Raw genomic sequence first — 144179 nt, 5'->3', positions numbered from 1 at the left:
GGCCTGCTCATCTGAAGTCACACACACACACACACACACACAGAGGCACTAAAGACCAGTTTAAAGTCTCCCAGTCTGGAGCTGTGCCACCTAGAGACGCAGCCAGCGCCTTCCACAGTTTCAAAAAGAATGACAATTTCCCTTGAAACTGACAAAAGTCATTTACATTCCCCCATTATTCCCTGTTCCATAGAGCAGAAGCTTTGCTGTTAGTTTAGGATTTAATGTATTATTTAAAAAAAAAAAAAAAAATTAGGGTTAGGCTTAGGGTAGGGGATATGGCCATTACTTTGGCAGGCACTGGTACACTTGTCCCATTTTAATAATTTAATTTCTAGTTTTGTTTTTTTCTTTCTACCACCCTTCCTGAGATATTATACAAGCTTTTTAAATATAGAATAAAATTCTTTAAATATCCTAAATCTAAAATAAAACAGATAGAAAACTTAAGATCTATAAAAAAGATTTTTTTTGGATCTTAATGAAAGATTTTTTGGGGGGGGGGGAATTAATAAAATCAACATTCCCAAAAATATTTATAAAATTAATAAATCCCACCAAATCAAAAAATTCATCCCCACTAAAATTTTATAATTTATCAACCCCCCCCCATCTAAAAACATTTACAATTAATTACATATATATAAATAAATCAACCCTCACTTCCATAAGTCAATAAATAGATCAATTAGAGGTCTCTTCAATTTTCTAGTCAGTCACTCAACTTGTTTGAATGGAGCAAATGTGTCACCCAGGGCCGTTCTTAGGAGGTTGGGGATCCTGGGCATAACTAGACTGTGGGCGCCCTAATGCCTGTAGTATTAGCTACAGTTCAGCCAGATTTGACCTGTTTCCACTGGGCACCACATGGAGGTATGTAGCTAAACCCAGCGTGCGCAAAATGTGCAGTGCAGTGGTACATATTTTTATACATTTTAGAGCATTTTATTTATTTTTTATCCCAATTAAAAAGTGTGTTTTTTATACCGTTTTCCATTCTTTTCTACCAAATTAAAACTTGGGCTAAAGAACATTCCAGAATAAAGCTCAAGAAACAAAATCAACTTTTCGCGGTTTAACACTTGCGAAATCTTTAATTAATGCCGAGTAATCAAGCGATTGGACAACGTCTCGCTCAATGGACGTTAATGCTAAAGCATTCAATCATTCTTGTAACATGGTTGTCCTGAGGTAATTCTTGATTATCTTTAGCTTAGAAAAGCTGCGTTCCCCAGCAGCGACAGTAACTGGTATGTTGCTCGTTGCTTACTGCTGGTTGGTTTTGAAAGGAATCGGTAGGAGAATGCACTTTTTCGGCCACAACAAATTTCAGCAAAGCTCCTTTTTGTGTCTCAATAAAGGCTACATCGTCTGCCTTTTTCTTTCGTTTACCAGCACCGGATGGATAACTGCGTTTCATATTAATATGGTGCGTGCGAAACTGCTAACGTGAATAAGGCGCAGTTACGAGCGGAGTACGATAAGGCCAATGCCAAGGGCAAAAAAGGGAAGAAAGCATTGTACGTGACAGAAAAACACGGGAATAAGTCCGCGCCCACGCTCATGATGCAACCGTGGTCTGGAACGGAATGGTCTCCTCTGACGAGAGCACTCTATTTATTGACTTTTGTGGGGGCGTGTCGTAACAGGGCTCCGCCTGTGCCTGTGCAGGGCCCTGGCCATAGCGAATACCCCAAGCCCCAGTTCCCTGTTGCCGCATCCCTGCCCCGGGAAAGGGCAGTAAGCTTAGCATTAAACTTCGTAGTACTCATACGTAGCTTGCGTCGAACTTAAAAAAAGAAACAAAACCTCGAATGATGGGGCCCCTGGGCGACTGCCTTTCTTGCCCATGCCTAAGAACGGCCCCGTGTCACCCAGCTTTGTCGTGTCATTGTGTGCATCACACTTTGAACATGGACAACCAAACAAGATAAGACAAGTCAAGACCAGAGCAGACCAGACCAGAGTGTTCCTGAGTGTTCCACGCAGCACAGTGGCTTTGATAGTTGTGAAATGGAAGACGTATGGAACTACCAGGAGTCTTCCTAGAGTTGGCCGTCCATCAAAACTGAGTAAGGGATGTGATTAAAAACCCAATGATTTCCCTAACAGAGCTCTGCTGGGATTTCTACAGCAACAACATTTATTTCTATAGCACATTTTCATACAAAAAGTAGCTCAAAGTGCTTTATATAATGAAGAAAAGAAAAATAAAAGACACAATAAGAAATTAAAACAAGACAACATTAGTTAACATAGAAAAGGAGTAAGGTCTGATGGTCAGGGTGGATGGAAAAAACAAAAAAAAACTCCAGATGGCTGGAAAAAAAAAAAAATCTGCAGGGGTTCCAGGCCACGGGACCACCCAGTCCCCTCTGGGCATTCTACCTCACATAAATGAAACAGCCCTCTTTGTAGTTAAGGTTCTCACGGAGTCACTTGATGTTGATGGTCATACAGACTTCTGGCTTTTAATCCATCCATTGTTGGAACATCACGGTGCTTTGAGTAGATGGTGGTGGCGTAAGCCACCAATAAAAGGACACCGGAAAAGGAAACAGAAGAGAGAGTAGGAGTTAGTGCAGATTTTAGAGCCACCATGAATAGTTCTTATAATGAGTTGGATATACAGAGTATTAGGATTTTAAGTACAGTGTAGTTAGGAGAAGGCCATGTTAAAGTAATGTGTTTTCAGCAGTGTTTTAAAGTGCTCTACTGTATCAGCCTAGCAAATTCCCATTGGCAGGCTATTCCAGATTTTAGGTGCATAGCAGCAGAAGGCCACCCGCCTCACCACTTCTTTTAAGTTTTGTTCTTGGAATTCTAAGGAGACACTCATTTGAGGATCTGAGGTTACGATTTGGAATATAAGGTGTCAGACATTCCGATATATAAGATGTGGTGAGATTATTTAAGGCTTTATAAACCATAAGCAGAATTTTAAAGTCAATCCTGAATGACACAGGTAACCAGTGTAGTGACATTAAAACTGGTGTGATGTGTTCGGATTTTCTTTTCCTAGTTAGGATTCTAGCAGCTCCATTCTGCACTCGTTGCAGTCGATTGATGTCTTTTTTTGGGTGGTCCTGAGAGGAGTGCGTTACAGTAATCTAGTCGACTGAACACAAACGCGTGAACTAATTTCTCAGCATCTTTTAGTGATATAAGAGGTCTAACTTTTGCTGTGTTTCTTAAGTGAAAAAATGCTGTCCTAGTGGTCTGATTAATATGCAATTTAAAATTCAGATTACAGTCAACGGTTACCCCTAAGCTTTTTACCTCTGTCTTGACTTTTAATCCTAATGTATCCAGTTTATTTCTAATAGCCTCATTGTATCCATTATTGCCAATCACTAAGATTTCAGTTTTCTCTTTATTTAACTTGAGAAAGTTACTATTCATCCATTCTGAGATGCAAGTCAGACATTGTGTTAGTGAATCAAGAGAGTCGGGATCATCAGGTGCTATTGATAAGTACAGCTGTGTGTCATCAGCATAGCTGTGGTAGCTCACGTTGTGCCCTGAGATAATCTGACCTAACGGAAGCATGTAGATTGAGAAGAACAGCGGACCCAGGATAGAGCCTTGTGGAATACCATATTGGATATCATGTGTCTTCGAGTTGTAATTACCACAACTAACAAAGAATTTTCTCCCTACCAGGTAGGATTCAAACCAATTTAAGACCCTGCCAGAGAGGCCCACCCATTGACTAAGGCGATTTCTAAGAATGTTGTGATCAATGGTGTCAAATGCGGCACTCCGATCTAAGAGGATGAGAACAGATAAATGGCCTCTGTCTGCATTCACTCGCAAGTCATTTACTACTTTAACGAGCGCAGTTTCTGTGCTGTGATTTGTTCTGAAACCCGACTGAAATTTATCAAGAATAGCAGGTTTATTGAGGTGGTCATTTAACTGCATAATGGTTGCCTTCTCCAGAACTTTACTTAAGAAAGGCAGGTTAGAGATGGGTCTAAAATTTTCAAGAGCCGAGGGGTCAAGATTATGTTTCTTAAGAAGGGGTTTAACTACAGCAGTCTTAGGACAGTCTGGGAAGACCCCCGTATCTAATGACGAATTAAAGCTCTGAGTGTTCCCAGTAGCATCGTTGTGTTGATAATTGTGAAACGGAAGATGTATGGAATCACAATGACTCTTCCTAGAGCTGGTCATCAATTAAAACCGAGTAAAGGATGTGATTGAAAACCTAATGGTTACTCTAGCAGAGCTTCAGTAGTTCTCTGCTGGGAGTTCTAAAGCATTGAGTGTTCCCAGGAGCATGGTGCTGTTGATAATTGTGAAATGGAAGATGTATGGATCCACCAGAAGCTCTTCCTAGAGTTGGCCGTCCATCAAAACTGAATAAGGGATGTGATCAAAAACTCAACAATCGCTCTAGCAGGTGTCCTCTGCTGAGACGGGAGGACCTGCCGGACCATCTCAGCCACACTCCAGCAATCAGGCATTTATTGTAGAGTCCCTAACACCTGCAGGTATTTTGCTACGAGTAAAAATAAGGGTATAGAGACGAGTGAGAAGTGACAAATGGTGCAGAACGTGGATTAACACTGATCCTCGATGAAGGGAGGAGTTAAAAGTGATGACGTTTAAAGTGCACAGCGTGGACTGGGGTCAAACTCCAGGCTGAACCCTTGCATGTTAGTTGGTTTATGTGTGTGCGTTATGGTGGTCATACAGTATACTGGCACCAAGTCTCAGATCGGTTAGTGCCTTGTTCTCAGCTCTACCGAGTGTCACACACATGTGTATGGGAGACATCTAAAAGGGCCAAAAGAAGGTAATTCCACACCAAGCCAGGGGGTGGCGTGGTGCAGTAAACCCCTTTCTTTTATTCCTGCAGACCAAACACGGGAAATTCTGCCTGGACCCGACGACGTCACTTCCTATTCCGGGCCCCCGATGACGTCACTTCCTCTAACCTTCCCTTAAATACCAGTCAGCTTCCGCTTGTGAACTCAGTTCTGTCTTGGACACAACTGTACTACCAATTTTCAATTCTTTGCAGCCTTGTTCAAGTACTGTATACGGGTGGCTGTTCCATCCCTTTTCCTGTGTCAAGGCGTTTCTTTTCACACGAGTTAGGCAGAGGCTCACCATGATCCTACACTGGGAAAAAATAAAAACAAGTCAGAAGTAGCATTGATAGAACAGATATTGTATTATTTCATATTTGCATCGGGAAGAAATGCATTTTACATGAAGCCTGCCCAGCAGAGTACAAAATTAAATTGCCCTTTTTTATTTGAAATATAATATCTGGCAGTAAATTCCCCTCCCTAGGTAAAAAGCTATCAGCACAGTGCAGGAAACTTTAACCATACTTTATTATCATTACCAATTAAAATGAGAATGGTCGCCCCAGGCAGAGCCTATTAACTTTTTTCATCTTTTTGAACCTAGTCCCAATTAAATAACTGGCTTTCGGGCTGCTGATATATCATGCATATAATCAGTTTTACATTTAAATTAGATCTAATACATTTCAAATTGTGACGAGATTTTATCTCCTTCAGACCCCCTTGCTTTGTGGTCAGACTAATAGAGCAGGGTTTTGAAATGTGAAATTCCGGCTTAAAAATGGAATGGATAATGATGCCGATTATTCCCAGTTACTCAAACATGCATTCAGGACGGCTGGCAGCCTTTTTGACATCTCGAATGATTAGAAGTGCAAAGAAAAGGAGAGAAAAACTGGCGGGGGGGTCCGTTGGTGGCAGCTTCAGCGACAAATCCTTGCAATATTCAGCAGTCGGTCACGCTTGGCAGCTGTGCGTTTTTTAGTATTTCAATTGTTTTCTGTTTTTGTGTCAGCGTATGTCACGATGTCATGTTGGTGTGCACTGCCGGCAAAACAGTCACGATCTGCTTCAATAGGCGTGTCAAAAGGCAGTGTGGTGGTTGTCATCTCGTGAGATCTTTATGCAATGTCGCAAACGCAGCGACTTTGGGAACTGTCCTACTTGTAATTCCACTCCGAGCCATGGGATGGCGCTGTCTAATAACAAGTCTCCTCTCTTTCCTTCTGGAAAAATTGACAGCTCATGGGATGCATGACATCACTTCCTGTCCTGGGGATCCTGGACCTGCCCCTGCCACCTCATCATCTTCATGACAGGAACCACCGCCACCATTTCTCTGAAAAGATGCCCCTCTGATACGTGTCAACTCGCTTTATTATTATGCCAATGGATTATATGGGAACCACCCCTGGTGCCCCGTTCCTTCATAATCTCTCTTTGTCTTTTGCTGCAACAACGGTGAATTCAGAGAGTATTCAGACCCCATCACTTTTTTCATGTTTTGTTGTGCTGGAGTCTTCTTAGGTCTGTCACCACAAGCTGCCCACACCTGGATTTGGGATTTCCTGCCAGTCTTTTCTGCAGATCCTTTCACGTTCTATCAGGTTGCATGGAGACCAGTGATGGGTAGCTAAACTCAGGTCTCTCCTGAGATGTTCATTTGGGTTCAAGTCTGGGGTTTGGCTTGACCAATCTGTGATATTCCCTGAGATGTCCCTAAGCCTGCCCTTCATTGTCTTTGCTTCGTCCTGCTGGATGGTGAACCTTCAGCCCAGTCTGAGGTCCAGAGCTCTCTAGAGAAGGTTCTTATTAAGGATGTCTCTGGACTTTGCTCCATTCAGGTTTTCATCAGCCCTGTCTAGTCACCCAGTGCCACCATCATGCTTCACCATTGGAGTGGTATTGCACTTGTGATGAGCTGTTCCATCTTTCCACCAGACATGAGCCCAGACAATCATGTATCTGAGAGTCCTTTACATTCCCTTTGGCCAACTCCAATCAGGTTTCCTTGTGTCTTTTACTGTCTGTCTGGCTACTTTGTCATAAAACCCAGATTAGTGGAGTGTTGCAGTGACATTTGCCCTTCTGGTAGTTTCTCGATCTCCACAAAAGTTCTCCAGAACCCAGCCAGAGTGACCATTGGGTCACCTCCTTACCCTTGTCCTTCTCCTCTAATCGCTCAATTTTAGCTTTAGGACGAGTCGCGGTTGTTCCCAACTTCTTCCATTTAAGAATTAAAGTTTGAGGGACGCTGTGCTCTCGGGAACCTTCAGTGCTGCAGACATACTTTTGTAGCCTTCCCCAGATCTGCACCTCAACACAATCCTGTCTCTGAACTCTCCGGGCTCTTCCTTCAACCTCATGGTTTGGTTTTGGCTCAACTGTGGGACCTTCTCCAGGCTACTAAAAGGGCATAACAGCACCAGAGAAAGTCCAGAGAAGATCAACGAGGCAGATTCAAGGCTACAGGGGATGAATTATGAGGAAAGATTAAAAGAGCTGAGCCTTAAGGAGATGAAGAGGAGACCTGAGTGAAGTGTTTAAAATGATGAAGGGGATTAGTCCAGTGGATCGAGACTGGGACTTTAAAATGAGTTCATCAAGAACACGGGGACACAGTTGGAAACTTGTGAAGGGTAAATTTCACACAAACATTAGGACATTTTTATTTACACAAAGAATGATAGTCACTTGGAATAAGCGACCAAGTAGTGTGGTAGACAGTAAGACGTTAGGGACTTTCAAAACTCGACTTGATGTTATTTTAGAAGATTTAAGTGGATAGGACTGCCGAGCTTTGTTGGGTTGCACGGCCTGTTCTTGTCCAGATTGTCCTAATGTTCTATAGACAGCTCTGTGTGTGTGTGTGTGTGTGTGTGTGTGACTATCCTAAGCAGTCCAATGAATTGAACCAACCACAGGTGGGCTCCAAACCAGGTGGGGAAACAACTCAACGATATATTAGTAGAATGAGCCTCCTTTCATAGCAAAGGGTCTGCATAATTGTGTCAATGTGATAGTTCAGTTTTTTTTGTTTTTTTTTTAATACATTTGCAAATATTCCAGTAATTCTGTCTTTGCTTTAATCTTCAGATATGTCTAGTGTGGCTTGATGAGAGAAAATATTAATTGAAATGATTTTAGCACAAAGATGCAACGTAACAAAAAGAGAAAAAAGTGTCAGAGTTTGAATACCTGATGAAGACTCCGAAATAGTTAATAATAATAGACAGCAGGTGGCGCTGTTCAAATGAATACATAGGGGTCTGCGAGAGTTAAGAAGGGTTTAGTGAGCTGTGTGAGACATTTATTTGTGAGCAGTTATAAGAAAGAATGTCTGCAAACGGCAAGTCCTTGTTTTTTAGATAAACTGAGGAAATACCACAAAACATCATGGTGAGCAAATGTTTCAGATACCTCTGGTGTTACAGGCTATGGCGTTAAACAAGTATGACTAACAGGTTGGGAAATGAGGAAATCAATTATTTTGCTAAGCAATTTATTCCAGGCTTTTTCATGTTTTGTCATTGACTGATCACATAAGCAATTTGGCTTTATTTGAGATGGTTTAGTCATTATTCATCAGTTTGCATTTGTGAAGTGACGGTCATGAAATTGCGCAAGCCCAAGACGTATTGATAGGCTTACTCGGGAGTTTAAAGTAAATCCTCAGCTAATTATCCTTCTTCAGCAGGAATTATTGAGGAATAAGTATTTAACTGGCATTTATTAATCAAATTCACTTCTCCCTGCAGTTTTTCATGTGCTTTTATTCAAAAGCAGACATTCATACAAAAGGAGGGAGAACTTGCACTATACAAGCTGTCACATTTTAAGGGACGACATGTTTTTTTTTTTTTTTTTCAATGTAGTGAGACTGTATCAGATTTCCCTGAAATCAAAGCTGTTTATGAGCTCATTTACCTTTCTGGAAAATATCAGGAAAAACTGCCTTAAGAAAGCACAATATTCATCTTTTTTGAATATAATGCTTTGTATGTGTTTTCTATACTGATCCCATAACAAATGGCATATAACAGAGACATTCATTATATTGGTCAGTTCAACAGATGGCACATCACATCACAAATGAATTTTATTACTAGAACATTTTCTGATACGCCATCTGTTGGACTGACAAAGGCAATGCATTTATTGTTACTACCTGCATTAAAAAATCTATCTATCTATCTATCTATCTATCTATCTATCTATCTATCTATCTATCTATCTATCTATCTATCTATCTATCGGGACAGATAGGGGGCAGGCGCTGTTGTCCACTCCACAATACTCATAAATAATAACCAATACACAATAACAATTATCAAATCCTTCAACTCCCAGACGCGTTGTTCCCTTCCTCCCAGCTGAGCTCACTGCTGGGATCTCCCACAGTCCTTTTAAACTCTTTGACCCGGAAGTGTTTCTGTCCCTTAGTCCATGTAACTTTGTAACACTTCCGGGTCAGGTGAAAAACTCCTTCTTCTTCTTAGCCTGGAAATATGTCATCTCTTCTGTCCCCGTGAGTGGAAAATACTTCCGGGCTATACGGATGATATAAATCTCTGAGCCTCCCTTCAGCATCCCATAGCGGCTCTCATGGTCTCCAGCAGGGCTGTGCATTCAAACTCCAAGGTCCATGAGGCCCTGCTGGAATTCGGGGCACCTCCATGTTGAAGGCAGGGCTTCATCTGGCAGCCTAGGGGTATTGGCTGGGATAACCTGCCGGCCATATACAGTACCACACTATCTATAATATAATTGTCAATTTATCTGTATTTTTAATCTTGCCTTCTATCTATCTATCTATCTATCTATCTATCTATCTATCTATCTATCTATCTATCTATCTATCTATCTATCTAATGTAATTGCCAATTTATCTATATTTTTAATCTTGCCTACTTTCTATCTATCATCCATCCATCCATCCATTATCCTACCCACTATATCCTAACTACAGGGTCACAGGGGTCTGCTGGAGCCAATCCCAGCCAACACAGGGTACAAAGCAGGAAACAAACACTGGCCAGGATGCCAGCCTGCCGCAGCCTATCTGTCATATAATTGTCAATTTATCTAGATATTTAATCTTGCCTATCTATCTATCTATCTATCTATCTATCTATCTATCTATCTATCTATCTATCTATCTATCTATTAAATAGTGCCTTGCTCTATCTATCTATCTATCTATCTATCTATCAAATAGTGCCATTGCATATCTATCTCTATCTATCTATCTATCTATCTATCTATCTATCTATCTATCTATCATATAGTGCCTGACATATCTATCCATTTAATTACAAACTGGCCCAATGTGGGTGCCCTGGGTTGCCCCATCTGTTGGGTTCCTTCCTACCCTGTGCCCAATGTTGTCTGGGTGCAGTATGACGCCCCCTGCCCCCCCTTAAAGTTTAAATCATGCTGAGAGGAGGCCCTGTACCTACCCCAAGATGTCCTACACCTGTCAAATGAATTATAACGCTACGTCTATAAAGTGATTGTCACTTTTCATTTTAAACACAATACAACTTATCAGCTTTCTATAAGTTTCCGTCTTGACGTCTCGCTCACCTGCCACACATTAAACTTCTTTCACTAGCGATGGCTTTGCTTCCCAAAATGTCATTTTAGAACAAACACCGAGCAGAAGGGTTCTTTCAGCTCTCTGCTGTCATCACAGCTCCTCCGTTTACTGCCTACAAGACAAAAGCTGAGTATCTGCCCTGGAGGGTCTCTGTGTCTGGGGTGGGATGGCTCCCTTCTTGCCGTGAACATCTGACAAGGTTTCAAATGAGGGTTATTAGAGAGGTCATGGGAGTGGGCGAAGGTCAAGTTTGGTATTCATTTCAAAGGATTTTGTTGGAGAGATAAACCAAAGAAAGCTGAGATTTTGTATTTTAGTCTTAGAAGTTGCCTTCCAAGTATTTTTTTTAATCTGAAAAAGTAAAGATTCTATAAATAGTTAAAAGTGATGCAAATAATGGAGCAACATTTGTGACAAGACCATTCCGTTTGAACTTATCCATAAAGCTGAGGAGAGATCAGAGCTAACGGCCAATTTAACACAAAGGGGCTGTGAGGGTGCAGGGCCAGCCCAGATAAACACACACTCGACGCCTTCGACCTTTGGGACCTCAGCCCATTGAGCTGCAAAACACAGCCTTCTTTTCACTTCTCCTTCTTCTTCTTCTTTTTTTAAGGGTTTGCCTGGGTCATTGCCTTCTTTTAGGAAAAAATGTGAGGCTCAACCAATTTTCTGCTAGATTATTTTGCAATGAAGAACACTTGCCATCGACCTCATCAACATTTGCAGATTTGACTTCTGTTTGGTGAACGGTGGCTGCCATGGTTTGTGGACGTGAGGCTCTTTAAACAAGAACCTTCACCTCAAGCGGACGTGTAGTGGAGCAGCTGATGCCTCAGTGGTCTACAAACAGGACCCCTGACCACAGGTCATTGTCCACGTATAATGCTTCGACATGCAGACACACTCACAGACAGACACCCATCATCGAGATATCCGTGTTTTCGGTTTCTAGGGACCCTAAAACTTTGACATCCATTGAAAACCGGAGATCGAAATGTTTGTTGAATCTAAAGCTTTCGCTCCTCCCCCATCAACAATAGGTTAGTTGCAAAGTAAAAATCGTAAAGAATGAATCCAATCTTAGATTAATGTCCAAATACGAGAGTTGACTTTTAGGTAGTCGCGCCGACTACGCCAAAACCCGGTGCATTATGGAACGGAGTCACATGGCAACAAGTGATGTGCTAACCTTGACATTAGAGGAGCATTGAAGAAAACCAAAATGGCTTTGAGAAGGACGTGGGGTGGGGGTGAGGGGGACATTTTTAAACATTAAAATATAGACTCTCAATTAAAAAACCGAGGCCAGAAATCGAGTCCCTGGGTCAGAAAACCGTATTTTGCTTTGCAGTTGGTTTGCATGGTTGTTGCCATGGCAATGTATCCCATGATATACTAGGAGTGCATGATGGGTGACATCACCGACACGATCGTATAAAGGCTACTGTGTGTGTTCCCAAATTTTCAAAGCTTGGATAAAAGTTGTGATTCTTGCAGCTCTTACTTTTGTGACTCCTGGCAAAGGAAACTAGCCCTGAGTGTTTGGATTTGTCGACGCTCTTTCTGAGTTCTCCGATTCATTGCTCATGAAATGTTTAACTAACTCCCTTTTTCAGTCAGTACTCCTAGCTACGGTCTTGGTCTTACATGTTGAGTAAAGAGATGTAGCTGTCTGGTAACTTTAAGTAATTAAGGCCGATAAAGCACTTAAGAAACAAAATTAGTTGCATCAGATATTTGAAATATTAAAATGTCTGTTTGTCTTTTTTTTTACCCAGAGGTCTATAGGGGGCTAGACCCCTAACAAAGGATCAAAAATCAAAAACAACATCATCTTCATATCACTGACCTCAAAGTAGTCTAAAACGATACCCAACATGCTTAGGTTTGAAATTTGTCATTTTTAATCTTCTGGGAGTGGCCCTTAGAGGGTGAGGACCACCCTGAAGAAATAAAATATCTAAAGTATAATCATATTTGTGAGCAGCAACCCCAAAATAGCATAATGGGTCCAGGATACACATCCACCTGTGCTGTCCCTTTGTAGCGGCCACCTGGCCAGGTAAGGGATCATCCTCCATCCTAGTCGGGACATTTGTCCACCCATGGGGGCTACTGCCATGGTCTTACATGTTGAGTAAATAGAAGTACCTGTCTGGTAACGATAAGCTTTTAAGGCTTAGAAGCACTTAAGAAACAAAATTAGTTGCATCAGATATTTGAAATATTAAAATGTGTGCTTCAATTTAAAAGTCTTAATACAGTGGTACCTCGGTATACGTCCGCTTTGGAATAAGTCCAACTTGGCACATGTCATGTTTGGACACGAAAAATTTTGCTTAGTATATGACCTTTGTTTGGAATTTGACTCGCATGCTAGAACACCGCGTGCTACCCTCTCGAGACAAAGCCACGACGGCCCACGAGCGTCAGTACGCGCTATAACTCTCCGTGAATTTTCACATGATTTTGTGTTTTTTTGTGTAAATTTGAATTGATTATTGAAAAATATGAAGATGGTGTGCATATCCGGGACTTGGCTGCTGCATACTGTATGCCGAGAACGAAGATATCTCCGATTGTGAAAAACAAAGACATTATTAAAAAGTAAAGTGAGGTTAAATTTTAATTTATTTCACCTAATTGCTTTTGTATTTATGTATTTTAGTATTAAGCAGTGTTTACATTATTTCATATAACCCCATCAATGTATAATATGCCAATAACAATAGTTTTTTTTTTTTTTTTTCATGGGAACGGATTAATCTCCTTCATTTCTTATGGGAAAAATGTGTTTGGTATACGTCCTGTTTGGTATAAGTCAAAGGATCTGGAATGGATTAAGGACGTATACCGAGGTACCACTTTATTCTCAAGTGTAATAAAAGTTTGTCATTTTTTACCCAAAGGGTTATGGGGGGGCTAGACCTCTAATAAAGGGTCAAAAATCAAAAATAACATCATCTTCATATCACTGACCTCGACGTAGTCTAAAATGATACCCCACATGCTTAGGTTTGAAATTCATTTTTAACCTTCTGAGAGTGGCACTCTGAGGGTGAGGACCACCATAAAAAATCAGATATCAAAAGTATAATTATATTTGTGATCAGCAAATAGCATAATGCATCCAGGATATACATCCACCTGTGCTATTTGTTTGTAGCGGCCCCCCAGCCGGCCAGGCAAGGGACCATTCTCCATCCTAGCCCACCATGAAAGCTACTACCATGGTCTTACACGTTGAGCAAATTGAAGTAGCTGTCTGGTAACTTGAATCTTCTGAGGCTGCAGTGTAAACCTTTGGCAGCTTGCTCGGTCCCTGACTTTGTAATCCCCGTAACGTTCTTCTCGGATTGCTGGATGATCCCTATGATACGTGATATTTCTAGACTTAGACCCTACACTGTGACTTTCCTTTTTTTTCACATCACTATCAAACAGTTGTTTGTCTCTGATTTATGGCATTATTAAAATGCATATTGCATGGAAAGAAAAATGAGACGGGAGAACTTTGACAGGCAGTGCACATCCTTCATTCTCCATGCATTTTGCAAATTCCAAGTGAATCCACAGGAGTCGAGTTAAAAATGCCCTTTTCAAATGGATACAAATACTGACATTTTGTAGCTAAAGGGCCTCTGTCAGGCAGAAGGGGGTATTCAGCAGGAGCGTATTTAAGAGGAAGCTATAAGACATTGAATGTGCTTTATTGTAGCAGGTACTGGTGGCGGAGGAGGACTCTGCTGCTTTTAAAAGACATCATCCATTGTTTGTTCGTCTTTGTGGGGCTAATGCATCAGTGTGGTAGAGGAGCAGAAGTAGCCCAAGTGACCTGAGACAATGATGGCTACGTCGATAAATGTGATGAATGGTGCTGCTGTGATGTCTGTCTGTTGAAGTCTTACAGCACCCTACACCAGTTTAACTAATAAACATGGGGAAGGAATTCTGGGATACGTCAAAGTTATGGATGCTCAGGATATCAACACTTTTAACCTGGAAAAAACGTGACTTAACCTCTTTGGCATTCACTTTGCACGTGACTCTGGCTCCAAATTCTACATAATCGTCTACTTGCACTGGACATGAGCCCAGCATACACGTCTGAAACTGGGCACACACTGTGATTTTTAAAGCCTGATTTGCAGTCACCGCTGAGCCGGTCAGTCTAAATTGTATCTTCGTCGGCCGTTGCAGTATGAGAGGGGTTGAGATGCCTCTCGCAATTGGACTGTTGCACAATCACAAGAAGTTAAACCTGAGACAAACTCGGGGCGATGTGCAACGATCCGCATCACAGAGTAATGCTCAGGGTGGCATTCTGCTGCCATCTAGTGGACAAAATGATATCACGATGCCAAAAATTGTGAGCATTTCTGTGTGTTTTTCTACTTTAACCCTTAAACTGCCACATACTTGGTGGGGGGGGTTAGGTTAATGCACCCCTGGACGCCAAATACTTTTTTTCTGTACTTTTTAAGTAAATGTCACAATTCACAAAGAAAATGTGAAATTTTAATGTTTTTTTTGCAAAGAGCATCACAATTACTGCAACACTGATCATTTTACACACTGCCAATGAACTGTAAAACTATCAAATAAACTACTGGAACAATCTATTATTATATTTAGAATGTACAATTGATGAAATTCAGTAAATCACCGACTGTGCCAACTGCTCTTGAACTGGCTGCACACGGGCACACAGAGGTAAGCGCTGATGCCAGCAGGCTAATCTACAACAACAACATTTATTTCTATAGCACAAATGATGAAGCTCAAATGAACTAAATTAACATACAGTAAAAGTAAGGTCCGATGGCCGGGGAGGACAGAACAAAAACAAACAAAAAAAAAAACTCCAGATGGATTGAGAAAAAAACAAAATCTGCAGGGGGCCACGAGACCACCAAGTTCCCTCTAGGCATTCTACCTAACATCAATGACCTCAATCAGTCCTCATGGTATTCAGAGTTCTCATGGAAGGACTTGATGATGATGGTCATGTGGACTTCTGGCCTTTAATCCATCAAGGTAGGGACATCATGGTGCTTTGATCAGGTGGTGGTTGTGCAGGTCTCCACCACAGAAAACCGGAAAAAGAACAGAAGAGAGAGTAGGGGTCAGTACGGATTATGGAGCCACCATGAATAATAATGATAATTAATTGAATATACAGATTAAACTAAGATGAAGCTCTGAGAAAGCCATGCAGTGTTTTAAAGTGCTCCACTGTATCAGCCTGGTGAATTCCTATTGGCAGGCTATTCCAGATTTGAGGTGTCTAACAGCAGAAGGCCGCCCGCCTCACCACTTCTTTTAAGTTTAGCAGTTGGAATTCTAAGCAGACCCTCATTTGAAGATCTAAGGTTACGATTTGGAGTGTAAGGTGAGAGACATTCCGAAATATAAGATGGTAGCAGAGTGTTGTACCGTGTTAGCCATAGAGTGATACAGGAGAAAGTAGGGTGAAATGCCACCTTTTATTGGCTAACTAAATAGATTACAAATGCAAGCTTTCAAGGCAGCTAAGGCCCCTTCATCAGGCAATATAAGATTTGAGCGAGATGATTGAAGGCTTTGTAAACCATCAGCAGTATTTTAAAGTCAGTTCTGAATGACACAGGTAACCAGTGTAGTGACATCAAAACTGGAGAAATGCGCTCGGATTTTCTTTTCCTAGTTAAGATTCTAGCAGATGCATTCTGCACTTGTTGCATTACGGTAATCTAGTCGCCTGAAAACAAAAGCGTGAACTCATTTCTCAACATCTTGCAATGTTATAAGAGGTCTAACTTTTGCTAGATTTCTTAAGTGAAAAAATGGCGTCCTAGTAATCTGATTAATATGTGATTTAAAATTCAGGTCAGATTTAATACTTACCCCTAAATCTTTACCTCTGTCTTGATTTTTAATCCTAATGCATCAAGTTTATTTCTAATAATCTCATTACAGTGGAACCTCGGGTCACGAACGTCTTGGACCACGTACAAATCGGGTTACGACCAAAAAAGTTCGCCAAACTTTTGCATCTGTTCACGACCACACACTTGGGTGACGAACAAGCCAGTTTCCCTTCCGGTTGGTATGCACCGATGATTTCCGCACGTGTTCAGTCTCTCCCTGCACATTGTTCTCGGTCAGATGTGCGAGCATGCAAAGTTAGTTTTATTGGTTGTTTATGGTTAGTTTTTGTATAAATTAAGGATTTTTCAGATTTTCATTTTTTTCCCTGTGCTTAAAATTCATTAAAAAAATGTTTTCAGCGAGCGGTTCGTAAGGCTGTAGCGTGAACTCTGGCAATGTTAGTTTTCTCTGTTCAAGGTTTTATCATTGTTTTTCAATGTTTTTAGTTTGTTATAGCAAAATACGCAGCGGCGAAGTACTGCCTTAAAATTTGTATTAAGAAGAAAAGTAAACCTTTTTAAACTGAGGGAAAATATACCAATAATTATTTGTTAAGGATCTCTTTGTATACCACATTGTGAGTTCGGCCCTCCGGTTGTAATCTGACCAAGCTGTGCGCTGATCTTACTCTTGAGCATGTAACGTACAGTCGGCCATGTGAACAGTAATCTTGTGTCAAATCTCACAGCTTGGATTGCTGCTGTCATAATCGGTTTGAGTTTCATGGTTTGTTTCAATGGCGACAGTATTTGTAGGACTTGTTGTGTTGAAGTGACATTCGGCATCTGTCAAGCGTTGTAAGCACACAACCGGTTTCATTGATAACTTCACATCCAGCTTTTGAGAGTTTAAACATTCATAAACATCAAAGTGTCCACTACTGGAATCGTCACCTGTGAGTCTAAGATGTTTAAGAGGCATTGGCGGTTGTCCAAAGGTGTAAAATATTTGACCATTTCGGTACACTTGAAAGTGACAACCGAACAATTCAGCGGCAGCCATCAACTCACATGCAGATCCATAGGTGAAGGGCTTAAGCATTTCACTCTTCTAGTGCTCCTGTGTAGTCTAATTATCTCCTGTACCGTCATCAGTCCACACCTTGAACCTGTCCAGTCATTCAATACATAAGACACAATGGATATCAAGAGTGAGCCTGATATGGCCGTGCAATATGTAACACAGAGAATGGAAAAGGCAGGCGGCATCACCGGGCATGGAAACCACTTGGTAAGTGACAGTTCTTTGATCGATGGTGATCACCTCGATAGACATGTTAATGGGGGTACGGGTGGAATGATAAAGGAAATGAGTACCTGAACAATGTAAAGTAAGTCTAAAATACCTACATAATAACTATAATCGTAATAAACGAACAATAAAACAGCGGAGAAGCCGTGGATTAAACAAAAAGGTTGTAGTTATCAGTAGGGAGACGTGAATCCCGTGGCGAAGCAAGGAAGGGAATGTAGAGACCGGAGCGACGGACGGCCTTATATAGGCAGGCAGCCAACAACGTGGGAGGTGTGGGGATGGGGGACCCAACGCCGCCTCACACGGTGACCGAGCTGCAGGCTATGGACGTATATATGAACGTAAGTAGGATTCAGTTAGCGTTGGGAAACCGCATACCAAATTTCTTGAGGATGGGCCCATAAGTAAGACTGTTGAAAAGTTCAATATGGCGGCCGACAGTGGCATCATACCACCGAAATAAGTACGTACATCGGTTTCGGTTAGCGCAGGGAAGCCACCTACCAAATTTTGTGAAGATGGGGCCATAAATAAGAAAGTTCAACATGGCGGACATTGTTGACTGTTATGACCGTTACGTGTAGAATTTCGAAATGAAACCTGCTTAACTTTTGTAAGTAAGCTGTAAGGAATAAGCCTGCCAAATTTCAGCCTTCTACCTACACGGGAAGTTGTAGAATTAGTGACGTTGGAAAGTTCAATATGGCGGCCAACAGTGGTGTCATACCAACGAAATAAGTACGTACATCGGTTTCCGTTTAAAGTTTAATATGGCGGCCGACAGTGGCATCATACAACCGAAGTAAGTACCAAATTTCAGCCTCCTACCTACACGGGAAGTTGGAGAATTAGTGATGAGTTAGTCAGTGAGTGAGTCAGTGAGGGCTTTGCCTTTTATTAGTATAGATTACACTGTGTATTCTATGGTATAATTTACTTTTTGTGCTTAAAAAATCTTTAAAAAAAATAGATAGATAGATAGATACTGTATTAATCCCAAGGAGAAATTCACATAATCCAGCAGCAGCATACTGATACAAAAAATATTAAATTAAAGAGAATAAAAATGCAGGTAAAAACAGACAATAACTTTGTATAATGTTAACATTTAACCCCCCCTCCCCCTCCCCGGGTGGAATTGAAGAGTCGCATAGTGTGGGGGAGGAACATACAATTCGTATGGTCTGGAACAGAATAATTGTATTTACATACAATCCTATGAGGGAAATTAGTTTGGGTCACGACCAAATCGGGTTGCGACCAAAGTTTTGGAACGAATTACGATTCCACTTTATATCCATTTTTGCCAATCACTAAAATTTCTGTTTTCTCTTTATTTAGTTTGAGAAAATTACTACTCATCCAATCTAGTGCAGCGGCTGAATCCCAGGGAGAGTGGTGCTGCAGGGGTCAACAGTGGTCCTGAGCTGGCTGCTCAATGAATAAATGGCACTGACTGATCAGCTCCGGCGTGCTGGCAAATTGCTCTGGGAAGCGACTATAGCCGGTTGCAGTGTTCTATGAATGTACATCACCGAATATACTCAGCTCCGGCGTGCTGGCAAATTGCATTGGGAACTGGCTATAGCTAGTTCCGGAGGTTTAAGGGTAAAGGTAACTCATCAATTTTCATGAGTGGGGTGGAGACTTCAACCAAAACCAAACACAATGGTGTGTGAGAAGCCGTGAAGCCAGTTTTAGAACAAATTGAAATGGAATCATTGGTTGAATCAAGCAGTAATGATGATGATGCGAATGGGTCATCAGACAGTGACGCAAATACTGAAACTGAATAGCACAGTACGACCAGACGACCTGGTGAATTCAGTTACATGAAGGTTCACCACTGAGCTAGTAGATGTATGGGAAATAGGAAAAATGATTGCGGTCATGTGGAAGGAAAAAAAAAGATGTCAGCCTCCTAATTCAGCGGTTCTCAAACTTTTGTATTTTGCGCCACCCCCTTTTTCTACCTATAATATATTATGCAGGGGCGCAGAATTAAGATAGATGAGAATAACCCACGATACAACTAACAAAGGTATGATACTCATGCGGTGTCGCCGTATCCTATCATTTTTACTTCCATAAGATTTGTATGTGTTCGGCTAACTTCAATGAAATATTTGCAATTTAAGTTTTTTTAAAGTGCTTTAATAACTGTTAAGATGCCTTGTGTGGTTTTTGGTAGTACAGTAATCCCTCCTCGATCGCAGGGGTTGCGTTCCAGAACCAGCGCGATAGATGAAAATCCGCGAAGTAGAAACCATATGTTTGTATAGTTATTTTTATATACTGTATTTTAAGCCCTTATAAACTCTCCCACACTGTTAACATTATTAGAGCCCTCTAGACATGAAATAACACCCTTTAGCCAAAAGTTTAAACTTCCTCCATGACATGACAGAGATGACAGTTCTTTCTCACAATTAAAAGAATGCAAATATATCTTCTCTTCAAAAGAGCGCAGTCAGGAGCAGAGAATGTCAGAGAGAGAGAGCACTCGCTAAGAAAAGCAAACAATTAAAAAATCAATACGTGCTTTTGTGCTTTTAAGTATGCTGAAGCACTGCGATAAAGCGGCATTTTTTAAGAGGAGCGTCCGTATCCTCTGTGCAAACAGCGAGAGAGTGAGAGAGACATAGAAAATCAAACAATCAAGCATCGCACGGGAAGCATATCGTATAACATTGAGGAGTTTTAGTTAATATGTAATACGTGCTCTGATTGGGTAGCTTCTAAACCATCCGCCAATAGCGTCCCTTGTATGAAATCAACTGGGCAAACAAACTGAGGAAGCATGTACTTTAAATTAAAAGACACATTGTCAGCAGAAATCCGCGAACCAGCGAAAAATCCATGATATATATTTAGATATGCTTACATTTAAAATCTGCGATGGAGTGAAGCCGTGAAAGTCGAAGCGCGATATAGCGAGGGATTACTGTAATTCTAATCCCAAAAACAAAGAATAAATTATTTATTCTTATTTAATTATTTTTTTTATGTAAAGAAACGATTAAATATGTTTGAATTTTTAAAAATCTCGTAAAGGAGGACACCGATGAAGTCAATCTGCGCGAGACGAACGTATTTTCGTCCGACAAATATTCTACCGCTGTTAGTTGTATCATGAAAATAACCCAATTCGCAGTAAATCATTTAACTCAATTTGGCAATATTGGCTACGCTGCCAACGTGGTGCAGTCGCACCGCATTATCACCTGATCTACTGTTACCCTAATGTTCGCGACAGATACCGATACGTCTTGAACTTTCTGGATTGAAAATACGCGACTATAAAAGCAGCAGCGGCGGCGCCACTCGTCATAGAAACAAACTTCAAATAGAAAAGGAGCTCAGAGTGTCTCGATATCTCGAATATCAAGCCAAACCTGGACAGGCTGTGTACGTTAAAGCAGGCGCATATTAGTCATTAGATCTATGCCTTAGAAATGTTTTATTTAAATTTTAGTTATAATGCATTCATTGTGATTATATGCTGGCAAATTTAAATTTGAAATAAAAATGTAAAAAATTAATTTTGATGTCTTTTGATGTTCATTTATTCAATGCCCCCCCTTGTACAGCTTCTGGGAGGGGTGCACCCCACAGTTTGAGAACCGCTGTCCTAATTATTGATCACAATGCAGCAACTATCAATGTTCATGTCAGGGGAAATATGGAAGTCACTAAAACCTGCGCTCTTGTGCCCAATCGTCATTGTTGTCCCACTTGGATATTCGCCACCATTCATTGTCCTTTCCCTTTGGAAAAACCACTGCATTTTGTTGTCCCGAGCAGTTGCTGGGGCCAGCCTAGGATATTCGCTGCCAATGGATGTCTGGATGGGTGGCAGATTCCCTTTGCTTGCGGTGACTCATCGCAAGACATTCTGCGAACTATTGTGATTCATGGCTCCGCACAACACGTGACACAAGGTGGGTCATGACCCGTAATTTGGGAAACCCTGCTTTAATGAGTATATCAGGGTATAACTTAGCAAAATGCATTTGGTAAGGTGCCACTTCCCTAAAGGGCACATTAAAAGAATCTTCTTGTATTTCAGATGACACCCAGGAAAGCCAGCTTGACCTTCAGGAGACGGTACTTATCGGAAAAAGGTCTGCCAGGGACACACGCTTGGCCACGTTGCAGCAGGTCCGGAAGCGTTCTGAAATTCAAACTGCTCTGTTCAAATCTGCAGGCTTTCTTGTAATCAAGTTTTATTTGAGCAAGAACTTCTTTTTATTAGCCTGATTGAAAACATGAATCTCCAGCAGTCCTTAGTCAGCATATTTTAAGTACAGGGCAAGCCCGGTTTAATACGTTGGCTTCTCAAGTTTGTCACATGTGTGCAATTTTGGTTTTCATGCCAAGTTTCCTGATTCATTTTGACACAATCTGCATTGTAATATTCATTTCCTTCTCGGTGATAATTATACCATATTGCTTTTTTGGTGTGGTATTGCTTCTGACTGCTTTGGAAATACATTACATGAAAAAGCCGATGGAGATGTTGAAATAACTGAAATGTCTCTCACACTGTAAACTTTATTGATATAAAATCAAGCAAGGCAGCAGCAGTCCTAAGCTCTACTACCCTTCGAGGTGCAATGAGCGTCTTCTTCTAATCGTACATGAGGATTCCTAACCCTAAACCTAACCCTCTGTGTTCAGCTGATCTGCTCTACAGCACGTCATGCTGCCCTCTGATGGTTGCTCCCTTGCACTCAGCTCCATGAAAATGGTTGAAAAAAAAGCAAAGGGTACCTAAGCTTAAGGGATACGTTTGGTATTTGTCAAGTTTTTTTTCTTCACAAACATGGTTGATACGGATTCTAAAGTTAAAACGCTATCTATAAATTTAATAAAACATCTTGCCGGCCCTTGCACTATACAATGGAGGGCTATGGAGCATGGAGGAGAAGCTTAAAAATTTGCCAACTACGTCCATTTTTCAAGCAAGAGAGCAGTCTCTGTGGGCAGTTCACCAATCAAAACGCAGCACTCGCGAGAGCCCGCCCTCCCAGTTTTGATGAGTGAAAGTGACAGTTGTAAATTCAAGACATTTATCGAGTTGAGTTCTTAAGAATATTAAGGGCAAAATGAACTCTTTGAGTGCTGAAATTGTTCTTCCAAAAATGAGCAAACGGTTTCACACAGAAATCAACATAAAACGTCTGTTGCTGCGTGCCATGGCACCGCATGTTCACCATCTCTGACGCAGGGGTGGCTCGACATCCAGCAGGAATGCACAGTGGGCTGGGTGCCTGGCCAATGGTGAGTGGTTGGTGATGACAGTCGCAATGCTCCACAATCAGGTTTGTTCCTTATTTTATGGTAAGTGGCGGTCCTCCCAGACGAACGTTGCTGTAGGTGCATCAGCACCACGATTAACCCGTTGCCAGTTCCTCACTTGCATTTCCGATCTCGATGTCCAGGTCACTTGCATTAAAATCCGAGTCCGTCAAGTTGTATTGTATTTTGCTCTGTGCTTTCGCTTTGGTCTTCTGCCAGACGTCGATGCCATTTTAGCCCAAGGTAGGTCTCTGCAGCTCCCACAGCTCACCCGGTAGCATCCACGGAACCCAACAGGGCTGTGCCAATAAATAGTAATTCCCATACAGCCCTGTGGGAATCCTAGGCGCAGCTGCAATCCAGAGGGGCTGCCAAGCAGCAGATCGTGGAAGATAACACCCTTCAAAGGCCTGGTAAAAATGCCGGCCATCCTTCAGAACCTGAAAAAAGCTGTTGCTATCCATCTACACCAGAGGTTTACCTTCCTGGCTCAGTTAAGGTAAGCGATACCATGTCGGGACGAGAGGGGGCGCTGTTGTTAATTCTGACTTCTGTTTGGCCTGCAGTTTCGTCAAGCCATCCAGGAAGGTTGAATAACCCCACCCACGATGCCCAGAACAGGCCCTTTCTCTTCTGGCTGGACATGTGAAGAAGGTAGCATCCCACAGATGCTGGATCAGATTGAGATCTGGGGATTTTGATGGCCAAATCAACCCCCTGAACTCTTGGCCGCGCTCCGCAAACCATTTTTGAGCAACTTTTGCAAGGCACATTATCCTCCTGAAAGTAGCCACCGCCATCAGGGAATACTGTTGTCACGAAGGAGTTTACATAGCCTGCAACAGTAGGTGGTACATGTGAAAGTAACATCCACATGAACGCCAAGAACATTGACGAGAGTATCTCATGGCTTTCTTCCTACTGTGGCGCCTGCTGCCTCTTCCTCACACACACCCAGCCATGATAAGAAAATGTGACTCATCAGACGAGGTCTCTTTCTTCCATGGTCCAGTTCTGAAGCTGATGTGACCTTCATAGGTGATTTCAGCGGTGGACGGGGTCCACACAAACACTCTGGCCGACCTGCTCTGTATGTTCTGACATCTTTCTCTCATGGCCAGCTTGAAGTTTTTCAGCAATTTGTGCTACAGGAGCTCTTCTGTGGGATCGGACCAGACAGGCACTCATGACAATGCTGCCAGTTCACCGGTTGTCCTTCCTTGGACCATTTTTTGTAGGTATTAACCACTGCACGCCAGAAACATCTCACAAGAGCTGCCATTTTGGAGATGCTCTGACGGCGGTGGTCCAGCCATCACAATGTGGCCCCTTTTGTCCAAATCGTTCAGATCCTTACGCTGGCCCATTTTCAAACTTCCAACACATCACCTTCAAGAACTGAGTGTTCACTTGCTGCCTCAGACATCCCACCCTTTGACAGGTGCCATTTTAACGAGATAATCAATGTTAAAGTTAGAGCTGATTGATGTATGTTTCACAACAAGGCAGTAATTCGGCAGTGAAGAGGTTAAAGGTCCCACCTCATAATGGGGTAATGTAACCTGCATACAGAGCAGCAGCAGTAACTGGTGTCAGCGTTGGCGCTCCTCGAGCTGAGGCACCGGCAAATTCAGCGATACACAAATATTTCATTGGCAGTCTGAATGATCAAATTCATCATTGTGCTCGTCCAACTGGAGAAATTCTACCGCCTTGCCATCAGGATGAAATGGGATCCATCATCAAAAGTGTATCAAGGGATGTTATCGTATGACATAGGATGCAATGAGGTTACAGAATTTCAAAAAAGTGCAGGCAATCAGAAAGCAGGCCAGCTCATGAAATCAACCATGAGAGGAAGCGTAATGAATTGCTCTCCCGGTCAGGGTATACGCGTTCATCCAATCAAATGTCAAATGGCTTTGCCGGTCCAGCTGTGCAGCATTTTAATGCTTCCGAGTAAAGGAACTTTGGCCACGCTTTACATTACACGCCTCTAACTGCGCCATTTTTGAGTAGAAATTCCCTGCATGAAAGTGCCACGTGAGTAGCAATTAGCTGAATACACAAACGTTAGAGCATGACGACACACAACGGCGCACAGATAGAGACGATCATTTGTTTTATATAATAAACTAGGAGGAAAATAAAGTTTTTTTATTTAAATTGTTTGATAAAAATATAATTAAAAAAACACAACTTGACAGATTAATTTTTGTTTTGTGGTGTAGTAATACGTTTTTACGTGCAGAATTTTGGACGACAAAAAAAAAAAGTCAATTAAACTAATATTATTATTATGTTGATTTAATTCAATTACCACTACAACATTGTTACAATAAGAATAAGCCAAGAAGGAAATATAGTTAAAAAAAAAAAAAATATTAAACAACAAACAAATAATACTACTATGGATTTTTCATGATAAAACTGTTGGTTGCTTTTATGGAGCACACCAGAAACGTTCCAAGCATCAACTGGATGATAACAGACATACAACAACAACATTTATTTATATAGCACATTTTCATACAAAAAAATGTAGCTCAAAGTGCTTAACAAAATGAAGAATAGAAAAATAGAAGACACAATAAAGGGCGGCACGGTGGCGCAGTGGTAGCGCTGCTGCCTCGCAGTTAGGGGACCTGGGTTTGCTTTCCGGGTCTTCCCTGCGTGGAGTTTCCATGTTCTCCCCATGTCTGCGTGGGTTTCCTCCCACAGTCCAAAGACATGCAAGTTAGGTGGATTGGCGATTCTAAATTGGCCCTAGTGTGTGCTTGGTGTGTGGTTGTGTTTGTGTGTGCCCTGCGGCGGGTTGGCACCCTGCCCAGGATTGTGCCCTGTGTTGGCTGGGATTGGCTCCAGCAGACCCCCGTGACCCTGTGTTCGATTCAGCGGGTTGGAAAATGGATGGATGGATGGAAGACACAATAAAAAATAAACATAAGTCAACATTAATTAACATAGAATAAGTAAGGTCAGGGTGGACAGAAAAAGCAAAAAAAAAAAAACTCCAAAGGCTGGAGAAAAAAAATAAAATCTGTAGGGATTCCAGATCAAGAGACCGCCCAGTCCCCTCTGGGCAAAAGAGACGGCAAGACTGTTACAGTCAGCTTTATATATGAGATTGTGGCTGATTGTTGGAGACGTGTTCATTGGAAGGTGCTTTGTGGAATAAAAACTCTTTATTGTATTTATATTCTTACATTATGGACTGTATTGCTGCTTCTGGGGGCTCTGTGGCGCCCCCTTGTGGTTACTAAGCATCAACTGGATGATAACATACTGTACATACAAGACCACAAGATTGTTACAGTCTGATTTATATATATATATATATATATATATACTAGCCATGTGCGCCCAACCACGTTGCACGCGTTAAACTTGTCTGTGAAGGGCTCCCTGTTTAAACGCGGCTGCCAGTCGTGAACTGGGCCCTTCGTCGCACAGCATTATGATTTTTATAAGGGAAACTAAATTACAAAAGAAAGCCCTTGGATATTGATTTGATAGGAACGGCCTACTCGGAATCACTGTCCGAATAGTAATTATGTGGTGGTGTAGGAGCATTTCTCCTTCTGTCCATTCACAGTCCGTCTCGTTTTCACGATGCTGTCATTTCCTCTCACGATGTCTTCTCAACATTTCTCCAATCTCGCAGGTTGCTTTGTGGCAATCCAAAGAGTGAGGCAATATACACGGAGCAATGGTTATAAAAGGGGGGCACATAGGTATCCAGGCTCTTTAAAGCATAAATAAGGATCACTTCACTGACATGTGAGCAAGCCACGGTACAGCTGTGAGACGCGCAGCACTCGCCGGCTACAACGTAACAATAATAATTTCAGGAACATGCTGTTACGTTGTCATTCATTTTACCCACTGTCTTTCTTTCATTCATATATTACGTAGGCATGTACCTTTTATCTTCGGCAATCTCATTCTCTAACCAGGCCTCAGCAGCTAACCAGCGTAACACTGTCCACCACACCTTTAATTATTCCGGCACATTGTTGACATCCGTGAGTAACAACAACGTACTAAACTGGAAGGTGGTCTACGCATGCGTGGAATTCGCAGACAAACAAAGATCAAGATCTAAATGAAGATCTCTTTAGTTAATTTAAAGCACAACAGTTTGTTAAGTTTGAATGTCTGTGTTTTGAGGTGTGACTGGCGTACTACAGTCTTCAGTAGTACAAGCCTGGAGGAGATTCTTAATGCAAGGCCTATGTTTTAGCTGTCTCTCTACTGCCATCTAGTGCTTCTGCTTCTAATTCATTCACGGACAAACAAAGATCAAGATCCAAATGAAGATTATAGAGAGAGATATAAGATTGTGGCTGATTGTTGGAGATTGTTGGAACTACTCTTGGGTCTGACATAAAAACAAGCCATCCAGGTGAGTCGGAGTTGGAAGACAGAAGGCAAACCTCACTTGGATGAAGAAAAGGAGGAGTAGTTTATTAAAAGATTGTGGAACTGGACTGGAAATAAGGTATTGTGTATAATAAAAACCACATCTGGAACATTGTGTGCAGTTCTGGTCTACATCCTCCAAGGACTACTGAGACAGTACTGAAGTTGAAGCAGAGACCTTGGGAACCCTTAAGAAGGATCCGGAGGAGATATTGGGGCAACATAGCTATTCTGGACATTATAGTGCATTAGTGAGACCACATCTGAGTATTAGGCACAATTCTAGTCAATGTCCTCCACGGACTACTGTGACAGTGCTGTAGTTGAAGCAGAAAAGTTCAGAACCTTTAAGAAGGATCTGGAGGAGATGTTGGGACAGCTTAGCTGTTAGCTAAACAAAAAAACTTAATAGACCAAATGGTCTCTTCCCATTTGCCAAATTTCTTATGTCCTTATGATCAGGGACAGCACCCCATCTTGACCTGGGGATGAACCACACACCTTAGAGGATCCTTGAGGGTGATCCACAGATCACGTGCTTGATGGACTGAATCGTCTCCTCTCATTTTCCAAATTTCTTATGTTCTAATGATCAGCGACAGCACCCCGTCTTGACCTGGGTGGCTACCACACACCTTAGAGGATCCTTAAAGGTGATCCACAGATGCAAATCTATGACGCTCTGAACTCTGGGCTGCCCACCTCTCCTCATATCTGCTTCTAGTAGTATATTTATATGTTGTACATGTGTTACTACTGTTGTTTTTATTGTTATTATTTATTCATTTAGTATTTTTAGTTTGGTATACTTTATTAATTCCTGAGGGGAGTTGAAGCAGAAACCCTGACATCCTTTAGGATGGATCTGAATGAGATGTTGGGACAGCTTAGCTATTCTGGACATTATAGTGCAGTAGTGAGACCACATCTGGAGGATTGTGTGCAGTTCTGGTCAATGTCCTCCAAAAACTACTGTGACCATGGAAGCAGTTAGAGCAGAAACCTTGACATCCTTTAGGAGAGATCTGAATGAGATGTTGGGACAGCTTAGCTATTCTGGACATTATGCTCAGACTGTACAGTGCAGTAGTGAGACCACATCTGGAGGATTGTGAGCAGTTCTGGTCAACGTCCTCTAAGAACAACTGTAACCGTATTGTGGTTGATGCAGAAACCTTGACAACCTGAGACAGTGTCGATATTCTGGACATTATAGTGCAGTAGTGAGACCACATCTGGAGGATCGTGTGCAGTTCTGGTCAATGTCCTTCAAAAACTACTGTGACCATGGAAGCAGTTAGAGCAGAAACCTTGACATCCTTTAGGAGAGATCTGAATGAGATGTTGGGACAGCTTAGCTATTCTGGACATTATGCTCAGACTGTACAGTGCAGTAGTGAGACCACATCTGGAGGATTGTGAGCAGTTCTGATCAACGTCCTAAGAACAACTGTAACTGTATTGTGGTTGATGCAGAAACCTTGACAACCTGAGACAGTGTCGATATTCTGGACATTATAGTGCAGTATTGAGACCACGTCTGGAGTGTTATGCACAATTCTGGTCAACATCCCCCAACTATGACAGTTGAAGCAGAAATCCTGACTGCCTTTAAGAAGGATCTGGAGGAGACACTGGGACATTGTAGCTATTCTGGACAATTACAGCCTATAATAGCTTATTGCTTTTCCCATCTTGCACTTCTCCTGTGTTCATGTATATATTACACGGTGCCCCTGTATGCTGCAATAGGGTGGCAGGATGATAAACCCACTGGGCTTGACTTTCTGAAGTTTTGGCAGACCACAGAAGTTGTGTGCGATCAGCAAATCAAAGGCAAGTGTGATAAAGAGGCGGCTGTTTCACGAGACATGAAAGTCTACTTACATCATCCGACAAGTCTTGCATTTCTGAGAAAGTGCTGAAATGATTTCCTTGTATGTCCTAATTTTCCAAAATAATAATACATTTAGAGAAAAAAACGTTAAACATCACCGCGCAGAACTTCAGTGTAATTCAAGCCTAATATCGCAGGCTGTGCGACTCAGTCATATGGTTGTTATTAGGCTAAACGATCCGCTGGCACCGTGTATCCCAGAAGGATGGCAAGATACCTTAAAGCTTTTTCTTTTTTACGAATTTGATCCAACAATTGTTGGTTGTTTTGGAGAGAAAACAGAAAAAAAGAAACGTCGAGCTTTGAAAGACCAGGAGTGCGGCAGACATCTCAACAGGTGTGTTTTCTCAGGCCTGATTAGTGGTCAGAGGCACCGAGGCCCCCAAAATGTGGAAGCCATTTAAGTTCATTATAAATCTTATAACTCCTATTAGCAGTGACAGGGCTCAATTTAGGCAATTTGAGTAGAAGAGAAGGTCAGGAAGAAAAAAAGAAAGAAAGAAAAGAAAAGCTTGGAGCCCCCAGGCAGTGGAGGCAAGGGCGTCTTTTTATAGAAGTCCGCATTTGGTAACTTTTAAAGCTCCACATATTAGTGGAAATGTTTTCAGGTAATCGGTGATGTGGATTGGCATTAAAAGTTGAACTTTTTAGGAACCATTATTTCTTTTCTTTTTTTTTTTAATTCACTCCCCCTGGTGCAGGCCTTTTGCTGATGACTTTGTGTCGTGCAGCACCACAAAAAGAGGAAGACTTGGAAAAATGGAGAAGAGCTTCGGAAGAGAGGATAGAAGTTCAGTAGGAAGAAGAAGAAGACAAGAGAAGATGTGATCAGGGTTCACAAGTCAGTCTGCAGGGAGAGCAACTGAAAAGAGAGAAGACGTTTAAAGATCTGGGGTCAGTGGTAGCCCAAGATGGAGAATTAGAAGAAGAGTGCAGGGTGGATGGAACAACTGGAAGAAGGAATCAGGAGTACTTAAGGAGAAGGTTTTGAAGACCAGCAATGATGTCTGGAGTTGAGCAATGGGCACTGAGGGGAGTCCAAGGAAAATGACAAAACCCAGAGGGTCCACAGCTCTCTCAAACATCTGGCCATCAACCTCAGGCATAGAATAACACCACACCAGAGAAGACCCCAGTTTGAGGAGCTCTGCACCAGGGATCTTCTTGAAGTCCTGTCCTCTTTGATCTGATTATGGATGTGTTGACTGGTGGAATTAAAGAGCAATCCATCCCCCCGGTGCATCCTTTTTAGCTGGTGACTTTGTGTTGTGCAGCACCAGAAAAGAGGAAATGGAAAGGAAGGTGAAAGAAAGGAGAAGGGCTTTGGAAGATGGGGGCTGAAGAAGAAGAAGAAGAAGGCAGAATCTTTGAGGTTTAATGATGATCAGAATTCAGAAGTTAGTCTGCAGGGAGAGCAACTGATAAGAGTGGACACATTTAAATAGCTAGGATCAGTGGCAGCCCAAGATGGAGAATTAGAGGGAGAGTGCATTGTGGATTGAACAATGGGATGAAGGTACCAGGAGTATTGTGTCAGAGAAGACTTAAGGAGAAGGTTTTGAAGACCAGCAATGATGTCTGGAGTTGAGCAATGGGCACTGAGGGGAGTCCAAGGAAAATGACAAAACCCAGAGGGTCCACAGCTCTCTCAAACATCTGGCCATCAACCTCAGGCATAGAATAACACCACACCAGAGAAGACCCCAGTTTGAGGAGCTCTGCACCAGGGATCTTCTTGAAGTCCTGTCCTCTTTGATCTGATTATGGATGTGTTGACTGGTGGAATTAAAGAGCAATCCATCCCCCCGGTGCATCCTTTTTAGCTGGTGACTTTGTGTTGTGCAGCACCAGAAAAGAGGAAATGGAAAGGAAGGTGAAAGAAAGGAGAAGGGCTTTGGAAGATGGGGGCTGAGAAGAAGAAGAAGAAGAAGGCAGAATCTTTGAGGTTTAATGATGATCAGAATTCAGAAGTTAGTCTGCAGGGAGAGCAACTGATAAGAGTGGACACATTTAAATAGCTAGGATCAGTGGCAGCCCAAGATGGAGAATTAGAGGGAGAGTGCATTGTGGATTGAACAATGGGATGAAGGTACCAGGAGTATTGTGTCAGAGAAGACTTAAGGAGAAGGTTCTGAAGACCAGCAATGATGTCTGGATTTGAGGGCACTAAAGGGGGTCCAATTAAAATAGAAAAACCCTGCTCTGTCCAGCACCTGGCCATCAGCCTCAAGGATGGAATAACAACACACCAGAGGAGACCCCAATCGCCACTGAGCCCCAAACCTCCAACACCATATCATCCAACTCAACCCCAGGGTTTCAAATAATGAATTTTTATTTTCATCGATCTCCTTTTACTGTGCACACAGCCAAACACCTTAATATTATGTTTAATAAAGTCTTCCTCTCCTTCCACGGGTGAGCTTTGCCCACTGCCTCCAGACTCTGACTCCCTGTTGTGAGGTGGCGGCTCCTTTTCAAGTAAGACCCTTGAATGTCACCGCACTGCATGTCACATGAAAACGAGTGTTGTCCTAAACAGCGCCCTCTGGTGGCACCCAAGGACCCCAACAGTGCTGTACTTCCACACTCCAATTCCCATACAACCCTTTCGGGCGTCCTGATTGGGGTCAACCTGGAGGACCACTGTCACCATCTGTGTGGTGGTACCAAACTGCTCCCAGTGTCCACATTCACCCAGAACATTCATTATATCTCAAATGATTACAGGGCATTTCCAGGGGCCTGTTGTGTCTTCACTCCTGCTGTCCTTCCATTATGGCCTCCTGGCCGGGCAAGACTTCAGTCCCCTCCCCAGCTGGGATGTCCGTCTGTCCTCCATGGCACTTACATGCTCCAAACAAAGTGCAGTTTGGAAGTAAGAGGAAAAAGAAGTGTAAGCAGTTTCTAATGGTAAATCTTGATGGTGCAGTGGTGGGACCAGGGGTGCTCCCTGCATGGTGTTTGCATGTTCTCCCTAGGTCCATGAGGGTTTCCTCCCACAGTCCAAAGACATGCTGGTTAGCTATCTGGTGGCACTAAATTGGCCCCTGATCTGTGGGGGTGTGACATTCTGTCCAGGGATTGTTCCTGCTTTGTGTCCAGTGCTTGCTGGGATAGGCTCCAGCTGCCCCAATAACCCCACGCAGGATTAAGTGGGATTAGAACAAGGTGGGCATGATATTAAATCTAGAAAAACTAAATGGAACACAGACTGCATACAATTTTATAATATAATGAAGTCATTTTTGAGAATAGATGCCAAAACATTGCAGTACAAGTTAATGAATGTTATCAACTCAAGTTGCCTTTTCTATTTTTACTCTTTTCAATTTAAGGCTGTTAGCTGTGATTCACAAGGCCATCTGCTGCCATCTTGTGTCCAGAGTGCGTAAAAGTGCCAACTGAAAAATACACAGCGGCTTTTGGCTTTTTGACTCTGTCAAAAGAGGAGGTGGTGAGCCAAATACATACTGTAATGTGCCATACGTCTGTCTTCTACACCTGCTTTATCCTGAGCAGCGGTATGGGGAAGGTGGAGCCTGGCTCAGCAAGCATTGGGTGTAAGGCAGGAACAACACAGGACAAAAGCACATACGGGCCAATTTAGTATTGGCAATCCACCTAACCTGCACATCTTTGAACTGTGTGAGGAAACTGGAGCACCTGGAGAACATTGGGAGCACATGCAAACTTTATACAGGGGGCACCCGGGATTTGAACCTCAGTCTGCTTGTTGAGAGAAAGATGATCCTGGAAGCAGTTGGTGAACAGCAGGAACCAAACTTGGATAAAGTGTCACAAGACCTACTGACACAGACTCTCTCTCACACACACAAGGCCAATCTGGCATTGCCACTTAGCTCTATTTTATATCCAGTCAGAAGATGGTGTGGTAAAGTACAAGTTATAAGGTAAGGTGATTATTAAGTGTAAGGAGATTAGAAATAAGGATGTCATGCTCACTCTTCATGGACCATGTCTGGTGCATGTCCATTGAGAGGCACCCAAGTGGCATCTTACCTACATACCTTAACCATTTCAACTTGATCCTCACTCATTCATAGAAGCTGTGGTACTGCTCTGAAGTCCCCCCATATTGCTTATAGATAGATAGATAGATGGTGTAGTAGGCAAGATGAAAAATTTATGATAGATTAACAAGAAAGGCATTACATGGGATAGATAGATAGATAGATAGATAGATAGATAGATAGATAGATAGATAGATAGATAGATAGATAGATGGGAAGGTACCATATCATAGATAGATAGATATATAGATAATGGAAGGCACCCTATCACATCCAATTCACTCTCCGGCCCTTCCATTCAGCTGGAATAAACGAGGTGACCACTCAACTAAAGATACACAAACTAAAAAGATTATCCTGCAATTACAGTCAAAGTACCACTGGAGGGAGCCAAAATACTACTTTTGTTACTTTTGCTATCTTTTTAAAATTAAATTGGGATCTGCCAGTTGGAACCCCAAACCTTTTCCTATCTGACCCTGTTTTTTGTCTATTTACTATATAAATTAGCTGTGCTACCCGTGTAAGATGTGATGAAATCTGAGTAATCAACGTAGATCTCAGTATTAACGTTTGCACGCATCACCTATTGGAATGCAATATTTTGTAATGCATATAGTAATAAAATGCATTGCATTTGTCATTCCAACAGATGGAGCATTCCAAGCATTTCTAGAAAAACTGTAGATAGATAGATACTTTATTAATCCCAAGGGGAAATTCACATAATCCAGCAGCAGTATACTGATACAAAAAACAATATTAAATTAAAGAGTGATAAAAATGCATGTAAAAACAGACAATAACTTTGAATAATGTTAGCACTCACCCCCCAGGGTGGAACTGAAGAGTCGCATAGTGTGGGGGAGGAACAATCTCCTCAGTCTAATAAAATGCCTGGATGGAGGATTTACAACACTGACCTGCTCAGGCACCAATGTGCCATCCGGTGCTTGGTCAGAGCCACTGCATGGACAGGGACACAAAGAGAATATCTGGGAATTGGAGATCCCACCTCGAAAAGAAAAGGAAGTGAATGTGGCCAAAGGAGTACTGAAGATCACCTGTTAGGGTTTCATTATTGGGTTTCCTCTTAGAGTGGGTGTTATGAAGTCTTCATCAAGGGCCCTGACCACAATGGGAGAAGGATATCCACTATCAGTGAAGAACCTCCTCATTCTGAGTGCTTCATTAGAACAGTCCGCTTTTTCATTGTGCAGTTGGCCGAGTCTCAAGAAACTCTTAAAGATGTTGAGAGTTTTTAGTGTGTCAGAGATGGAAGGAGCTGTAAAGAAGGTAACTGTGTTTGTCAGTTGGCTTGTAATAGACAAAGTTCTGGAAAGCTGACAGAAAGCATGCTATCTAAAAATGGCCAAGTTGTGGTGGAAACATCTACTCTAAACAATATTCTTATGAAGCCAGATGTAACATGAAAGCTCTGCCATGCAATGTAACCATTAGTTAAGCTGATGCCCAGGGCCCACTAGCACAATTGTTGCTTTTATGGCCGCCTGCATAAAAACAACTTTGAAATTGCAGTACCAATTGTGACCTTCAGTGACTAACAAAGCAATAGTATTACTGTGTCCACTAAATGGCGCAGCTCTCCTTCTTTAGGCCTTCAGACCCTCACAGCTCTACCTGATCTGTTTGTTCTGCTCAAGAATTCTGGTTATCTTGACCAGCTTCTTTAGATCTTCACTCATTTTCAGAACTAAAGAGTCTCTTAAATTGACATTTAAAATAAGTTAATTTTTTATTAGTACTTTCTTTCACATTTAGTAGAAATGGAGAAGCTGTTACGATGGCATGGTGGTAAGTGATGCTCCCTCTCAATAAGTAGACCGGCAATCACACCCTGGGTGCTCCTTGTGTGGAGTGTGCATGTTCTCCCTGTGTCCTCAAGGGTTTTCTCCCAAAGTCCAAAGACATGTAGGTTAGGTGACTTGGAGTTGTTAAGCTGGCCCCGGTGTTTGTGTGTGTTCACCAAGTGGTGTGCGGATGCCCTGCCCCGGTGTTGTTCCTGCCTTGCACCCTATGATTGCAGGGATAGGTGCGACCCTGCCCTGGATTAACTGGTTACAAAGATGGATGGAGAAGGCATTACTTCTGAAAATGAAATGAAATATTAGCGTGTCACTGCGATGCTCACCAGGAACAGAGGCTGAGAAGATGGGATGAGATGAGGTGAGATGTTAGCTTGTGAAACTAAAAGACAGCCCAATCCATTACACTTGGCCCACATTGCGTTCTTCTTTCCCCGTTAAGGTTTCTCTGACCCATAACTGTATTTTCGCTCCATTTTTTTGTCACAGCTGTACGAGTTGTGACTCTACAATGCAGGTTCTCGGGTTCTTCATCCACCCCACACACAGAATCGTTTTTCATTAAAACTAATTGTATTAACGATAGGCTCAGCTCTGGTTGACGGTCAGCCACAGGTACAGTATGTGCAACACGTCCCTAAACTCCAACCTTCGCTGAAGTCCTGGTTTGTCCAGCTCCTGAGGGAGAGTGCCAAGGTATCAAACCAGTTAGCTCCATACTGGAATAGGCTACTTACTTAATAACCTTCTGGTTGAGGTTTGGAACAAATTCCATCTCCTCTGGCCCTTAAGCTGAAAATTGCTCCAGGGGTGTTGTACAATATGTCTGAATCCTGCACTCTCATCCCCCAGTGGTCTTGCAAAAAGAAAATTTCCCTTCAGGGATTAACAAAGAGATTGAGAGAGAGGTTAGGAGCAGGCGCTGATACATCACGTTGCCGCACCCACCACATGACAAAGCACCTCAAGATCCCAGATTAGGACCCGAGTGCAGCCATGCGACCGGTGACACCTCAGCACCACACCATTTCAGGTGGAATGGAACAGTGGGAGGTTATTTTAATGTTGGCTGGAGTGCCAGTCCTGCCATCAACCATCAAGTTCTCCCAGTAACTTGGAGGACCTGCATGCAGGGCTGGATGAAGATTAACGTCATACCCAGGATGGAGCAATTGCAGGTTAAGGGCCCTGCTCCGTGAATCACTTCTGGATTTGAACCTGCAATCCTTAGCCTCAGAGCCACCTCTCCACCCAGTCCGATTAACAAATGTCACAATAACAACACAAAGGCATCAAAAAAGTTTGGGGCAGCCACCTGTATAATGTGCCTTGGCTGCAAAATGGTTAAATAATTGTGAGATGTTCACAAACCAGAACTGATGTGGGCTGGTAAAGGTGGCGGCTTTATATGCTGAGATCAGAACTGACGTCATGAGTGGCGCCTGACAGGAAATTATGTCATTCACGTTGCCAGAACTGAAAGTGATGTCATCGGTGGCACCAGAACCGGAAAGTGTCGTCATCAGCGGCACCGGAACCCTATGGGGATTTCCCGTGGATGGGATTGAAAAAAAAACCTCGCCACCCCCTGATCTGGCATGGTATTACTATCATTCAATCGCATGTGTGTGACACAAAGTTTATCAAAAAATCAAAATAATTTAACTTTAGTTATCTGGTCAACAACTTGAATCACCATGTGATTTCTAAATGCATGCTGCCCATCTTTTCTCTGCCTCCCTTTCCCCTTAGCGTATGCCTTTTCCATAGAACCCTTAGCTTGCCATGTAGTTTGCTACTCTTACCTCGTAGCTCCATTTTTAAGGGAAGAAAGGTATGTGTGGCAAGCAAAGTTCTGACTTATGGTGGAGAGTGGAATGGCGGTTGGAGTTTGACCTGTGGATTGTTGGGACATGATAAAGGTTTTGGAATTAAGGAAGAGAACGGGAAACACTCTGTTGTGATTAGGCCTGTGAGGATGCAGAGACGCTGGAGGTGTGTGACTAAAGTGCTCTAAGAGTGGACCCCTCCGATTCCTCGGTTCGAGGGGAGGTGATGAAATGATCATTGATGTTGCTTCTTTTTAATTTGTTGGAAACGGTTAAGGTATTTCTGGAGCAGGAAAATCTTTCTTTATGCTTCTCGTTTTCTGTTTTTTTTGGCGTGTGTGAGCCATCACAAAGTTGACTGTGTTGATGAAGAAGCGCACATTGCTGATTCCAATAAAAGACAGCACTTACTTTCATAAAAGACGGACATTGTGTGCTATACTATGAGTATTGGTGCTTTTCTCACTGGTGCCTGGTCACAAATTACATGTTGCCCGGGATTTAATACATTTGGGGGGTCCTACAGCACGGGACATAGCAAGCTACTAAATCCATCCATCCATCCATTATCCATCCTAACTACAGGGTCATGGGGGTCTGCTGGTGCCAATCCCAGCCAAAACAGAACACAAGGCAGGAAACAAACCCTTGGTAGGGCGCCGGCCCACACACACACCTAGCACACACTAGGGACAATTTAGGATCGCCAATACACGTAACCTGCATGTCTTGGACTGTGGGAGGAAACTGGAATACCCGGAGGAATCCCACGCAGACATGGGGCGAAAATGCAAACTCCATGCAGGGAGGACACGGGAACCCAGGTCTCCTAACTGTCAGGCAGCAGTGCTACCCACTGCGCCACAGTGCCATCCAAGCTACTAAATAAAATTTGCAATTTTTTAGTCATGAGGCACACTACCTGCATTGTGAGGAATCAATTCCCTGAGGGTGATCCGGCTCACGGGATTGTCATTGCTGATGACCTGATCGGCTGGACCAGGCCAAGGGGATGCCCATGTAACACCTGGCTGATAGAGGGTCATTTCCAGGGGGGTGGGACTGGACCGTGGGTCTACCTGGGGGGGGTCCCAAGCCATTTTGTCGTGTGGTGGGTGTGGCAATGCGCTGTACCAGTGCCTGCTCCCCAACCTAACCTAACCTAACCTGACTGTCACTAGACTGAACTTTCTAACATGTGGCACTTTTCTGAAAACTGTTTATCCACCCAGTTTCCTAAAGCTGTCCTGCACACTCATCATGGCGAGCAAATTCCATTTGTACAAATCCAATGAAGGTTTTCTTGACTGGTCCTACGGTAGAGTGAAGCATGACGACTCCACAGTCTCATCGCTCTTTCACCCTTCATCTTCCACTTGATTTAAACCCGAGTGCTCATCCATTTCAGTCTATTTACAGACATGATTGCTGTAATTCGATTTAGCCTCATTTTCGACCGTAATTTATATGGAAACCTTTCTGGCGACAAGAACGCGCAGCCTGGGTATTATCAGTGATGTCAGATAGACTGCGATTTAAGGCTTCGAGCAGCTGACTGGAAGGCGCTGGGGCTCAAGCGTTTTCAAGGTCAGTCAGATCTCCTTATTAAACTGGAGGATTTCTAATTTGGGGGATAATTTATAGGAAGTAACCGATTCTCCACTCTGTTTTAATTATAAAGGTAGATACTTTATGTCAGGTGCGTAAGTCTGAGGGTGTCAGGGAAGGATATCACGAGTAGACGAGGGGGCAAGAATTTAGGAGTTGCACTACCCTGCCACTTACCTGTTGGCAGAAAACAGAAGCAAGGAGAAACTCCTTCATGCCTCCTGCCACTACTGGAAAAATCTTCACAAAAAGTGAGATGACATCCAGCCTTGCGAGAGGACACGTCCACAGTAGCCCGCCATTGCTTCTCTTCTGCCTTGCCAAGTCTAGTCAAACAGGGTTATCCTCATTGGAGCTCTAGTTGTTATTTGGTACTCCTGTCATACCTGTGTCAGATCTTAAGGTGGGTATTTGCATTTCTGTGGGCAGGCACTTGTCGGTATGCATAATCCAATATAAAATTATGACTCCGAAGCCAAACGGGAGTTAAGCAAAGAACAGTACAAAAGTACTCCTGACCGTCCCGGTGGCCCCACATTAGAACATTAGAACATTAGAACAATCTAGACGAGAACAAGCCATTCAGCCCAACAAAGCTCGTCAGTCCTATCCACTTGTTTCCTCCAAGAAACATCAAGTCTGATACTCAAACATCATCCTGATACTCAGTCTTAAGGGGACAGGCCACAAATCTGAATGTCAACATAATAACATAAAAATTGGAAATCCAGTACATACTGTCATCGAACAAATGGGTTGGCTGGCATTCCAGCCAGAATCTTTGGTTCCTTACCAAACAAGAAGGGTGGAATGAGTTTGCCTTCTGGGGCCATGTAACCCCCCAGCACAATAGGCAGCAACAACTCTCGGGTGGGTCTTCTGTGTTGGGCTGCATGGGAATTGAAATTCTGATGGGCAGCCCTTGCTGGGTTGTGTGGGAGCCACTAGTTGGTGCTTGTGGGAGAAGCAACCCCCAGTTTTTTAGGATGCAACATGGTGGCACTGTTATATAGGAGACTGCTCCTTCACCCGGGGGGAGCTGGTGTCGGGTGCGAAGGAAGGACAAAGCATGCTAGGTGGCGCGATGGGGGAAAAGATTAAAGAGAAATTTACTGTAATATAAAGAGGCGAAGAAAAAAAGCCTGGTAAAGGGAATTGTGTTAATGAAAAGATTTTACTTGTAATGGAAATCATGTCTGTGCAATTGAGTCTGGAGTTTGAGGTGCTGCTATGCCCCCTACTGGCCACAATATATAACAAATTAATAAATAAAACAATATACATAAAAAAATGATATTTAAGGATTAACAAAAAGATCATAAGACATGGCATTACATTTAACCCAGGGCTGAGACCCTGGCTATCACCTGACAGACTAAAGCTACCTAAGGTGGAAAAAGTGTGCAATGCACTGTCAGAACACTAGGGGGCAAACAACCTGCACAGGCCAACAAGGAGCTCAGCACTTACCTGTGCAGATCTACAGAGCGAGCAGAGATTCGTGGGTTTGAATTCTGTGTTCTGTCTCCGTTATCTCACTCTGTATTGTTTATTTAAAGAATTGCCATTTTGCTTCTTGGAGTATTTCTGGGTGGTGTTGTGTGCATGTGGTGTCTTAATTCTGCCACACGCTTATCTAAAAGGTGGTGGGTATCATCAGCAATGAGGTTGAGGCAGCCTCCAAAATGGAGATATGACAATTAAGGGACTGGTGTGAGTGCAACAATCGGTCTGTTAATGTAGGCAAGACCAAAGAGATGATTCTTGAGTTCACTGAGGCTCATGCGATAGATAGATAGATAGATAGATAGATAGATAGATAGATAGATAGATAGATAGATAGATAGATAGATAGATAGATAGATAGATAATGAAAGGTGCTATTAATAGACAGATAGATATTCATTTTACTATAGTAGGCAGGATATAGACAAATAGATAGATAGATTAAAAATGTAGATAAATTATCAAGAAAGGCATTAGATAGAAAGATAGATAGATAGATAGATAGATAGATAGATAGATAGATAGATAGATAGATAGATAGATAGATAGATATGTTTAAAAGGTGTTATTAATAGACATATATTCATTTATATTATAGATAGATATTATTATGACCTATACACACAACAGAATGACTACAAAGGAAGAAAATTAAAAAGAAAAACACAAAAGTAAAATTTAAGCAACAGCACCGTATGTCTTCACGGTCATTGACAAAGGTACAATTAACTTCAAGATCTTATCAGGAAATCCTGAACTAGCAGAGTTGTAATACAGAAATAAATAATCCTGAAGTAGGAAAGTGCTTCTGTCTACTCCATGGTAATTTATTGTTCTTTCCAGCTTTTTACTGTGATCCTTTTCTTACATTATCAAGCATGTGGTGTTACAAGAGCACAGTAGCACAGATACATATATATATATATATATATATACTGTATATATATATATATATATATATATATATATATATATATATATACTGTATATTCATTGCATTCGTAGTCTGAGTCCTGACCTGAATTGTGTGGTTGGTTACTTACCAGGTAATGCTTGTGGTTGGTCTGCCATTTGGTAAGCAACAGCCATGGTGCCCTCTTCAGTTGCTATGCAACATATCATCCTCTTTAATAAAACCCCTGTGTGTGTCTTCTGGTGAAGTGCGCATGTGCGGGGCCACACGGCACGTGTTCAGTCTCTTCCTGAGCATTCCCTGTGTGTGCAGAGAGACAGAGAGGGAGACACACACAGGTGCGTGTGCGCGAGAGACAGACAGACAGACAAGCAGACCCGCCCGAGAGACAGACACGCATGCGCACGCAGGCCCGCGCGAGACGCACGCACGCACGCACACGCACACACACACACACACACACGCGCATGGGGGACAGACATGCACGCACAGACACGCACACACACACACGCACAGGCCAGAGACAGACAGACACACACACACACAGGCGCACACGTGCATTGTTGCAATGTTACTTTTCTTGGTTGTTTATTTGATTATGGATTTTTCAAATGTTCATTTTTTTCCCTGTGCTTAAAACTCATTAAAAAAGGTGTTTTTAGTGTGCAGGTCGTAAGGCTATAACGCGGACTCTTGCAGTGTTAGTTTTCTCTGTTGTTCAAGGTTTTCTTAGTGTTATTCAATGTTTTTACATTTAGTTTACTATTACGCTGTGCATTCAATGGTATAATTAACTATATTTGTGCTTAAAATCGTAAAAAAATATATATATTTATATACAGTTCATACGGTCTGGAATGGATTAATTGTATTTACATACAATCCTATGGGGGAAATTACTTCAGTTCCACCGAGGATCCACTGTATTACTGTCCAACAAAATTACAGGCATTTTACGGAAATACAAACCAGTATTACTGAGAGAGAGAATTAAAGGCACACAATACAGTGACGCATATTACAGTTACATACAAGGTCCCTTGCCATTTAATAGACTGTTCCTACTAATGTTTATGCACTACTGTTCTAGCGCCCGTTATTGTAACGGGCTTAATGTCTAGTATACATATAATATGCTAACGCCACTCCTTCTTTTCAGTTCCACAATTCAGAGGGATGTCAACATGAGGATGAGTGACGGCACACCAAGCCCCCCAACCTCATACCATAATTCTAAATTTACACAGCGCTGGAAGGAGGAAGTCAGTTTGACTCAATCACCTCCCATGAGCTGAACACTCATGAACACCACTTACTTTTCATGCTTTAACGCCTCCATGTTCTTGTTTATTTTGACTCTTTTCATCCTTCATCCTCACATGGGGGTCCCCTGGTTCCATTAAATCATATTGTGACTTACAGAAGTTTCTTTATCTTGGGAGTATACATTGATAGCGTGTTGCCGCACCCACCACACGATGAACCACCTAGCGTATCATAGAAGAAGATGTGTGTGTGTGTAGTCATGCAGTGATTTGTGGCTGGCCAATTTGAGGCAATTGGTACTTACAGTCAAGAGCCATAGGAAAACAATAAGGTAATAATGTGCTCAAAATTGCTCAAGCCAGCCACAGTGAAGAATAATTCATTATTATTTTTACTAATATTTCCCGGGGTCTCAAATGTTTTCTGATTGTTTGGGGGGGCTCTTTAAATCTTGTTTTGATCAAACCTGATCCACTGCAAGCTAAGAGTTGGCGAGATAGAGGGGGCTAATGAGTGGTCTGCGGGTACAGAATGGAGGAGGTGGAGAGTGAGAACCTGAGTGAGAGTCTGGTGACAAGGCCAAGGCTGCTGACTCAGAACCCAAAGAGACGTGAGGTGGTGGCCAGAATGGAACTGCAGGCTTGACGCAGTATGCTGTGATGTTGGAGTTATTGGAGCGAACTCAGAGTCGCTAGTTTTATTTGTCTGGTAGGCAGTGATGGTGGTGAGGGGACTCCATTGACGGAATGATAATTACTCTTTAGTGGATGGCCTATATGCAGCTGTTTCTCCTAATTGTTTAAACGAGCTTATATTTATTCATGAATATGTATTATGCATCAGATGACAGATAATTGCTACTTTGGTCTAACTTGCTTTTGTGATAAAGAAACTTTTCGACACCCCCGATCCTGTTGTGTTTCTCACCTGCTGCTGGTCCATCTCAGTTCTATGAACTACAGGACGGTCCACTCAACATCTGAGGGCCCCTGACAATATATACAGTTTACAATTCACAGACCCGCCTGTTCATGGGATTGTCATTAGTAGTACACAGGGCAAGAAGGGATTCCCAGAGTTCCTGGAGGTTCATTGTGAATGCGCTAGGGAGTTGGTGAGTGTACTGGTGAGGTTTTCTAAATTTTTGTAACTCTGATTTTTCAGCTTTCTGCTGTTTTTCACCTTCCCTTTGGAATTCTCTATTGGGATTTTATCCGCCTTTGTTACACGCAATTCCATTTTGCCTTTGTTCCATGGAGTTTCACTGCAGTTGGTATCCTCTTTGCGAAGAAAAAATCTTTTATTCTCTAAAGATTCAGTGCTTGCCCTTATTACTAGCCGGGGTTTGATGGTGAAATCTCCCTCTAGTGGACATTATTGGAAGTATTAAGGTCCATATGCTTTCGAACTCTGGAGTGCCTGGGACTCCTAGTTCACAACACTGGTCAGTTTTTGTTCTAGAACCTTCAGTGAGCCGTCCGCATTGCTCATGTGGATATCTTTGGGAGACCTCAGTATTCTTCCACAGGGCAAAGACTTGTTGCCCTGTTGTTGCAGTTTGGGGTGCCCTCTAGTGGCTGTTCCTTACCACTGCCTGCCCATAAATACTCAAAGAGAAATGCCAGCTCATTGTGATTGCTTAGTCAGTGCAGTGTCGAGTTTAACCAATGAGATCATTTGCTAAAAAAAAAAAAATTCATTAAAGGAAAAAACTTATCAAATGTGTTTATATGCCAAGGCAATCTTTTGACCAGTAAAAATATAAAATGTTCTTGTTGACCTTTCAGCCTATTAAAATGTATGAATTCTCTGTTGGACCCCCCAAGTGGAAGTGCTGCACATTATTAAGTGCTATAAAATGATCATCTTCCAACATCGGCTGACTTTATTGCTACCCAGCTAGCGCTATCTATTGGATTTACTGTGGTGGCGGCCATTATTCAGGTGCCTGACGATGGTTTTATCACAAATCCCCCCTCTTCAATTTTGCAGGGCCTGATTGTGCTTTAGAGTTATTGCTTTAACAAAAATTTTCACCCAGGAAATGGCTTTCTCCCTGACTCTCATAATTACCTCCCTCGCACTAGAACAGGAGATCTTTGGGTCAATGAACCCAGCAGCGCTTTTACTCAAGCGGAAACCACCTTTTTTGGTTTTTGGGATGTCAGCCGCTAACAGGCTTAATAGAGAAAACCCCCCCAAAGATGAGCACTCAGTGCTTCGCAGGTAATGACGCTTATCATTTGCCCTGTCATTTAATTTATTACAGCTTTTACAAAATGCCATGCCCGGCCCACCTCACAGTGTCTTATTGTGTCAGGGATTTGGAGGCTGACTGAAATGCTCCCAGTGGTCTCTAGATGATCTCAAAGGCAGCCTTTTGAAATTCATTTTCCTGTTCTAAGATGGGACACTAAAAGACGATAAAGGGGCTCTTTTTGTTAGTTTTAGACAAACCCAAATCCAAAACCCACCCCTAGTTACCCAGACTCCATCTTCTATGAGACTTGACTGTGTTAGTGTCTGGAGACCTTTGTATAATGCTAAGTGCTTCTGCCATGATGATCTAACGCTGTGCTGGCTCTGAATATTACACAGTGCTCACCCCGTAGAAGCTTCCATACTTTTATTACTATAAAAATCAGCAGAAAAATGAAAGCAGTGCCCATAATTATCAAGCATTTCAGAATTACGCTATGGAATTGCACTAAACGTCTGACTAGGATAAGAATTTGTCCTACCTCAGAGAAGGACATTACAGAAGTGTCCTACTTGCAGTCCCAGTAAGGAGGAGAAGTTCATGTTTGAGTCAAGTCAAGATAAGGGCCTACCAAAGGACATCCCCGAGACATGCTGAAGGTATTGTTTCTCTTAACTGGCCTGGGAGCACATGGGTGCCACCAGAATATGGTAGAGGATGTTCTTGCAGATTGACTGTCCAGGTTTGTAGTTGAAGAATGAAGCACCAGGCCCCATTATCTCTCATATGGTATACCAGCTACGGCCCACTGGCAGAAGACCAAAGGACATGCTGAAGGGATTGTTTCTCTGAAATGGCCTTGGGAGCACATGAGTGTCACCAGGAGAAAGTGTGGGATGTTCTTGTGTACTGATTGTCCTGGTCTGTTGTTGAAGTATGAAATGCCAGGCCCCATTATCTCCCAGTAATGCAGCACACTGGCAGAAGACAAAAGATCACCTACAGGGCAAAATGTAGGGACTGGAGCTCTTGACTACCCTGAGAGCATCTGGTTGTCCCCAGACAAAGGTGAAAAAAGTTTGTGTGGATAGATTGTCCACATGGTTTGTCCATCATGATCTGTTGCCACCACAGCATTCATCACAAACTAAAGTAGAGTACTTTGCAAGTTTTTCTTCCATCTTAATTCTTCAAATCACCTTAGTGAACAGGCTGCAGCTAAATGTTCCCCCCGCCCTGAGAAAGCTTCTCCTCCAGTGACCCATAACTTCAGTATCTTATTACAATAACAGTGGGCAGAAGACCGTCTTTTAAAATAAATAAAAAAACAGTAATTTACTTACACCCAAATCTGATATTTTAAAAGCATCACTTAATGGTTTGTTTTGTAGGAACTGTAAATATCAAGCAAATAATTGCCATTGTTAGCTGACAAAATGCAATAAGACCAGGGTGGAAAAAACAGCAAACGGAGAATCCATAGCAGTCAATAAAGAAATATTTATTTTTATTTTGTTTTTCCAGATGGTAAATGCAACTGATTTCAGTAGAAAATGTGGACCGAATCCAACCTTGTGCCCTGACAGCCTTTTAAATCATATGGGCTTGTTGACGGCGGATGCAATAAAAAAAAGGCTGCCTCAGGTAAAAATCAAGAGGCAGTGGTTGAAGAAATATATGTTGCCTGAAAGTTATTTGTTGCAGTGTGTGTAAAAAGACTTAAACACACCTGAGAATTATAAGTAATTCAGTGCGTTTAAAAAGTATTCACCCTCGTGGGCATATTCTCATTTTATTGTTGTACAACATGGAATGTTAACGGACTTAATTGGGCTGAGAAACAGAAAAAGACTCTTCATTGTCAGAGTGCTGTAAAATAATTATACACTCACCTAAAGGATTATTAGGAACACCTGTTCAATTTCTCATTAATGCAATTATCTAATCAACCAATCACATGGCAGTTGCTTCAATGCATTTAGGGGTGTGGTCCTGGTCAAGACAATCTCCTGAACTCCAAACTGAATGTCAGAATGGCAAAGAAAGGTGATTTAAGCAATTCTGAGCGTGGCATGGTTGTTGGTGCCAGACGGGCCAGTCTGAGTATTTCACAATCTGCTCAGTTACTGGGATTTTCACGCACAACCATTTCTACGGTTTACAAAGAATGGTGTGAAAAGGGAAAAACATCCAGTATGCGGCAGTCCTGTGGGCGAAAATGCCTTGTTGATGCTAGAGGTCAGAGGAGAATGGGCCGACTGATTCAAGCTGATAGAAGAGCAACTTTGACTGAAATAACCACTCGTTACAACCGAGGTATGCAGCAAAGCATTTGTGAAGCCACAACACGCACAACCTTGAGGCGGATGGGCTACAACAGCAGAAGACCCCACCGGGTACCACTCATCTCCACTACAAATAGGAAAAAGAGGCTACAATTTGCACGAGCTCACCAAAATTGGACAGTTGAAGACTGGAAAAATGTTGCCTGGTCTGATGAGTCTCGATTTCTGTTGAGACATTCAAATGGTAGAGTCAGAATTTGGCGTAAACAGAATGAGAACATGGATCCATCATGCCTTGTTACCACTGTGCAGGCTGGTGGTGGTGGTGTAATGGTGTGGGGGATGTTTTCTTGGCACACTTTAGGCCCCTTAGTGCCAATTGGGCATCGTTTAAATGCCACGGGCTACCTGAGCATTGTTTCTGACCATGTCCATCCCTTCATGACCACCATGTACCCATCCTCTGATGGCTACTTCCAGCAGGATAATGCACCATGTCACAAAGCTCGAATCATTTCAAATTGGTTTTTTTGAACATGACAATGAGTTCACTGTACTAAAATGGCCCCCACAGTCACCAGATCTCAACCCAATAGAGCATCTTTGGGATATGGTGGAACGGGATCTTCGTGCCCTGGATGTGCATCCCACAAATCTCCATCAACTGCAAGATGCTATCCTATCAATATGGGCCAACATTTCTAAAGAATGCTTTCAGCACCTTGTTGAATCAATGCCACGTAGAATTAAGGCAGTTCTGAAGGTGAAAGGGGGTCAAACACCGTATTAGTATGGTGGTCCTAATAATCGTTTAGGTGAGTGTATATATACTTGCTGTGTAAGCCCGTTCTGTAAAAAGTCGTCAGACTTCTTTTTGCGGACGTGCTCGTCCCACTCATCTATCAGTGGCTAAGCGAGTTTCTCTCTCGTTTGTCTTTCGTCGAAGGTTTCACTTTGGTGACAGTCGCTGTCTTTCAGCTTCATGCTTTAGTAGCCTCGTCCTTCTTTCTTGTTCTGACTCGTTAACTTGGGGCCGCCTTACTGGCTCTTTGAGCTTCGTGCTGTAGCCTCGCACTTCCGGGCCGGATGGACAGACACACACACTTCCACGTGTAGACGTTTATATATAAGAAAACATAAAATAATTGATTATGTAATTATCGACCCGCTTCAAGTCAGTATTTAGTAGAAGCACCTTTGGCAGCCATGAATACTTGACTCAATAGTATATTTCAGTTTATTTATTTTTAAGATTGGGAAGGATTTCAGTTAGATGAAAGATAAGCAAGGTGTGGTCTTGAGTGAGGATGATAGGATCTAGAATTGATGTAAGAGGTTCTTTAAAAAGCTGCTGAATGAAGAAAATCCAAGGATAGTGTAGGGCTACTACCAAGAATAAGGAGGGATGAAGTAAAGGGAGCAACGAAGAGAATGAAGAATGGAAAGGCAACAGATGGAAATACCAGAGAAAGAGTTTAGGTAGATAGATAGATAGATAGATACTTTATTAGGGGAACAGGGAACAGATGTGGTGGTGGATCTAATGCGGAAGATCTATGAACAGGAGAGAATACCAGAGTAGTGGAGGAACAGTGGGATTTATGAGAAGAAGGGAGGCATTCAGGATTGTGGAAACATTAGAGGGATTAAACTAAAGTCATACACAATAAAAGTCTGGGAAAGAGTTATAGAAGGTGTGAAAATAAATAGCTTTGACATATGAACAAAGGTTTGGGGCAGCCACCTGTATACTTGAATCCCAGCTGCAAAAAGCAAAAATAGGTTGCACAGATGTGTACAGAGTTGAGTCCAAAACAGAACTGAATACGGAGAGGAGGTTGTCTTGATCTGTCCACATGCTTTTAGAGTTTTCAGCGAAACACAAGTTCACCGTTGATTTGTTCCCAAACCTACAAACATATACAGTATACCCTAATATGCACCCTAATGTTATATAAGAGTTTCTGTAGCCTCGACTTAAAGTGTTTTACCTTCCCAGTTCAATGCATTCACATGAATTTCCAGTTGGACTTTTCAGAGAAACACAAGGTCACTGTTGATTTGCTCCTAAACCCGTAGACACGTTTCATATTTTACTCCATGCATGTTCCATGTTCCATGCCACTTCAGTGCAATTACATGAGCTTCCAGTCGGACTTTATGGGGAAACACATTGATTGATTTGCTCCTACACCCACAGACACGTGTGTCATATTTTGCTCCATTCGCATGCTATTAGAGTTTTCGAACAAACACAAGGTCCCTGTTGATTTGCACCCACACCCACAGACACATCTCATAATATTCACCGTTCCAATTCTATTAGAGTTTTTGTAGCCTCGACTTAAAATGTTTTTTACTTCCCAGTTCAATTAATTCACATGAATTTCCAGTTGGACTTTTTGGAGAAACTCAAGGTTGCTGTCGGTTTGTCCCTGTACCCAGAGATGTGCGTGCCATTGACGTGTTTTCGGAGAAACACAAGGTCGCTATATGTTTGTTCCTGCACCCATAGACACATGTGTGTCATATTTTACTCCGTTCACATTCCATGCCACTTCAGTGCAATTACATGAACTTCCAGTCAGACTTCATGGGGAAATGTAAGGTTGGTATTGATTTGTTCCTGTACCCACAGACACATCTCGTAACATATTCAATTCACGTGCTATTAGAGTTTTCAGCCCTCTGACTTGTGACGTCTCACTATCCTATTTCAGTGTGTTCACATCAGTTTCCAGTTGAATTTTTCCAAGAAACATGAAGTTGCTGTGAATTTCTCCCAATACCCATAGACACGTGTCATATTTTACTCCGTTCACATTCCCTCCCACTTCAGTGCATTTACATGAACTTCCAGTCGGACTTTATCAGGAAACACAAGGTTACTGTTGATTTGTTCCTGCACTTACAGACACGTGTGTCATATTTTGCTCCATTCACAAGCTATTAGAGTTTTTGAAGAAACACAAGGTCCCTGTTGATTTGCTCCCACACCCACAGACACATCTCATAATATTCACCGTTCACGTTCTATTAGAGTTTTTGTAGCCTCGACTTAAAATGTTTTACCTTCACACTTCAGTGAATTCACATGAATTTCTAGTTGGACATTCTGGAGGAACTCGAGGTCGCTGTTGGTTTGTTCCTACACCCATAGACACACGTGTGTCATATTTTACTCCGTTCACATTCCCTCCCACTTCAGTGCAATTACATGAACTTCCAGTCAGACTTTATCAGGAAACACAAGGTTACTGTTGATTTGTTCCTGCACTCACAAACATGTGTGTCGTATTTTTCTCCATTCACATGCTATTAGAGTTTTTAGAGAAACACAAGGTCACTGTTGATTTGCTCCCACACTGACAGACACATCTCATAATGTGCTCAATTCATGTACTATTAGAGTTTTCAACCCTCTGACTTGTGACATCTCACTATCCTATTTCAGTGTGTTCACATCAGTTTCCAGTTGAGTTTGTCAGAGAAACATAAGGTCGCTGTGGATTTGTTCCTGTACCCATAGACACGTGTCATATTTTACTCCGTTTACATTCCCTTCCAATTCAGTGCATTTACATGAACTTCCAGTCGGACTTTATCAGGAAACACAAGGTTACTACTGTTGATTAGTTCTTACACTCACAGACACGTGTGTCATATTTTGCTCCATTCAGATGCTATTAGAGTTTTCGAAGAAACACAAGGTCAGTGTTAATTTGCTCCCACACCCACAGACTCATCTCATAATTTTCACCATTCACGTTCTATTAGAGTTTTTGTAGCCTCGACTTAAAATGTTTTACCTTCACACTTCAGTGAATTCACATGAATTTCCAGTTGGACATTCTGGAGAAACTCGAGGTCGCTGTCGGTTTGTTCCTACACCCATAGACACACGTGTGTCATAATTTACTCCGTTCACATTCCCTCCCACTTCAGTGCAATTACATGAACTTCCAGTCAGACTTCATGGCGAAACACAAGGCTGCTGTTGATTAGTTCTTGCACACATAGATCACGTGTGTCATATTTTGCTCCATTCACATGCTATTAGAGTTTTCGGAGAAACACAAGGCCCCTGTTGATTTGCTCCCACACTGACAGACACATCTCATAATGTGCTCATTTCAGTGCTATTAGAGTTTTCAGCCCTCCAACTTGTGACGTCTCATTATCCTACTTCAGTATGTGCACGTCAGTTTCCAGGTGAATTCTTCAGAGAAACACAAAGTCTCTGTTGGTTTGTTCCTGCACCCACAGACACACATGTCATATTTTGCTCCATTCCCTTCCTTCCCCCTTACATGAACTTCCAGTCAGAATTTATAGGGAAACACGAGGTCGCTATTGATTGATTACTTGGTCTGAATAGAAAATGTATTTTGTTCATAAAAAACAAAGATATTAAATATGTCTCACTTTGCTGCAAATGCAATTTGACCATAAAAATTGCATTTCTGGCTGACCAGGTTGTCCTGATGTCATCAGGACTGGAACCGGAAGTAAAAACTTCTTGAGCGGAACTGAGGTCATCTATGGTGCCGGAACTAGGAGTGATGTGTTGGGGACCAGAAATGATGTCATCTATGGCATCAGTACCAGAAGTGGCGTCTTCAGGACAGGAAGTGTCGTCATCTGTGATGCTGGTACCAGTAGCGATGTCATCACTGGCGCAGGGATCTAGAGAGATTTCTCATGGGCGATCTGCTGAAGATTGAGAAAGATAGTCAATGCAGCTCGCCACCCCCTGGTCTGGCGTGGTAGTACTATTCTTAAGGCCTTTCAGATGTCTCCAGATCGCATGTGTGTGACAGTCCCCATTCAGGATTTTCCAACTTGGAGTTCATTGGGCACTCAGGTGGGATTCTCATATTGAAGCACATGATATTAGGGTGTGTTCCATGTGGTAGGGAGTGCCTGGCCTTGTAATAAAAGGCATAAAAAGACCCAGGATGGTGGACTGTAGACGCCACACAGAACTGAAAGTCAAGTTAAGTTAAATGTAAGTATCAGCTAAAGAATAAAATCAGAGATCACTGTGGCCCTTGTCAGCATAAATTAAAAGAAGAGCACTTCATATAAACAGCGGCCTGACTGTAATTCAACCGAGCCTTACTGCGACAGTATATGTGTTTCAAACTGATAACTCAGTAGTAAAGAAATGCAAACATTAAACTACCCATTAGGATTATATGACGTCTCTTCTGTAAATTAATTGTCCATTCAGTAATCGACTTTCCAAGTGTAAATCCCCTAAGCTCCCCAGAGGCATTTTATATTCTCCCTTTAAATACTCGGGGCTTAATGTACCGGCTTTGAAGTTCATTCATGGGCAAAGCAAGATGATGGGTTTTGTAATCCCCCACAAATCAAATTACAACAAATGTTGTTCTAAAACTAAAATCAAATTTTTGAGGCTTATAGCATGGAAGTAAAGTAAAGTAAGATCTCTGAAGTTTACAATTCACATATTTACAGAAGGCTACATACAGAGAAACAGAAAGATATAACAACGTAACGTAAGGTTCTCATGACCAGTCCAGGATCATGGGAAACTGGAACCTATCCTGATAGCATCAGGTGGGAGTGAGGCAGAAGAGGACCCAATCCATGACACGGTTGTCTCAAATTAACCTACCATAGAAATTCAAAGACTTCTCCTCCAATGTAGTTTAGGATAAGGAGGAGCCCTGCAAGATGGTGGAGAAGAACCACCTGGTTTTGAACATTACCAAGACAAAGGAGTCAGTGATGGATTTCTAGCATTCCTGGAAACTCAGGAGGTGGAGGGGGTACATGGTGAGGGTCCATCTGAATAGCGAAGGGTGGACTGCTGTTACCAAAAAAAAAAAACAAAGCAGGATCTTCTGTTTGTGGAACCTCAGCTCCTTTAATGTGTAACAACCTGCTGGTGAGGATCTACCACTCCATTTAGGCCAGAGACTTTCTCGCTGATGAGGTCCCCTTAAGAGAGTAACAACAGACGTTTCTAAAAAGGCCAGCTGTATCAGACCTCTGATCATGGACTAAGAAAAAACAGTGTGGAAATGAGTAGGGTGGCAAAAGCAAAACCGGGTGTTAATGTACAGTAGCCCCTTCTAATACAAAGGAATAATTCAAGGTGCTTCACAAATGGTAGGAAGGGACAACAAATAAAAACAAAAATCAAAAAAACTAATTATACCAAGGGTCAGATAGTCAGTGAGGAGAGGAAGAAACTCAAGTGGAAAAAAAAAACCTCTGGGGGTTCCACGATGAAAAACCCACCAGGCTTTCCTGCTGGGCATTCAACCATATAGATAAACAAAAATAAAAAATAAAAGAGAGAGAAAAAAAGAAAGAGTTGGGATGGGACCTCAGAGGTCTTCTTCTATCAGCCTCAGGTGGTGGCTATTAAGAAGATGGATAGATAGATAGATGGATGGTGTAGTAGGCAAGAAAAAATCTAGATACAGTAATCCCTCCTCGATCACGGGGGTTGCGTTCCAGAACCCTCCACGATAGGTGAAAATCCACAAAGTAGAAACCATATGTTTGTATGGTTATTTTTATATATTTTAAGTCCTTATAAACTCTCCCACACAGTTATACAGCATAAACCCTTTATATTCTCTTAGTTATTAGGTAAGATTCGTTGAAATTATGTATGTAAACACACTGTTTATATACTACTTGCAAACATACGTATCGTATATCATTGAGGAGTTTTATTTAATACGTAATACAGTTTTAAACATATTGCAATTGATTAGGTAATATAAAAATAAGTGAAAAATCTATAACATGTAAATACTGTACATAAAACCAAAATGTTATTTTAAAGATACTGTAGAGCGTCTCCGATGTCACATATGTTGCAGCCATTAAGATAGACAGGCCACCGGCAATAAAAACCTACAATGCAAGAAAAATTGTATAAAATGTGCGTACAGTTAAAATAAACGTACGTACATGTACTAAGTACGTAGAAAATTACTTATGGGAACTCACCAACAATGACACGACGACTTGATAACGATGAGTTTCATTTTACTGCACAACAAAGGAGAGCGTTACAGCTCTTCTAGAGGAGCCTCTTCAGGCACCACTGTTGTTCTTCTTCCGGCCGTCTTCAATCCAAATCCCTAAAGCAGATTCCAATCCGGACTACCGTCTTATTACATCCACTTACAACTCGTTTTGCACCCTGGTTAAAGGACACTGCGGCTGTAGATCTTATATTCTTTTCCTCCTTTTTAAATAAAAATAATTGTGGACTCATTGATGCCGCAATGGCGTCCTGGAGCGGTGTAGTTGTTCCCTTACTTCAACATATCCAAAACTTTTACCTTTTTGGCAATCGTTAGCATCTTCCGTTGGCGCCTGGGCACAGCTCCTGAAGCAGTAGCAGATCGTTTTGGAGCCATAACGAAGGGCTTGACAATGCACAAAGATAAACACAACAGTTAACTCTTTACACAGCGAAACATTTTGATGCTTAAAGAGCGAGACAAGACTTCCTGGTTAATGCAGCGGAATCGAATTTGGTGCTCCGTCGCTGAGCCAATCAGCTCGCAGGAACTTAACTGTGTGCTCTGATTGGGTAGTTTCTCAGCCATCCGCCAATAGCGTCCCTTGTATGAAATCAACTGGGCAAACCAACTGAGGAAGCATGTACCAGAAATAAAAAGACCCATTGTCCGCAGAAACCCGCGAAGCAGCGAAAAATCCGCGTTATATATTTAGATATGCTTACATATAAAATCCGCAATAGAGTGAAGCCGCGAAGGTTGAAGCGCGATATAGCGAGGGATTAATGTATATTGACAATTATCTATATTAATAAAAGGCAAAGCCCTCACTGACTGACTCACTCATTACTAATTCTCCAACTTCCCGTAGGTAGAAGGCTGAAATTTGGCAGGCTCATTCCTTACAGCTTACTTACAAAAGTTGGGCAGGTTTCATTTCAAAATTCTACACGTAACGGTCATAACAGTCAACAACGTCCGCCATGTTGAACTTTCTTATTTATGGCCCCATTTTCACGAAATTTGGTAGGCGGCTTCCCTGCACTAACCAAAACCGATGTACGTACTTATTTCGGTGGCATGAAGCCACTGTCGGCCGCCATATTGACCTTTCCAGCATCACTAATTCTCCAACTTCCTGTGTAGCTATTAAGGCTGAAATTTGACAGGCTCATTCCTTTCAGCTTACTTACAAAAGTTTAGCAGGTTTCATTTCGAAATTCTACGTGTAACGGTTGTAACGGTCGACAACGTCCGTCATGTTGAATTTTCTTATTTAAGGCCCCATCTTTATGAAATTTGGTGGGCGGCTTCCCACCACTAACCAAAACCAATGTACGTACTTATTTCGGTGGTATGACGCCACTGTCAGCCGCCATATTGAACTTTTCAACGGTCTTTGTTACTTATGGGTCCATCCTCAAGAAATTTGGTACGCAGATTCCCAACGCTAACTGAATCCTACTTATGTACATATATACGTCCATAGCCTGCAGCTCGGTCACCGTGTGAGGCGGCGTTGGGTCCCCCATCCCAACGCCTCCCACGTTGTTGGCTGCCTGCCTATATAAGGCCGTCCGTCGCTCCGGTCTCTTCATTCCCTTCCTTGCTTTGCCACGATATTCACGTCTCCCTGCTGATAACTACAGCCTTTTTATTTAATCCACGGCTTCTCCGCTGTTTTATTATTTGTTTATTACAATTATAGTTATTGTGTAGGTGTTTTAGACTTACTTTACATTGTTCAGGTACCCATTTCCTTTAACGTTTAAACCGTACCCCCATTAACATGTCTATCGAGGTGATCACCATCGATCAAAGAACTGTCACTTACCGAGTGGTTTCCATGCCCGAGATGCACCTGCCTTTTCCATTCTCTTTGTTACATATTGCACGGCCATATCAGGCTCACTCTTGATATCCGGAGGAACATTGTGTCTTATGTATTGAATGACTGGACAGGTTCAAGGTGTGGACTGATGACGTACAGGAGATAATTAGACTACACAGGAGCACTAGAAGAGTGAAATGCTTAAGCCCTTCACCTATGGATCTGCATGTGAGTTGATGGCTGCCGCTGAATTGTTCGGTTGTCGCTTTCAAAGTGTATCAAAATGGCCAAATATTTTACACCTTTGGACAACCGCCAATGCCTCTTAAACATCTTAGACTCACAGGTGACGATTTCAGTAGTGGACACTTTGATGTTTATGAATGTTTAAACTCTCAAAAGCTGGATGTGAAGTTATCGATGAAACCGGTTGTATGCTTACAACGCTTGACAGATGCCGAATGTCACTTCAACACAAGTCCTACAAATACTGTCGTCATTGAAACAAACCATGAAACTCAAACCGATTATGACAGCAGCAATCCAAGCTGTGAGATTTGAGACAAGATTACTGTTCACATGGCCGACTGTACGTTACATGCTCAAGAGTAAGCTCAGCGCACAGCTTGGTCAGATTACAACCGGAGGGCCGAACTCACAACGTGGTATACAAAGAGATCCTTAACAAATAATTGTTGGTATATTTTCCCTCAGTTTAAAAAGGTTTACTTTTCTTCTTAATAAAAATTTTAAGGCAGTACTTCGCCGCTGCGAAGCGCGGGTATCTTGCTAGTATTATATATAGATACACAGATAGATAGTGTAGTAGGCAAGATTAAAAATGTTGATGGATGGTATAGTAGGCAAGATTAAATACATAAAATAACAAGAAAAGCATTTTATTATCAAAAGATGATAGATAGATAAGATTAAGAATTTAGTTTAATTAACAAAAATGTTTTATGATAGATAGATAGATAGATAGATAGATAGATAGATAGATAGATAGATGGGGCAGTAGGCAAGAAAAAATCTAGATATATTGACAATTATATTATATATAGATACACAGATAGTGTAGTAGGCAAGATTTAAAATGTTGATAGATACAGTATATGGTATAGTAGGTAAGAATAAATACATAAAATAACAGGAAAAGCATTTTATTATCAAAAGATGATAGATAGATAGATGTGTAGATAGATAGTCTATATAAATTACTATCCCCCTTAGAAGATTTCTCATTTTATTGTAATGCAACATTGAATTACAGTCGATTGGTTTGGCCTTATGAATATTGATCAGCAGATATTGACTGTTTAATGTGAAAATGAAAGTCCTATAATCATGATGAGATAACAACAGGATTGATTTGAACCTCAGACACGGAAGCAGCAGTGTACAGCGCTGCCCCCATCATGCTACCCACAATTCATATATCATTGTTGATATTTTAGTCCCCCTGGTCATTGATTTTTTTTCTCCTTTTTTCAAGGTGAGCGGCTCTAACACCAAACCACAGATACTTCTTGTTTCTTCTTTGCTTCCTTCTTACGATGAAACATATGAGCTTTTTAAGGCTAATTAGGGAATTATATTTTATAGAAGGCTGAAGTTTAAGTTTTTAAATGACCCGACTGGGAGAGACTGCACGGCCTTCAAATGCCAGCACCTTTATCATAAAATAAATCAGTTTTGTGAGCCAATGTGCTGCTGCAAGCGGTGGGTTTCGAGGGGACTGCAGGGTGACATTGTTCCTTATTTCGTGGTATCTTTGTTATCATGGGCAATGAGTAAGAGCAGAGAGTGTTTAAAATAACTGAATTAAAGCAGTGGGGTAACACATGGTTAGTGGTCCTGTATCCCTGGCTATACTACAGCAGATGCAAAATGTATCTGAACAGTTTGCCTCAGGCACTCAGGTTCTCCCACTACCCACATCCCAAAGACACACATGATGAGGGGGTCCTGCACGGAGTATTTCTTGGATTGGTCCTATTTGAAAGAATAGATACGGTTGGAAAGGTGTATTACAATGTAAGCTGGATGTATGGCTGTGTGCTTGAGTGTGCCCTGCGATTGGACTGCTACTCAGTGCAGGCCTGGTTTCACTCAAGAAGTTCAAAATTAAATTCCTTGTCATTTGTACACAATACAATTAAATTCTTACTATCATGTCTACCACAGAGTAGTGACAGTATTATTATACCAGCAATATACAGTGAAGAGAACACAAAATCTGGAACATTCATATGGGTGTTGTCATGAGTAGCTATTATGTATCCTTATCACCAAAAGGTAGTCTTGTGGTACCACTGTGAATGGTCCAACATGAAGGAGGGTAAAAAGAGACCATGGAGGATGGGATGTTCAACATCTTACTAATACTGTAGGCCCATAATATTCTGAACTACTTTCACCTCCCTCTGTAGTTCCCTGTGGCCCTGGGCTGAGCAGGTGCCCCACCAATTAGTCCATTGAATCCATTGTAAACCTTCAGAAGGTGGTCTTCACAAGGCAGCTCTTTGTATTTGTGTCACCTCCTTCCACCCTGGGGAGGCTGAGGTATTGTGATTAGTGAATAGAGAGAGACTGGTTTTGTATAGTTTTACGAAAAAGCTCCTAAAATAAGCTTTGCATGTGATTTTGGAATCGTAAAATGTGAAACTCACTCATCTATCTATCTATCTATCTATCTATCTATCTATCTATCTATCTATCTATCTATCTATCCAATACCTTTCTTGTTAATCTATCTACATTTTAATCTTGCCTACTACACTATCTATCTATCTATCTATCTATCTATCTATCTATCTATCTATCTATCATGGAAAAGGTAAATATTGAATATTCAAACTAATTGTAGTGACCAACACTGGACGGTGTCAAACGATGTGAAAAATATTCATGGGAAGTGAGGAACATCATGCAGGGACCAGTATCCCAGTCGGAACTGAACCAGACAATTTATTCAGGTTATTGTCTTCCCCAAAACGCTAGGTGGCAGTATCCCCAAGTTACGGTACCTTAAAAGGCACCCACGGGGCATGTTTGGAAATATAGTTTTTAGGAACAGCCTTGTTGGGTTCTGTGGGTGTGACCAGGGGGCGCTGAGGGGGATTGTAACCCATACATTTTTGGGGCTTCCGCCTCACCTAGAAGTAATCCCAATCGAGGGACACTGGAAGTGCTCCTGGATTTTATATAAAAGGAGTCATCAGCTTCAGTACAGGGTGCCAGAGTTGGGTGGAGGTGGGCGAAGGTTTTGCGGTGAGTTTTATTTGTGTTCTTTGAAACATTTGTGTCCATACCATTGTGTCAGAAGTTAGGGGTGCTGGCTACACGGAAAAAAAGAAAAATATTCTCACATAAATCGTGTCACATAAACCACATATCCGATATCCATTTGTATGGTCAAAACGTACAAAAGGTGTGCATCTTTCGATAAAATGTTATTAACAGTTACTTCCTGAGAAGCCTGCGTTGAATGTAAATACGGATGATGTCATTCCGACAATGTTATGTATTTAAATTAAAGGCGGGTATCTTCACCAACGTACAGTATGAGGAAGACAGGCAGATCTTCAATTGAAACGCACAGCATTGTGGGAATGATGTCTTCCCAGTTCACATTCAGTCTTATGTTACAGGGCAGTCTTTTGTGAAATAAATCTATTCTATAAAGATCCTGCATTTGCTTTTATATCCAGCCGGGGTTTGACGGTAACCTCTACCCCCGGTGGGCAATTTTGGAACTGTTTGGAAATGTCGTGTTTTGGGACTCCTAGTTCATAACATATGGCAGCGGTTACTTCCATTTGTCCTTGTTTATTACGACAGCTTTTCTGTTTGTATGCGTCAGAGAATAGAATTTTCAGGAGAATGCGGGTGCGCCTTACATCGCCTCCAAAACATTGCTTTAATTTAACGCAATCATTTGTACCGATAAAATTTTTTAGCACGCCATTTAGGAAAGATGTGCCTTCTGTTGTAATTTCTAGTTGGGTAAAGTCACGCCAAAAGAATAATGAACATATGGCTTATTATCATATATTGTTAACAAGTGCAGATCTCTCCCCCTAGAATTGGAGAATTTACTGGCGGTGCGCTGAGGCGTCCTTCTGCATGCTCAAAAGCATTTCTGGTGAATAAAATCAGGAGCGGAGAATTGTGTTCCCTTTTATGCTGACTGTGTCTGTTTTTGGAAGCTCAGCTGGTCCAATTCAGCTCCAGGCTGTAGTCAAGCTTCTCATCTGCCACACGTAAAGACAGTGGTTTTATCACTTTGGGTGCCCACTAAGGCGTCTCCAGAGTCCAAACCCTCTGTTTTTTTGTAAAGTCACCGTCTGTGTGGTTTACTCTTGCTCCCCATGTCCATGTGTATGGGTGTTTTTGCCCCTCAGTGTACCAGTTTTTCTCCCAGATCATCAAAGATGTGTGCATTAGTGTAAGCAGAGCGAGTGTGAAGGGTGTGTTGAAGCCTGGTGCCTTGTCCAGGGTGTCAGGGTTCACTTGACGCTGTGTGGCACTGGACTGCATTCAGCCCGCAGAATCAACGGGTCGAGTTATAATGTTCAGTCTGTGACATGAAACTCTATAACATGATTAGGGGACACCGTTGGAAATGTGTTAAGGGTAAATTTCAGAAACACAGTTGGAAGATATAAGAACTACAGACAGGTTGAACAAGTGATCACGTAATGTGGTGGACAGTAGGACTTTAGGGACCTTCAGAACTCAACTGTTATTTTGAAAAGTTAAGTGGATAGGACCAGCGAGCTTTGTTGGGCCGAATGGCCGGTTCTCATCCAGTTTGTTCTAATGTTGTAACGTCTCTTGCACTCTCCAATTAATTTTATTCAGTTCAACTCTTTTCATTCAATTTAATTCTATTCTTAAATTTAAATCAAGATTGACCTCAGTGTTAACATTTGCAGTGCACCATCTGTTGGAATGCATTTTGTGATGCGTGTAGTGTGATAGAAACCGGGCCGTCAGCGAGCCCCAAACACAAATAATGGAAGGCTTATTCAGATCTCCTGCACAAAGTATCACAAGCACAAATAATTACTCTCCCTCTCTGCACAATTCACAAATCCTCTCTCCTTAAATACTCTGACCACCGCACTGCCCTCCTCTCGTTGAGTGTTGCCTTCCTTCCTCCCAGCTCCGACTCGCCTGGATGAAGGAATGTGGTCCTTTTTATTGGTTACCAGGGCCACTGCCCAAAGGAAGTACTGCTGGGTCATATGGAAGTTCCATTTTAGGCAGTGCATCTCCCTGCAGTGCCACCTTGTGGCACCCACTGGCCTCGGCAGGGCTGTGTTTCTGGACTACACTTCCCAGCATGCTTTACTGCCTCCCTACTGGGCACCGATATCCGGGGCCACTGCCATCTAGTGTATTGGGGGAGAAAAAAGTCCCCATCGACCTCTTCCACATCCATCCATCCTTTCTGGCCCTCTCTTCCGGTTCTGATCTGATCCCCTTGTCCGCCCTGGCCGGGATACCTGTCTGCCTGCTAGGAGCCTCCCATCTGGGTAAGGAACCATCCCCTCTTCTGGCTGGGATGCCGGTCCAGCCTGTGTGACATTTACAGTAGTAATAGAATGTCTTGCATTGTCCATTCCAACAGATGGTGCATCACAAACATTTCCGGTAATAAAATGCATTACTACAAATGTTTGTGATGTGCCACCTGTTGGACTGTATGGGATTCATAAAAGCAGTGTTAATATTTGTGATACGCCATCTTTTGGAATGACAGAGACATAGCTACTGGATAGACACACAAGTACACTAGGTATACTAATGAAACCCATTCTCATATGAAACGAAGGTCATCAACTATCTCATAATGAAGGCACATGTCAAGGTCATGGATATATTAGATGGTAAGGTGATATTAGGTTGAAAGCAAAAAATATGGACAGGTGTTAAGATCTAAGTGACTTTGATAAGGGCCAAGTCATTATGGCCAGACGACTGGGTCAGAGCATTTCTGAAACAGCAAGACTCATGGTCAGCAATTCTGAGTACCTGCCAATAGTGGTCTAAGATGGGATGGCAACAGGGTGTTGAGCGGCCAAGATGTATCAATGCAAGAGGTCAACAAAGGCTACCCTGTCTGGCACGAACCAACAGATGGCTACTGCGGCATAAGTTGCAGAATACATACATACATATACTGTATATATATATATATTGTGAACGCTGGCCCGGACACAGACAGACGGACATCGTATGTTCACCAAACACACCCTTTATTTACAATATTTACAAGAGCTTACTTCACGTGCACCCCCAGTGCCTCCAGCACCGATCCCCAAAGTCCAGGCCACACAGTCCTTCGTGCCTCTCTCTTGGCCACCTCCAGTCCTCTCTCCAGCTCTGTCCACTTCCACCCGACTTCCGCTCTCGACTGAAGGGAGGCGGCCCCTTAAATAGGAACCCGGATGGGCTCCAGCTACTTCCCGGCACTCCTCCGCAGACACGCCCCAGTGTGGCAGAAGTGCCGGCTGCGCACCCAGAAGCCCTCCGGGTGTCCCCTGTCTTCTTCCCCCCAGCACTTCCTGGTGTGTCGGAAGTGCTGGGCTCCAGGGTTGTTCAGGCACCGGGCGCCCCTGGCGGTGGCCACGGGTTCCTACAGTGCTGGGCCTCCAAGCCCTTTACCCGTGTCCCCCAACATAACCAGGGTGGTTGCCCCCTCGCGGTCTGGAGGAGGTACAAGACCTCCTCCGGTCCTCCAGGGCGTCCCAGCCCCAGCCGGATGCCACAATATATTGATATATATATACTGTATATACATATATATACAGTCACCAGCTTGTTTGAGGTATGTGGTAACCTGCCAGGACAAGAGGGGGCTCTCTCACAAAAAGTTTCTTCTCCTTTTCTCCCTGCCACTGCGAGAAACCGCCCACTTAGTACACTTAGCTCCGCCCCAACACTTAGCCCCACCCCAACATAAGAAGCCCAGCCGCCTGTAGGGAGGAGGTATCTTTTACAAGCAGAGCAGACCACCAGATGGAGACGACGGCAAAGAGACATTCATTTTGCAGAAAGGCATTTACTTGAGTTAGAATTTTGTTTTAAATGGGTCAACCCGGCTGGTGTCCCAACTGTTCTCAGCTTTTGCAAGCTTTCGTTCCTGCACTTGGCCACTTTATATATATATATATATATATATACAGTGGTGTGAAAAACTAATTGCCCCCTTCCTGATTTCTTATTCTTTTGCATGTTTGTCACACGAATTGTTTCTGATCATCAAAAACATTTAACCATTAGTCAAATATAACACAAGTAAACACTAAATGCAGTTTTTAAATGATGGTTTTTATTATTTAGGGAGAAAAAATCCAAACCTACATGGCCCTGTGTGAAAAAGTAATTGCCCCCTGAACCTAATAACTGGTTGGGCCACCCTTAGCAGCAATAACTGCAATCAAGCGTTTGCGATAACTTGCAATGAGTCTTTTACAGCGCTCTGGAGGAATTTTGTCCCACTCATCTTTGCAGAATTGTTGTAATTCAGCTTTATTTGAGGGTTTTCTAGCATGAACCGCCTTTTTAAGGTCATGCCATAGCATCTCAATTGGATTCAGGTCAGGACTTTGACTAGGCCACTCCAAAGTCTTCATTTTGTTTTCTTCAGCCATTCAGAGGTGGATTTGCTGGTGTGTTTTGGGTCATTGTCCTGTTGCAGCACCCAAGATCGCTTCAGCTTGAGTTGACGAACAGATGGCGGACATTCTCCTTCAGGATTTTTGGTAGACAGTAGAATTCATGGTTCCATCTATCACAGCAAGCCTTCCAGGTCCTGAAGCAGCAAAACAACCCCAGACCATCACACTACCACCACCATATTTTACTGTTGGTATGATGATCTTTTTCTGAAATGCTGTGTTCCTTTTACGCCAGATGTAACGGGACATTTGCCTTCCAAAAAGTTCAACTTTTGTCTCATCAGTCCACAAGGTATTTTCCCAAAGGTCTTGGCAATCATTGAGATGTTTCTTAGCAAAATTGAGACGAGCCCTAATGTTCTTTTTGCTTAACAGTGGTTTGCGTCTTGGAAATCTGCCATGCAGGCCGTTTTTGCCCAGTCTCTTTCTTATGGTGGAGTCGTGAACACTGACCTTAATTGAGGCAAGTGAGGCCTGCAGTTCTTTAGACGTTGTCCTGGGGTCTTTTGTGACCTCTCGGATGAGTCGTCTCTCGCTCTTGGGGTAATTTTGGTCGGCCGGCCACTCCTGGGAAGGTTCACCACTGTTCCATGTTTTTGCCATTTGTGGATAATGGCTCTCACTGTGGTTCGCTGGAGTCCCAAAGCTTTAGAAATGGCTTTATAACCTTTACCAGACTGATAGATCTCATTTACTTCTGTTCTCATTTGTTCCTGAATTTCTTTGGATCTTGGCATGATGTCTAGCTTTTGAGGTGCTTTTGGTCTACTTCTCTGTGTCAGGCAGCTCCTATTTAAGTGATTTCTTGATTGAAACAGGTGTGGCAGTAATCAGGCCTGGGGTGGCTACGAAATTGAACTCAGGTGTGATACACCACAGTTAGGTTATTGTTTAACAAGGGGCAATTACTTTTTCACACAGGGCCATGTAGGTTTGGATTTTTTTCTCCCTAAATAATAAAACCATCATTTAAAAACTGCATTTTGTGTTTACTTGTGTTATATTTGACTAATGGTTAAATGTGTTTGATGATCAGAAACATTTTGTGTGACAAACATGCAAAAGAATAAGAAATCAGGAAGGGGGCAAATAGTTTTTCACACCACTGTATATATATATATATGTATATGTATGTATGTATATATGTATATGTATGTGTATATATATATATATATAATATATATATATTTGCACTAGGGGGCTTACCCCTCCTCACTTTGCTCGCCAAACACAACCGGCCTGTGCTATGCACCAGCCACTTTGTGTCTCTTCTGCTCGCGTTGTGAAGAGGGGAGCTGAAGGCACCCCAAGAAGACGCGGTCACTCCTCCGAAACCCCCTCTTAAACAGTGATACAATGGGAAACAAATACAGTTTCTTTGCTCGATCAGCTGCTGGCTTGTTCCTGCTGCCATGGTGTGTGATGTGCATCTCGTGTGGCACTTCGAACATTTAAAAGCCTGTACAGCAGCTGTCCTACTCTTTGTCTTTTATTTCCGGCCCTGGGTGTGGTTAAATGTCTTGGCGCAAAGTCTCGTCTTGCGGGATGTGAGTTCTTGATATTTTAGTTTATAATTTAAAATTGGAATAAGAATCTGAAAATCTAACAACATCACATTAAAGTTTGATAAATTCTGAAAATGATACCAAACATATATATGTAGGTTTAAAAATAAGTCTGATTTAAAGCGTGACAAAAAACTTTTAGGCTTTGGATTTTATATATATAGAGTATATATATATATATATATATATATATATATATATATATATATATATATATATATATATATATATATATGCAGTTATATATATATATATATATATATATATATATATATATATATATGCAGTTTATATATACACACAATTTGCAATCTGAAAAATTAAATTTTTAATATAATTTTCACCTTTGTTTCCTTCCTGCACTTTGAAGCTTTAATGCTCATTTCCACTTCAGTGATCAAGGCGTTTCCCCTTTAAGAGGTGGTCAATAAGGCTCTGATTGGAGTAATTGTGTTAGTTTAAATTCATCCCACTGGGGGTCTCTATCACACGCCAATGAGGGATCATGTCAGCAGGTTGTGCAGATGCTGCTGCCATCAGGCAGCCAGTTTGCCTTCCGGGAATTAGGAGATTACAGCGAGGGATGTTCTCTCATCTGGAGAGGTGAAAGTTTGTGAAAGAGCTCAGTCTGTGAGGGGAACAGAAAATCACGATGACAAGTGCTAGCGAGCCGGTGACCATCACCAGACAGACGCGCACATCTAAACGCTATAAAAGTATGAGGAAGAACTCGAGGAGAATCTACTCGCACTATCCTGATCGGCATCAAAGGTAAGCAGCACTGCTGATGCTCAAGAATGATTTACCTCGTAGTAATAATGTGATCGACTTGAGATGCTTGAAAATAATGACAAGAAATCACAGCTGACAGCACCGTACTGGGAAGGGAAGGAAAGGATAAGAAAGAGTAAGGAGTCAGAGTGTCATACAACAGAACAATGACAACTTAAAAAGGAATGTCATTAAATTGGATTGGCTTAGTTATAAATCATAAACCTGTTTATGCAAATTACACATAAAGTTGTGTTGTAAAGAAGACTCTCCAAATGACTTGCTATGTCACATTATTTTGTTACACTGTTATAGAAAGAAATAAGTACATTATTAAATAGTCTTTCTCAAAATGCTAATGTCTATGAGAAATATTTGATGTATGTATAGTTATATTGTATGAACTCAGATACATAAAAACTCACATACACCCACAGACACACACACACACACACACATATATATATACACACATATATATATATATATACACATATATATATATATATATATATATATATATAAAATGGAGGTAGCGTAAGGCTCCATCAATGTGCATCTGCAAAAGAAAAAAAGTTCAAACTTGTTTCCACGCTGAAAATAAGAGAAAGTAAAAGACACACAGTATAGTGACACATATATATTTATGCACATTTTCTGGACCTAGTCTTTCTCTTAGAGAAATAATCAATAAATGTGTGTAGTTCAGTGAATCTGAACCCATTTATAGAATTACAAAGCAATGTTTTTTTTGTTTTTTTTTTCCTGAATGGCCCCTCATATCTGTCTACTTGAGGAGACTGGGGGTGGGATACGTTCAGCTCAATACTCCTAATAGTTTGGATCAAATCACATTTGCATCTCTTCACTATCAGTCGAGACAGCGTGGCATGTTCCTTATACTTCAAAAGAAAAGAAAAGAAGGAGTAACACTGTATTTGTATATACTATATATCTATATATATACAGTATATATATCTTCTGGACCCAATCTTTTGTGGTGCAATTAACGGTAAATATGTGTAGTTCATTCATATATATATATATGAATATAGAAATGTTTGTGTGTGTATATATTATGGAGTGCCAAACAGGCAAATATATTGAATATATATAAAGTCAAAGTCTAAATATATAAGGTCATTGCTGAAAATAATAAAACATTCCTGAATATATAAAGTCAAACTTTGAACATATAAATATATACAGGAGTTAATTCATTTATTCAGAGATTCAACATATTTGCCATTTCATATATATATATATATATATATATATATATATATATATATATATATACTGCATATATATATATATATATATATATATATATATATATATATATATATATATATATATATATATATATATAATTGTGTGTGTGTGTCTGTTCAGAGAGATTAGTATGGGATAAATTAAGCTTAATATTAATGTTTTTTGATCAAAGACAGTAGTTTGTGTCTTTTCACAATCGGCTGCACCAGCACGCCATGTCCATCATACTACTAATCTATTCAACATTGACACACACACAAATAATTGCATAATCACTGTATTACATTCTTTATAGACAGAAGCATGGCAGTACATCCACTAAAATTGGAGAAATACTGAGAAGATTAGCATGGCTCCTGGTTCAAGGTTAACACACAAAACTGTGGAAGCTCTCCCCTTATCAGCAGGCAGAGTGGTGCAGTGGTTAAGACTTCGAACCCTAAGGTTGTGCGCTCACATCCCGCCACTGACACTTGAGTGACTACAGTATAGGTTCAGTTCGCTTCAGTTGCCTGTGCTCTAGAGCTTGAAGTGGGCTGGCACTCGCTAGTGTGGTGTACCAGCAGTAAAGAGTTGCATACTGGCCCATGGACGTGTGTATTGGGTTATTTGGTGATTCAAGTTTGGGCCTATTTGAGTGTGTTCATGAGTGGGTCTTAGGTGGACCGGCACTTTCTCAAGGATTGGCCTTTACAGGTCCTGTGATGACCTGGCCCTTTCTAGGGTTGATTCCTATCTTGTGTTCACTGTTATAGGGATAGATTGTAGACCCCTCAACAATCATTTGGATTAAGTAGATTTGAGAAAAAATATGTTATGTTTCATTATAAATTCATCCAACCAAGCATCAGTCCATTTTCAGGGAAGGCAGTCCATTACAGAGATAGATAGATAGATAGATAGATAGATAGATAGATAGATAGATAGATAGATAGATATGAAAGGCACTATATAACAGATTCCTCCAGGTGCTCTGCTTTCCCTACAGTCCAAAGACCTGCAGGTTAGATGAACTGTTCCTCCTAAACTGCCCCCTAATGTGTGTTTGTGACTGAGTGTGTGTGTGTCCCCCGTGATGGACTGGCACCCTGTTTTTCCTGGCTTGTGCCCTCTGATTGCCATGATTCGCTCCAGCTCACCCACAACTCTGCCCAGGATAAGCAGGTTCAGAACTTGAACGTACGGATGTTGTTTCTTTAATTTGTATTACTCATTCTAATGTACTAACGTAAAATGTTTACTATGAGTTCATATATTTTATTATTTCTCACTTTGTCTCTCCTAGTAATTCAGACGAAGAAGATAAAGATGAAGAAAAGGCAGACAGCAACGACCCCGAAGAAATGTTTCAAAATATCCAAATCCAGAAGGAGATCATCGCTAACATCCGATCGCGGCCTTGGCCGATGAGACAAAAACTCCGAGCACTCAGGTGAGTATTGACTAGTAAATATTTCTGGGGTGGCCGAAGCGCTCAGCGTCGCCTTCGGTGTCTGTTCAGCCCGCTCAGCTGCACACTTGGGCGGTGTAATTGCCTGCCTACCTCATTCTGCATGACCTGAGATTTACTGTGAAGTGACTCACTGGGCTCTCGGTGATAAAATGTCATTGCTACAGATATGGTTGTGTGGAAAATGCATTTATCATTCTGTTCCACAAGAAGTTTATTAGTATCCTGGTGCGCACAGTCAGTGTTTTATCCTCCTGGCCTTGTTTGGGATGTTCTTAACATCACTCAGTGACAAATATTTAGTTATTTGTTCTCCTTTATTTGGCTGCTTCATGCTGCCTCAGGGATTTGCATCTCAGAAACCTTGAGATTAGGCGTTCACAAAGTCTAAAGAACAGACGTCATGCTAAACTAGCCGAGTAACAGCTGATTTAACCATCGCCGTCGAGCCTGTGCTTTGGCTAAACGTGTAGGCTCGACCGTCGGACGTTTGTTGGCGGTGTTTGTAGCACACAAGAAAAGCGAACGATCCATTAAAATCCTGGCAGTTTTTGACGTCTAGGATCAACGCTCCAATTGTTACACTTTTTTTCTTTTTTTTTTTTTTTAATAGGAGATCATATTTGTCCGTCACATCTGTCCACTTTCTTATACATTTGCTGACTTTCAAAGCAAAAAACAAATGTAAATGAGTTTCAGGACTACGTAGTTACCAAATGGGCCAATCAGAATCGTAGGACTCCATTCGCAGCCACGTGTTGTAAATATTTTTCAAGAGGTGCTCCAGGCTGTGGTGTGGCTATGGCCTTAAGCCATTCTAAAAGACACATATAAAAAATGCAGAAAATGACTGGTTTTAATAGTTTCTTTTTCGTGATATCTGTATTTTTTATATAACAGTATAATTGTTTCACTAGTAATTGCTCAGCGTTACAGACATTGAGCATTAAGGTTTAAACTAGAAATTCTGTACTGTACTTTCTCCATATCCACTACGGGACACACTACACTACAACCATCGGTTACACAAGACGAACACTTTTGGCGTATTTAATCGATTTCGTCCTGCAGATCACAAAAATCATTTTCCTGTCACGTTTCATTTTATTGCAATCGCAACGTTTTTGTGATTTCCTATCATATTCTTAATATCCATACACAGCACATCGACTAAAACCATAACGTCTGTGTTGATCTCAAAGTTCTGCTATAGGAGCAATGCGGCTTGGATACAACGAGTCCTGGTGTTTTGTTTGCGAATGGACTTTCGTGCTAAAGCGTCTCGTTACATTCAACAGAACAGGTCGCTCTGTAAAGCATTTGGGAAAAACGTGTGGCGTGTAAAACAAACATTTTTTTTTCTCATCCTTATTCATATTAAGCTACTGAACCTGCTAATGAAAAAATGTATCAAACATAAAAAGAATTAAGCAATTTTCCTAAATCATAGATCTTGTAATGCTGAAAGCATGGAACAGCCATTTAATGCTATGATCGCCACACAAAACAACACCGTTTAACCTGCTTAAAAACCTCATTGTTCTCCTGGATGCCTCTTAAAATGAAAATGACGTGGAACATAAGCGATTCTTTTTAGTACAATAAAAATAATTCTTTACATTTATATTGAGCTTTTCTTACTACTACTACTATCTCTTTACTAAGGGGCTGCAGCGCTGCATCGCGTGCTGTTGCAGAGGGCAGTGCCAGGCTCTTCTTTTACACCCGGTTCCAGTCTCACCTCATTAACAACAGCATACAAACAGAAACAACAGATGCATTATTGTATACACTGTTCAGTTGTTTAATTAAATTTGAAATCAGAAACCCTGATGTTTAAAACTGAATTTAAAAAAATCAATATGTATCATAAAATGATCATTTATTAATCTTGCAATGTCTGCATTACAGATCTTGTCCTTTGATTTCATTTCCAGAAAAAAAAAAAAACTTCTACTCAGATGAAATCAGCGCCAGCAAGCAGCAAAGCAGATGAGCTAACGGGACTGAAGTTAATTTAAGAGAGAAGTCACGAGGGCACAGCAGAAAAACAAACCCCGCCTATTACAGTTTTAAACGTGATTGGCTACTCCACCGACAAATCGTTTTTTACATACTCAGTGTTAGAAAGAAAGAAAGAAAGAAAAAACGAAAAAAAAGAATATCATTAACAGTGAAATTGAAGAAACACGTTTAGAAATCTGGGAAGTGTTATAGAATACAGACAACTCTAAAAACTCCAACTCTAACCATTGAGCACTTATGTAACATTTTCTTATTACAGTTATTAACACAAGACTTCCTTTTTTGGCAGGCAAGCTAAAGAGATTGTGCTGAAATATGAAGGCAGACTGACCAGGACAAGAGGCTATCAAGCTGCTGGAGCTGAAGTATGCAGTTCATCTATCTATCTATCTATCTATCTATCTATCTATCTATCTATCTATCTATCTATCTATCTATCTATCTATCTATCTATCTATCTATCTATCTATCTATCTATCTATCTATCTATCTATCTATCTATCTATCTATCATATAGTACCTTTCATATCTATCTATCTATCTATCTATCTATCCAATAACTTTCTTGTTAATCTATCTACATTTTAATCTTGCCTACTACATCTATCTATCTATCTATCTATCTATCTATCTATCTATCTATCTATCTATCTATCTATCTATCTATCTATCTATCTATCTATCTATCTATCTATCTATCTATCTATCTATCTACCTATCTATCTATCTATCTATCTATCTATCTATCTATCATATAGTACCTTTCATATCTATCTATCTATCTATCTATCTATCTATCTATCTATCTATCTATCTATCTATCTATCTATCTATCTATCTATCTATCTATCTATCTATCTATCTATCGGTGCTTTTATTTTTTATTTTGTATTCTTGCAAAAAACACCCTCTTAACCTGTAAATCTAATTTGTAAAAAAGCACATTTAAGATAAGAGCATAGTTTAGAAATTTTAATGTATATGACATACTGTATATAACTAGTTTTCAGACCATTTCTGGTGCAGTGCAAATGTACAAAAAAAAACTTTTGTTGTTATAGTAATACACTCATTAATTTATAATTTCAAGCTTTACAAGGAAAACAAAGTCAAACCTTATTTATTTATTTGTTTGTTTGTTTGTTTGTTTGTTGATTGTGTCATTTTCTTTATATGGCACATTTGAAACAACATAGGAATGCTGTGGCCAAAGTGCTTTACAGTAAAAGAAGAAAAAACATACAATTAAAATAAATAGAAAATAAAATAAATGAACATAAATAAAATACTGTAAACAATAAACAGAAGTAATGTTAAATAATCACAATGAGGAAACCATACTAAAGAGCACGGAATGCAAGTGAATAGAAATGAGTCTTTAATCTCTTTTTGAATTGTAGACGACTCCTTTATGTGACGAAGTAAAGCAGTGGTGCTCAACCTGTGGGGCGGGCCCCCCTAGGGGGGCGCAAAGTAACAAAAAGGGGGGCGCACAGATGTGAAAAAAGAAAACAAGAATCAAAAATTTGAAAAAAAATCTGTTGAAACCAAAACAAATTAACTTAAACTACATTCTGATACTAGAACAATAAATATAGAGTTAGATAAATGTCAATAAAAGTTAAGTAGGTATAATAAAATAGGCATCTACAATTCAAAAAAATGTTATGGGTGGGCAGCGAAAATTGTTTCATAAAACTGTTATGAAAACTTGGGTCGCAAATACTTAAAGGTTGAGAAACGCTGAGGTAAAGAGTTCCAGAGGCGAGGAGCCGCAGCAGCACAAGTCCTGTCTGTCCCCCTTAGTTTGACACTCGGTACGAAGGGACAACAAGAGACAACTGACCAGAAGATCTCAGCACTCTAGATGGCTGATGTAAAACACACAATTCAGATAAATAGGCAGGAGCGAGCCCATGTAAAGATTTAAAAACTAGCAACAAGATTTTAAAATCAATTTGAAAACTGACAGGCAGCCCGTGTAGAGAAGCTGATATTGGAGAAACAGAATCAGACTTTCTTGTCCCAACCAGAAAGCGAGCGGCGGCATTCTGGACCACCTGTAACCTGCATATCAGAGATTTGCTAATCCCAGAATACAGCGAGTTGCAGTAATCGAGGCGAGAGAAGATAAAAGCACGAGTAACTTTCTCAAGATCTCTAGAAGATAGAAAAGGCTCGATCTTACCCAATAGACGAAGCTGGAAAAAGCAACTCGTGACTACAGAATTAATCTGTTTCTCAAAAGAGAGCTTACTGTCAAAGATAACACCAAGATTGTGGACTTGAGGTTTGGAAAAGACAGAGAAAAAGCCGAGAAGTCCAAGACCAATTTGGGCTTTAGCCGATGGACCCTGTATAAGCACCTCCGTTTAATTTTGATTCAAACCAGGAAAATTATTAGCCATCCAGGATCTTAGTTCAGTTGTGCAGTTGATTCATTGCAGAGATGCAGACAGGAATATAAACCTGAGTATCATCAGCATAGCAGTGAAAAGAAATGTGAAATTTCCTAAAAAGAGCTCCAATAGGGTGAAGGTATATAAAGAATATAAGAGTTATCCACTAAACCAATATTCTAGTCCAGGGACTAACTGAACAGCACATTTTCAAGGCAGCCACTTTACACCTCCAGCTGCAGCGTCCTAAATGATATCACATGGTCCTACATCTGGTGGAGCCACAGTGTGGCCTGTCACTGGAGGTCTGCAGCCGAGCCCTTCTCCTGTTTTGGGAATTTCTGCTGATTTCTGCATGTAATGTACGTAGGCAGCACATGCCCAACAGATCATTAACGCCATTGTCATAAGCTTGGACTTCATGTATATGAAGAATCAGAGACACTTCCACAAGGCTGAAGTCACCACATATGAAGACTGAGTCATTATTAGAGTGCTTGTCACAGAATGAATCATTTCATGTAACTGAGCCTCCATTTGCAGAGGGAGATCATTACTGTCACACACACCGTGAGAGCATAGTGAAATTCCTGTGCCACTGTTGTGGTGAAGTAAAAATAAATACAGTAAATAAGTAAGAGTAGCAGAAGATCATCCATCCATTCATTATCCAACCCGCTTTATTCTAACTACAGGGTCACGGGGGGTCTGCTGGAGCCAATCCCAGCCAACATAGGGCGCAAGGCAGGAAACAAACCCTGGACAGGGCGCCAGCCCACTGCAGGGCACACAATCACACACACCCACACACCAAGCACACATTAGGGACAACCTGCATGTCTTTGGGCTGTGGGAGGAAACCCACACAGACACGGGGAGAACATGCAAACTCCACGCAGGGAGGACCCGGGAAGCGAACCCTGGTCTGCTAACTGTAGAAGATAAATACATTAATAAATAAATAAATTAACACCATAAATAAATACATGCAGTAAATAAATAAATAAATAAATAAATAAGATAAGGAAAGTAAGGTGAGGTAATACAGAATAAGCCCATGTAAGATAAGATAAGATCCATCCATTATCCAATCCGCTATAGCCTAACTACAGGGTCACAGGGGTCTGCTGGAGCCAATCCCAGCCAACACAGGGCACAAGGCAGGAAACAAACCCTGGGCAGGGTGCCAACCGATCACAGGGTGCGCGCACACTAGGAACAATTTAGAATCACCAATGCACCTAACCTGCATGTCTTTGGACTGTGGGAGGAAACCCACACAGACACGGAGAGAGCATGCAAACTCCACACAGGGAGGACCCGGGAATTGAACTGTAGCAGAAGATAAATACATTAATAAATAAATAAACACCATAAATAAATACATGCAGTAAATAAATAAGAGTAGAAAATAAATAAATAAATAAATAAATAAATAAATAAATAAGGAAAGTAAGGTGAGGTAATATAGGATAAGCCCATGTAAGATAAGATAAGGAAAGTTAGGTTAGGTAAGACGGGATAAGCCCATGTAAGATAAGATAAGATAAGATAAGAGTTCAAAAGCAAAAGTAATGTAAAGTGCAATCCCACATAAACCAGCACACATTGCTGGGCAGGTAGGCTCAGGATACTGGAGTTCGGTGATCTTATCTGGTCCTGAAGCGTTTGGAGCGAGTGGTGGAGCTCCAGCAGTGCTTCCCAGAAGGCAGAAGTGAGAGCAGGGGGTGAGCTGGATGGCTGTCACCAGAGATGGCAGATTCAGCTCTCCTCAGACATCTGGTTAAGCAGATGGTATGAAGCTGTGGACAGTTTGCCCCCATCATTGTAGAAGCTGTACGGACAGTCCTTTGGAGGAGTTTGCAATCCTGGCAAGTCAGGGTACCAAACCTCACTGTGATGCATCCAGTCGGGATACTTTTAACAGTGAAGTGATAGAAGTTGAGCTGTGTTTGGTTTCAAGCCCAAAGCTCTTTAGCCACCTCACCTCAACAACACCATTTATTTCTAGAGCACATTTTCAGACCAATGATGTAACTCAACGTGCTTTACAAGATGAAAATAAAAATATATAAAGAAAAAAAAATAAGATTAGACATTACTAAATAACAAAGAATAAAGTAAGGCCAGGAGGACAGAAAAAAAAAAAAACCCTCCCGAAAAGTCTTTTCACACAGTTCCTCATAGACGATGCGTTCTCCTGCTTCCTGCATTTTGTTCATCTCTGTACCGTCCCCGTCTGATCATTTCAGAAGATATCCATCCAACACAATATCATTTTGAAGCTCCTGAACACACCGTGACTTCCAATGAGAGCCGACAGTCCATGATGCATCCCAGTGAAACTCTGCGACAGAATAACGGCGGCTCAGTAGGTGAATGGATGGATGGATGGATGGCTTCCTTCTAATTGTGCCGCTTTTTTAGATCCATCCAACGAGCAATTTCAGCTCACATAATCACAAGCAAAGCAAAAGACTGCACTTGCTCAAAGCAACCGGTTAAATTTATAGCCAGTTCTTATTGCTGAGTTTAATTAAAATTCTCCAAAGGCATGCATTAAAGTCTTGGTAGCACCATTAAAATTAATTGACTTTTACCATGTAGATTGATGGTGCTTTATTAATTACAAAGATTGCTCAGTCTAGCTTTGGCCTTTTGATAAGTTGAAGGCCCTGCCTACTTTCTTTTTTCTCGTTAAGTAAAAAAGTTTTGAAAATATGAGGTTGATGTCCTACATCGGAAGTAAAGATGTCTGTCGGATGTACTGGAAGACTGTCATAATTAGCTGAACACGTTTCTATTATAAGTTTTATTTTCTGATCTCATGTAATTCCCTATTGAAAGAGACAGAGAGACAGCTCAAGTGACTGCAAGAAATAAACCAACTCTGGACGGGAAACACAGGAATTCTTATAATAGATATGTTACAGTCAAAACCCGAAATCGGGCAAAACGGGAAATGGCCAATGTCGCCTGTAAATTGATTGGCCAATGTCCGATCTTTTCCTCGATTTTGAGATTTGGCCAGCCAGTTTGCGAAATGGCACGGGACAATCGACCAAAGTCGCAAGACAAAAGGCACGAGCAGCGATTTGTTGTGCACTTAGCAGTGCAATTGCATCGAGTGTAGCCTTGGCGGCTCTTGTTCAGAAAGCGGACGCCACTTGGTTGTTTCACAATAATTACGATTAGGTTTATAAGTAGGTTTCACATTTCTGTTATCATTTAAGCCCTAAAATAGTGACTTAACATCAGGGACCTATTTTATTTTATTTTTATTGACCTTAAGGTTAGTGCTGTGCGAGGGGAAGGCCGTCTCAAGTGGCGTCTGCTTTCTGAACAAGACCCACTTTGAGGAGTTTCTCGTGCAGAATGGAAAACTCACTTCTGAATCTGCATGTGAAGTTTTTAAGCGTCTTCGCACCTTGAGCGGACACTCTTACATCAGCACATCGAATTTTGGTCAGGGAGTCCTCATCACTTCGCAAAATGGCTGGCCAAAGTAGCATACACACTGGTCATTTCTAGTAATTCGGACTTTGGCCACACCTCTCGGCCAAAATGCGAAATGGCTGGCCAATTCGGGAACTGGCCGAACTTTGGGTTTTGGCCGTAACAGATACACCCCAACCAGCCAGACCATTTAAAGTACCTGCCTAATCTTGTGTAAGCCCCCCTCAACAGTTGTGAACCTTCAAGGTGTGGATTCCAGAAGACCTCCAAAGGTAACCTCTGGCAATTAGACGTCAGCAGCGGATCCTTTCAGTCCTGTCAGTAAGCTGAGGTGGGGCCTCCATGAATTGGACTTGTTTTTTTCCGGAACATCTCACAGACGCTCAGTCAGATTGAGATCTGGAAAATATGGAAGCCAAGTCAAGAGACTGAACTCTTTGTCACGTTCCACAAAGCATTCCTAAACAATTTTGCCCGTGTGTCAGGGTGCATTATCCTGCTGAAAGAAGCCATTACCATCAAGGAGTACTGTTGCCATGACAGAGTGTAGGTGGTCTGCAACAATCTTTAGGTTGGTGGTACATGTTAAAGTAACCTCGACATGAATGCCAGGACCCTAGAAGAAGCCTAGAGCGTCACACTGCTTTCTTCCCATAGTGCATCCTGCTGCCATCTCTTCCACGCACACACACCCAGCCGTCCACAGGATCTAAAAGAAAATGTCACTCATCACACCAGGCCACCTTCTTCCATTGCTCTATAGTTCACTTCTGACACTCATGTGCCCATTATAGGTGTTTTTGGTGGTAGACAAGGGTCAGTATAGGCACTCTGACCAGTCTGTGGCTACACAGCAGGCTGCAATGCTCTGTGAAGTTTTTCTGCAATTTTTGCGCCAGTAGCTCTTCTGTGGGACCGGACCAGACGGGCTACCATTCTCTAATCAACCTGGGGCGCCCATGACACTGACGCCGGTAACTGATTGTCCTTCTTTAGACCAATTTTGGTAGGTGCTAACTGCTGCAAACCAGGAACACCTCACAAGACCTGCCATTTTGGAGATGCTCTGACCCCAGTGGTCCAGCTATTCCCCGTCTGACCCTTGTCAAAGTCTCTCGGTTCCTTCCGCTTGCCCATTTTTCCAGCTTTTAAGAAGTGACTGTTCCCTTGCTGCCTACGATATCCCTCCATTGTCATGAGATAATCAATATGATTCACTTCACCGGGCAGTGCTTTTAATGGCGTATGACTGATCGGTGCATAACCTATACACTCCACCCCTTAAGTGTTGTTGGGTTTCAAGATTTTCTTTTCTTTTTGTTCTTTACTTTTCTGCAGCTTCTGAGGAAGTTTTCACGCTTGGCGTATAATGTTGTTGTTCTTTTCGTTCCTTGGGAAGTCAGGATAAAGAAGATAGAAAGTAAGTATGAGGTATGAACAAACATAGGGCATTAAACCAAGATAAAAAATAAAATATGTTAACACAAAATACTCTTTATCATTTTTATTTCATATTACTATAAAAGTGGTTGCCATTTTGAATATTGTTTGGTTTATGGGTGCCATTTTGTGTGTGTTTTTTTCCATGTTGTAAATGGCAGTAATGCCGGTCTCTAGTCATGTGGGTTTTATTCAGGATGTCACTTGGGTGTCACATGGGTACATCTGCCTTATATGGTCCTTTTCCTCTGTTCCTGTTGATTAAGTCCTCATTAATGCTTATCTCCAAAAAGAAAGAACACTAGATTAGATTAGATCATCTTTAATAAACCCAAGGGGAAATTCAGATGCATACAGTGGCAGAAATATAAAAAAAATCAAGGATTCAGACTCACAGGAAAGATAATAAGACAATTAAACAAATGAATCCCTGAGTAGTAATAATAATAATAATAACAAGGCATGGTGGCGCAGTGGATAGTGCTGCTGCCTTGCAGTTAGGAGACCCGGGTTTGCTTCCCGGGTCCTCCCAGTGTGGAGTTTGCATGTCTGCGTGGGTTTCCTCCCACAGTCCAAAGACATGCAGGTGAGGTGCATTTGTCCTTGGTGTGTGCTTGGTGTGTGTGTGTGTGCCCTGTGGTGGGCTGGTGCCCTTCCCAGGGTTTGTTCCTGCCTTGCGCCCTGTGATTGGCTCCAGCAGATCCCCGCGACCCTGTGTTAGGATATAGCGGGTGGGACAATGGCTGACTGACGTACGCGTGGGCGCGCTTGATTGCATTGATCTGTTTTTTGGAACAGGAGCCCTTTGGTAAAATATCGAGTACATTAGCAAATTGTTCTTCAGCTTAATAGTAAAGAATGTCCTGCTTGCCTTTAAATGAATGACGTGTACTTCATTGTGAATTGGCTTTAAAAGGAAAAATCATTACGCTGAAAGGAATGGCTTCAAAACAATTGCTCTTTCTGCGGAGTAAATCAAGTTAAGCGGCCTGCCCAGCTTTGTGCATCCTGGCCCCTGACGCCTGCAGGACTGTGACGTTAACAGCAGGAGATACTGTATTTCTGCCACTTTAACGGCTACCCTCTTGTTTCAGCGAGTCAAGTCGATTTCCCTCTCACTAATTACGTCTTATTCATTCATTCCTGAAGGTCATTTTGGCTCCGGAGTTGCCTCGTACTTCATTTTCCTAAGGTGGCTTTTCGGAATCAACATTGTACTAACTATCATGACGGGAGCATTTGTTATACTGCCAGAGGTGAGTCCAACGTTTTAGTCCACAGATAGATGGGATTTGTGGGGTTGTTGGGAGAAGAACGTTTGTTTCCTTCCTAGGGGGCATTGATCTAAAATATCTTGTGTTTTTGTGTCCGTGCTGGAGTGTGAGGTGACCATGCCACTCTGCAGTCATGTGACAAAGTACATACACCTCATCTAAGCTGTTGACATTTTTAACATATTGGAACAGACAAGCAGGAGATGTTCAGATTAAGGGCAATTGGAAAATGACGCGCTTACCGCAACGGATAGAACAGGTTTGCAATGCTTTATGGGTAGTTTGACCGCACACAGTGCGGCGTTCTGCTATTCGTTTAGTTTAGTCTGCTACAAGATTGCACCAATGTACGGCAGATGGAGTAAAAGCTGCTGAAATTCACCCCCAGAATGTTGGCTCAGTACGGAAATGAAAGCTGCAGGACTCATCGGAAAGTTTATGAATGGGCAGAAAGATTGAAAGCGTGAAGATCAAGTGCAGCCAACAAAGTCATCAACGTGGCGCACATACAAGCCTCATATCAACCCGGCGAAGACCGACGGATTGCGTTGTCCACTGTTGCTGTTCAGGATATCAGCGATGGATCTGCACAAGCCGTGATGCATGATGACTTGGGGGTACTTGGGGCATTAAGATATTAGTAGAGAGTGAATCGTTTCTGTGTTTTGAGTCTGCCAGAATGATGTAACGTATTTCCCTGGGCAGTGACTTGGACAAATTTAATCCGCATTTCAATGTCTTAATCACATGTTTTAGTTGTAACGCTGCTCTGCTCCACTTTTACCACCATTGCACATTCACAAAAATCTCCAGTTCCCTTTCCTGCTTTATCCACTCCGTCTGAGGAAACCCATCCAGCATTAGAGTAGCATCTGAAATGAGAGGTGTGTGGTCCTCCGAAGTAATAAATACCTGGTGGATAACAACCATTAATGTTAGGGCTGTCCCTGTTTACTTCAAGACAAAAAAAAAAAGGTGCGCTCGATGGCACAATTAAAAAGCGAAATGTCCCCCTCTTGTGTTCTAATATAGAAGTGCAGTCTATCAAGACCTTGTTTTGGCTTGAATGTACTTGTCTTTCCGGCTCCTTCTTAAGTATGGGCTTATATGGTCAAGGGGTGGAGTCAGTTGTCCTTACAGTGTCCTGTGGAGGCAAATGAAGATAATACAGTTGGCGGCAGTACCCCTTCTCGGCCTCATGGTGGTATTAAGTACCTGGGAGGAACCTGGAAGATGACCCCATGACGAGCATGCGTGACAAGTGTTTGCCGATTCTCTGCAGTACCCAAAATTTCACAGATTTCCTGAACTTGCCGTAACTCGCTGTGATCTAACAGTTCAGACAACTTACATGAAAGCAATCAAACAGTTTCTCATTATATGAAGTCAGGCCAGGTCTAAATCCTAAATCGCTCAGGATCTTCGCCTCATGAATCTCCAGACGAGTTTATAACTTTAGTCCTCGCTATCCTTGATATTCACTCTTTTCACGTTTTCATTTTCGGATGACAAGATCTTCCGATTAGGTGTGACGGGGCAGTTTAGGTTGGCGTAAAGTTCACCCAAACACCTCACTGATCTACACGAGCCAACATCCTTCTGGGAGTTTCAGTAGGTTTCCTGCCCTCTAATCACAGAAATCTTACTATGGTGCATTGTTCAACGATGGTGCAGTCCTATAGTGGTGCGTCCATGTTTGATTGACCGTTGGATTCAACTAGACCATTGTCGGGCAACCGGTGCGCGGGATTTTCTAGGGAAGCCGCGAAACCTTTTGTAAAATATTTATAGTACTAGGTTGTTGTACCGTGTTAGCCATTATGAATGTAGAGAAAAGCCAAGCAAAATGACACCTTTTATTGGCTAACTAAAAAGATTACAGTATGCAAGCTTTCGAGGCAAAGAAGGGGCCTGAGTTGCCTCGAAAGCTTGCATACTGTAATCTTTTTAGTTAGTCAATAAAAGGTGTCATTTTGCTCGTAAAATATTTAAAATTGCTAGTGTTTTGGAACTTTGGGTTGATTAAAAAGATAATGTTTAAAAAAAAAATTATGTTGGAAAAACAGATAGCGGAACACTATATAATAAAGTCTAAGAAACGCGAGAGACTTCAAATGATCGGCAAGGAAATGCGCGTCTGTCTTTCGAAAATTGATCCTTGCATCAATCTCATATGTGCTAAAAAACAATCTCAACGTTCACATTAATTAAATTTAAGATTTATCATTTGATTCCTTTATTAATAAAATGTCTTTCAAACTTGTAAAATGAACTGTTTTTATTGGCGATTGTCCATAGATTGTGTCGTCACGACTTTATTTATGGGCCGTCCCTCAGGTGCGCCGCGAAAGAAAATTTTTGGACTTAGTGCGCCGCAACTCGATAAAGGTTGCCTTTCACTGAACTAGACGAACTAGTCAAGCGCTGAACGGTGCGTGGTCAAACTACCCATAAGCCATTGCAAGCCTGTTGTATAGCGTCGGCTTCCATCCGTTGCAGTTACAGTGTAATTTCCAAATTGCCTGCACTTTTTGATTTACCCTTGTATGTGTAATGCATAACAATTTAACAATATTTAGCATTAAAAGCAATTACTTAACGACATGAGAAATAATAATGCAAAACTAACAATAAGAAAGAAAAAATTAACAGAAGTCAGGGTGTAATGTAACAGACTGAAGACAATCAGCCAAAAGTAAGGGGGAACATCCTAATTATCTTCTCCTGAATTCTTATTTTATCCTAATTTACCCAAACCCAGTAATTGACCCAAAGTGATTTATAACACCACAACATTTATTACAAATATTCCAGTCTCCCAGTCCCCAATATTTTTAACTTTGAACCAGGAAGGGCATTCAACAAGTCCAATAGTTAGCTCATTTATCCGTTCATTATGTTTAGTGAAGTTCTTGCAATCTACTGGACCAAGCACTTTAGTTTAGGTGAACGCGTCCAATGTTGTCAAAGGACCCCACTATTAGAGATTAAAGTGTCAGGATGCTGACTGCAGTTACCTCTGTAAAGCCCCCCCACAACGTCTGTTCGGCCATAACGTTTGTGTTGTACATTTTTTTCTTTTTTATTAGCTGCTGGCAGGCGCGCCATTTGGAACCACAGCCAGCAAGACCATCCCAAAGGGGCATCTGTCTTCGGCACAGGACCTGGACACCATCTGGTCACTCGGGGCAAGGCTGTCATGTTTTATTTTGTTTTTTTTTTACTACTTTGTTAAAACTGCACCCAGCAGATTTGCAGAAAACCGCTTCGTTATCGCTCTGCAATGGCTTTAATTTCAGACAGGCCAGCTGTCTCACAACGGTGATCCTCATGTTGTTGTTCTTCTTTTCGCAGGGCTACCTTCAGTATTCTGTCCTGTTTTATGGCTACTATGGAAAAGACAGAAAGATTGGCAAGGCTGGCTACCGTCTGCCTCTGGCATACTTTCTAGTTGGAATGGCGGTTTTTGCCAGCAGTTTTATTATTCTGCTGAGGAAGTAAGTAAGGAATAAGTTTATGTTATTTTGAAATTTCTATCTACTGTATCTGTTACAGGGGTGCCCACAATTTTTCGGTTTGTAAGCTGCTTTTAAAATGACCAGGTCAAAATGATCTACCTACATTAAAAATGATATACTGTATATATACTGTATATAAATCTACTGAGTATCAGAGGTGGGTAGTAACGAGTTACATTTACTCCTTTACATTTACTTGAGTAACTTTTTAAAAAAAATTGTACTTTTAAGAGTAGTTTAACTGCACCATACGTTTTACTTTTACTTGAGTACATTTGTGAAGAAGAAACGCTGCTCTTTCTCCGCTACATTGGGCAACACTCAAATCGTTTCTTTTTTTCCATTAGATTAAGTCTGACAGACAATTTTCAATCTGCTTTGTGTAGCGTATGCTGTCAAATTGTACCCACGCCTTCCATTGTGTCTCAGCTGAGATTTTAGTTCCCTCTCCTTTCACTTTCTCAGATCAATTTTCGGAAGAAAGTCAGTTTCGTATTTTTTATGAACAGTTCAAAAGTGCCTTTCCACATTTTCCTTCTTTGGAATAGCAGTGATAGATTGACAGATGAGACAAACGCACTTCGATTGTGACATTGTGAGAAAAAAAATCCTCTTCCAATTCCACATCCAGCCCATACTCTCCCCAAACTTTTTTTTTTTATTTTAATCCCTTCTTTAGTCGATATAAATTGGAAGGCTAACTAGATCACAGCCGGAGTTTTGTAGTAGCTTGCGCGTTTGATCTTGCGTGCGGGATGACCAGTGTGTTAGAAGAAAGGAGATCTCAGACTGGCCGCTCTGTATGTCAATCAAGTGGCAAATGCCATAGGGAGGATATATGATGGACCAACGTTTTAAAAGACATTTTTTTCGAATGCAACGCAATCTACCTGCACTACCTTTCAGATCTACCGGTCGATCGCAATCGACGCATTGGGCACCCCTGATCTATTATATAGTGCTTTTCACATCTATCTATCTATCTATCTATCTATCTATCTATCTATCTATCTATCTATCTATCTATCTATCTATCTATCTATCTATCTATCATATATATCTATCTATGCCTCTATCTATCTATCTATCTATCTATCTATCTATCTATCTATCTATCTATCTATCTATCTATCATATAATGTCTTTCCTATCTATCTATCTATCTATCTATCTATCTATCTATCTATCTATCATATAATGTCTTTCCTATCTATCTATCTATCTATCTATCTATCTATCTATCTATCTATCTATCTATCTATCTATCTATCTATCTATCTATTATATATCTATCTATCTATCTATCTATCTATCTATTTATCTATCTATCTATCTATCTATCTATCTATCTATCTATATAGTGCCTTTCCTATCTATCTATCTATCTATCTATCCAACTTTACAGAGTGTCTTATCAATCTGTCTACAGTCACGCAAAATGAAAATGGTTGACTTTTTCCACATATTTGAACAGCCTAACAGGAGATCTTCATGCAAGCAGTGCCTGACAGGTCAAGGTGACACACTTCCCTAAGTCTGACACAGACAGACACAAAGTACAAGCGCAGCAACACACATGGGCTTTATTTCAGTGGGAAAAGCTTTTCCCTTGTTTTCCACAGCATAGTACAGTACCACCAAGCACAAAGAAGCACAATAATAAAAGCGAGCACACAGAAATGCCTTTATCTTCTTCTCTCCATCTCTTTCTCTATCTTTTCTTGTGCCTCCACTGTTCCTCCAGCAAGCTTTGCCCCCGGGCAGCAGGCTTCTGTTATCCTGTACCCAGGAGTTCTTCCTAGCGTGGTCCAGAAGTACTTCTGGATGAGGTGGATGTCTGACAAATTAGGTCTCCACATCCCTGCAGCACCCTTTGGTGGCACTCATGGAACCCAACAGGGCTGTACCGAACTCCAACTCCCATGAAGCCCTATGGGAATCTGAGGCACTGCTGCCATCTAGGGCTCCAGGAGAGGTAATGCCCTGTACATGTTCTCTCCCCAGGGTCCTTCCTTTGTGAAGGACTGTTAATGGTTGGAACCCATTATAGATCTAAATAAATAAAAGTTTTTTTCTGAAACCTTCACGTGGACGGGTCTTTTGGGAAATGCTCTGAAGAAGCACTCTGGCAAGTTTCTTTTTCAGAGTGAAGGCCCTGTTGGCATGAAGATCTAATGTTTGTCTGTTCAAAGGTTTTGAAAATGCCATTGGGGTGCATTTACTTTTTCACACCGCCATATTTATCTATGAAGTCTCCCTTGAGAGCTTTCAAGGAAATTATTTGTTTAATTTTTTTTAAACATCTAAAACCCATCACATCTAATTCAGTTTACTGCGTTCCCAATCAGATCATTTACTCTTGGGACTTCCCTTTGAACTATCTGGTTATTAAATATTAATTACTAAATCATTAAGTAAAAGAATCACTTTTTGAAGCATTCATTGACTCGTGTATTTACAGTTTTTATTGAGTTAGCCTTGTCCGATTCAGGGCTGGCCTTATTGCTAAGTTACAGTCGAGGTCATTTTATTTAATTAGACGCATTCCCAGAGGGCCACATGGAGACAGAATTATTGGCGTTATTACGTACTGCGAGCGCCTTATTAGCTGCATCATATTAAAAACGAAATTACATTAATCCAACATGTTCAATGGAAATGTCTCTTCTGTTTATGCACCGTTTAAATAATCTTTGTCCCAATCATGGAGGCAATCCCTGCGTTAGTGGACCAGAAGTCCATTGGGATTTCATGATATTTATGAATCTTAAAATGTTCATTTTGTCCATTTGTTTGAATCAATTGTATCTCCACTTAAAAGACTTTTACAGGAAATATATATATATATATATATATATATATATATATATATTGTAACCAGTAGGTGGTGCCACCAAGCCCCAAACTCCAGAGAAAATAATGTCCGACACCGTCACGGGTTCATATAATTGATTTTTTAATCCAGCAAACACCAATCCAATAAAGTACGGCCAATAATCATACAAAACAATGACTCTTTGTTTGAGTGTTGCCCGCTGAATCACAACTCAGGGGCAGCGGGCACCTTTTATGCTAGACCCGGAATGGCTTCTGGTGACCTGGCATGACTTGTGGAGAGTACTTCTGGGTTGTTTGATGACCAGGGTAGTCCTCTCCTGACAGCACCCCTAGGGAATGTCAACAGGGTGGCACTTCCGGACCCCTGTGGGTGTCCAAGCTGGGACAACTCCAACGGACCACTGCTACCCTAATGTATGGGGGAACAGAAATGCTCCTGGCCTCTGGCTTCTGCTCATGCATCCCCTGGCACCTTCCATGTTGTCCCGAAGTCATGGTGTCATTCTGTTGGGATGCCCATCTGTCTTCAGTGGCACTCACAACAGCTCAATTTTGCAATTATGACAACTCACCTTTTATTATGGTTCATCCTTCTGCTAAAAAGCTGCAAAATACAATTGACTTTTCTGTTCCTGTTTCATGCAGACATACCATAAGCGGAGCTATTTAATAACAACTAATGCACCAGAACAGCCAGCCGGCAGTGCTATTAACCATTGCTCTCAGGCTTCTTTAGCTTCATATTTCTTTACATGGTGCTGTGGTGGATAGCAGTGCTGTTGCATGGACTTTGTATCCTAGGATTCAATCTCTGGGCCCACTTGATAATTGTGTGAATTCTGTATGTTCTTCTCCATGTTAGTGTGGCATTTTGTGGTATCCTGGATTTTGCCCTAAGTCCTAAACATAGGTGTTAGGTTATTTGGGAATGACCCCATTCCCAACGGTTTCCTCAGAACGCATCAGGGCCCCAGGGGGATATGGTAGGCACAGTCCTTTTGACATTGGGACCGTCCTCCACTTCCTTGCTTGAGTTTTTATTGCTAAAATTAGCTTCTAGTGTCTGGAAAGATGCTGCATTTTTTGTAGGCCATATCTTGGTAAGGATTGCAGGAAGGCCCTCAGAGTTAATTGGCTCCAGGCCTTGTGGGCTTCAGAGACGGTGTGAAAATGGCACGCCTTGACACAAGTAAAAGGTTTGGGGCAGCCACCCGTATACTTGAATAAGGCTGCAAAGAAGTGAAAATTGCTTGAGTCCGAAACAGAACTGAGTTTACAATCGGATGTCGTCTGACTTTAGAGTCAGGTTGACTGAAGTAACGTCATAGGGGGAACCGGAATTGATGTCATCGACCCATGAACCGGAAATGATATCATTGGGCCCCAGAACCACAAGTGACGTCATCGGTCCCAGAACCGGAAGTGACATCATCAGGGTCAAAACAGGACGTGACGTCATCAGGGTCAGAACAGGAAGTGACGTTATCTGGGTCGGAAACAAGAAGTGATTTTGTCTTGTCCAGGCAAAAATTTTCCGTATTTGGTCTGCAGGAGTAAAAGAGGAAGGATTACTGTACCACACCACCCCCTGGCTTGGTGTGGAATTACCTTCTTTTGGTCCTTCAAGCTGCCTCCAGTGTGCCCGGGAGTGATAAAAGTTAAGCCATGAAAATGGATTTTGAGGTCCCTCATATTTCAGGCTACTCTTAGGCCCTGTAGGTCTTGTGATTGGCTTAGGTCTTTCATACGCAATAAAAGATGTCAGGACACTAACTTGGAGAATCTAAGTTCATTGTGTGACGTCACTGAGGTCTCTCCTGGGGATCAAGAGGAGACACTTGTGGGTATTTTTTCCTCGAGAAAAACACGAGACAAAAGAAAATGTCTCTATTTTATTTATTTCGGATCTCGCTGCTTCCTAGGAGAACCCAACAAGATATTCAGATCCAGGGACATGTGGTCAGGGGAGGCAGGTGAGGCAGAGCCTCACTTGTCATCATGAAAAGTAAAAAACAAAATAATAATGATAACATAAAATAACTTCCACTGCTCTGTGCTATAAATTTGTTTTCTGTATGATTCCAATAATTGTGATAATTTTTATAGTCAAAATCGCTGAATTTGTGCATTTCCTGTTCAAATACAAGGGAGAAACGCAAGGTGCGGCAGCGACGAGCCTCACCTCACGCATGCAATAAAGAAAGCCCGCTCAGAAGAACATCCATTGAATTGTGTGTTTGTGTGTTCGACCACCACATCACGAACCCAACAATTACACAATATTTCAGTTAAACCTGTACGATACCCATGCATATATTCACTTAAAAGAAGAACTTCCACCTAATGCTGCGATCCTTTAAGTCGATTGTTTGCTTTCCGACATGTGTTGCTTTTTCAAGTTTGTTCCTTCTTCCTTCTTTTGACAGGATGGCCAAGAACTCGAAGTTGAGTTTTGCCAGCGCCTCGGATGAAAACTACACTTTCTGCTGGAGGGTGTTTTGTGCCTGGGATTACTTGATTGGCAACCCCGAGGCTGCCGAGAGCAAAGCGGCTGCCATTGTCAACAATATCAGGGTGAGCGGCCTTTATCATTAACAAGCGAACTTCCACCCTTGAATTTAATTTTTCTGCCATCATGAAGTGTTAATTCAGCAGCAGTCTGTCAGCCACTGCTGCGTACTTTCCATTCACTGTCACTGATTTCCCCAGAGAGAAGGCTATTAATTAATGCTAATCTAAATCCTTGAGCAGGTTTACCGATAAAATGGTATCTGATCCACTGGACCCTTGAATCTGCCAATACTCACATGATATAATGGACTCATCCACCCACACCGAGTACAACTAAATCCTATTAGACAGCCATATCTTCTAATTCAATCCTCTTGCATTAGCCGTTTACTCAAAGGATTTTATTTCTTCAGTAGACACGGATACTGTATATATTTTTTTTCTGATCAGCATTGGAGGTGCTTGTATTTTATCATTTTATATCATTGAAGTAGAAAACAATCATTCTCAAATAAATATAATGTTACATTCTCAAACCTGCTGAATTTGTTTAATCAGATTCCGAGATACAGGAGCCAAAGCTCTCCAGGGTAAAAGTTGATGTTCACATTACGCATTCAGTCAGCCATTTTCATAACCTGCATCTCCAGGGGAAGGTAGCTGCAGCCTAACCCAGCAGTCACTGGGCGCAAAGCTGGGACAACACCATGGTTAGGGTACCATCCCATCACAGGGTGTTAAGAAACAAGCTATGGAAATAAAAAGTAGTCACGAATCAACAAAAACAAACCAAGTATTTGAGATGGGAGTCCTTTAGTATGTCAACCCTGATGGCAACTGCCTTGTGCACAGCTCACTGCAGCACGACGAGACTGACGGAAACAACAAAGGGGTCTTCAATAAATCAGGTTCATTTACATAAAAGAGTCAGGAAGCATTTCTGGTTTCACCATTCAATATACAGATGCTTGGTACATTCTTACAACACACCTATATCTGAATATTATCCCAAAATATTTAATATATTAGAAATCTTTGGTTGGCTCACACTCGACTAAAGAGTAGCTTCTTATTTAAACTGTGAATTTTCAAAAATGTATTTAATCTTGGTTATCTCATTGGTCCTGTGGTAACTTGTTACAGAATATCATAGTTACACAACAAAGACACATGCAGAAATTCACAGAGAGATAAGAAAACACACAAGGTTGAACTTTTGTTTTTTACTGTTAGACACACAAACACACACATGCACACCCGGGCCACATGCTTTAACAGCAACAACTCACCTGACCTGCATGTCTTTGGACTGTGCAAGGAAACCCACATGAATACAAGAAGAACCGAGGAAGCAAACCCCACTCTCCTTTAGGTAAAGCAGCAGTGCTACAATGCCATATTATATTATATTATATTATATTATATTATATTATATTATATTATATTATATTATATTATATTATATTATATTATATTATATTAAAGTATATTATCCATCCATCCATTACCCAACCCGCTATATCCTATCACAGGGTCACAGGGTCTGCTGGAGCCAATCCCAGCCAACACAGGGTGCAAGGCAGGAAACAAACCCTGGGCAGGACGCCATCCCACCGCAGATATTATATTATATTATATTATATTATATTATATTATATTATATTATATTATATTATATTATACTAGCAGATTTCCCAGTGGCTTCGCTCACTGAGTGGAAGGGAAAAGTTTGTGGCTCTCATGAGGCAACGGCATTAATGCCGTCTGAACAACACATCCTGCGTGATTCAAATGAAACCCTCTGTGCTTGGCAGCACTCACACATGATGTCCATTTCTCCTATTGTAACTTTTGGATGTAGGCAATAATCTTTTTCAATGTTATAATTGAATCCCTCCATATACAGACCCTGACGTCTGTGTGATGTTGTAGCCTGTGAATACTGCATTCGTCGAATTCGATTCTGTTCAGCACGTTGTTCGGGTGTTTGTGAGGCCATCAATTGTGATTGTCGTATACGTTGATCAGCGAGCCTTCTCTCTTGATCTGCTTCTGTCTCACTTTCTCTGTGTAACCTGACTGGTGTGGTCGTACGTAATTTCCATTGTAAACGCGAGTGCATTATAATATGTTCTGTGGTCATACGTAATTTCCATTTCAAACGCGAAAAGAATTGTATATATATAGATTATATTATATTATGTTATATTATATATGTGTTATTATGTTTAGTTGCTAAAATGAGGTGCACGGATTCTGTCGTCTTGAGTATTGAGTCTGCCAGGAAGGTCAGTATCTATCTATCTATCTATCTATCTATCTATCTATCTATCTATCTATCTATCTATCTATCTATCTATCTATCTATCTATCTATCTTAAATAATGCCTTTGTTGTTAATCTATCTAAATTTTTAATCTTGCCTACTAAACCATCTGTCTGTCTATCTGTCTGTCTGTCTGTCTGTCTGTCTATGGAAGTGAAGGTCTGTGATTCTGTTTGCATATTTGCCAAACCATGGCAATATATAGCAAATAAGGATAGAAGGGTAGGTGGATGTTGGGGTGGGGGGTTGTGATTAATGAGGTGGGGTCCGGATGGTGTTGGTCATAAACTCTTATTTACTATGTGCATATTCTTCTCTTCAAGCCTACATATGCTGGGTTCATGACCAAATATCTATCTATCTATCCATGTAATGCTTTAATTAATTTAAAATTTTAATCTTGCCTATTATACCATCTATCTATCTATCTATCTATCTATCTATCTATCTATCTATCTATCTATCTATCTATCTATCTATCTATCTATCTATCTATCTATCTATCTATCTATCTATCTATCTATCTATCTATTACATAATGCCTTTCATATCTATCTATCTATCTATCTATCTACAGGACACATAAATGATCACATTTTGTTTAATTTTGTGTGCTGCTGTATAAATCCAGTGAGGATTATTGGGATGCTCTTGAACTGTCACTCCAAATCAAACAAATGCCAAGAAGAACAAAGCCCTGCAAAACAGCATTTTATTAACAACTAATAACTCAAGGAAGGAGAGTGGCACATGGAATCAGAAATGATCAGATCTAAACCCTGACGGCCCTTTTTTTTGGTTCTGTATAACTGAATGTCATGTTGTTGGTTGCTGTTATTTAATAAGTTTTGTTTTTTTCTCTTTTCTATCACAGGAAGCCATTCTAGAAGAGCAAGAAAAAAAGAAAGACAAAAGTCTGTAGGTATTTTCCTTAAGCTGTATCATGTTTTTTGTTATCATGCTTTATTTTACTATTTTACTGTTATCATTTTCTATGACATGGAAAAAAATGGATCAAAAGGGCTGAGAAACACGTGTCCAGAGTGTTCTTACCATTTGCACATTCACAGTTTGTGGTCTATTAACAAAAAGAGGAGGAGAAACTGTTGGAAATTTGGCTACAAAAACTTGAATAGTTCATGTGTTATATTAAAAATGAAATATTAAAAAATAAGCATAAAAAAATCCAAACTTCTCTCATTCAAATTCCGGATATTTCCTTCCTTTTCCAGAGCAGTGATGATAAGCTTGCGGATTCTTGCAAACATTCTGGTGCTCCTCTCTCTAGCTGGAAGTATTTATATCATCTACTTTGTCGTTGAGCGATCCCAGGACCTTGAGAAAGTAAAGCTGGAATTATCTTTGTGGGAAAAAAATGAGGTGAGGAACTTTAATCTATCCCTTTATCCCATACTGAAAATCAAATGCAGGCTGCACAGTGGGCAGTAAGGGGGCCATCATTTGCATTCCAGGACCGTTGCAGTGACCGCGTCATTTTCAAATTGCCTTTACTTTTAGATTTACCCTCATGTTTCAGATTTGACATTACATGTTCACTTTTTTTTTATCCCAAGTCTGGCTTCATATGTTCAATTCCAAATTTTATATATTCAGAACTCACTAGCTCTGTTCATATTGAATTTCACTTTATACCTTAGGAATTTGATTTTCTGTGTTCAGAATTTGGATATTTAAGATTTGGCTTTATTTATTCAGACTTTGACTCCATATACCTGTATATCAATTTGGCCCTCAGTTATATAGATATGTGCATTGTGACCACCAGGGAGTACTGCAGCTCCCCAAAACTCCTGACACAGAAATTTGGACACAAATTCTACTTAAACTAAATTGTGTTTTTTGTGTGAAACTCTTACAGGTAAGTGTTTGTCACACCACTCTCTGCAACACTGTTGTCTCCCCTCTGCTCCTCTAGCAAGCTTTGTGTTCTTCCTTCCGACTCTGCCTGGATGAAGGAGGCTACTCCTTTTATATAATAATAAATAATAATAATAATAATAATAATACATTTTCTGCTGTAGGCTGGCGCCCTGCCCTGGGTTTGTTTCCTGCCTTGCGCCCTGTGTTGGCTGGGATTGGCTCCAGCAGACCCCCGTGACCCTGTAGTTAGGATATAACGGGTTGGATAATGGATGGATGGATAATACATTTTATTTATATAGCGCCTTTCCCATGCTCAAGGCACTTCGCAGAATTTAAAAAAGAATGGCAAGGTGTACAGTAATATGTGGCAATAAGCTGGAGCTGTGATATAAGATTAGAAGGGGCACCTGCCAGTAGGGAATTACAATAATCGATGCGGGATGTGATAAAAGCAGGGACAGGTTTCTCTTCATTAGAGAAGCAGAGGAAGGTGCGAACATGGGATACGTGATGGAGGTGAAAGTAAGAAAGTTCCTTAATGTGATTTATGTGGGCGGAATAAGAGAGGGATGAATCAAAAATGACACAGAGATTCTTTACAGTAGAGGCAGGTCTGATGAGAGAGATAGATAGATAGATAGATAGATAGATAGATAGATAGATAGATATGAAAGGCACTATAATAGATAGATAGATAGATAGATAGATAGATAGATAGATAGATAGATAGATAGATAGATAGATAGATGAATAGATATATAGATATAGATAGATAGATAGATAGATAGATAGATAGATAGATACATAGATAGATAGATACTTTATTAATCCCAAGGTGAAATTCACATACTCCAGCAGCAGCATACTGATGATAAAAAAAAAATAAAAATAAACAATATTAAATTAAAGAGTGATAACAATGCAGGTATAACAGACAGTAACTTTCTATAATGCTAACGTTTACCCCCCCGGGTGGAACTAAAGAGTTGCATAGTGTGGGGTCTCCTCAGTCTGTCAGTGCAGCAGGACGGTGACAGCAGTCTGTCTCTGAAGCTGCTCCTCTCTCTGGAGATGATCCTGTTCAGTGGATGCGGTGGATTCTCCATGATTGACAGGAGTCTGCTCAGCGCCCGTCGCTCTGTCACGGATGTCAGACTGTCCAGCTCCGTGCCTACTATAGAGCCTGCCTTCCTCACCAGTTTGTCCAGGCGTGAGGCGTCCTTCTTTATGCTGCCTCCCCAGCACACCACCACATAGAAGAGGGTGCTCGCCGCAACTGTCTGATAGAACATCTGCAGCATCTTATTGCAGATGTTGAAGGACGCCAGTCTTCTAATGAAGTATAGTCGGCTCTGTCCTTTCTTACACAGAGTATCAGTATTGGCAGTCCAGTCCAGTCCAGTTTATCATCCAGCTGCACTCCCAGGTATTTATAGGCCTGCACCCTCTGCACAGTCACCTCTGATGATCACGGGGTCCATTGATGGGCCTGGTCCTCCTAAAATCCACCACCAGCTCCGTGGTTTTGCTGGTGTTCAGTTGTAGGTGGTTTGAGTCGCACCATTTAACAAAGTCCTTGATTAGGTTCCTATACTCCTCCTCCTGCCCACTCCTGATGCAGCCCACCATAGCAGTGTCGTCAGTGAACTTTTACATGTGGCAGGACTCCGAGTTGTATTGGAAGTCCGATGTATGTTGACTGAACAGGACCAGAGAAAGTCCAGTCCCCTGTGCTGCTGACCACAATGTCAGACCTGCAGTTCCCGAGACGCACATACTGAGTTCTATCTGTAAGATAGTCCATGATCCATGCCAGGATGGACTGTGAAGGAGCTCATTTTATTAATTTGCACTTTAGTCTCAATTTGCCGGAGTTCAGTTTTGTTGCAATTTAATTTTAAAGAGTTCTGCTGCTCCATCCAGGTATTAAATCTTACTGAGGCAGGTTGTGAGCTGAGAAAGCTCTGATGAAGTTCCACTTTTAACATTGAAGCAGAGTTAAGTATCATCTGCATAAAGATGATAGCCCAGTCCATAGCTACGAATAATATGGCCAAGGGGAAGCATATAAATACAGAAGAGAAGATGGCCGAGGACAGAGTCCTGAGGGACTCCTTGCACTGAGCTAGATCTGCTGTTGCCAAGACTAACAAACTCCTGCCTATCAGTCAGATAAGACTTGAACCACTGGAGGGCAGTGCCAGAGATACCCAGCATGTTCTCCATTCTGGACAGTAGAATGTCATGTCTGACCTGAGTGTCAAATGCTGCACTGACGGCTAACAGAATTAATATGTGGGTTTGTCCCCCATAAGCAAATCATTGGTTACCCGTAGCAGAGCAGCTTCACAGCTGTGCTGGGCCCTGAAACCAGACTGAAATTATTAGAGGTTAAGTAATTGGTGAGTTGGGAAGCTACAACATGCTCAAGAACTTTTGACAGAAGAGGTAAGTGGGGAAAAACCCGGGAGCACTTCTGGTGTCGCAAAACTGTGCCTCTGTAGTACTTCTGGACACGTCTTGAGCCCGGTGAAGTAGGGCTTGTAAATCACCTTAGTGCCCCCTGGTGGCACCCACAAGAACTGCAGTCCCTGATATCGCCTGTGGGACTCCATAGTGGTACCGGAGTCCAGGAGGGCTGCCACCTAAGGTACTGGAGACCATGTTCTGAATAAATTGTCTTTAATGTTCCTCTTTGCTATCGGCATCCCCGCCACTGCTCCAGCCTTGATGCCAGTCTCAGCATGCCATCACAGCACATATTTTTACAAGAAAGCAGAATAAACTATGAGGCAAGAGGTTGGTTATAATGGCCTGTGCCTGCTGATCTCGTGCTCATCATTGAGGTGTCCACCATGAAGTCTGAGGGGTGTCTTCTAATGTCGACTCTTTCCCTGCTCTGTTAGGTCAGCGTGGTGGTGTCACTGATCACAATGATCGCACCGTCTGCCTTCGAGCTCATTGCACAGCTGGAGATGTACCATCCAAGAACGACTCTGCGTTTCCAGCTGGCAAGGTAAGGTGCACCATCCTTAAGAATTTACCAGTCAACCTGACTTGTGTGTCTTGTGGATGTGGGAGAAAACCAGAATCCCTGGTAATAAGGCATGAAGGTGGGAAACTGGAAAGGCTTTAGGAGAATGGTTCTGTTCTGCTGTTATGCCATGAGACCCTTATCAGTACCATCTTTAACTTGGCAGTTCAACTTCCTCAAAGCAGATGCAATCTCAACCTTCACCACAGCTAACCAAATGAGCTTCTTTGTTTGTCAATCCTCTTATGTTCTTAAGTCATCTCAGATGGGGGCAAATACTTTTTCACAACACTTTCGCTTTCCTACCTTAATTCCTATGGAAATTTTTCATCTCTGAAGCTGATCTTCAGATGAATTTCCCATGATGCATTTTGTTTCAATTTTTTACAGGCCCTTTAATTGGCCTCTACAATACAAATAATGGCGATTATCATTTAAGGGGTTTCAGAGGTCAAGGATTTTAATGCTCATATTGTTTTTGATGATATTTTTGAATTATGTCTGATGATACTGTTGAATTTTCACAGGGTCCTCGTCCTTTACTTGGGAAATCTTTACAGCTTGATCATCGCCCTGCTGGATAAAGTGAACACAATGAGTTTAGCCGTAAGTACCACCGGTTTGCTCTTCAGTTTTCAGTGATCACCAAGTCCTTTACTTGAGGGAATCGGAGCCAAGATTGACTTCACCAAGTGCACGTGTTTAAATGAAGGGCACCCCTTGGATTATCATTGGATGTTTAGTGCCTAATTTTGGACTTGGTGGGTCTCTTCTTTCATTTTAATTTAAACCTTTGAAGAATTCATGATTTCTCCATCTTCCTATAAGGGCATCACTGCCCTGAGCCACCTTGTTGTATCACATCTAGGGGTTTCTTCCTTTGGCTTGCATTTATTTTCCATCTCGGTATTGTTTTTGCGAAGATTCAATTATTATTTCTCATGTTTTTTATATTGTTCCTGTTATGCGTGTTTATTATTTGTTAATTATGTAGTCTTGTCCTTTTCTTGTGGTTTGAGGGTGGAACCCAAGGAGGCGGGGCCACCATAACATCTCTGCTGCTGGCTGTTGATGCCAGTCAGAAAGAGACCCCAAGCAGTGGGTCATTGAGTTTGTAGGAGTTGTTTCGTTTTTGTATTTTATTTTCAAAAATCAGAACATCACAATAGCATAAGCACTAATCAAACATATAATAAAAACAGACCAGATGCAACCGTTTACTTTGACTTAAAGGATAAGTTTGGTATTTCTCAAGTCAAAGTTATTTCTTCATAAACATGCTATATATGCATTTGGCGCACAGAATTGTGTTCTAAAGTGAATTTGAAGTGATATTTAAAAAAATATCTTTCCCACCTTGACACTTTACAATGGAGGCTAACGGGGGCACGGGGCACCCACTGGAAACTCATCATTGTCATTTGTGCAAAGTGTAATTAAAGTCTTACTTGTTTGTCACCTCAGAATAGTAAACGATGGGACACTCGTGTTTTCTGATTGATAAAGAAGGCTGAAACTCCCTTTCAAAAGCATCCTTTCTTTCATTTTCTATATCACCCAATTTATGGAGTATACATTGTGACAGATAGGGGGCGCTATCGCTCCCTTGAACCTTCCGATCAAACGTCAGACACCAAATAAAAGTCCAATAATTGACTTTATTGTCACAGTACAGTGCACAAAGCACCCTCTCCTCCACAATACTCATACAATACAATAATAATGATCACAATAATACTCTCCACCAGCTCCCAGACGCGTTTCCCTCCTACCACCCAGCTCAGCTCAACGCTCTGGTGTCTCTTTCAGTCTTTTATAGTCCTTGCCCCGGAAGTGTTTTGCCCTCTCTGTCCACGTGACTAGGAACACTTCTGGGCCAGATAAAAAACCTTCTTCTTTACCCCGGAAGACATCATTCCCCTTGTCCATGTGTACTTCCGGGGTGTAGGGAAACTAGTCACTGTTCCTCCCTGCAGCGCCTTCTATTGCCCCCCATGGTATCCAGCAAGGCTGTAAAGGAAAACGTCCATAATTCCCTGCTGGCATTCGGGGCACCTCCATGCTGCAGGGAGGGCTCCACCTGGTGGCGTGGGGGTATTGGCCGGGATGAACGACCGGCCACCCTTCACAACATGTTATATATAAGAAAGTCACAGTAATAAGATCTGTATTTTTCAAGCCAAAGTTATTTCTTCTCAAACGTGGCATATATTGTAACAGACAGGGGGTGTCACCGAGCCCCCCCAAACCCTGGACACAACCAACTTAAATACAGTAATGGGTTCAAAACAAAGGTTTCTTTAAGGTTGCAGAAGGACAATTATAAGCAAATGTTTCTTCCTTCGCTTCTCTTTCCATCCACCTCCCTCCAGAAAGTGTTGCCTTCCTTCCTCACGACTCTGACTCCTTTTCCTTTTATGCTGGACCCGGAAGTACTTCCGGTGCCAGGGCATAGCCTGATGGAAGCACTTCCAGGTCAAATAGAATCCCCTCAGTACCCCCTGGCAGCAGCCATGGGACCAAGCAGGGCCAATTCATGGCACTACAACTCCCATCATCCACCTGGTTACCAAGGTACTGGGATGCTGCTATCTAGCAGACTGGGGACAAACATATTCCAGAAAAGGAGCCTTCACCCATTGCTCCTCTGTCTTTTTCACTGTTGTCCTTCTATTTTGGCTTCCCTTCTCAGCAAGAGTCCCTCTTTTCTCCAGGGCAGGATGCCTGGCACTTACAATATGTGAAATAGACGTGAATATGTGAAATTGTGTTCCAAAATCTATCATTTCCTATAATCTAAAACATCCCCCAACACTGGTATTTTAAATTGGAATCACATTAGAATTAATGGCACACGGGAATTGGCGGAAAGCAAAAGCCTTCAAACTTACCGAATACGTCCATTTCCCAAGCCAAGACAGTTGTCGAGTATTGATCCGTGTCTTGCGATTACAAACACATTAATAAAATAACTCATACAGCTGTTTTTGAACAAAAAGCACACCAATATTATGAGATTAATCCGTTTTTAAAGAAAACTGTCAGTCGCGATACCTCAAGTGGTTTCCTCTCGAAAGACCAAATCACAGTAAACTCTTTGTGCCACATGGATGGTTTTGTTGTGATTTACTTCTGTAGTTACGTGTGTGTGTGTGTGTGAACTCACGCCAGCGAATACAAAACGTATCCATATCTTGAGAAAAACAGTGCCAAGAATACGCAATAAAATGATTATTTCCAGATCCCTTTCATTGTCATGAACATGCGTAGGAAACTTGGATGGAGTGTGTTTTCTTTTATCGAAAATTCGAAGAGAACGTATTCTATAACTTTTTGGGTTTCATTATCCGATGCTACTTCATGCCCCATTGGCTCCATTGTAAAGCACCTGTATGAGCAAGATATGTTGGAAATGGAAAATGGGACACAATTTCACGTGGCGAATGCATACAGTAGATACCATGCTTGTGAAGAAATACTGTACCTTCAACTTGAAAAATAACTAATTTATCCTTTAATATTAATTAGTAATGATCTTTAACTTCCTATTGTTTTGATTTGTAGAATGGGACACTGAGTGCAGCCACTGTGATCGATTCCACCACTTTTCAGGCCACCATCGCTTTCCCAGTGGAGCAGAACCTGTCCACCATTGTTCCTGATATCCTGGATAAGAAGAATCAGACGCTCAGCCCTGGATTAGGACTGGAAGAAAACCAAACGAAATTAATGTCTGTTTTAACTGTCAACAAGACGGGTTTAAATGTGCAAAGACGAGAGCAGGACCAGTGCTGGGAGACGTACGTCGGGCAGGTGAAAACAAGCTGTTCAGTCCTATTGCTAGAAATTACTTAGATAGATAGATAGATAGATAGATAGATAGATAGATAGATAGATAGATAGATAGATAGATAGATAGATAGATAGATAGATAGATATGAAAGAGAAAAGATAGATAGATAGATAGATAGATAGATAGATAGATAGATAGATAGATAGATAGATAGATAGATAGATAGATATGAAAGAGAAAAGATAGATAGATAGATAGATAGATAGATAGATAGATAGATAGATAGATAGATAGATAGATAGATGTGAGAGACACTATATGATAGATAGATAGATAGATAGATAGATAGATAGATATATAGATAGATAGATAGATAGATAGATAGATATGAATGGCATTATATAATAGATAGATAGATAGATAGATAGATAGATAGATATGAAAGAGAAAAGATAGATAGATAGATAGATAGATAGATAGATAGATATGAATGGCATTATATAATAGATAGATAGATAGATAGATAGATAGATAGATAGATAGATAGATAGATAGATAGATAGATAGATAGATAGATACTTTATTAATCCCAAGGGGAAATTCACATAATCCAGCAGCAGTATACTGATACAAAGAAACAATATAAAATTATTATGACCCGTCCTACAAATTAAAATGGGGGCATCACGAGAGATGGGTGGAGGTGACAATCAAGACGGGAGGGTAGTGGAGAGAATTAAAACACGGGCGTCCTTCAAGAGAGGCTGAGGGGGCAATGCAGGTTAAAATGGATGTTTGTCTAAAGACGTGTAGAGCTGTTAAAGATAGTGGGAGATAACCTTATGAAAGATGGAGGTGAGAATTACAATGGCTTCATTATAAAGAGTCCAGATAAAGCAGGGTGGTTGCGTTAAGGCAGGTGGTCGTATAAATTAAAAAGGCTGGGAATTAAATAAAGCAGGGAGGTAATCGATCAGTTTGTGGAAGGCTTTGTGGTTTGTGTTTGAATTGTACAGATGGACTGATCCAATGGCGCAACATTTTATTTGACAGAATGAATGAGTTAACATTTTTGCTTTGCGCCTTCCCCCACCATAACCTATCGTCTATGGGGTAGGAGCGAAAGCTTTAGATTCGTCAAAAATTTTGACCTCCGGATTTTGACAAATTGCAGCGTTTTAGGGTCCCCTGATAATGAAAGCATCGATATCTCAATGATGGGTGTGTGTCTGTCTACATGTGTCTGTGTATGTACAGTATGTGCGTCACTGAAGGCGGTCTAGAGCTAAAACGGCTGGACGGAAAAACACCAAACTCGAAACTGAAGCTTCTTATGAGAGGGCGATGTGCTGATTAGTTTTTGAGCCAAATCGTGCGAGAGAAAGAGGCGCTCAGGAGGAACCCTCAAATATCGTAATTTCTCTCGTCGATTCCTATCGTAATGACTTATTTTATGATCAGAAAGATCTGCAACAATTATTTAAATGTTAGAGAACTGTTCAGGTAACTTGGTTCCTAGGGCGCAAATCCTACTGATGCTCACATTCCCAATTTTTAATGAGTCAATACGGGTCTGTTTGGAGGGGTCATGCAGTCAAATGATTTTCTGTTAAAACTAAATTCAGAGTCAAAAAACAAAATAAGATGCAAAACCAAATTTTCCATATTAGTTTACGATATTCATTCATGATGCCCTAAGGTTGGCGGGACATCTTAAACTCGGGACATCGGTAGACGTAAGCCGAGAATGGACAGGGCAACGAGCCACATAGCATAGCAAGGGTGGTTTGAAAGAGCTCTCTGATTTTTATTCACGCAAAGTATTTAAAAAAAAAATGCAGATCTTCCAATAAATAAATAAATAATAAAAAGCAGTGGTCAAGTAGAGGTTAAAATACTAACAAATAATCGAATGTTAAAACACAGTCAGTGGTCTCAAACTCCGGTCCTGGAGGGCCCCAGTGGTTGCAGGTTTTCATTTTAGCCTTTTTCTTAATTAGTGACCAGTTTCCGCTGCTCATTAACTCCTTTTCCTTTCATTTTGATCGACTTGTTTTTTTAAAATCCGTTCCTCTGAAGTGCTTCATTCCTTTCCTTAAGTGCCACCCAAATAGAAATGAAATGTGAAGTGTGGGAGCCAACAGAAGACCAACGAAGTCAGGGCCTCAAACTCCAACCAATTTCACTCCAACCAGTTCCTTAATTAGGCATCAGTTCTTTCTGTTAATTAAACCTGTTCTTTAACTCCATGGCTTGTTGCTGCTCTCCTTGTGTAATAGCAGACACGTCCAAAATTGTGGATTTTCTCTTGTTAAAATGTTTTGGGGACCTGAGCAGGTCGACATTCCTGAGACCTTCATCTTTCTTTATTTTCAGATATGATATGATGGACACAGTTTGCTGCTCATGTTTTGGCTTCTTTTTGTATCTCATGATTGTTTGGCAACTAATTAGGGAATAAGAAACAATGAAGGGGTCTGAGTACGTCAATTTCATTAATTCAAAAGAAGTTCAATAGCAGCTAAAACAGTTCACTAATTATGGAAAAGGTTAGAATGAAAACCTGCAGTCACTGGGAGTTTGAGACCACGGATCTATTACATAAAAAACCATCATGAGCTTAGGTGGATTCCTCCAAATCCGACATCTCCAGCGTTCAGCACCGGCAAGCTCTGTGCCCACCCAGTCCTTGCCACTATCCCTTGACATTCAGCGGGTGACCCCTTGAGCCCTGCTCCCTTCTCTTCTTGCCATTCAGCGGGAGTCGGCTGCGGAAGCTGGTCACTTCTACTCCTTGAGCGCTCAGCTTGAGTGACCCTTTCCTTCAGCGTTGTCCGCTCGCTCCACCTGGAGCCACATCCTCTACCCATTGTATCTACTCTTCTTTCTTTCTTTCTTTCTTTCTTTCTTTCTTTCTTTCTTTCTTTCTTTCTTTCTCTTTCTTTCTTTCTTTCTTTTAACCTCCAACACTTTTCTTTTTCGTCCTTCTGTCTCTCCATCTCTCGTCTTTCTATTCAGGCCCCCCTCTATAACTCAATGTGAAACTGGTGCCCCGATTATGAACCCCAGAGCTCTAAATCTAAAATCGGCTGAACCCTATGTGTCTGCACGTGAATACGGGCTCCGCCAATTCCCTTATTATCACCTTGGGGCTGCTTGTCCCAGCTTCCACGTGCATCTACACCTACCTGGAGCTGGAGGGCATTGTTTTTATTAAAAAATTATTTATTATTAAAAATTATTATTATTAAAAAATCAAAAAACACCCTCTGCACAGCCATGGACCCTAAATGTGTTTTACCACATCATTCATCATTGTATCCTCCTAAATTCAAAATGCAGGGCACACTTCAGTTCTCTGCATGTATTTCCCGATTGGTGTAGCAGAAAAACAAAATGTAAATTGGGTTCTTCTCCGCACCTCGACATTATAAATCATTTGTGTTTGCACTTGCACCGCTCTGATGAGAATAATTGCAAAGGGAGTGTGGGTTCATATGCCGACAGCATTGACGTGAAAATGTATTATTATTTCCCTGTCATTTTTCACATGATGTCATAACAGGGCTTATCGATTGAACGCTTTATTGATATTTAGTTAATGAAGCAGCGACATTTCAGTCTCCAGTGAATCAAAGCTCTGACAGCCAGACCCCATTTAATGCCACATCTGACGCTGACATTTCAAGGCCTTCTTATAATAAAAAGGGAGAGTCATAGATGCATTTTTCATTTTTTAATTGAAAGAAATGCAATATTTTTGGCCTTCTGATGCTCTCTGTTAGCGGTTTATATCAGCAGACTCAATTCCATGTACTTATTTATTGCACTTAGTTGCATTTTCTCATTTCTGAAATTAACAACAGTCAATGCCTAGTGGGACTCATTTCTGGTTCTGTACGACACAACATTCTTGATAATATTCATTCTGTTTTTTGAAAAATACAAAAGTTTTTTCACAGTAGGCAGCCCATCTTGTTTTTGCGAAACATTGCCGGTTTATGACATAAATAAATTATGATAATAATATCCATCTGTCCGTCTTACTAACTCGCTTATCCAGGGCAGCTGGAGCCCATGCCAGCAATCACAGGGCAAAAAAGAGGAACAATCAGACCATCGCAGGGCAATCAGACACCCACACACACATGAGGGCAAATTTAAGAGCGCCAGTCAACCTAAAATGCAGGCCTTTGGAGTGTTGGAGGGACCGACACAGAGACGGGGAGAGACATTAAATACACAACCATTAGCCCCAACGTTAAAAGCACAGACAGGTGACATGAATCATCCAAGTGACACCGAAATCAAGGGGTGGAGATGTCTTAGGCAGCAAGTGAACGGTCAGTTCTTGAAGGTGATGTATTGGAAACTGGAAAAATTGGCAAGCGTAAGGATCTGAGCGACTTTAACAAGGGACAAATTGTGATGGTTAGGCGACTGGGTCAGAGCATCTCCAAAATGGCAGGTCTTGTGGTAGTTAGTACCTACCAAAAGTGGTCCAAGGAAGGATAAGCAGTGAACTGCAGAGAGGGGGTCATGGGCGCCCAGTGCTCTTTGATGCTCATTGGGAATGAAGGCTAGTCTGTCTGGTCTGATGACACAGATGTGTTACTGGAGCACAAAAGCTTCATGCTGGCCATGACAGAGAGGTGTCAGAACACACAGTGCATCACAGCTTGCTATGGAGCTGCAGAATGGTCAGAGTGCCCATGATGAATCCTGTCCACCACCGAAAGTGCCTACAATGGATACAGAACTGGACCAAGAAGCAATGGAAGAAGGTGACCTGCTCTGATGAATCTCACTTTTCTATTAGTTCTTGTCCTTGTTTACCTGGGGTAAAGATTGCATCATGCAGCACTATGGGAAGAACGTGAGCCATTGGAGGAGGTGTGATGCTCTGCTAGGAAACTTTGGATCCTGGCCTTCATGTGGTTGTTACTATAACACGTACCCTTCTACCTAAATATTGTTGCAGAACATGTAGACCCTTCATGGCAACAGTATTCCCTGATGGGCAATGGCCTGCCACACTACAGAAATTGTTCAGGAATGGTTTGAGGAACAGGATCAGGAGGTCTAGGATTCTACAGTATATTCTCCAGATCTCAGTCTGACCGAGCATCTGTGGGATGCTCATGTTCAGCTCATGGAGGCTCCACCGTGCAACTTAGAGGACTTACTGATAATGTCTTGGTGACAGAGGACACCTTTCAGAGATCTTGTGGAGTCCATGTCTCGAAGTTTCAGAGCTGTCTTGGTGGCACGAGGGGGGCCTACACAATATTAGGCAGACGATTTTAATGTTGGGGCTAATCGGACATATATGGATGACTTGTTAGATTTTGTTGAGAAGTTTACTTACCTCGGCAGTGACATTCATGTCTCTGATGAATATTCCTATGAAGTCAGTAGACGGACTGGGAGAGCATGGGGGAGTCATGCGGTCGCTGGAAAGAGGTGTGTGTTGCTCCTGATATCTCTGTAAAAGGATGAAGGTCCAAGTCATTAGAGTCCTGGCACTTTCTTCTTGCGAGACATGGATGCTATCCAGTGACCTGAGATATAGACTGGACTCCTTCAGTGCTGTGTCTCTTCGGAGAATCCTTGGGTAACGTTGGTTTGACTTTGTGTTGCTCATGGAGTCCCGAATGAGTCACATTACCTGCATCATGAGGGAGTGTCAGTTACGGCACTACAGCCATGTGGCGTGATTACTTGAGGGTGATCCGGCTCACAGGATCCTCATTGTTGTGGGCCTGAGCTGCTGGACCAGGCCAGGGATGCCCATGTAACACGTTGCGGCACATAGATGGTTATTATTAGATAGATGGGACTGGACCGCGTGTCTGCCTGGGGGGGTTGCCAACAAGGATCCTGAGCTGTTTCGTTGTGTGGTGGGTGAGGCAACGTGCCGTACCAGGGCATGCTCCCCAACCTGACCTGATCTGACTTGCACAATGGTAATTTCCAGATGCGTTATGTCTTAGTTTACACCTGAGACATACCTCATTTTGTAACGTAAAACTCTTTTTAGAAAATGCTTTCTTGTATGTGTGTTCATCAATCTATATTCTTCTTTTCATGGCAGGAAATGCTGAAGCTTTCCATCATAGACATGATTTTCACTGTGGCCAGCATCCTGCTCATCGATTTCTTCCGTGGACTTTTCGTTCGTTACCTGAGCGACTGCTGGTGTTGGGATCTTGAAAGCAAATTTGTAAGTATGTGTGGTTATACAAGTTAGCAGAAATTGTTCATACAAAATTCAACATCTAACCCTTGTTTTTTTAATTGGGAAAAAGTCAGCAGGTGTCAATGGAGGTGGTCTCTTTATTCAGCACACTCTTTTTCTGTCTAAATTTGGTGCGTATCAAGCACACAGTATCATATGTTCTGTCATAGTTTACAAAACACTTCTATAGGTTTCAGCTCTGATCTTCTATCCGTAACTAAACCACAGTTCTAACCTCATCCTATCTTCATATCACTTAAAGGAGCTGCACCTTCATGTTTGATTAATTAGTTCAGACACCTTATAGCTTCCGGTTGTTCTTGACAATAATAATAATGCAGATAATTCATCCGTGAGGTAGTTTATTCTGTAATATAGTGTTAGTTCAGTCTATGCTTAATGAACGGTGTTTGCAGAGTTTCTTTCCTCTTCCATTCATTTCTGGATAGGTGACGTTTTGTGCACGCGTGTTTCTCTAAGTCCGTCTTCTCTGGAGTCTTGAGTACCTTATACGTGGGATACGATGTAATTCTCAGAAGAGTAAAATAGGAAAATCTATAAGATATGCAAAATGAAGTAAACACTCCCAAGGAAAATTGAAACAGTTAACCAATTTGTAGTTGAACGTTTCTCTGTTTTAAGATAGACAAGTTCGTAAATTTGCCAATGCTTTTCAATGGCAGACTGAAATTTCTGAACTTTGTACAGTGTGATCTGTTTGAGATATCTCAATGAAAACTGAACCGTCTCAGCAAATTTTCTTGAAGAATAAGCAAGCCACATTTCAACGGAACGGGTCCACAGGGAGCTGAGTTTCACACGGACAGACTGACAGATCGCAATAGACACTGTGCATTATATGTGAACATACCCAAAAATGAATGAAAGAATTGAAAAAATTTTTGTCTGTTAATGTATTCTTGGGTCTTAACATATTTTTAAATATCATAACATCATTCTATGCTCTTAAGGTAATTTTATGCTGTTAACGTAATTCTGTTAGCATAATTTTATATATTAACGTCTTTCTTGGCTATTAAACATTAACGTCATTCTGGGTTGTTAACGTAATTCTTGACAATGGAGGTGGTCTCATTATTTAACACACTTTTTTCTGTCTAGATTTGGTACGTATCAAGCGTACAGTATTATATATTCTGTCACAGTTAAGTTATTATTGAATGTATTATTAAATGTTGATGTCATACTAGGTTGTTAATGTAATTCTCCGCTGTTAACGTAATTCTTGGCTATTAATGTATTCTCAAATGTTGACGTCATTCTAGGCTGTTACCGTAATTCCTGGCTGTTAACGTAATATTAAATATTAACATCATTCTGGGCTGTTAATATAATTTTAAATATTAACATCATTCTGGGCTGTTAATGTAATTCTTGGCTGTTAACGTAATATTAAATAACGTCATTCTGGGTTGTTAACGTAATTCTTCACAATGGAGGTAGTCTAATTATTTAACACACTTTTTTCTGTCTAGATTTGGTGTTTATCAAGCGTACAGTATTATATGTTCTGTCATAGTTAATGTATTATTTAATGTATTATTAAATGTTGATGTCATTCTCTGCTGTTAACGTAATTCTTGGCTATTAATGTATTCTCAAATGTTGACGTCATTCTAGGCTGTTAACGTAATTCTAGGCTGTTAACATAATTCTTGGTTATTAATGTATTCTTAAATGTTGACGTGATTCTTGATTGTTAATGTATTTTTAAGTGTTGACGTCATTCTTGGCTGTTAGCGTAATTCTTGGCTGTTAATGTATTATTAAGTGTTAATGTAGTTCTACTCTGTTGACCTATTCTTAATATTTATGAAACCGAGAAATTAAGTTTTGCATTGTGGATGACCGATTTCATTAACGAGTCCATCTTTTCTTGGGGATCACTAATCTGCTTCACCTTTGTTTGTTTGTTTTTTTTTTCGTTTCTCTGCAGCCTGAATATGGAGAATTCAAAATTGCTGAAAATGTCCTCCACTTAATCTACAACCAGGGAATGATTTGGTATGTAAGTAAAAATGTGATTACCTTTCCTTTTTTGTATTTATTATACAATAACACATTATGCGTACCCCTTAACTATTTCTTGAGACTCTTGGATCTTTATTTCCTACTGGGCTGTATGGAGTTGAAAATTATACAGTACGCTCAATCTGTGTGTGTCTATTCAGGGTTTACATCATTCTGCTCTGTTATCTTCAAATCCTATCACTAGGAACATATATTCTGTTGTTTAACAATATGTATGTATGCTAAATAGTTTCATACTATTTTATTTCTTTTATGGTATTGTATCTTTATAGGTACTTATTAAGTATATCATACTTATACAATATTTCCACAGGAGGAGGTCCTTAGTGTTTTGTCAAGGTGATGTGACTCATGTCCCGTTTCTGTTAATGGAGTATCTTGGAGTTTAAGGACAGGCTGTTACTGATAAGACAATTAATGATCTCTGTAAGCAATAAAGCTGATTAATGTCTGCTAACGAAGGGTCACCAGACATGACCTAATTCTTCTTTGGTATGAACTAAGCAGTTTAAGATTGATGACAAGAGTTGGGGGAAAATTTTCAATCTCAAAAGAGTCCAGACGGTGTTAATGGGGTATTCGGGACTTTCATGTAAAGTTCTGGATCACCATTAATGCTATCAAAGACCTCCTTTTGCTTAAATGAAAATATTGTGGCTTACTGTATTTCCTTCTACAGTGGTCATTAAGTTAATACCAGCTTGCAACTGAAGAATCCTGATTCACTAATATAAAGTGCCTTATTACAGGGTGGTCCAGATCTAATTATGCAGATCCAGATCGTCTGGATGACTTTGATTTATGCGGGGATAATATCAATTCGGCGTGAAGACGATTCTTCATGTCGTCAGTTCTCGCTGGTCCAGGATTTTTCGGGTGATTTTCTATGTAATAAACTTAATAAGTTATAGTGTAATGAAAATTTCATAAATAGATCTGGACCACCCTATAGTAGTTTAATTGCAAAATGTTAAATACAAATAAAGGTCAAATTAATATAAAATTCAGTTCTCACCATAGTTATGATGTTCCTTCCAGATTAAACATAAAGTTCACATTTTGTCATGAAAATATGCTATATGGTGTTACCTTCAATATCTATCATCATATTTGGATTTCACTATCCAAAGAGAATCTTCAGTTATTCTTCAAGGCCATGGCCTCCTGGAAACAGAAAGTCGAAATAACCAAATCTGTCTTGATCCTCTGTTTTTACGCATAGGATGGGGGCCTTCTTTTCACCCTGTCTGCCTGCATTCAATGTCCTCAAGCTGATCGGCCTCATGTACCTGAGAAGCTGGGCGGTGTTGACATGCAATGTTCCCCATCAGCAGGTCTTCAGAGCTTCCAGGTCAGCCTCCTGTTCTGCACAACTTCCGCTATTTAAAATCATTGAATGGCCCTAACAGAGGTAACCAATCAGCTTCCTCATTGGTATGTGAAGAAAATAGATGTCAATTGATATGCGTATGAGGAGGACCCCTCAAAAAAATCCCAGAATTGGTTAATAGTATGGGAGAAGGGTGTAGATTTTGAATATGCCACATGTCGACAGTCTGGTAAATCCATCCTCCGAGTGGCATCGTTGTGGAGAAAACTTCAGAAAGGCAGTCAGAGTTTAGACTTTATTTGCCCAGCATAAAAAAAACAACTGCAGAGCACATAAATTCTGTCTCAGTTCATGAAGTGAGCCCCAAGTGCTTGGTGACGGCTCTTATCACAAAATGACACACTAGTTTCCCAACATCTACTGTGCAGGGTTTTCTCAAGAGGCTGTCCCCACTCAGCACCTTTTCCCAATCACTTGGTGTTGCAGACCTTCTCATAACAATGTTCTTGACCCTGTAGACATCCTCATAATAATCTTCTTCCCTAGTAGACCTTCTCATAACATATTTCCTTCCCTGTCCATGTTCTCATAACAACTACTTTGGCTGGCCGGACATATTTGCCACCTGGCAGTGAGCATCACCTGATTATCCCTCCCTTCATTCTCACAACCAAATCCTGAGCTGTTTAGAGACTGATGGCCTTTCAATTAATCAATTCTTAACAATTATGTTGGGTTCAGAAGGACCCATATATGAAAATTGGAGTGCCTAATTAATAATTCAGTTAATGATTGCTTGTTGTGCTAGCGTCCCGTAAGGCTAAGGCTAACATAATAGGCAACTGTGCCAAGTGAGCGGCAGCACACAGCTTCACTGATAAGGGCCGAACTGCGAACAGCCTTGACACAGTGCTTCATAAAAAAAAAAGAGAAATCTTTACGATCGCTTCTTTAAGCTAATTAATATATGCTATTGTATCTTTTTGTCATTATCATTAAGAAGCATTGGCAAATAAACTTAAATGCTAATATAACAGCCCATGGCGGCACAGTTAAGTAATGGCACACAGCTGCCCAGGGGTCTGACAAAGGCCAAGCTACTGTTTACGTCACAGGCACATGTTCAGGAAAAAATTCTTAACTTCTATGTCCCTATAGTATGGGAGCCGAGAGAGGATGTGCAATATCGTTATTTTATTAAATTGTTTCCTCGAGATAAAGGACTCATTTTATCGAGATCTTGATTAAACAAAAGATCGTGTTTTCTCGAAAATTATGAAATAATTGTATCTAACGTTTAATGTTTAGCTTATTGAAGCCACATCCTGTTTGAAATGGCAGACGAGCAGAACTGTATTGATTAGCGCGTCACATTTTTGTTCAATCAAGGGCTGACGCAGACTGAAATATGTTTATGCCTTAGTTTAGAAAATAATTACGTAAGCGTCCGTCATTTAAGAAGACGGTTAGCAAGGCTTCAGCTGTATAGGCACTGCAATTTAAGTGAGCCTGATGCCAGGAGCAAAGGTTAAGTTTTGTTTTATTCGAGATCGCGATAAAATTATTCCGTTATCTCGAGAAAACAAATTTTCGATTTTCTCGACATCTCAATAAAATTATTCCATTATCTTGAGAAAACAAAGCTCGTTTTCTTGAGATCTTGATAAAATGAGTCTGTTATCTTGAGGAGACAATTAAAAAAAAAAATAGCGAAATTGCACATCTTCTCTCAGCTTCCGTAGAAAATAATAATGTTAGTGTCCGTCATTTAAGAAGACGGTTAGCAAGGCTTCAGCTGCGTAGGTGTCGCAATCTAAGCAAGCCTGATGCCAGGAGCAAAGGTTAAGTTTTGTTTTCTCGAGATCGCGATAAAATTATTCCATTAGTTTGAGAAAACCAAGCTAGTTTTCTCGAGATCTCGATAAAACGAGTCTGTTATCTCGAGGAGACAATTTAAAAAAGTAACGATATTGCACGTCCTCTCTCGGCTTCCGTAGAAAATAATAACGTTAGCGTCCGTCATTCAAGAAGACGGTTAGCAAGGCTTCAGCTGCGTAGGTGTCGCAATCTAAGCAAGCCTGATGCCAGGAGCAAAGGTTAAGTTTCATTTTCTCGAGATCTCGATAAAATTATTCTGTTATCTCAAGAAAACAAATTTTCGTTTTCTCAACATCTCGATAAAATAATTCCATTATCTTGAGAAAACGAAGCTCGTTTTCTTGAGATCTTGATAGAATTAGTCTGTTATCTCGAGGAGACAATTAAAAAAAATAGCGATATTGCACAATTTCTCTCAGCTTCCGTAGAAAATAATAACATTAGTGTCCGTCATTTAAGAAGACGACAAGCAAGGCTTCAGCTGCGTAGGTGTCGCAATCTAAGCAAGCCTGATGCCAGGAGCAAAGGTTAAGTTTCGTTTTCTCAAGATCTCGATAAAATTATTCTGTTATCTCAAGAAAACAAATTTCCGTTTTCTCGACATCTCAATAAAATTATTCCATTATCTTGAGAAAACAAAGTTAATTTTCTTGAAATCTCGATAGAATTAGTCTGTTATCTCGAGGCGACCATTTAAAAAAATAAAGATATTGCATGTCCTCTTTCGACTAATATTATAATATATTGTAATTGGTACTTGTGCAAACGTTTAGTACACAAGTACCTTCTATTTTAAGTTTATTGCCTAAAGTATTGAAGAGCTCTAATAAATCAATATGTCAAATAAGTGCGTATATATTTTAAGCGCTAGCCCTTTACTCACACAGGCAAAGGCCCTGCACGTAGTTTATTTCGTCTTCTTTCAGTAGGAAGCTCAGCACCCGCATTCTCAACACAAAATCTGCCTACTTGCTTCTTCAGAGAGCATGATAACCTCGGCTCACAGCCTGACTCACAGAAACTCAGAACAAGGCAAGAGGGAAGGACAGACAGGCAGGCAAGCGGCCTCTCTTACAAAATTAATGGTGTCTTATTAAAGCCGCTTCAGGCTTTTCATGGCTAAGAGCACTAAAACTAATAATAAGGCCTATTGATCCCTGGTCAAAAATTCTCAACAGCGTCAGATTTACCTCAAGTGGTGACGCCCCCTTGCCCCACCCCTTGATGTTGATTGGTCATTTGATTTGACTACATTCCGCTTTGGCGCCATTAATGCCTGGTGTTGAATTGAAATGCAATCCACTCAGAGCAGCAGCTGGGCAAAATGCGATACGTCTGCTTTGCTTTTTAATTATGACAAGCGATCTGTGGACATGAATTAAAATGAAAGACGCTTTGGCATTTAAGTTTAAACTGACACGAAAATGGTGTGCCGTAGTGAAAAGTAATCGATCATTTGATTGAGATGTAATAAAACGTGCCAAAAAGGAAATGCACCAAATGCATCTGCATTGCATTACAACGTAGTCAACACGCTGGATTGAATTTGACACCCTGAGAATAACTTGGGAATTCAGCACTCTGTATAAACAGGTTTTATTTTATTAGCTTTTTGAACTGATTGAGTAAATAATAAATATTTCATATCCTTTTTTTATTAGGTCCAACAATTTCTACCTTGCAATGCTTTTATTCATGCTGTTCTTGTGTATGCTGCCAACAATCGTCGCTATTGCAAGATACCGGCCATCGCTGACATGTGGGCCTTTCAGGTAAAATACACTTTGAATTAATTAATTAAATGTTGCACTAACCTTTCAGATAGATAGATAGATAGATAGATACTTTCTGTTCAGACGGATTTCCTTCTCTTTTTTTGTTATGATTAGCGGTGTTTATGAATTATTTATTTGAGATCGATGCATCTAATTAGGGGTTTTTGAACTTCATGTTAGTGACTGAGCCAGGAATATGTGAACACGTGGCTATCGCTGTGTACTTTTAATCCTGAATGGCGTAGGTGCGAGTAGCGACACTTCACACAACACTTCCTCCAATGAGCACTTGTTTTGTTGCCTAGCGTATGTGCAGTTAAGACACACTGGGACGTTCAGGGCCGCATGGATACAAAATTCTGGAGTCACGCGGTCAACGATTTCACTGGTGTGAGTGTCAGAACTGATCACGGAATTTATACCCGGCGCACTCAAGTGAACCCTAGCGGCGATGTGGGGCTAGGAATTTGTACCCAACAAGTCTGACACTTATTTGTTTTGATGATAAGAGGATGAGTTCTTCTTTTAATCCAACACTGCTAAAGAATACAAAAAAATTAAAATAATGTTAGACGGACTACTTGTGCTTAACTTAAACTTTCTTTGCTTTTCAGTGGCCAAGAAAAGATTTATGATATCATTTCAGAAACGATTGATGCTGACTTCCCTTTATGGTTTGGGACAGTGATGAGCTACGTGACGAGCCCAGTGGTCGTGCTTCCTGCTTTATTGCTGCTTTTGTAAGTAAATTTATTTGGAAAAGGCCGTTTGCTATGAAATAAGATTGGGAACCACATCAGAAATTAAATATTCTACTTTTTAGGCACAGTCTTGATTAAACAAGGGCAATTATAATTCTTCTTATTTTAGACCTGTTAGCTTTGCACTTATTGTAAAGTGACCCCGTTTCATCAGCCTGGGAGCAGTCAAACCGGGAACAGACAGATAGTGAAAGACACTATAGATCATGTATAGATGTACAGAGATAGAGATAGTGGTGTATATGTATATCATGTATAGATATAGATGAACTTCTTTTTGCCTTAATTTGATTTAACTTGACTCAGGCCTCTTAGTTGTCTCTTTTTCCTTAATTAGCAGCCAAATAAAAATGAGACACAAAACGAGCCGACCACGTGACCAGCTCACAATATCTGAAAATAAAGAAAGGTGAAGGTCTCATTAAGGTTGATCTCTCAGGTCACCAAAACTAGAAATGACTGCTGTGGCAGAATAAGAGCAGCAACGAGCCATGGAATTAAATAACGAGTTTAATTAACACAGAGAACTGGCTTCTCATTAAGAGACTGGTTGGAGTGAAAATTGGTTGGAGTTTGAAATCCCAGTTTAGCTGCTCAACTGTTGGCTCATTTCATGTATCATTTCTGTTTGGCTGTCATTTAATGAAGAAAGAAATCAATTCAGAGGACTGAATCCTTAAAAACGGGGCTATTAAAATGAAGGGAAAAGGAGTTAATTAACAGTGAAAACTGGTCACTGATTAGGAAAAGGGTTGGAATGAAAACCTGCAGCCACTGCGGCCCTCCAGGACTGAAGTTCGACACCCCTGCTATAGATAGATGGAAAGGTACTATACAGGGTGGTCCAGATCTAATTATGCAGATCCAGATCGTCTGGATGACTTTGATTTATGTGGGGACGATTCCAGTTCGGCGCAAAGATGATTCTTCATGTCGTCAGTTCGCACTCTTCTTGATAGTTTGGGATTTTTTGGATGATTTTCTATGAAATAAGCTTAATAAGTTATAGCGTAATGAAAATTGCATAATTAGATCTGGACCACCCTATATAACAGAGAGATAGATAGACAGTGTAGTAAGCAAGATTCAAATATAGATCTAATGAAAGAGGCATTTTATTATAGATAGATAGATAGATAGTGTAGTAGGCAAGATTCAAATGTAGTTCAATTAAAAGAGGCATTTTATGATAGATAGATAGATAGATAGATAGATAGATAGATAGATAGATAGATCTGGTGGACCTACATAGATGGGAAAGTATTATATGATAGATAGATGGGAAGGTACTATATAACAGATAGATAGTGTAGTAGGCAAGATTCAAATGTAGTTCATTTAAAAGAGGCATTTTATGATAGATAGATAGATAGATAGATAGATAGATAGATAGATAGATAGATAGATAGATAGATAGATGGGAAAGTAGATAGATAGATAGATAGATGGGAAAGTAGATAGATAGATAGATAGATAGATAGATAGATAGATAGATAGATAGATAGATAGATAGATAGATAGATAGATGGGAAAGTAGATAGATACTTTATTAATCCCAAGGGGAAATTCACATGATCCAGCAGCAGTATACTGATACACAAAAAAAAAAAAGATAGATAGATAGATGGGAAGGTCCTATATAATAGATAGATAGATAGATAGATAGATAGATAGATAGTAGGCAAGATTAAACATTTACATAAATTAACATGAAAGGCATTTTATTATTATAGATAGATAGATAGATAGATAGATAGATAGATAGATAGATAGATAGATAGATCTGGTGGACCTACATAGATTGGAAAGTATTATATGATAGATAGATGGGAAGGTACTATATAACAGATAGATAGTGTAGTAGGCAAGATTCAAATGTAGTTCATTTAAAAGAGGCATTTTATGATAGATAGATAGATAGATAGATGGGAAAGTAGATAGATACTTTATTAATCCCAAGGGGAAATTTACATGATCCAGATAGATAGATAGATGGGAAGGTCCTATATAACAGATAGATAGATAGATAGATAGATAGATAGATAGATAGATAGATAGATAGATAGATAGATAGATAGATAGATAGATAGATAGATAGTGTAGTAGGCAAGATTCAAATGTAGTTCAATTAAAAGAGGAATTTTATTATAGATAGATAGATGGGAAAGTACTATATGATAGACAGATGAAATTCAAATTAAATTGTCAAACCTGTTTGTGTTTCTGGCAGTTCTTCTATCAGAGTCAGTGCCACCTTCAGAGTAGCAACCCACTGGACCGCAACAGAAGAGGATTTGGAGAAACGTCCACTAAATTAACCAAATTTTGGAAAACAAAACCACTATCACGCCTTAAAATGTTTGAATTTTCAATATTCTGGCACTTTAGATGTAATACTCATTAAATGTAACCCTTTTTTTGTCAGATTACTTTTTAAAATGTGTCCTGGTGTGTTTCAAATCTTCTGGTGGTGTTCAGTGCTCATGCACATTGTACAAGTTCAGTTTTTGGGGCTTATAGGTTGACACTAAATTTGGGGTCCTCTAAATGTATTTTGACTTTTTTTTCCAGATTTATTCATATTAGCAGGCAGTGCACCCTTATCAGATAAACTTAAAATAGCAAGGTGGTCGGTTCAAGCTCACCCCTCTGAGGCCCCCAATATCGTGATTAGGTGAAAAATGCCTTAACTGCTTGTCGTATACTCGCAAAACCCAATTCAAAGGTGCTCAATGAAATAACGTCCGTGTGTCTGTCAGTCAAATATCTTATCAGATAGGCGACAACCCCTGTGTTTCAGTATGTCTGACTGCCCCCGTGTCCTTTATATTACAGCATGCTCATCTATTATCTTCAGTCAATTGCAAGATCACTGAAATTCACCAACCATCAGCTGAGAATGCAGCTTCAGACTGTGAGTAGAATTTCAGTTCTTAAAATAGGAAGATCCTTTGGTCACATTTAGGTGGTGTGCAAAATACTACATAGTAACTGGGGGGTCCCATTCAGTTCGGGATCTACTTAACCTTCAGTGCCTCTAATCCTAGAGAGACCCCAGAATGTGATTTCAGTCCTTGCTTAAAACTGTTGGGTGTCTACTGTATTAGAAGGGGTTTATATTAAATACTAATATGGCTAATATACAGCAGTGTAATTTTAGTACAGCAATTTTAATCAGAATCTGAGATGCAGTGATTATTTATTTTTTTTAAATTGTGGTGATCTGTCGTGGAGCAACCACACTAAAGAAAACAACATGGGTTACCGAGACCTTGTTACCCATTGCAAAGGGGTCTCCAATAACAGGTCAAGCTTCAGGGCCCACCTGAAATGGAGGTCCGCCACTGGTCCTGTTAGTGATGGATGACCTCACCTGCAGTACCTTTCATAGAGTATTCTTATCCCTTCACTTCTTCCAATTTTGTTAAACTGCACACATGTTTTGTTGTGTAAGGTTCTAGCCGACCCTGTTTTCCCCTTTATACTCTTTATTATGTCGATTTTACCATAATCCCTCAAAGCCCATACACTCCACTCTGTGGTCAGTTACTTCAGCACTTCCAGTCCCCCGCTCTTCTTTATCTGCAGCCTAAGGTAGTCAGATGAAACAATAGGCAGAAAAAGGAGCTAGACATTTAATGATGTATTTTAGATAATAGACACAAATTATGAGAGGAAGGCCTAAGAGAAGGTTTATGGATGTGGTGAGAGAGGACATGCAGGTGGCAGGTGTGACAGAACAAGATGAAGAGGACAGAAAGATATGGAAGAAGACGATCCGCTGTGGCAACCCCTAACGAGAGCAGCCGAAAGAAGAAGAAGAAGATAAGCAGTGCGATATGCGTGTGACAAAAATAGTGTCACAGCTTAAGTAGCAGTGTGTCTGGTGTCCACAGGCGACATATCTTCATTCTTGTTTGGCCTTCATTACCACATGACCAGGTCATTCCCATCAGGTCAGAGAGTCCGTACGTCTGCTTTCTTTTAGCCTGGCGTCTCATCAGGGTAAGGAGTCACCCCCTGGGACGCCCATCCATTTCCTGTGGTGCTCACAAGGGACAAGTTTCTTAAATCTTATATTTACTCTTTGCCTTTTTTTATTTACTGCACAGGAAAGAACAGAAGATAAGAAGAAAGTGTTTCAGTTGGCTGTTGGTAAGCGAGACGTTTAATCTTTGCATTGTAATTTATAATTTTATAAAGAAAACATACTGACCTAGGTAGATAGATAGATAGATTCTAGTTCTTTGTTGATTAATCACCTTCTGCAATTTGCTTGACATTCAGCAGATGTCATTGCTCTTCTTTTTCTTTCTGCCATAATGGTGGTTATCACATGGTTTTTATATCTCTTTGCTGTCTTTTATTTACATTTAGTAAAGTTCAGTGTTTGATGATCAAAAACCCCAAGACTTACACTTGATTAATAATTCAAAATACATATGTGTATGTATGCGGATTAGATGGGCTTGTGGGGACCGTGCATTAATTATAATACATTTTTCTGGCCGCCAGGTTGCCACTACCTACAATTTTTTGAATTTCCAGAACATATCAGATCATAAACTTTTGAATAACACCCTGATTAAGGTTCTAGCCACAGAAATGGACAGACCTTAGCATTTGATTGATAGATAGATAGATAGTGTATTGTCTAACTAGCTTTAAATTGCCAGATATACTGTACATATTTTGGGAAATAAATATTGGTAAATGTTAAAATATATATATATTTTTTTCAGTTTTGTTCTATTCCAAATGCGTTTTTATTTGTTTAATGTCATGCTTTTCCATGTTTACAGCAAGACTGCAGACAAAGGCAGGGAGCAATAAGAAAACAGAACAGGAGAGCGACCACACCAGCCAGGAATCATCAGTTCGCTCCACATCTCCCCGTAGAAATGGCAGCGTAACAAACTTTGAGTCTCCGGTGAACAGAGTGAGCAGTATAAAGACCATCTCCCAACCGGCTTCCAGAACTGAAGTCAACAAAACAACAGCTACGTCTCACAATCCGGGTGGGCCCATCCCTCAGAAACACAAGCTGGAGCAGAGTGCTAACAGGTGACAGCTTAGTGGCACCACTGGTGTGTCGACTTCAAGATGTGAAATGAGCAATGATGGGTTTGTTGTTGTGAACTTCTTATATAATCAGGCCTTGAAAAATGTTCTGGTTATCCTTTTGTTAGTGCTAGAGCACTTAGCTCCATAGATCCGGGGACATATGCCGGCTTAGTCTATGCATTTGTGGAACATTAGAACAATCTAGACGAGAACAGGCCATTCAGCCCAACAAAGCTCGCCAGTCCTATCCACTTGTTTCCTCCAAGAAAACATCAAGTCGAGTTTTGAAAGTCCCTAACGTCTTACTGTCTACCACACTACTTGGTCGCTTATTCCAAGTGTCTGTCGTTCTTTGTGTAAAGAAAAACTTCCTAATGTTTGTGCGAAATTTACCCTGAACAAGTTTCCAGCTGTGTCCCCGTGTTCTTGATGAACTCATTTTAAAATACAAGTCTCGATCCACTGGACTAATTCCCTTCAGAATTTTAAACACTTCAATCATGTCACCTCTTAATCTTCTTTTGCTTAAACTGTAAAGGCTCAGCTCTTTTAATCTTTCCTCATAATTCAACCCCTGTAGACCTGGAATCAGCCTAGTTGCTCTTCTCTGGACCTTTTCTAGTGCTGCTATGTCCTTTTTGTAGCCTGGAGACCAAAACTGCACACAGGACTCCAGATGAGGCCTCACCAGTGTGTTATATTAGTTCCATGTTGCCAGCGTTCAGATGTGTGCATGGCTTGTAGAACTTTGTCAACTGTTTCCACCATCACTTTTTACACATTTTGTTATGTTGCAGCCTTCTGCCAAAATTATTTAAATTAGTTTTTCCCATCATGCAACACTCAGTACCTCAGAATGGCAATTTTGACAAATTTATTAAAAATAAAAAAACTGAAATATCACATTGACACAAGTATTAAGACCCTTTGCTGTGACACTTTGGGTACATCCAATTCCATTGATCATCACAGAGATGCTTCTGTACCTTGTCTGGTGTCCACCTGTGGTCAATTCAATTGATCAGACAGAATAGGAAAGGCACCCGCCTGCCTCTTGAAGGTCCCACAGTTGAGCGAAAACCAAGCCATGAGGTCCAAATGAATTGCTTGCAGAGCTTAGAGACATGATGGTGTGGGGTCACAGAGCTAGAGAAGGCTACCAAAGATTTCCAAAAGCCACAGTAGCCATCATATTTTTTAGAATGGAAGAAGTTTGGAACAACCATGGCTCTTCCTAGAGCTGGCCACGTGGCCAAACTGAGCAATCGTACAGGTCAAAGGCCATGAATAAGAGAGGTGGCCGAGATTTCGATGGTCAATCTGGCTGCATCACGCACAACTAAGTTCTCAGCTGCCTCAGGGATTGTGGGTAGGGAGCTTCATGAAATAGAGCAGCTGTTCCACACAAGATCCATGTCTTTCTGTACAATGCCAAGTGTCAGCACAGCACCATTGGACTCTGGAGTAGTGGAAGTGCGTTTTTTGGAGTAATGAATCACCATCTGGCAGTCTGTGGACGAGTCGGGGTTTGGGGGAGGCCAGGAGGACTCTCCTTTCGTGACTGTATTGTTCCTACTGTAAAGTATGGTGGCAGGGTTTGGGCTGGGCCCCTCAGTTCCAGTGAAGAGTACTACTAATGCTACAGCATACAAAGACATTTTAGACAATGTGAACTTGAACCCGGACTCAGAATGTTCCACAAACACACACGTTTATTAACGTTCTGCACAACAACACAGTGCACAAACCCCACAATGCTCGGTCCTTATCTCTCTTACTGCCCTTTGTCTCTTTTCTTCTGCCACCTTCCCTCCTCACTCTCAAGCTCGGTCTTCTTCCACCCGACTCCAGCTCCCCAAGTGGAGTGAAGTGGCCTCCTTTATACTGCACCTGGAAGTGCTCCAGGTGTCTCCCGATTAACATCCGGCAGCACTTCCACCACACCAGCCAAGGCTCCGGAGCTGTCCATGCACCCCCTGGTGGTGGCCAACGGACCCAAACAGGGTTGAGCTTCTAAACTCCAGTTCCGTGACCCCCGATGTAAACAAGGGGGCTGCCGTCTCATGTCCCGGGGAAGGTACTGTTGGTGATATGTCCACGCCCCCGGCCTTCTCCTCAAAAAGGCATCCCGACCAGGCAAGATCCCTGTCCAATTATGGCAACAGTTTTGGGGGAAGGCCTGTTACTGTTCTCAAAACGACATGGAGGAATTTGGGCGGCCTGCACAGGGCCCTGACCTCAACCCTTATCGAACACCTTTGGGATAAACTGTGAATGTCGATCATCAGCCTGATCATCTCATCCCACATCAGTACCTGACCTCACAGATTGACAGAATGGGCTCAGATCCCCACAGACGCACACCTCTAAAATCTTGTGGAATGCCTTCCCAGAAGACTGGAAGCTGTTATGGGAGTCCATCTCCATATTAAAACCCCTGGATTTAGAATGAGATGTCTAACAAGCTGACATATGTATGATGGTCAGGTGTCCACAGAGTTGGCCTTAGAGTGAAAGATATGGTTGTATATTCTAGTATGTCTAATACTGTCGATCAGTCAGTCGTTTTCTAAACCGCTTTGTCAGTGACATTTAATCATCTAATTGACATGAAGAGGTCTAGAAGTAGAAGTAGAAGGTCCAAAGGGAAATGCATTCCTGCTATTTTTCATTTATGAAACCTTTTGTTTTTTTTTTTCAGGCATCCAGGAATTTTACAAAGTGGCGCCATTGGAGCTTGTAGATCCAAGTCCTACCATCATGTCGCCTACAATCCCTCTGGAAAATATGCAGAGAATGCACACTCAGATCCTATCTTCAGAAAGGGAATCCGCCCTGTAAGCGCAGAGGCCATGGGTGGTGGCAGCACCCAGAATTTCATGAGTCGTCGAGCACACACTACCAGGTATGTGATTGTCAACGAACACGATGCTCGCAAGAAGCTCATGCGCTCTTCAGTGAGAATACCCAGACACTACAGGATAGAAGAACCGGGAGAAATTGTGGAGCTCTACCCGAGGAACATCAAGAGGTACGTGTGTCGCACGCCTCAGAGGTCATACCCATCTCACTTTGCTGAAGAAGAGGATGAGGAAGGGATGGGTCTAAGAAGGGACTCGTTCAGTCAGAGGCATCGTCCTCGCTCCCTCTCAGATCTGAACCAGCCGGCTCGCTTCTACATAGGAGATAAGGTAGACAGCCAGCTGGCACTTGCCAAGGACCTAGCAAAAGTCCGCTATGGCATGTATGAAGATGATTATGAGATCGAGTGGGAGGACCTGGCACCCCACGCCCACTCTAGAGCAAAAGTCAAAGGAGTGGAGCACATCAAAGTTAAAACAAAATGTAAGAATGAGCCGTCACTGAGTGAGTCGGACTCGGCCTCCATCGCTTCCAGCAGCGATCAGCAGAACAGCAGCACAGATCAGTACATTCAAGTCATCCATAACAAGGAGAAGTACCTTAAACCAGCTGGAAAGCTGACGAAAAAGAAGTCCAAGACGACCATAGACTTGAACGTTTCGGGATCGTCAGATCTCATCTGTTCCAATGTTTAGGAGATGTTATGGTGGGGACAGTGGGACGCTGCTGCTTACGTCATGCAAACAATTGTGAAAATCAGCACAATATATTACTTTACTAAATATCGAATCTTTTCAGATGTTCAGTGAAAATGAGGAATCGTCAAGCACACTAACGTTACCTGTAATTCCACATGCATGCCTACCAAAACTGTCTCAAAAATGACCGTTAGTTTGGATTAAAAAACAGTTTGTGTCCATCCTTGAATAACTAGCAGAAAATAAAGTGCATGTGTCTATGTCTCTATTCCTGTCATCTCACTCATCATGACGCCAGTGCCCATGTAGTTAGCCAAACACAGGCTACCGAAAATGATACTTTTGGAAGTGCCCTGCCCTGCTGGGTGGCATTTTCAGGTTCCTTCTCTGTGGAATTTGCAAGTTCTGTAGCATTTAGGCAAGTTACCTCCAGCATTCTGAAAGAGTCCCGACTAGGCTGGTGATTACAAACTGGCCCTGCAATGAAACGGTGAGGGGTGCTTCATTCAACTGAATCAAAAAGAAACATTTTCCACTGTTATCCTTCAATGATTCACTAATATATAATTATATAATAATTGATGTGTTATTACATATGTATTAAATCATACATTAAATTTTAGAAAATTAATTTCAAATAACAATATCATCTATAACAGCACAAAACATGATGGCATAGTGAAAATACATAAATAAGACAATGAGTTTGAGCAACATAAGGGATCAATAATTGTGCTTCTCATTCTCGGGTAATGATTCCATTAGATAGATAGATACTTTATTAATCCCAAGGGGAAATGAAATTAAATCCACATTAAATAGACAAAATTTGTATGACTCATTCTCAGGTAATTATTCAGTTCAAGAATCAAATCAACAAAAATCACATGACTCATTCACAGGTAAATGCTCAGTTTGAACATGAAAATAAAAGCGACTTGTGTGACTCGTTCTCAGGTAATGACTCGGTCTGAGAATCAAATCAATGAGAATCGTCTAACTTGTTCACAGGCGATTATATACTTCGAGAATAAAATCAATGAGAAATGTGTGACTGATTCATGGGTAATTGTTGTTTGTGAATTAAACGATTGTGACTTGTTCTCGGGTACTGATTCCGCTTGAGAATCAAATTGACAAGAATTGTGTAACTCGTTCTCGGGAAATGATTCGGTTTGAGAATTAAATGAACAAGATTCACATGACTTGTTCTTGGGTAACAATTCAGTTTGAGAATCAAATCAACAAGAATCATATGGCTCGCTCACAAGAATTTATTCAGTTCAAGAATCAAATCAACGGGAATTATGTGACTCATTCACACGTAATCATTCAGTTCAATAATTAAATGAACAAGATTCGAATGACTTGTTCTCGAGTAATTGTTCAGTTCGAGGATCACATCAATGAGAATCATGTGACTGGTTCATGGATACTTATTCACTTTGACAATTAAATTAATAAGATTCGTATAACTCGTTCTCAGGTTATGATTCAGTTTGAGAATTAAATTGACAAGATTCATATGACTCATTCTCAGGTAATTATTCCGTTCAAGAATCAAATCAATGAGAATCACATGACTTATTCACAGGTAATTATTCAGTTTGAACATGAAAATGAAAGCGACTTATGTGACTCGTTCTCAGGTAATGATTCAGTCTGAGAATCAAATCAATGAGAATCGTATAACTTGTTCACAGGTGATTATACACTTCGAGAATAAAATCAATGAGAAATGTGTGACTCATTCATGGGTAATTATTTAGTTTTAAGATGAAATGAAAGAGATTCGTATAGCTCTTTCTCAGGTAATGATTCAGTTTGAGAATCAAATCAACAAGAATCATCTGACTCATTCCCACAAAATCATTCAGTTCAATAATTAAATGAACAAGATTCAAATGACTTGTTCTCAAGTAATTGTTCTGTTCGAGGATGAAATCAAAAAGAATCATGCGGCTTGTTCACGGATACTTATTCACTTTGACAATTAAATGAATAAGATTCGTAAGACTCATTCCCAGGCTATGGTACAATTTTGAGAATTGAATTAATAAGAATTGTGTAAATTATTCTTGGGTAGTGGGCAGCATGGTGGCACAGTGGGTAGCGCTGCTGCCTCGCAGTTAGGAGACCCAGGTTCACTTACCGGGTCCTCCCTGCGTGGAGTTTGCATGTTCACCCCGTGTCTGCGTGGGTTTCCTCCCACAGTCCAAAGACATGCTGGTTAGGCGCATTGGCGATTCTAAATTGTCCCTCGTGTGTGTGTGTGTGTGTGTGTGCGTGCGAGCCCTGCGGGGGGCTGGCGGCCTGCTCGGGATTTGTTTCCTGCCTTGTGCCCTGTGTTGGCTGGGATTGGCTCCAGCAGACTCCCGTGACCCTGTAGTTAGGATATGGCGGGTTGGATAATGGATGGATGGATGGATGTTCCACTCATTCATACAGTAACTAATGATTCAGTCTGCTTGTTATGTAATCATAACAAATAATAATCATTTCCTGTCTTCTGTCCAATGCTTTTGTTAGCATTAATTTACCTGTGAAAGTGACTAAAAGAGGGAGCTGCTAACACAAAATAGTGGTCTCAGCTGAGTTCTTCCAAGGAAAGCTATATTTAGGCATTAAAAGAACAAATCAATAAACAGATAACAAGTCTCAGAGACCTTCGGCTTTAGATGCATGGAAAGGGTTTTATTTACACCTGAAGGGAGGATAACAGAATAATAGAAACAGAGAAAATAACAATAAATGGCTGTGTGCCTGGCATTGGCCTAATCAGCCCAGTGATGGGTAGCCTAATTATAAAAATAAAGTGGGCACCAGGCCAGTTTTTATCCTTAGGCTTTTGATTTCTGTCTCTCTCACTCACTCTCACATATCTTCTATTTCTTCCTTCCTGAGAGTTCCCATCCATTACACCTCTTAAAGTTACTTCACAAGGATGGCATAGGAGTTTGAGTCCTGGTTTAGATCATCTGGGCTACACTGCCTCCTGCCTGTGATTGAGTCCACTACACCCCTGATACATTACTGTGTTTACTGACACAAACTTGTCAAAAGCCTGGCAGGCATTACTGCTCTTATCAAGGCAAAATGCGACTTCCTCTCAAATTGGCATCACATGACAAAATGCAGCACATAATTCCACCACACTCAGACACTCTTCTGTGGTGGGTTTTCATACTTAACAAGCCATCTGAAAATCCTTCTCTGCAACTATAACTAATAATTGGAGCAATCCTGCCCCCTAATGGAACTGCAATCAAACAACATGCAAGATAGATAGATAGATAGATAGATAGATAGATAGATAGATAGATAGATAGATAGATAGATAGATAGATAGATGGCATAGTAGGCAAGATTAAAAAATTGAATAGATTAACAAGAAAGGCATTATATATTGTGATTGACAACCGGGTCCCATGCCCGTCCAGGACGCCTCTGCTGCATATGTTCCGGGGGACCCACCATGGACAGCTCAATACCTCCCCCGGGATGCTTGGTGGCAGCCTCCCTGGCCAATGTTCGTTCCCCAGTCTCCTGCATGGCTCCATGGGACATGGAGTCCTCCACAACCTGGGTGGGAGCTATGGTAGCCGCTAGGGGGGTGCTGCAGAGACTCGAGAACCCGGCTGGACGAGTCATCAGCCCCACCCTGAGGTGCAATTGGGATCAGGTGGTCAAGCACCTGGATCACCTCCGGGTGGGCTATAAAACAGGCCAGCCTCCACCACTGAAGGGCCAGAATCGGGAGAAGGAGGACGAGGTTGCCTGGGAGGAGTGGTGGTGCAAGGTGGAAGAGTTGTTGGACTAAGGTGCTTTTGGGACTGTGTTGGGCCTGTGGGACATGGGGAAGACGTGTGCTCACGGTAGAAGACTGAAATAAAAAGCCTGTGTGTTTTGTACACGTGCCTCTGTGTAGTCTGTGCCGGGTCTGGCGCTATATAGCAATATATATCCAGGGCATGGATAATTGGGCTTCTACTTCCAAATATAGATAATAGTTGGTTGAAAGATAGATGACAAAGTCCCAAGAAATGTTGGGTTGCTGAGTTGCCCAGTTTACTTCTAATAGGTAAATGAAGATAACAAGTGCATTAGGGGCGGAGTCAGTTGTCCTCACTGAGCATCTTCTCGGTGCTGAGGAGGGAAAAAGCGACGACACCATTAGTGACAGCACCCCCTCTCCACCCCGCAGGGTAATACTTACCTTTGACAAGCCCAGAAGGTGGTCCTCGGATGTATGACTATATATATATATATATATATATATATATATATATATATATATATATATATATATATACTAGCTATATAAGCCTGTGCTGTAAAAAGCCTGGGGTCCAAGAAACTATTGAAATTGTCAGAGAAAAAATTGAAATGTAGAAATGTCAGGTAATTGACATTTGACTACTCTGGGTGTCTCTCTCCTAGGAAGTTTTGTTTTGCAGACGCGCTCACATCATTTGTGTATTAGCGGCTAAGTGACTTTGTCCTTCTTCAGAGATTTTGTTTTGCTGATGTGCTCACCTCACTTGTGTATTAGTGGCTAAGCGAATGACTCTTTCTTCGGAGGTTTCGTTTTGCCAACGTGCTCACATCGCTTGTGAATTAGTGGCAGGAGGTAAAGTAAAAGGGGTGTCATTTGTGCCAATGTTAGCAGTGGAACAACTTTGTCTTTCTTCGGTGGTTTCATTTTGCTGACTAACTCGCCTTACTTGTGTTATTAGTGGCTAAACGAGTTTTCTGTTTCCTCGGAGGCAGAGTCCTTTATCCCGATCTACCTCTCACTTCCAGGCCACACAGACAGACAGAAACACATTTCCATGTGTAGATGTTTAAATATAAGATATATATATATATATATATATATATATATATATATATATATATATATATATATATATATATATATATATATATATATATATATATAAATATATATATATATATTGTGATGGACAGCCGGGTCCCATGCCCGGCCTACTGCATCTGTTCCGGGGGAGCAACCATGGGTAGCTCAATACCTCCCCCGGGACACTTGGTGGCAGCCTCCCTAGCCGACGGTAATCCTCCAACCGGTTGCATGGCCCCATGGGAGATGGAGTCTTCCACAGCCTGGTTGGGAGCTTGGATGGCTGCTAGGGGGAGCTCCATGGAGTCAACAGCCTGGCTGGATGAGTCTTCAGCCCCACCCGGAAATGCAATTAGGACCAGGTGGTCAAGCACCTGCAACACTTCTGGGTGGGCTATAAAAAGGGCCAGCCACCACCACTCAAGAGCCAGAGTTGGGAGGAGGAGGACTAAGCTTGAGGAGGAGTGGTGGTAAAAGACAAAGAGAGTGTGTTGTGCTGCAATTGTGCTTTGGGACTGTGTTGGGCTGTGTGGTACAGGGAAGACGTGTCTCACAGCTGAAGAGCAATAAAAGTTTGTTATTATTTTGTACGTGCCTCTGTGTCAGTCTGTGCCAGGTCGGGCGCTATAAAGCGCTTCATTACAATATATATAAATTTATATTCTCAGTAGGCAGCAGTTAGTACCTACCAAAAGTGGTCCAAGGAAGGACAACCAGTGAACCAGTGACAGGGTCATGGATACCCAAGGCTCTCTGATGTGCGTGGGGAGTGAAAGCTGTCCTATCAGGTCTGATCCCACAGAAGAGCTAATGTAGCACAAGTAGCAGAAAAACTTCATGCTGGCTATGAGAGAAAGGTGTCAGCCCACACTGTGTATCGTAGCCTCCTGCTTTTCTTCAGATTGGTCAGAGTGCTGATGCTGACTCCTGTCAATCGCTGAATGTGCCTACAATGGTCATGTGAGCATTAGAACTGGACCATGGTGGAATGGAAGAAGGTGCCCTGGTCTGCTGAATCATATTTTCCTTCAGATTATGGGGATGGCCAGGTGTGTGTGCGTTGTTTACCCTGGCAAAGAGATGGCAGAGGGATGCACTATGGGAAGAAGGCAAGCCAGTGGAGGCAGCGTGATGCTCTGGGCACTGGGCGTTTGAGAGGACACGACTTAAATACACTGCGTCAGTGTCAGCCGGAAAAAATCTGAGCGATGCCTTTAAGAAAATAAAAACTACAAATCCCAGAAGAGGTTGCGGACGGTCGCTCGCGTGCTGTAATTTGCCGCCAAGTTTAATTGTCAGAGCAGCACGGAACGCCCACTACGTCAGGGAAGAACCATAGAGAACTGTCCTCTGAGTCAGATAACCCGCCTACTACATAGATCTTAGCCAATAGAATAACCGGGCATTTGATGGGCGTTACGTGAAGCTGTGGCATGACGTGATTGACATCATAGGTATTGCCGGCTGCAGTTACACCCTGTTGGCTGCACCTGCCCTTTTTAAATCGGATTGTCTTTGGCATCTCGACCTGTCATGTTGGTTAAACAACTGATCTCACTGCAAATGCTACTTATCGTCCGAGTAATACGTTAAATTGGTGTAACTTTAACTAGAAAAGTTCTTTGATTTTAAGAATCGGTGGTCGATTCTTGGTTTCGCTTCATGCTCCTCAAGTTTTCTTCTTTTAAAGCTCTTTGCTCGCGATCTCCACTATGCCCACTGCTGCGGCGGTCTCTTAAATCGCGACCCTTCCCAGCGGAGTGGCACCGACCGTGTCGCCAGCTCTATTCGCACTGCCACAGGAGTGATGGACTACCGAAACATCGCCAGCACCGTAGCCGATTGTCTGCTGAGCTACAGCCGGGACGAAAGCGGGTGGAAGGCGTGTAAGAAAACGGTAAGTTGAGACAAAACCGGCGGCTCTGATTTACAGGAAATGACGATCGGGTTCAAACCACCGGCACCTGGCGATGACACTCGGTGGGCTGACATGCAGTTTCTTCCTGAGCTTCACAGAACGCACGCGTCTCTTTAGCTCTCTTATTTAGACCAAGAGATTCCATTATTTAGTGGAATGTGAAGGGTATAATTTTAGCTCATCTTCTGCTTTATTGGCAACACAATACCTTCTAGGTGAAATCCAGAGATATTCCCATATAACTGTTTAAAAGATGTTTATAGGAATTTTATTTTTTGAATGACATTGTGAGATTTTGTCATATTATTTTTTACTTCTTTAATCCAGACCAGAATTGATTGGGGCTGGAACCTATCCCAGCAGGCTTAGGGCACAAGGCAGGAACAAACCCTGGACAGGGTGCCAGTCTATCACAGAGCAAACACATACCACACGCCAGTTTAGCATTGCCAATTCACCTAACCAGTATGTCTTTGGACGTTGGGAGGAAACTAATGCAGACACTGGGAGAACATGCAAACTCCAGGAAGGGAGAACTCAGGATGTGAATCCAGGTCTCCTTACCAGGAGGCAGCAGCACTATGACTGTGCCACCACCATGGAGATATTTTAATGTAGAAAGGTAAAAATAGACACCTGTTCTGTCTTAGAGCAATATAATTGAAATGTAATATTTTTGGATGAATTTGTACTTTATAAATGGCAAGTATCCTATTCAGAAAAAATGGACAAGGGAAACTTATTGTAATGTATTTAAGTTAGAAATACACAATACTATTAACAATGGACATACCATTAGAAATAAAATAACAAAGCACGCTTTCACTGTTTGTCAGTATTATATGTTTATGACACATGTATGTCATGGTCTTTGTAAAAAATCTCAACATTTGCTACATTTGGTCGTTATTTATGTTATCTCTCTTCCATTATTGCAGTTATTGTGATCTGAATTATAAAAAATATATAAAGAAACACTGCGTTAGTACAGTACATTTAACCCTGTGGGTGTAAGACCCATATATGGTTAGTTAATGTTCTGTCAAATTGATAAAAGTATTTAAAATATTTGAATATACAGTGGATTCAGAAAGTATTCAGGCCTCTTCGCCTTGTGCACACTTCATTGTTTTGTAGATTTCATTTCGATTGGATACATTTGCCATTTGTGTCCATCAATGTACACTCAATAACCCTTTTCTTGGCATTCAAACCGTTTTCTACACAGACAACAGGGGGCGCCTCTTCAACAACCGCCAACGTGTAGCTTTCACCTGGCCATTCTTCATCACACATTAGCTATCAGGTGGTGAAGGGATGACACGGGGTAAGTCCATCATTAAGGTTTTGGCTAAAGTTTTACAGCCTGGTGATTAGAAAGATGATTAGGGGGCCAGAATGGACAAGGTTATGGTGGGCACTTTAGCTAGAACTTTAGCTTCTACTCTGCTATCCTTGAAGGAGGCCCAGGGATCTTTTATTACACAAAGAGTCAACACCTCAGGTTTATATCTCATCTGACGGACACACGGCACCACTTTTACATAACTGAGGCACTGGGATCCCCACACAGACCACAGGGTAAGTGCCCCCTGCTTATATACAGTATACTGTATATGTGTGGATACACACATCAAGTATTGGGAAACCCTTAGGAAAACACTGTATATGATGGAGCAAAATAATAAACACGACTGCACACCTAATAACAAACGACTTGCTCTTCTGCCTTGACAGCTCATCGGCTTGGTCTTTGTTTTTTAGAGCGAAGTATCCGTTTTTTGGAGACCATCCACTGAGTTTCCAGGAAACTTGTAAGTAGTGGAGAGCATTACCTGCTTTAATTGTGCTCTATCTATCTATCTATCTATCTATCTATCTATCTATCTATCTATCTATCTATCTATCTGTCTGTCTGTCTGTAATAAAATCCCTTTCTTGTCAATTTATCAATTTTAATATTGCCTACTATCTGTCTATCTCAGGGCAGATCTCCTATGAAGCTAATAAAGCCTAAGCTTCAGGGCTCCTTATACCAGAGGGGCCCCAGAAGCGACTATAGTCAACATTGCTTAAAAATCTTTTGGGTGTCTGATAAATGAGAAGGGGATTTTTAAAATAATAATATTAAAAATAAACTGTAATGACAGCACAATTTTAATCAAAATCTGAGATGGTTGCATATTTTTAAACATTTGTGATGATCTGTGGTGGAACAACCCCATTGAAGAAGGTAATGGGAGTTAGCCAGACCCTACTGCTGGTTGCAAAAGCCTCCATAAAAGTTCAAGCTTCAGGGTCCCAAAAATGTAGGTCCACCAGATCTATCTATCTATCTATCTATCTATCTATCTATCTATCTATCTATCTATCTATCTATCTATCTATCTATCTATCTATAGTGCCTTTCCTATCTATCTATCTATCTATCTATCTATCTATCTATCTATCTATCTATCATATACTTGTCAATTAATGTAGAGTTTCAATCTTGCCTACTACGCTATCTATCTATCTATCTATCTATCTATCTATCTATCTATCTATCTATCTATCTCTATCTATCTATCTATCTATCTATCTATCTATAGTGCCTTTCCTATCTATCTATCTATCTATCTATCTATCTATCTATCTATAGTGCCTTTCTATCTATCTATCTATCTATCTATCTATCTATCTATAATAATAAAATGCCTTCATGTTAATTTATGTAAATGTTTAATCTTGCCTACTACGCTATCTATCTATCTATCTATCTATCTATCTATCTATCTATCTATCTATCTATCTATCTATCGTGCTGTCAGATAGTACCCTTTGTTAAATGTCTCCCTATTTCTTTAGGTACAAGGGTGATGGAGTCATTCCCGCCAGCCCAGAGGTTGTATGGGAGTGTTTGAAACCAGTGCCAAATGGGCTAAGAGTGCAGTGGGACAGCAACATCAACCAGTTTGATCTGATTGAATCCATCGATGATGTAAGTTTGTGTTTGGCTCTCAGTGTTGCTGGCCCCTTTTTCAGAGCACACTTTTCCAGATTTTCTTTCTCCTCAACTTCCCATTGCTACATCTCTCTAAATATCGGATGCTGTCTTGTCTCTTATATTTTTCTATTTCTACAAGTGTTTTTTTTTTAATCCTTTTAACAACAGTCACTGACTGTCAGAAAGTAAAAGTAGCATGAAACTTTAAATGAATACTCAAAAATGATATTTTTGTGAAAACCTTTAAAACCTGTGGTTAACATGTTACTTACCCCATGTAGTTTGTACTGATGGCTGAGGAAAATCTTTAATCTCATGTTTCCATAAAGAATGGAGACGACAGAGAAACCGTGCTAGATAAACTGGGATAACACAGGTGGATTTCCACACAAGTAACCCATTTATTTGGCCATGGACAGTAAAGCCTTAGCCAGGTTGCAGTTCAGGATTTCACAGTCTGTTAGCCCTCATGACACACATTCATCCAGCAGCCACAGTTAGAAAATGGTGGAAGTGTCCACAAAGATGGATTTCCTGAGGCAAATGCTCAGGTGATCGCATTATTCCTTCTCCTGGTTCAAATAATCGGAGTCAATATTTTAGAAATCACTAAATCTTCATTGACGAGTTGAACGTAACAGCACAATCTCAGGAGACGCAAGCTCCAGGCTTGTTTTCAGATTCACAGGGCACAAGGCAAGAACAAACTCTGGGCAGAATGCCAGTCCATCACGGGGCAAACACACACACATGCCAATTTAGCATCGCCAATTCTCCTGACCTGCATGTCTTTGGACTTTGGGAGTAAACTAATGCCGACACGGGGAGAACATGTAAACTCTAGGCAGGGAGAACTCATGATGTGAACCCTGGTCTCCTTACCACCACTCCTTCTCCTGGTTGAAATATTTCAGAAATCACTAAATCTGCATTGACGAGCTGAATGTACAGCACGATCTCGGGAGGCACAAGCTCCAGGCTTATTTTCGGATTCACGGCAGCCATTGATTTATTTTTTTTTGTCACATTTCTTCTGACAGTGGAGCATTTTGTCAACGGAGAACTCCATCAGTGGACTCATGCATTTGAATACGCGTCTTTAAAGAAATCAGGTCTCTTTCTTAATTGGGTTACATGCCTTATCTCGGTTTTATGTGTGTGCATGTAAACGTGCTCGTGGTCATCCGTGATGTAATCGTAGAAATTTGCTTCACACATGAGTGAAGCTGATACACCAATGATCCCGTAAGTGGATAAACTGATTCTGAGAATGGATTTGTGGGTAGAAAGGTTATAAAACTTCATCATGTGACTGTTACGGACGCTAGGGGTCGCTGTTGCCCCCAGACCGACACACAGGGCACACAAGTGAAAAGCACCGAGAAGATATTTATTCATTTTTTCTTCTTATACAGTGCCCTAAACACCACAATCATCGCTATTCTCTTCTCCTCCACACCTCCCAGTAAGCGTTATCCACCTCCTCCCGACTCCGGCTTGTCTGCTGGGTCTTCCTCAGTCCTTTATGTAGTCCTTGACCCGGAAGTGCTTCTGTTCTTCCTCCCATGTGACTTGTCCAGCACTTCCGGGTCAGATAGAGAACTTGAGTTTCTCGTTAACCCGAAAGTATTTCTGGACTCCCATCCATGTAGGGCTATGCAGGAAATAAGAGTCCCAAGGTCTTCACGTGGCGTCTACAGTACCAAGCAGGGCTGCGATACCAAACTCCAAGCTCCGTGATGCCCTGTGGGAATCTGGGGCACCGTTAAGCTGTAGGGAAGCTGCCATCTAGGGCTTTGGGGATGGGCAGTGTCCAAATGTAGCTGCCTTCCGCCATCCTCAGGGCGTCCCGGCCGGGCTGAGCTGCTGGCCGTCCCTTACACCATGTTATTGATTTTAGTAACCTTCAATACAAGCGTATTTTCATTTTCGTTTTCCAAAAAGGACATTTTTTAGAATTGGTGAACCTCCAATCAAAAGTGCAGGTTGTAAATGCTATTTTAAAATCGATTCAGTACCCAGTGTTCATTTTTGCCCTTTTTTCTCCTCTACTTTTGGACAGTATGTCTCAGTCTGTAGAACTGTTACTCCTTCAGCAGCCATGGGCTTAATCTCTCCAAGGGACTTTGTGGACGTCGTTTTAGTGAAGCAGTATGAAGATGGGACATTTTCTTCAAATGGTGAGTTACATTTGTACGATCGCGACTGAAACGAGTCAGGAGGGGCCGGCTGGTTCGTTCGTTTAGGGTTGAGGCTGAAATTCATTTCTGTCGTTTCATGTGTTGATACTTAGCTACCCATGTGGGTCATTCCGAGTGTCCACCTCAGCCGGGCTTTGTGAGAGGATTCAATCACCCCTGTGGCTGCTTCTGTGTCCCCATCCCTGGGTAAGTTGCACTCTCTGCACCAGTAGGTCAGCATTATGAATGCTGAAGAGCGTTTGTGACTCCAAAAAAATGTACACCCCCTTCACTTTGTAGGATGTTACTGGATGGGCTTAGTTTGTAAAGGAAGGCACACATTTAACTGGCCATTTAATGGCATAGTTTCAAGATTATTTTCATGAAGGGACACAAATTCAATCACTAATATGTAGGCTCATCGGTAATATTAAGTTAAAATTAGCCCGCCGTGGTTTCATGGCCCGTGTTGTGAGCCCAAACAAAATATAACGTCTCATCAAGAAAGAGAAAAGTCAGTTTGAGTCGCCAGTCTGTGCCACGAACTAGCAATTCATCGACCTGTCAGGCCTGGCGTCTGTGTAAGGGATAACTTAGCCAATCCCTGGTTGTTTCTGTATTAATCTTTAACTGCTGTGCCCCTCCATCCACTCCAGAAACACAAAAAAAGAGCCATGATGTATACCACAGGAATCTCGCGCACCCCCTGCTGCAAAGAAGACTGCGTGACAGTTTACTTGTAAGGTGAGATGCACAGGATTTAAAAAAAAATGTGACGGCCACACTGCACAAGTGTTTGGAGCCAGTCGTCAAATGTTATTTACATCGATGATGTTGGTAAGCCATATCCTCGCAATATCATTGCCCAATCACCTCAGTCCTAGGGACCATGTGGTCAGGGGTGGCAGACCATCCTAGTTGTAGAAATGAAGAAGCTGCTGAGAACAGCATCCTGGTTTTGATTTTGTCAAGATTTTCAGATATTTGAGATACACAAAGAAGCAGTAAGGATTTGATGAAGGATTAGATTAGAGTAGATTACATTAGATTAGATTACACTATAGTAGAGTACATTGTATTACAATAGATTAGATTACATTAGATTAGACTGGAGTAAATCAAATTAGATCAGAGTAGATTATATTACATTAGGTTAAATTTGTGTAGATTAGATTAAACTAGAGTAGATTAGATTAGATTAAATTATGATAGAATACAATATATTAGACTACAGTAGATTCAATTAGAGTAGATTACATTAGAGTAGTTTATATTAAATTAGAGTAGGTTAAATTACATTAGATTAGAGTAGATTAGATTACATTAGATTAAATTAGAGTAGATTACATTAGAGTAGTTTATATTAAATTGGAGAAAATTAAATTACATTAGATTAAAGTAGATTAGATTACACTAGATTAGAGTAGATTAGATTACATTAGATTAAATTTGTGTAGATTAGATTAAACTAGATTAGATTAGATTAGATTAAATTATAGAATACAATATATTAGACTACAGTAGATTATATTAGAGTAGATTACATTAGAGTAGTTTATATTAAATTATTAGATTTTTTTAGATTAGATTTTAGTAGATTTTTTTATTTATTAATTTTATTACAATTAAATTAGAGTAGATACATAGCAATCAAGTTTTTACAAAAAAAAATTATATATTAAGAACAGATCGATCCCCACCAGATCGATCCCCACCCTGAGAGAGAGAGCAAGCCAAATGGTGTAAAATTTAAGGCTTGTAAAAATACCTAAATCAACAAATTCTCTGTGCTTTATAAAATCATTTCAAAATATTACTGATTAGATCCTGCCATGTTTTGAAAAAGTCTGCACAGATCCTCTAACTGAGTATTTGATTTTTCCAATTTTAAATAATATAACACATCAGTTTCCCACTGACTTAAAAGAGGAGAGTTTGGGTTCTTCCAGTTTATCAGAATAAGTCTGCGTGCCAACAGTGTAGTGAATGCAATCACAGTTTGTTTGTCCTTCTCCACTTTAAGACCCTCTGGAAGAACCCCAAACACAGCTGTTAATGGGTTAGGAGGGATTGTGAGTCCAAGACTGTCTGAGAGGTAATTAAAAATTTTTGTCCAGAATAATGTTAATTTGGAGCAGGCCCAGAACATGTGACCTAGTGAGGCTGGGGCTTGGTTGCAACGTTCGCAGGTTGGATCATGCCCTGGAAACATTTTGGAGAGTTTTAGTCGAGACAGATGTGCTCGATATATAATTTTGAGTTGTATAATTGTATGCTTTGCATATGGAGCTTGAGTGAATTCTCTGCATTGCTACTTTCCACTCCTTTTCTGATATATTAATTGAGAGGTCATTTTCCCAGTGTCCTCTTGGATCTTTGAAAGGAAGGGATTGTAAAAGGATTTTATATATTGTAGAGATGGAGTCTAATTCCTCAAAATTGAGCAATATTTTTCCAGCGTGGATGAGGGTGCAAGATGAGGAAAATCTGGAAGGTTCTGTTTAACAAAGTTCCTGATTTGAAGATAGTGAAAGAAATGTGTAGCTGGAATGTTAAATTTGGAACGTAATTGTTCATAGGATGCAAAAACGTTGTCTATATAAAGATCTCTAAGCAAGTTAATTCCAAATTTTTTCCAGATATTAAAACTGCATATGTTTGTGAGGGTTGAAAGAGGTGGTTCTTTTGCAGAGGTGCCACAGAAAGAAGCTTCTCCGTCTTAAAATGCTTTCTACATTGGTTCCAGATTCTAAGTGAGTGGAGCACAATTGGGTTATTAGTGTATTGCCGATAGCGTGTGTTTATTGGAGCACAAAGCAAGGAATACAAAGAAGTACTGCAGGATTTTACTTCTATTGCGGTCCATGCCTGTGTATGTTCTTCTATTTGTGTCCAGGTTCTTATCGCCTGTATATTTGCCGCCCAGTAATAAAACTGGAAGTTAGGTAGAGCCATGCCGCCTTCTGCCTTTTGTCTTTGTAGGGTCGCTCTTTTGATGCGTGGATGTTTAGAATTCCAAATAAATGAGGTTATTGTTGAATCTAAATTTATATTAAATTAGAGTAGATTAAATTACATTAGATTAAAGTAGATTAGATTACATTAGATTAAATTTGCGTAGATTAGATTAAACTAGAGTAGATTAGATTAGAATAGATTAGATTAAATTATGGTAGAATACAATATATTAGACTACAGTAGATTAAATTAGAGTAGATTACATTAGAGTAGTTTATATTAAATTGGAGTAGATTAAATTACATTAGATTAAAGTAGATTAGATTTCACTAGATTAGAGTAGATTAGATTACATTAGATTAAATTTGTGTAGATTAGATTAAACTAGATTAGATTAGATTAGATTAAATTATAGAATACAATATATTAGACTACAGTAGATTAAATTAGAGTAGATTGCATTAGAGTAGTTTATATTAAATTGGAGTAGATTAAATTACATTAGATTAAAGTAGATTAGATTACACTAGATTAGAGTAGACCAAATTAGAGTACAATTAGATTACAATTAGATTAAATTTGTGTAGATTAGATTAAATTATGGTAGATTACAATATATTAGATTACAGTAGATTAAATTAGAGTAGTTTATATTAAATTAGATTAGATTTGTGTAGATTAGATTAGATTAAATTATGATAGAATACAATATATTAGACTACAGTAGATTCAATTAGAGTAGATTACATTAGAGTAGTTTATTTTAAATTAGAGTAGATTAAATTACATTGGATTAAAGTAGATTAGATTACATTACACTATATTAGAGTAGACCAAATTAGAGTACAATTAGATTAGAGTGGATTTGATTATATTAGTTTAGATTAGGTTAGAAAAAACTTTATTAATTCCATTTGAAATTTCAAATGCATACAGCATCAGAAACATAAAAACAAGGATACAGACCCACAGAACAGATAATATAGCCAATCAATCAATAAAGAACCAGGAGAAAGATCTAGTCAAAACAATCTGAGGTCAAAGCTAAAAAAACAACCAATCAGATCACCTAACATGAAACTAATAACCAGACTCGTAAACCTCAACACAGAAGTGAAGTCTGAAGTCCCAGCAGACAAGAATCGCTCGTGATTAGAGGTTTATTATCCGACAGCCTCGGTTATGAATGCAGCCCCTGTGTAGGTGTGAATCCAGTCATGTTGAAGATGTCAAACATGTTGTGCTACTCTGGGGCATACTGGGAAGGATGGCCATGGAAATGCATAACTCATATTATCCTCCATAACAATGGCTATCACATAAAATAAAAAAATGGCATCACATTGTAAATTTTTTAATACTGCTCTTCAACAAAGTGGCAATGGTAAAAAATCAAAGTAGTAAATAACATCAACTAAAAGAATAACAATGGCAGCCAAAAAAAGTTTAGTAGTGGCAAATGTTTTTTGATCTTGATGTTGTTGTTTTTACCGTAAGGTGTTGGTTTGTCTGAAATGCTCGATCACTTTTATGATTTTGTTATTTTTTCCGTTTCCTTTTTTTTCTCCCCCAGGGAACCAAGCAAGACGCAGCTCCTAAGTTTTTTCCAAACTGATCTGGGAGGCTTCCTTCCACGATCTATAGTAGATTCCTTCTTTCCTTCAACCATGATGGAATTTTATAAAAACTTGACGAAGGCAGCAAAATCTTATCAAGAAGGTTAGTTCTCGTTACTCGATATCTCTTTTTTGGGGGGGCACACTAAATGAACTCTTACTGTAATACACATTTGTGTCAAAGATAAAAACAAAAGTGAAATTCCTTTTTAAATTTTCAGTCGGAGCAGCGAGCTCAGTGGCTACTTTATTAGGTCCACCTGTCTAATACCAGGTAGGACCCCCTTTTGCCTTCAGAATAGCCGGAAATCTTTAAGACATGAATACATCGAGATGCTGGAAACTTTCCTTAAGAATTTTGACCCATTTTGACTTGACAGCATTATGCACTTCCCTAGCCATGCGCCTCCTATTTCACCTCGTCCCAAAGGTCTGACAGCAGTCATTAAGGGATGGTCACCAATCACAGGGTCCTCGCCACCTTGTACAGTCGTGGCCTTAAGTTCTAAGAATGCCCCAAGTGTTGGATTTCACCAAGTCTGCTGCTTCTGCGTTTTTAGATCTTTTTGTCAGATGTTTCTCTGGTATACTGAAGTAGAATTACAAGCATTTTAGAAGTTTCAAAGGCTTTTATTGACAATGACATTAAGTTTATGTGCAGAGTCCATATTTACAGTGTTGGCCCTTCTTTCTTTTTCAAGACCTCTGCAATTCGCCCTGGCAGGCTGGCAATCAACCTCTGGGCCCAATCCTGACTGATGGCAGCTGCCCATTCTTGCAGAATGAATCAATGCTTGGAGTTTGTCAGAACTGGTGGGTTTCTGCCTCTTGAGGGTTGACCACAAATTCTCAGTGGGATTAAGGTCTGGGGCATTGATTCTCCAACTCGGTCCTGGGACCCCCCGTGGCTGCAGGTTTTTGTTCCCACCATCTTCCGTTTTTCATTGGACACTTAGATTAATTAAGTGAGTCGTTATTTCCCAGTTTCTGTGTTTTTGAGTCAATGTAGAAATTACAAACTAAGTTTGGTAGATTTTTATTAAAAGGTAATAAGCAGTTCTATGGGGAATATGCAGTTTTTTTAAGTCGTTAACAGTATTTTCATCCTAATTTTCATTCTGCGTTTCCAGGTGTTCTGGTTATTTAATTGATTATTTAATAAATTAGCAGGTCGGACACTGAAGGCGTTGCTGCTTTCATCATCCTGGGTGTCTGCTGTGCTGGTTGTTAATTGTCACTATTAGGGTTAAATGAAGGGAGCAAACTACACAGGAAAAGAATAGGAAAACAACAAAGGAGAGTTAAGCATTTATAGCTTTAGAAAAAAAAAATAGAAATATTTCTAAATCTATCTATCTATATATATATATATATATAACAAAGGCAAATACCACTGACTCACTCATCATGAAATCTCCCGAACCGTGAGGACTTGGGACTTGAAATTTGAAATGTAGGTTAGTTAGCCTTGGCCCACAGGTGCTCGCTAAAAAACGGTTTTAAAAATTTCATGGTCCAAGCACGAAATTTCTTACAGTTTTTTAGACCCGTTTGTATGTCTGTCTGCGTTTCATGAGAAAACTACTTAACACATTTCGATCAGGTTTTGTTCTAGAATTTGCTTGAACATTCCGGTTGATTTTGTGACTTTCTCATCGCGCTAAGTATCATAATTCACTTGTGGTACCGATTTATTAGCGCGAATCCGAGAGAAACTCATCAAGGGGGCGTAACCTTAACTCCGCTTTGTTAGCGAATAATAGAGAACTACTTAACAGATTTAGATGTTTTCTTTTTCTAGAATTTGCTTGAACATTCCGGATGATTTTGTGACTTTCTCATCGAGCTAAGTATCATAGTTCGCTTGCCGTACCGATTTATTAGCGTGAATCCGAGAGAAACTCATCGAGGGGGCGTAACCTTAACTCCACAGTACAAGCAGGCTTACTATTGAGAATGAATGGGGGCATCGACGGGAGGGGTTCATCACCAGCCCACCTCAGAGTCACCTCCACTACAGTATGCTGCCTGCAGCGTCTGCCCATCGAGAACGAACATGGTGTGGCTAAAGGCGGGTAGTGAATCACCCCCATTCAATAGGCAGCCATCCGATGCACACTACAATGCTACCCTCCGCTGCCAGCAGGAGCATAAAATAAAGGACGTAAAACACAGAAATCGTACAATGCCCAGTTTTCAGTTGTCCCTTTCTTGTCTTCTAATGCATGCCCAGCAGTTCTAAATGACGGGCTAAATCTGGCGTTGTGTTAGCTGTACTTGTGAGTGGATTTGTAAAATAGTTTCTGTACAGAGCGCAGTGACATATTAAACATATGTACTTATTACAGCTGGTTAGGGAGTTTTCTGGCCATGGACCCCAGAATTTTGATGTTTTGTTCCCCGAGCCACTGAGTCTTGGCGCTCCATCATGCATTGTTGGTCACCAAACTGTTCTGGGATTAATTGAGAGAAGTTGCTCTCGGAGGATGATTAGGTCCCATTCTTTATTCAGGGCTCGGGACTGGGATGGCACCACTAGGGCAGAGCTCGCTCAGGAATGGCAGCAGACAGGTGGGAGTGAGGCGAAAGCTTTTAGAGGGATGGCCTGGTGGTTGTCAAGAAGGGCAGCAAAGAAGCCAAGACAAACATCAGGGGCAGACTGATATTCTGGGATTGGACTGCTGGGGTTAAAGTCATTTTCTCTGATGAATCCTCTTTCCTATTCTTTGAGAAGAAGCGGTGAGCGGTGCTGCCATCAGTCCTGTGTCACGCCAACAGTAAAGCATCCTGAGACCAGTCATGTCACATAGGGTTGCTTCTCAGCCAAGGCAATGCAGGGCTCACTCACAGAACACAGCCATGAATAAAGAACATGCCTGCAAAAGGCATAGTGGAGAGCATTCTTACTTAAACTTAAATCACTGTCTGGTATGGCAGCTAATCGCAATGGTTAGGACAGCACAATTCATACCGGAAACTAGTTGTGCTGCATGTCTAAGTAATCAGCATAGACCTCAGCGTTAGCGTTTGCATGGCAGAGTGTCCATCTGGTCACTGTGTCTCTGTTATGTATATCCATTTATTATTCAACCCACTATATCCTAACTACAGGGTTACGGGGGTCTGCTGGAGCCAATCCCAGCCAACACAGGGCACAAGGCATTAAAGAAACCCCGGGCAGGGCGCCAGCCCACCACAGCTGTTATGTATAATGTAATTTTAATGTAAAATGTCTCTGTCATTTGGTACAGGGATCAAAAAGGCAGTGCTAATGTCTGTGATGCACCATCTGTTGGAAAAGCAGAGACATAGCAACCTGATGGACGCACCGCCACTTGCACTTTTATTAGGGTGGGCACTCCCATCCCTACAGGACATCTGCGGCAAGATATATACGGGTGAAGAAATTGTCATCCATCATCTCCGATCTCAAACACTTCAGTAACATAACTGTTTGACCTCCCCATCCATCAGCAGCGTTTGATGGCAAACCAGCAGACCCTCAAACAGCCCCAGCACTCTGAGCATTGAAGCGCTAACTGGCATATGCTCACGTGTTTGACCTGTGACCGAGACTCCATTGTGGGCGCCATTCACTTTATTGCCATACTTTCAAATGATTTCGATTGTCAAACCCTCCCAAGCAGAAAACGAAAATATGCACGTTACCTGAAGATGTCTCTCATTTTTTATTTTTTTTTTTACAGGGTCCCAGTGAGATGAAAAGTTAACCAAAGAAGAGGACGAAGAGCAAAATGAAAGGAGTGCACCATAAAGAAGGCACAAGTCTAGCACTTTTATTTTTATTGATCTTGAGGTTGTCGCACCAAACGCCAGTCGGGCAGCACCGTTCTCTTGTTAAGTACCGTTCCATCAGCAGCTCAAATCACGTTGCCCACTTCTCCTAATCTGACGCATTCCTAATGCTTTAGTCCTAAAATCGAATGGCATTCTGAGTAAGGGGTGCTCAGTATTGCCCACAGGGATGGGCACTTCCCGCTCAAAGCTGCTCCTGAAGCCCTGTCTAATCTCAGCGCAGATCCTTCCATCTATCCATCCTTCCAGTTTCCAAACCCACCTCTCCAGAGAGTAGGGTCACATAACAGCTGGAGCCCAGTTTCCAGTTGAAGAAACCTGGCATGGCATCCAGAAGCAGCACCACTATAGGCCCGGGTAGGCCCATGCCCACCCATTGACCTAACTGGCTAAATCTAATTTTTAATATGCCCCGTCTCAATCAAAAAATCAAGTTACTGTAAACCTACACAGCAAAATGTCCAGTGTTACTTTTTAAGAGATAAATTAACTGTTACAGTCAGAAAAGTATTTGGAAAGCGCGGATGTGGATGACGATTTTGCGGTACTTGACTGTCTAACAGGTTTTTGAAAATAAGGTCAGCTCTAAATTTTACCAATCACAGCCACTTGAAAACGTGCAGCGCTAACCAGAGGCTACTTACTGAGTTTACTGTTTCGAGAGAAATGTGAACAAGGTAAGCATAAAGAATGAGTCGGTAAACGACGCTTTTAAGTTTACTGCCAAAAGAAAATGAATAGAACTGCAAAACATTGCAGAGTGTGATGCCAACATTGAACACTTCGGTACTCCCACAATGGCAACTGTAAACCACACCACAAGCATCTGGCGGTACGCCCATTTACCCAGTCCATCCATTATGGCGATCTGGCCGGGTAGGACTCCATCCTTTATCCCAGCCAGAATGCCCATCTCTCCTCCCTGGCACCTACACGTACCACTGGCCATTAAAAAGAAGTCCCTTTGTGCCATTCCATCTACCTCATATTAATGCCTTCATCTTTCTCTCTGTCTCTATGCATGATATTTTAAAATGTGTGTGTACGTCTGTTGGTTTTATTTTTTCGGTTGTGTCCTCTTGTCATGTTATCGGTGTGTGTGTCTTTACATTTTTATATATATATATATAAATACAGGCAGTCCCCGGGTTACGTACGAGATAGGGACTGTAGGTTTTTACTTAAGTTGAATTTGTATGTAAATCGGAACAGGTACATAAATTTAATAAATGCTATTGTTGACCGATTGTAACCAAGTGCTCTGCCAGTGAATGATGGAGTTTCACATCTCTCTCACCTTTTTATTATTTCTACTTTATTTTCCACGGTGATGGTTTTTCTCTTCTTTACTGTATCACCAGCACTTTCATCAGATTTGTGTTTCAGAGACATTGTTGAAGGGTGAAGACAAAAGATTAAGATGAGCTCTTCTGCACAGCACTGTACACACTATCACAGCAGGAAGGCACCTGTCGTCAACACGTCTGATGTACTGACAGGAGACAACTTCCTGCTATCTGCGTAACAGAACAAGCAGGCTTACTATTGAAAATGAATGGGGGCATCGAGGGGGGTTAACCAGCAGCCCACCACACATTTACCTCCACTACATTATGCTGCCTGCAGCGTCTGCCCACTGAGAACAAACACAGTGCGGCAAAAGGCGGGTAGCGAATTGCCCCCATTCGATAGGCAACCATCTGATGCACACTACAATGCTAGCCCCCGCCGCCCCGTTCACCCTCAATGGCCTCCGTTCAGCCACAACTGGGTCACCGCTTGCAGCATTACCAGCCGCCCACCCTAGCCGCCGGGAGCCGCCTGAGGGACACTACACTGCGCGGGCAGCGAAATCACCCCCCCCTCCAGCCTCCATCAAGCCACCGCTTGCAGCGTCCCCAGGCCGAAGATAACGGAACGGCAGTTACTGAGGCACATGCATCACAGCTGTGGCCCCGTTCGTAGGTCGGATGTCCGTAACCTGGGGACACCTGTATATGCACTACCACTTTTCCCATTTTTTTCTTCAAATGTAATCAGTTGAAATGCAATGAATGACCTAAAATGGTGGAAAGGTAAGCAGTAAAATGCTATAGAGGTTTACATTTAGAAGTTTAGGTTAGCAAAAACTGAAACAAAAGGAAATTTCAGAACATTACAAGTGGCCGTTTGACAGGGAACAACTAATAAGTGACAAACCTCCAGATGTTCGGCAGCAATTCAAGGAAATGAAGCCAAGCAATTTGCACGGGTGTCTCAGCCTCTGTTGATTCCTTAAAAACTTTCTCTCTGTCTGTGAAGAGGAGACTTTCCTCCAGTCTGTGGTGGTCCACAGTCGCTACTTCACGGCCCTGCTGTGTCCTTTAAGGAACGGCTCTCTTCCTGCCACTCACCCTGTCAGACCCGCAGCACAAAG

The 144179-nt window shown here is 41.2% G+C and overlaps 2 protein-coding genes and 1 non-coding gene across 3 annotated transcripts; all 3 read left to right on the top strand.

Annotated features, from left to right (window-relative positions):
* The first annotated feature begins 65282 nt into the window (after positions 1-65282).
* On the top strand, positions 65283-122364 carry LOC120541278 (transmembrane channel-like protein 3). Its single transcript, XM_039772761.1, has 22 exons — positions 65283-65547; positions 68108-68254; positions 70587-70662; positions 77491-77572; positions 78742-78848; positions 81956-82054; positions 82221-82363; positions 87649-87796; positions 90934-90977; positions 91292-91439; positions 94850-94959; positions 95505-95583; positions 98542-98790; positions 104865-104993; positions 106966-107033; positions 108283-108411; positions 111930-112040; positions 112658-112783; positions 115640-115718; positions 116917-116959; positions 117607-117868; positions 120570-122364. The coding sequence occupies exons 1-22, from the start codon at positions 65429-65431 to the stop codon at positions 121423-121425; spliced, it is 3354 nt and encodes a 1117-aa protein (XP_039628695.1). The 5' UTR covers positions 65283-65428; the 3' UTR covers positions 121426-122364.
* LOC120541806 lies at positions 67124-67225 on the top strand. The gene has a single exon (XR_005636081.1). It is a non-coding gene; the product is annotated as a U6 spliceosomal RNA (small nuclear RNA).
* A 5396-nt stretch (positions 122365-127760) lies between the features above and the next one.
* Positions 127761-142938, top strand: stard5 (StAR-related lipid transfer (START) domain containing 5). Its single transcript, XM_039772760.1, has 7 exons — positions 127761-128186; positions 129972-130021; positions 131055-131187; positions 133256-133373; positions 133487-133580; positions 137905-138050; positions 141655-142938. Exons 1-7 carry the CDS (start codon positions 128097-128099, stop codon positions 141663-141665), a joined length of 642 nt encoding a protein of 213 aa, XP_039628694.1. The 5' UTR covers positions 127761-128096; the 3' UTR covers positions 141666-142938.
* The last annotated feature ends 1241 nt before the right edge of the window (positions 142939-144179 follow it).

The sequence above is a fragment of the Polypterus senegalus genome, chromosome 12 (assembly GCF_016835505.1).
Source record: "Polypterus senegalus isolate Bchr_013 chromosome 12, ASM1683550v1, whole genome shotgun sequence".
NCBI lineage: Eukaryota > Metazoa > Chordata > Cladistia > Polypteriformes > Polypteridae > Polypterus > Polypterus senegalus.
The sequence above is the reverse complement of the archived record's forward strand: the minus strand, read 5'-3'. Positions and strand labels throughout refer to the sequence as shown.

Coding starts and splice junctions, on each gene's coding strand:
- LOC120541278 (XM_039772761.1), top strand. CDS start 65,429: ATGACAAGTGCTAGCGAGCCGGTGACCATCACCAGACAGACGCGCACA. Junction 90,978..91,291: donor AAAAAGAAAGACAAAAGTCT/GTAGGTATTTTC, acceptor TTCCTTTTCCAG/AGCAGTGATGATAAGCTTGC. Junction 104,994..106,965: donor GGGATCTTGAAAGCAAATTT/GTAAGTATGTGT, acceptor GTTTCTCTGCAG/CCTGAATATGGAGAATTCAA.
- stard5 (XM_039772760.1), top strand. CDS start 128,097: ATGGACTACCGAAACATCGCCAGCACCGTAGCCGATTGTCTGCTGAGC. Junction 128,187..129,971: donor GGAAGGCGTGTAAGAAAACG/GTAAGTTGAGAC, acceptor TTTGTTTTTTAG/AGCGAAGTATCCGTTTTTTG. Junction 133,374..133,486: donor TGGGACATTTTCTTCAAATG/GTGAGTTACATT, acceptor GTTGATACTTAG/CTACCCATGTGGGTCATTCC.